This window comes from Stegostoma tigrinum, chromosome 19 (assembly GCF_030684315.1).
Source record: "Stegostoma tigrinum isolate sSteTig4 chromosome 19, sSteTig4.hap1, whole genome shotgun sequence".
Taxonomy (NCBI): Eukaryota; Metazoa; Chordata; class Chondrichthyes; order Orectolobiformes; family Stegostomatidae; genus Stegostoma; species Stegostoma tigrinum.
In genome coordinates, this window is record NC_081372.1 from 17,850,785 (window position 1) to 17,958,462 (window position 107,678).

Sequence of the window (107,678 nt, forward strand, 5' to 3'; positions counted from 1 at the left end):
TAAAATATGCTGATTCCCACTCCTTGTTTTAGGTAGGGATTCTATGCAATCTGTTAAAATAGTGCTAAACAGTTCTTCGAAAACTGGTAACAGAATTAAGCATACGCCATAATTGTGTGCTTCCCTGTAACCTTACATGCCAACGACCATATCTTTGTTTCCTGCCTAGTAAAAATGTTTTAGTATCCCAGCTTGCATTTTTTCTGATATCTAAAAGTGTCATTTTATTGGTTATTTGGGCAATAGTTCATCAATCCTCATTTGACTGGTATATGAAGTTGTCTTCATTTCGTGATTAACACTAAGTCTGGGCATTCTGTCCTTTAATAGTATCCTTGGTCTACCTACATCAATCAGATTGCAACAGTTCAAGAAGGCAGTTCATCCTCCTCTTCTCAAGCGTAGTTGGGGATTGACTTGGAATTTATTACTTATGATAACCATAATCCCACAAATGAATAAAGAAACTGACTTTCAAATAGTACCACTGCAATACTGATTCTGATTCAACTGTTTGATGTAGCTCTCAACTCGGGATCTGTTTCTTGCATTTCTATAAAAGATGATGGTATAAACATAACCTCATTGCCTTTACTTTGGTCTTTTTTGTACTCCAATTAATTTTAACATTATCTCCCTTTTGCGTGGAATCTTCCTTTTTTCTAATTCAATAGGCCTGAGACCTAGTCACAACACAGTTAAGAAAAAATAAAAATCTAGGATGTTCTCCCTGTGACATCTGAATTCAATCATTTGTTCTGATGCCAGGTCATTCCTCAAAACAAAATCAATTACTTCTGTAAAGGTTTGTTGCTGGGTGTCTCCTTACTTTTGACTCTATAAAATAGGATTGATTGGTAATCTCCATTTATACTTACAATTAATTATTTTTTTCTTTACCTCTTTGGAAGATGAATTACTATCTTTATTTAGCATCAACAACTCACTTCAGTGTTTCCCTATATCTATATCAGTTTGCCTACTTGATTAGAAAATAAGGAAATTTTTCTCTGTACCAAATTACTAAAAACTTTCTGTATTCAGATTCTCTTTAGGAATCGCTGGTGAAAAATTTGCTTGACTGTCTTTTCTACTAGATTCACAGTTACACACTCTGGCTGTACTACTACTACTATGGTCTTAGTCACCTTTCCTGATGCTCCCTTTTCTGAGGATTCCATTGTACTACTTTCTATTGTAAGAGATCACCTATTTTAATTTCCAGTATTAGCTCTGTCCACTTTTAACGCAATGGAAGCATACTATTTTCTTTACATCACCTTAAGGTTCTAATCTTTCTCCTATTATTTCAGTATCCTAATGTCTATTCCTTAAAACAAACATCTTTCCACCCCCTGATTTGTCCAGTTTCCTTGTGGGTTTGGGAAATTGCTATAGGGTATTGCATAAATGGTACACATTGATGCACAGTGGCACTAATGATGGAGAGAATGAATATTTAAGTTGATGGATTGGGTGCTAAGTATTTGGACTGCTTTGTTCAGGATGATGCAGTTTTTTTTGATTTATTTCTTGACTCTCTCTTCGATTCGTCTTGAATTCTTAATTTCCTGTATAGATACATCAAGGGAATATGCAAAGAGACTGGTAGCTAATAAAAAAGGAATCCCAAAGTTTTCCATAGGCATAGTAATAGTAACGGGCTATAAGAGCTCTGGGGCTGATTAGGGGTGAGAAGGGGGATTTTAACATTTGAGGCAGACAGCACAGCTCAAGTATCAGACAAGGACTGTGTGTGTCTGTCTTCGAGGAAGAAGGTGCCAGACCCTGGTTAAAGGAAGTTCAGTCATTAAGCAGGTTTAAAATTGGTAAGGATAACATGTCTGTATTAAAGTTGACAAAGCAACCAGATGAGATGCATCCAAGGATATGAAGGGGGGTGGTCTTGAAATCATGGAGGTACTCTCAACAATTTTTCAGTCGTCTTTAGCCTCAGCGGTGTTGCCTGGAGAACTGCAATATTCAAACCAGCTGTAAAGATAAGTAACTTCCACAGTTTAACTTTGATGGTTGGGAAGCTTCTAAAAACAAAAAGTCTTGTGGATAAATGAAGGTTAATAAATGAGACCCAATTCAAGTTTCCTAAATGAAAATCATTTTCCGCATCTCCCGTATTTCCCGCAACACATCCCTCACACCCCGCCCCCACCACAACCGCCCAAAGAGGATCCCCCTCGTTCTCACACACCACCCTACCAACCTCCGGATACAACGCATTATCCTCCGACACTTCCGCCATTTACTATCCGATTCCACCACCCAAGACATTTTTCCATCCCCTCCCCTGTCAGCTTTCCGGAGAGACCACTCTCTCCGTGACTCCCTTGTTCGCTCCACACTGCCCTCCAACCCCACCACACCCGGCACCTTCCCCTGCAACCGCAGGAAATGCTACACTTGTCCCCACACCTCCTCCCTCACCCCCATCCCAGGCCCCAAGATGACATTCCACATTAAGCAGAGGTTCATCTGCACATCTGCCAATGTGGTATACTGCATCCACTGTACCCGGTGTGGCTTCCTCTACATTGGGGAAACCAAGCGGAGGCTTGGGGACCGCTTTGCAGAACACCTCCGCTCAGTTCGCAACAAACAACTGCACCTCCCAGTCGCAAACCATTTCCACTCCCCCCTCCCATTCTCTAGATGACATGTCCATCATGGGCCTCCTGCAGTGCCACAATGATGCCACCCGAAGGTTGCAGGAACGGCAACTCATATTCCGCCTGGGAACCCTGCAGCCATATGGTATCAATGTGGACTTCACCAGTTTCAAAATCTCCCCTTCCCCTACTGCATCCCTAAACCAGCCCAGTTCGTCCCCTCCCCCCACTGCACCACACAACCAGCCCAGCTCTTCTTCCCCCCCCCCCCCCCCCAACCCACTGCATCCCAAAACCAGTCCAACCTGTCTCTGCCTCCCTAACCGGTTCTTCCTCTCACCCATCCCTTCCTCCCACCCCAAGCCGCACCCCCAGCTACCTACTAACCTCATCCCACCTCCTTGACCTGTCCATCTTCCCTGGACTGACCTGTCCCCTCCCTACCACCCCACCTACACTCTCTCCACCTATCTTTACTCTCCATCTTCGGTCCGCCTCCCCCTCTCTCCCTATTTATTCCAGTTCCCTCTCCCCATCCCCCTCTGATGAAGGGTCTAGGCCCAAAACGTCAGCTTTTGTGCTCCTGAGATGCTGCTTGGCCTGCTGTGTTCATCCAGCCTCACATTTTATTATCTGTGAACAAAGTTTCATAGCTCATGGAACTAAAGGGAAAATAGTAACATGGATACAAAAATTAGTGACAGGAAATGGAGTAATAGTTAATGGATACTTCAGGGGCTGGGATAAGATTAGTTGTGGAGCTCCCCAGGGTTCAAAGTTAGAACCTTCCAGGGCATAATTTCAAAAATTTGCAGATGACGTGAAACTTGGAAGCATTTATACAACGGAGGGTAGTGCAGAATACCAAAAAAAAGGTTCCGTGGGTGGATAGATAGCAGATGAAATTCAATTTTAAGTATGAGGTGGTACATTTCAGGTGGAGGAGTTGCAGGAGCATAGATACATAGAATCCTGTCAATGTGGAAGCAGGTCCCCTCCGGCTCCACACTGACTCTCCGAAGTGCATCCCAAACAGAACAATGCCCCTACTCTATCCTTGAAACCCTGCATTTCCTGCTGCTAATCCACCTATCCTGCACATTCCTGGACACTGGGGCAATTTAGCACAGCCAATCCACCTTGCTTGCACATCTCTAGATTGTAGGAGGAAACCAGAGCACCCAGCGGTCACCCACACAGACAGTCGCCCAAAGGTGGAACTGAACCTAGGTCCCTAGATCCACCTTGCCACGCCATCTGATATATATATATATACACATCATTTAAATGATGATATGACAGGTCAGGGGAGCAGTTAACAAATCATAGCATACCCTAGGCATCATTGATTGGGGCAGAGTATAAAGAGCAAAGGTTATATATAATGTTATAAAACATACTAGTTTTGGCTCAGCTGGAAAAGTTACGCTGCAGTGTAGCAGACTAGGAGGTGACCTTAGAGGTTTATAAAATCATTAGGGGCATGGATAGGATGACTAGCTAAGGTCTTTTTCCCCCAGAGTAAGGTGGTCCAAAATTCGAGAGCATAGGTTTAAGGTGAGAGGGGAGAGATTCAAAAAGGACTTTACGGGGCAACTTTTTCATGCAGCAGGTGGTGCATGTATGGAATATGCTACCAAAGGAAGTGATGGAAGCTGGTGTGATTACAACATTTAAAAGGCATCCATATGGGTGTATGAATAGGAACGATTTAAGAGGGATATGGACTAAATGCTGGCAAATGGAACTAGGTTAATGTAGGATGTCTGGTTGGCATGGGCAAGTTGGATTGAAAGGTCTGTGTCCATGCTGTACATCTCTAGGATTGAGGTCAAGAGGGTGCACACAAATTAATTAGTGAAAGAAGCAAAAGGGATATGGGCATATAGTTTTTTTTCATAAAATAAATTGTTAGGATATGTTTAAGTATGTGACTTTCAAAAGGAGAATTAGTTATTTAAGAAAGAACACGCTGGGTTAAGGATTGCTGACACGAGAATGGCACCAAGTGAAATGTTCATTTAGAGCTTGTTGAACGGGCTTAATGGCTTTCAATTGTAACAATTGAGATTCTGTTTATCCATTTGTGAAAGTTTGGCTGTGATTTTAGATTCTGTTTGCTTCTGCATGTGTACAGAAAGTGTATGCAGCTTAAACTGATCTTAAAAAGACTGATCATTAATTAGATACAATACTTAAAAATGAAAAGCACTGGAACTGCTGGGGCATTTAACAATGACAATCCCTCCGATCAAAATTGTTACGTAATTTGAGACATCCTAATAGGTTCAACTACGTATTTGCTTCCACACAGAATTTATCACAACAAGTGAACAAATTTCCTTAATTCCCTTTTCCAACTAGCACTGGGATACAATGAATAATATAGTTTGTTACTGCTAAGCTGCTGATTTGTCTTTTATGTTTTTCAAGCTTCACAATAAGAAACTGTTTCAATTTTACTATAATTGGTTATTTATCAACAGTACAGTAAATCACAAATTATCCTGAACATCATTGGATAGCCTAATGTTGTCAAGACACGGGCTTGCTAAAATCATTTATGTGCTGTGATTTTTTTTAAACGGAGGAATACGTACACTTTTCTTAGGTTCGCCAACTGCTTACAGGGGTTTGCTAGAAATACATAACCTAAACAAATAAGCTGCAACTTTAACAAGCACCAAAGACAGTAAGCAAAATACAGATAAATTCATTGTTTTAATAAAGGAGTTAATTCTCTTTCAATCCTATATAAAACAATAGTAATTAAAAACTTCCTTTTTTTGAAAGTAAAATATTTACATATTAACAAGTAACTGTGCAAAATTTACATGAAAAATGGAAAGACAGGATTTGTAAAAGACCAAGGGTGTAACAGTTTTCAGGCATTGGTAAAAATACTGATTAGTTTTCAGTTTACACACAGAACTCATCAGCTTAATAGCATCTTAAATGTTTCTTTTAACAACATAAAATTACACACAAAGAAAGCAAAAGTATTTACAATCATAATGTCCTATTGATAGACAATCATTTAATACAATAACCTCTGAAAATATAAAGAAAAATTTAGTATTTTTTTATAAAAAAATAGATACAAAGAAGGGACATTGCTCTGGTTACCATGAAGTAGGTCCATAGCTTGCATACAGTCTTTTTACCAAAATAATTACGGTTTACATTGCAATTTGTTATGTGCCAAAATTATGTACAAATTATTAGCTCACTGATAGACACCAGCAAATTTGTTTTCTACACGTGATTCATACCAAGTAACAATCCTTTCACAATTCACCATTTCTTAGATTTTTTTTTAAACTAAAGTTTTACATTAGCTAGGTAGCCAACACAGTGCAAGTAATGTATATTTATGCAGAAAAGTTATTTTTTAAATCCTTTACGGCATCATGTATTGTATCAAATAAAAAAAGCATCTTTTTCTTTTTACAAATGCCCTACAACATTCACAAAAGAAACCCTTCTTAAAGGCTTCCAGGGAAAGCCTCTGACATGCAAATCACATGGTGAGAACTGCAGTTACCACTGAACAAACTCTCCTAACTCTTCACAAACCATACATTTACAAAAGCTAATTGAGAAAAGTACAGCAAAAGAATGGAAACAATGAAAAGTGGATTAAAAAAATACAATAACGAAAATGGTTTTTTGCTCCATGTCCTTGAAGGTAAAATAATCCAAGGTTATTAGCTTCAGACCCAGACAATTCAAAGTCTTTTAAGCCAAATGATTCAAAAACAGAATACTTAAATGTTTCAAGTTGCTACTAATCTGCCAAAAAGTTGGCAAATTATACACTGGTGAAATCAGAATCAGTTTTTAAATATGGCTTGTTTGGCAAGAAGGCCACTCAGTCAGGAGACAAGAAGTGATCAGACTTTTTTATTTTATAAATAAAGTATCCACAGGTCTCGCTGTATTTATTTTTCTAACTAAAATTCAAAACTTTAAAAACAGAGTTAATGTAAGGTTGAACATTAAAACATTCTCCCACTTGTAGCGTTCCAGCTGTTCTCCATCTCTCTATCTTCCTTTCCTACCTCCGTCCCCCACAAAAACTGCAAAGAAAAAGACAGGGCAGAAGGTTGTCTCGGTCAAAAACAAAACAAATCAACCCAGGACATTTATTTAAGGAATGCACGGTACAGCATTAGTGAATGGCTTGTCTCACGCTCATTCTCCAAGCAGAAGATAAGGTCCCTGAGGTTGACTCTTGTTATTCGTTGCCGTGTGAACTGTCTAGGTGTTCCAACTCCAGAGGCTCCTGGTGTCCCACCTGTACTGGGTCCCTAGAACAGAGAGAAACAACGTGATATGTTATCCATTCTATTATAAATTCAAGGATTGAGAAAAGGTACTGAAACATACCAATTCAAATTCTAGCAACTTTATCTGTCTCTTATGCCTGAAAATGTGCTTTGTGAAATGCTTTACTTCATGTTGCCGATACATTATTGTACAGTCATACTGCGTTCAACAATCAAGCTTGCAGATCTCTTGTGTGAGATACGTAAAAGAATTAGTGGACTAACTGCATGATTTGTTTGGTGAAGAAGTCAGCAACATTTTTCCCATTAAGTTATTTATAAATATTATATTTACTTTTTTTAAAAACCAGCTAATTCTTTAGAACTGCTGCAGTTTAAGAACTAAATATATCTGTGATTTACTGTCTTTTAATTTTACAAATATTCCTCTGTCCACAAGTTGGTAGTTTGTGAGTGATACCTGGATCATCTTTCTCTGAATTGCATGAGGAGAGAGTACAGAAAATGGGATTTGAAACAGTTTTAAACTGTGAATTAGCAAAACGTGCATAGTATGTGATCAAATAGCTTTATTGTAACTGTACTCTAAATACAGGAATTCTAGTTATTGTTTCACCAAAGATGAATCAAGACTTTGGAAAAAGTTTGAGGAAGCTATTGTTGTATAAACACAGGGTAAGAAATAGGAATACAAATTTTGTCAGGTGTCTGGCCTTGTGACCAGTTTATAAACATACATTAGGAAGGTTTAATTAGGAACTGTTTTCTCCTGGTTTGAAAACGCAAATTTACATTTGAAGGGCTCAACATTATTAAAGAAATAAGCAATATTTCCCCAAATGCTGTCAGTTATAATTTCAGCATTTATAATCAAAGAAAAGCGCTTCTTAACTACCAATTCTTGGAATGGGCTTGAGGGGAAAAATCAAAGGGAGAACGGTTGAAGAAAACAAAGTGATTGGGGCAGCAAGAAATTTTGCTTCCATGTTTCAGCCAGTGCTGTTTTGTGTAGTGTAAGAGAGACATACCTTCATACTATTGATCCACTTACTATCATTGAGGGCTTATCAAGAGCCTATACCAGACATTTTTTTTAAATTTTCACATAGACAGCAGAACTTCAGCTTGGATTTTACTCCAAGTCCACAGAATTGTGAACAAGGCAGAGCCAAATTTCATCTCCAAGATGAAAATCCAGGCCCTTGTTTAGGACTCTAATTTCATAACAAAATTATACCTGCTTCTTCAAGTTTAATCTTGGAGTGGTATGCCCATTGAGCTCTGGGGAGTCAGGAGGTGAGATACTTGTCGCAATCATTGTGGCCTCTGACCTGCTCTTGGAGTCACAGTATTTAACTGGCTGGTTCAGCACAGCTTCTGGTCTGTAGTGGTCTCCAGGATGTTGATGGTGGGGATTCAGCAAAGGGAATACCATTGAACATGAAGGGAAGATGGCTATTGCATGATATTTGTGTGGGGTGAATGTTACTGAACCTGCTTTGGAATTTTGTATAGAATTAGTAATGTAATAATGTATAATGTTTTTATATAGTACCTCTGTCCCAGCTCCAATCCCAGGTCCTGGTGAATCAACCTTCCGCTTCTTTCTGGGGCCAATAGCTGCTAATGCAGTTAAATTGGCTTCCCTCTGCCTCATCTGAGCCAATTCCTGTTGTTGCATCTGGGAATCAAAGAGTGGATCATTTATTCACAAAAATATTGACTTCTGCATATATCAAAAGTTATGACTACATGATAAATGGCTCAACCTAAAATTATATTACAATAATAATCAATTTCGATCAATGCTGGATGAGAAAACACAAGCTTATCTAGTGTAAAATATTCACTTCTAGGATTCGTTATGTATGTTTTCAAAATGTGCAGGTGACACAAAACTTGGAAGTATTGTGATCTGTGGGAGGGTAGATTTTTTAAACTTCTTGTAGGGAAGTGAACACCATTGGCAAGGTGAGCGTTTGCTGTTCACCGTTAATATTCCAAGAACTGAGTGGCTCACCCATTTCAAAGTTGGTTAAAATTTAACCATTTTCCTCTGGATCTGGCCTCACATGTAGGTCAGAGCAGGTGAGAATGCTAAATTCTCTTCCTTAAACAGTCATGAGTTAAGAAAGGTTGTAAGGAAAAAAATCAGGGCACTACAGACCAGTGAGTCTGACTTTGGTTATGAGTAAATTGTTGGAGGTGATTATAAAAGAGGTTTTAGAGAGGCAAAAATTGATTAGGGATAGTCAGCACGGTTTTGTGTGAGGGAAAATCATGTCTCACAAACTTGACTGAGTTTTTTGAGGAAGTTACCAAGAACCTTGATGAGGGCAGCGAAGACAACATTGTTTAAGATAATGAAATGTGAGGCTGGATGAATGCAGCAGGCCCAGCAGCACAAAAGCTGACGTTTCGGGCCTAGACCCTTCTTCAGAGAGCTCTGATGAAGGGTCTAGGCCCGAAACGTCAGCTTTTGTGCTCCTGAGATGCTGCTGGGCCTGCTGTGTTCATCCAGCCTCACATTTCATTATCTTGGATTCTCCAGCATCTGCAGTTCCCATTATCACTGATACAACATTGTTTATTTGGATTTTAGTAAAGCCTTCAACAAGGTTCCACATGGTAGACTAACTGGTAAAGTTAGATCACATAGGGTTCAGGGTGAGCTTGCCAAATTGGATACATAATTGGCTTAACACAGGAGAACAGAGTAATGGTGGAGGATTGCCTTTTGGACTGGAGGCCTGTGACCAGTGGTGTTCCACAGGGATCGGTTCTGGGGCCTCTCTTGTTTGTCACTTATATAAGTGATTTGGATGAGAATATAAAAGTTTGCAAACCACACCAAAATTGGTTGCACAGTAAACAGTGAAGAAGGTTTTCTGAGATTACAAAGGGATCTTGTGTCGATGGGCTGAGAAACAGCAGATGGAGTTCAATATGGATAAATGTGAGGCATTGTATTTTGGTACAACAAACAAGAGAAGGGCTTATACAATTAACGGGAGGGCCCTGAGTAGCGCTGTGGAATAGAGGGACCTTGGGGTGAAAGTACATATATAATTCTTTGAAGTTTGCGTTGCATATAGACAAGGTGGTTAAAAAGGCATTTGGCACCTTTGAGTACAGGAGTTGGGACATTATTTTGAGGTTGTACAGGACATTGGACAGGCCTCTTCTGGAATACTGTGCACAGTTCTGGTCATCCAGTTACAGAAAGAATATTCATCAGGTATATGGGAATTATTAAACAAAATATGGTATCTATCAAATATTTGTCTGGTAAGAAAAAGCTTGGTTGAAGAAATAGTTTTCCAAGAGCGTGTTGAAGAAGGAAAGTAAGGCAGAGAGATCTGGGGAGGCTATTTCAGAGCCGACAGCCAAAGATCTCAAAGGGTGCTGCAAAACTAACATGGAGCAATTAATGTTTGGAATGCACACAAGGCCCAGAATTAAGACGACTGCAGATACTGCAGGGTTGTCAGGCTGAAGGAGATTACAGAGCTAAGAATGAGGCAAAGCTATGGAGGGATTTGAAAACAAGACTGAAAATTGTTAATAGATGAGTAGGAATTGATGACTCAAAACGCCAGCAACAAATTTGTTATCCTCAGGTTTATAAATGACAGTGTACGAATCTATTCACCATTCTGTTATCATACTGTACTATGGCCAGATTATTATGAAAAAGTTGCTACTTTTCTTATCCATGATACCATTGCCTTGCTAGAAATAGCAAGAACAAGGGCTTGGATGATAAAACTCTATCATCTTCCCTAGATGTCCCAAAGCGTGTCAGAACCCAAATAACAACTACTTAAAGTTATCACAATTGCTCACCCAAATGCAATAACCAAATTTCACAAAGGAAGATCCCGCAAACAAGTTAGACAAAGAATCAGTAACCTCTTCCGGTGCTGATGACTAAATGGGGAATGTTTGCCAAGACATCAGGAAAATTCCCACCTTTCAAATCTCACATTTCCTGAACAGAAACTCTAGCTAATATCCCACTCAAGAGATGCCACTTCTGACAATGTTGCATCCCTCATACTACACTGAAGTGCTGGTCTAGGTTATGAGCACGTACTTTGGCATGGACAACATTCTGACTGATGCAAAAGAACTTTCAGATTGGTCAAGATAACACCTAACATAGGTAATATTTTGCATTCCATGTCATTGCACTGTGAAAAGAATATACAACTATTCTGGAATCTGCTCACTGACGGTAGGGTTTTGCAAATAAAAAGTGGCAGTTTGTTAAAAAAAAAAATCAGGCTGAAAATTAAGGGTACCCATAGTGGCAAAATGTATTATTCCAACATTTATATACAAAAAGTAACCTTTTTCTTTTTCTTAGCACAAATAATCTGTTATGAAACTTTACATGTCAATTTTATTAACGAAGTCTATGTGGAATCTTCCAGCATATGCACGCCTCCGGACTGTGTATTTTGCTGAGTTATTTGATTCTACTATTAAGTTTGATCTCAGACCAATTAATTTATGTGGAGGTTTGACTTCCTTTCTATTAGGTACTGCTATCCAGTGCACCCTACAAGTATCTTCTACAGTGTACCAAAATTGTTGCAGAATTCTTTTGTAGAAAAGGGGGGGAAAATTATTCTTACCTCTTTGGCTTTTTGTTTTAGCCTAAGTTGCTCTGGGTCCTCTTGTCTGGAGCGAGACTGACAAAAAAAAGAATAAAATAGTAATTTGCAAAATAATGCAATAGAAATTGATTGAAATTGACTATTATAAAAAAAATTCCTGTAAAAGTTAGAGTTAGAAGTCACTACATCTTTTGAAGCAAACTTCAGATCCATGACTTTCTAATTTAGATTCTAAATTGCAACGGTTTATTGTTACAGTAGAAAACTATAGTGAATGCAGGATGTTAGAGATAAATAAAAAATGTTGGAAATACTTGGCTGTGGAGGGAATCACGGTTAACATTTCAGGCCAATGACCTTTCAACAGAACTGATGAAAGATATGAATGTTAAGAACTTTAAGCCAGTGCAAGGTGAGAGGGGCTGGAAGCACAAAAGCCATGATCACATTCAATGAAGCAATAAACATGATGCGTTGAATAGCCTACTGCTGTTTCTGTATCTTATGGGAAGTCCATGGCAAGGTGAAGGGCAGGAGAGATTAACTAAACAACTGACCATTTACACCTCACCAGGATACAACTTTTGTTTCTTTAGTACATCCAATATCCCTGATCCAAGATGGCGGCAAAGTAGGGCTCCTGAGCCTGAGCTCATCCACTCCAACCGCTTTTCTTCTTTTCTCACTTTAATTTTTTTTTCTCTACTTACCTTTTCCAGGGAGCTTGGTCATGGAGGCAGTGGTGGCGAAGGCAGTGGCTAGGGGCCCAGATTAGGGACTTTGGATGTCGACCGTGAGGCGGTTGGTGTAGCCAGACAGACATCTGATGGTCAGCAGTATTACTGAAATGGTTGGGGGGCCCAGAGTGGCACCAGACTGCAACTCCGGCAGCCTGTGGTGAGGCAGCTGGTGAGTCTGGATGGTGATTGGTGGTGAGATGGAGGTGCAGGGATCAAGAGATTGCACCCAGTATGGAGCAGCTGGAAGCCCATGGCTAAAAAAGGAGTGTAATTTGGAACTCTTAACTTTATTTCTTATTTACTGCTTTATTCTAAGAAGAACTATAATGTTGAACTTGTAATTTATTTCTTTATTTTTTAGTTTTTAGTTAAGATTTTGTATCCTAGATGGGGCCATGATTGGTAACACTAAGCTTTTCACTGTATTCCTGTATCGCTGTACTTAAGTACATCTGACAATAAATAGAATTCTAATTCTTTTCACTCTCAGGCTTTTGTTATAAGTGTGCTTTGTATCTAATAACCTGAAGATCTTAAGTTCTAGAAGATTGTCAAATATTGATTTATTTTAATTTTAATAGAAATATCTAGAGTGTTTAAGATCATTAAAAGTTCATTATGGACACTGGAGTTTTGTCTTCCCATAAGGCTTCCTGTAAGTCATCAAACTGGTGATAACTGCTTGCTTTGTTGTAGACTGATGCTTAGGATGGTTTGAACAACAGCTGACCTGAGGAGGTATTTGTTCTATTTGGGTAAGTTAGAGGGCATGTTATGAACAAGCCACGTTGGAGGAAAGGTTGCTAAGAGGTTGCAGAGCTAACCTCTCCTATTCTGAAAAGAAAACCGAGATGCTGAGTTTAGGTTGAAACTTGTTCTTTGAGTCATTGCAAAGGCATTTCAAGATTTGTATTTCTTGAGTAAATTGTATTCTACATGATTTCAGAGATGTGTGATTACTGACAACCACATGCACCTGAAGATCAGCGCAATACCTTCTTGGAATATTCTATGCTTTATCCCTTTTGTCTTCAAGAATAACTCAGTGGCCAAAAAAGTTTTCTTTTTCAGAAAGCCAACATTGTAGAGAAATCTGATCTTCTCCCCTCTTTTTATGGAGTGGGAACCAGAGAGAGCGCGAGACAGATGGAGAGAAAGCGTGTACACTTTGGGGATATTTAGCAGAATAAGATTTTAAACTTCGATATTAATGGTATTTATTTCATCTGTATGGAATAACTTTCGCTTTGATAAGAAATTCACAATTATGATTAAGCAACCTAATTGCCAGATCTTGTTCTTTGAAACCTAAAAATATCTTGTTGGCCATCTTGGTGACTAGAGAATGTATTTTTGTTTTATGTTGTGAACTGAGCAGAGAAATGAGAGTGATGGTACATGCCTCCAGCCTCTGTTATAACATTGACATCATGAATATTTTGTTCATTAACTTCACCACCTTATCACACCTGTCAATTCATTCCTCCTTCCCCTTCCCCTTACAATGACTTTAAACCTCTTGCATTTCTTTCTTTCAATTCTGATGAAAGGATTTCAAAATGAAATACAAACGGGGTTTCTTTCCACAGTTGTATCTTTTGAACTGTTACATTACTTACTGGTATCATCAATCATTTGAGTTTTGTGTTTATATATCACAGACAAGTGTGTTAAGTGCAAGCTAAAGCTTTGTTCCAATGTAAATTTTAAAAAAACACCAAAAGAACTGCAGATGCTATATACCACGAAACAAAACAAGTTCTGGGAAAAACTCTGGTCAGGCAGCATCTGTGAAGGAAAAAAACAGCTAACATTTCGGGTCTGGTTCTAAGGAAGGGTCACTGGACCTGAAACGTTAACTCTCTTTCTTCCTTCATAGATGCTGCCAGACCTGTTAAGCTTTTCCAACAACTTCTGTTTTGTTTCCTTTATTCCAATGTACTAATTATAACCCACAATAATCAACCTGGTGCAATGAAATACAGGTTTGTGCACTGAGTGAAGCTAAAAGAATTTTTCTTTTAAAGTACAATCTAAGATTAATTACAATGTGCTAAGTAATAGCAGTTAAAGAAATGCAGACTTTATCACTTAGAGTTGGCACATCAGAGGCGATGTAATTTGTAAGGCCAAAAATAAAACTAACTAGTACTACTTAAAAATTAAAAAACAAACTCCACTTAGCAGATGCCTTATTTAAATGTGAATAGTTCCAGCAGACGCCTTTCATAAATGTAAACAACTGTGGGGAATTTGAACACTTTGATAATCGAACTTTAAGGAAATGGGAACAGATAATTAAAACTGCTTGAAGACCCCATTTGTCTCAAAGTCAGCAGCCTTTTAAAACAAGGCCTGTATACTAGATACAATTAACAAGCTGATTAAAACTGAATATCTGATTTGCTGAACCTATTAAATTAGTAAGTACAGTGTAAATACATACTGAATATGGCCCCAAACAACTGATCTAAAACAATATAATGACTTTTAGAAGCTAAGGTAACTTTGTAATTAATTCTTATGTTTATAAAGAAAACAGTTAACTCTATTTTCTTGTTATAACCCACTGCTCATCATAATTGGACCATATGACTAATGGGAACAGCAGTTTTCTGTGCATTGTATTAGCATGATGAAAAGTCCTAAACTGTTACATATGATGGTTTTCGTTGGCATGCAGTCCCTGTAAACGAGCACGTTTCTTTTTAAACCTCATTCATTCACAATGCTGGCAAGACAAGGGTGCATTTATTGCCCATCCATAATTGCCTTCGATCTAAGTGCCATGTTAGGCTATTTCAGAGGGCATTAAGAATCCACTGCAGTGTGGATTGGGTGTCACAAATTGGTTACATTGAGGGGTTAGGTTTTCTCTCCTTAAGAGCAAGAATCTAGCCACTTTCTTTGGTCATCATAACTGTCACTTGTGATTCATCCATTTCATACTGAATTGCTCTGCCATGTGAGCCACCATTACTTTTGAAAGCTTGCTTGTGAAACTCAGAGGCCCAGTAGATGAAGTAATCACCCCAGATATTCACTTACTGTAATATGCATGGACACGATATCAGCACGGCTGCCTGTTCAGTCTCCTCTTGTATTACCCAACTTGTACTGGTCTTTGTTTAAACTTGATAAAGCAAGTGAATATATGTCTACAATAGGAGCTGTGATATTACACCAGAAAAGGTAAAACTGGTGACCAAAGGCCCTAAGATTTGTTTAGCATTTTTGGCTAGAAACAACTACGTAGAGGTTTTAGAAGTACTCAGTTGGATAGGTGCATTTGATATTTGCACCGATGTTGCCTTTGGCTCAGCACCCATCATATATGCTTGGTGTTAGATTAAACTTTTGCAAGGTATCCCTTCGATAAAACAGAGTTTACTTTATTACAACGTCCCCCTTCTGTTCGATTTAATTTAAAGTCCATTTAACACTGCTTACCTTTGCTGCTCGCATTAAAATTTCTCTTTCTTGTTCGTCTTTTCTCTGCTTTTCTATTTGATCTAGTTGTTCAAAGAACTTGAGCTGTGACTTTACATCATTTAATTGCTCATACCTGTCGTCCTCCTGAAATCAAAAGGAAATCTGAAATGATTTATTGTTTGAGAAAGTAGTGGAGTTTGCACACTTGCTGTATCTGCAGGTACTTACGTTTCCTCCCACAATCCGAAGATGTGCATGTTAAGGAGACTGGCCGTGCTAAATAGTCCCTAGTATCCAGGGATGTGCAGCCCAGATGAATTAGCCATAGTAAATGAATGGAGGGCTATGGGTTGGGTGGTATGCTCTTTGGAGAATTGGTGCAGACTCAACATACTATCAGTGATTTACCACTAAAGTTTGCATTAATCTCAGCTACATTACAAATCTGATGCAAAATTTGAACATTCCACTAATAAATCTTCTGAGATGTACTGTTTTGCAAAACAATCAATACAAACTTTTAGCTTTTGTTTATTCCAAGTTAGTTGAGATGGCTGCAAGGTACAAAGGCTAGTCAGTGTTCCACACTGGGGAAGGGATCCACTAGAATTTCTGCTTCTGATTGACAATTACAGTGATAACTAGCAAGTATTAGTTGAAAAGAACAATCAGTCAAGTTTGAGTTCCTTCACATTATCAGACTTTCCCCTGACGGTCTTGTTCTGTAACATGGAGAACATCTATTCTGCCACTTCCAGTGAGCTATGTTGCTGATGGCAATTGGAGTGGTGATGCCCTTGGAAATATGTCCCACTGAGAATCAATATTTTAAGGAAAGATGGAGCATTTTATAAAGGCTTTAGGCTCGCAGTAAATGCTTGTGGTCTAATTGGTCTATTTAACATCAAAGGGGTACAAATTCTGTTAGTTTATGAATCTTTTATTGATTAAACAACTCAGGTTATATTAAAACTTAACATGTGGTGTAAAAAAAATGATTCAACACTCACCTTGTACGAAATGTTTCTCTGTTGTGCAACTTCAGATATTTTTTCTACAAGTGTTTGTAATCGTTGTTGGGTTGCATGTGATACAAAATTTACTACATCAGGATGAACGTCAGTAATTCCATGTTTTTTACCTATTCCCAAAAATAGTTAAAATACCTTTAGATAGGTTAAATATTCTTAGCTGTATTAATATAGCTTTCCCCTTGTACTAATGCATATTGTCCTCTCAGCTCAATACAGTAACCGCAAGCTGCGCTTGGCTAATTGTGAGTAAAACTTAAGATGAAAACAGTGCACAAGTGTTTTGTAATCATTGGTTGCTTTATTTCATTGGTTATTCAATCTTGGTATATGTTTGTTAAAAAAAAATAGATATTTGAAGCATACTTAGCTGCGTCATGTACATAACCAATAAAATTACTGTACGTGGCTAAAACAGTCTTGACCTTAACTGTTGCTAGTTAGCTATTTTAAGTGGAGAGCACTTGGCAGATTAAGCTCTGAAACTTATTTTCCACTTACAGATTTTAGTATTTTTAAGTTTCTTTTACAAAAGGTTATGTCAGAAACCTTCCTTAAAAGGTACTTCCAAACATTTCTTCAATAGCACGTCCCAAATCTGTGACTTCTCCCATCTACATACAACAGCAGTAAGTACATGAGAACACCATCACTTCCCACTCCTTCATTTCACAGACATTGTAAATTGGAAATCTATCAGCATGGTTGGGTCGAAACCATGGAACTCACTACTTATTGGTACTCTACGCAGTACCTTCAATGCACATTGCATGGAACACCATCCTTAGTCGCACTGTAGTTGTACCTACAGCATTTGGACTGCAGTAGTTCAAGGTGACTCACCACCATTCCCTCAAGAGAAGTTATGGACGGGTAATAAATACTGGCCATGCCAGTAAGATGCACATTCCATGAATGGACTTTTAAAAATGTTTAGAAGAGGCCATGTTTTAAAACCAAGAATCCCTATTGTACTGGTTCTTTCACAAAGTGGCTACCTACTTACGCAAATAGTGTGAAAATCAATTAATATCTCTTTACCTATTTCTAACATTCTTCTGTGCAACGGTGCAGCAAACAGGAATGCCTCATCTTTACACGATCTTGTCAGAGTCCCCACCAGTTCTGAATTTGTTGCCAAAATGCGTGCACTTTCTTCTGAAAGGTTAACTCCGGCCATAGATGCCACATCATTAATATCATCATCATCCCTAGAAAATTTCACACCTACACATTAATGTCAGTACAAAAGCTAATCTACTGGTTAGCAATTTGTAAATTTCAATGAGACACAGATTTGATGAAATGCATTTATCTAGTTAACAAGGAAGGAAGAGGTTCCCGTTTAGATTGTTCCTGTTTAACAATCCAAGCAAGCTTCTGTATGGATCACCGCACCAGCATGCCAGGTAATTCCTTCTCTTAGAGTATTGCAGAGTACCACCATCATAAAGACACCAGTAATTGGCCAAACAGTAGGACCAACACAACTCTCACTGTAACCAGGATTAGGAAAGGAATATGGTCTTGCACTATTATTCACATTACAAAGATTAAAACAAAAGGCCAGTTCTTTCTCTACCTAACAGGAATTGGCTCACGTCTGCCACTTACTTGGCGTATGACACCAGCTATTGTTTCCTTGAGAGCTAATTCAAAATCATTAATTGATCATGTGCTAATCCACCAAAAAGCATTTATATATGTGTTGCGCATCCAGATTCAGAAAACAGTTCCAATTAATCCGACTTCTGAAAGGGCCAAGGATGCAAGTAGTGTTTTATTTTTAAAGAATGACAGTTGGAGATGGGATATTGTTATTAAAAGGAGTGTTGTGGTATAGGTTTTAAGGAGATGCAAATATTTACTACATAAAGTACTGTTTTCAACAGTAATCTTTTTCCATATTAAGTATCACTTATTTCTTCCAGAGGAATTGCTTAAATATCTCACCTGAAAGAGCCACTTGCTGCTGCTGCTTCTTTAAGTTTATTTTTTTGAACAACAGAAGTCTGGACAGAGTATGTCAAACCAGTTTTAGTTCCTGGCACCACTGTCTGTTTCATAACAGGAACTGTAAAATTATGGAGAAAGTTATGTTAAACACTGAGGCCAGTGAGTTTCTCCAGCTCCATTAATCACAGTATTTTACTTGTCACTGAAGTTTCTGAGCCTGGTTACCTAGGTTCAAACTTGCAGATACAAATGCCCTTTTGCATCACTTTACATAAACTACATGCAAATTCTGAAAATTTGAGGATAACAACAGCAAAACTGCACTTGTACCAAGTTTGCATTAGCAACCATCATGGTAGATCACCTTGTACAAGGTTGTCTGCACCAGTGCTCACCATGAGGTAGGTTTGTTAACATCATTCTTTTTTAGAATACTGCCCCCTTGATCTCTCACAGTAGAGGAAAATCCCCGGGTAGTGTCATGTGAAGATACCTGTCTCAAACAAAATACACTTATTCTGTGATAGTGAACAAGTTACATTAATGTTTTAGACATGATTACAGAAACTATGTGAAGCACCTAGATATTGGTCTTATTCATTTGGGATCCTACACTGTTCTCTCAGGAGTCTGTATGGCATTATAGCGGATAGTGCTTGTGGCACTTCTCAATATTAACCCTATCAAACTCTTACATCCTTATACAACAGCAACTTCAATGAAGTACTTCTCCTAAATGTTATCTTGTATTAATAACGGAAGTTCCTTCGTGTGTAAACACCTAATTTATTCTGGTTACAAAATAAGCTCCAAAAGCTTTTCAGAAAAATAAAACAACTTCAATGAAGTACTTCTCCTAAATGTTATCTTGTATTAATAACGGAAGTTCCTTCGTGTGTAAACACCTAATTTATTCTGGTTACAAAATAAGCTCCAAAAGCTTTTCAGAAAAATAAAACAATGTTAGTAAGATCTATACAAGTCTCTAAAAAATATTAATTTCATCAGTTTTACTGTTGTGCAGAGGGAATGCTTATGAATTTTCTGGGATGATGATGTTAGGATGCCTTTAACATACACGGCAGACTTTGGCACAAGACAGATGTGCGCAGAACTAGTTGGGATGAGGTGAAATTTACAGAAGGTGGAGTATAGAAGATAGTGTTATTAAAATAACTGGCTGTGAAAATAACAAAGATCAGGTTGCAGGCTTTTGCAACGGATGATATAAGAATGAGAGGGAGGCAATGTTACAAAGATGGAAGTAAGTATCGTTTATGATGAACAAGACATGGAGTCAAATAGATAGCTAAAAATCTGCTTTATCATGGTGGAGGTTTCTGTTTTCCCAATGTTTACATGGAGAGAAGCATGATCTACCCAAAACAAGACACAGTTTAATCGAATTGACACTGATACCCAGCTCTCAAGACCACATTTTTCTCAGCAAATAGAAACTGGTTTTTTTCTACAATGGTGTTACCAAGGGCAAAAATGCAAAAGGAAGAAATGAAGGACCAAGGTGGATACTTGTTTTTGGACCTCCATGAACAATAAGTGCAACAATAGGAAGGAACACCCTTCCTCTCACTACAATAAAGCTACAAAGAAAGAAGTCGATAAGGCACTTCTTTTTGTGGATTGTGGTTAGAATAAAATGATTGGTCACACTGAAAAAAATTCCTCATTACCAAAACTTTCTATAAACAGAAAAAGCAAAGATAGATGTCTACTTTGATAAGCCTCTGAAAAATATTTGTTATGATTTTGAAATTCAGTCATTTATGTATAATCTGTCTTTTAGCCTGTTGTTTTTAAATGTTGATGCTATGCAATAATTTGAGTAAATTACCACCTGGCATTGTTATTGTACAGAACATTTAACATTCAGGCTAAGTTTCACTCTATATGACTCCATGCGCAAACCAAAAATACTTTGCACTGTTAACTAAAAGTTGTAGTTTGAAGTTTCTACGACATTCTATATTTTAGTCTGAAAGTTCAGGGCCAGTGTTTTTGATGAAATAATACTTATTACCTATGGTGCTTAATTTAAAGTGAAATGTTTCATAACTTTAGATTTAATTCATTTGTTTGATAACTACAGCTGATTTGATTTCCTAAAGGTAAGCTTTTAAAAGCAGCATAAATTTGATATCAAAAATGTACTTTGGATAATTAAAATCAAGACTACTGAATATAAATATAACAGGAACCAAAATTCCATAAAAATTGGTAATGTTAGGGGAAGTAAAGGTGATGTATAAATTTGAGGTTGATGCCTGCTGGATTCATTGTTCTCGTTACTATGCTTAAAATATGCAAATAAGCCAGTCACTGCACTTAAAAGGCAATCATGCATTAAGTTAGGATTGTGAACCTTTGAAAGTTCCAACCCAGACAGCCCAAGGCACTTAGTAATTGAGGGCATTTAAGATGATTGATGTCAATAGGTTTTTGGACATGAAAAGAATCAAGGCTAGAGCTGGAAAGTTGGACTTGAGGTAGAAGAAATGACATGATTTTACTGAATGATGAAGCAGGCTCAAAGCAGCTGTAAGACCTCCACATTCTCCCAACTTCTTAAAGGTTTTGAAATGCTTCAATTCTGTCATATACGCTTAATAATTTCTTCATTTCCTAACAACAACTGAACTGCAACTTGCAATATGTGATTCACAAGTGCCGTAGTCACTATATTTGTTTTACTTGTAAAGCCGGTTAGAATTTGATGACCAATTCAAAAAATTAGTCTCTGCTCCACATATAATTTAAAAGGGCTTCTTTAAAAATAAATAAAAATACTTAATTATCAGTTCCAACTCTCTTTAAGTACCATAGTAATAGGAGCACAAGCAAGTCATTGAGCACCTCAAGTGTGTCTCACCATTCAATAAGATCATGCCTGAACTGCCCCAGGCCTCAACTCTTCTTTTGTGCTGGTTCTTCATAGCTTCAGCTTTCCGATATTTCAAAACAGTGTATTTACCTCTGTAAATACTTCCAATCATCCAGCCTCGGACAACTCCATAGAGTAGAGTATTCTAGAAATTCAAAATTCTTTGGGAGAAGAAATTTCTTTTGCATCTCAGTTTTAAGTAGGCACCCCCTTATTCTGCAATTCTATCTCCTGCTGATGGAAATATCTTCAACATCTAAAGCTCCCTCAGAATCTTGCATGTTTCAATAAGATCACCCATTATTCTTCTAAACTTGTACGATTAAAGGCCTAAACTGTTTAGCCTTCAAGCCAATTAATCTCTTTTGAATTGCTTCTAATGCCAGTTTATGTATTTTCAAATGATAGACCAAAACCATTAACAGCACTCCAAAAGTGGCTTCACCACCACTCTTTGTAGCTGCAACAGGCACGAGACAAAGAAATATACTGAACATTCACAGATTTATGCGAGGAGGTCTAAATTGATCTGCAGCCTTAATGTTTCCAGATTTTATTTTAAGGAAGGCTAAAAACATTCATATTTACCTGTCTGAAGTTGCTTCAATTGCACCTGTGAAGAGCCAGTCAGCATGATGCGGTTCTGAGGTTGTCGAAGTGTCACCATGGGCGTTTGAGTCAGTGTTACCTGCGGCCTGACAACTGTTCCTTGCTGCTGTTGAATAACCTTAAGGCAAACATGCACATCGATTGAAATGGAAATATAAATAATTATTTTTAAATCTCAGGTGATAATGATGATCAGTCTTCAGCAAGGACTGTAAATAACCACTCACTTAAGCAGATGCAATACCCAAAATCGAGAAAATTTGGTTTACAAAATGAGTGCAAAGCCAGCAATTATAAATGTAGCCTATGTAAAAGGAATACTTGAATAATGTTCAGAGTGTATTTAGCTTCGTCCTGAGTAAATCCTGTGTTTTACAACACCACACCACACCAACTGTGTTGTGCTCCCACAACAAGCAAGGAGATAATTTCAGTTTCAGATGTTATTTTTGAAAACATAGTTCAAAAGTGAAAAAACATTGATCCAAAAGACATATACCGTTGCCACTTAGACCAACTGAGACAACTCTTTCTGGATACTTCCTGGTTCCATTTTAAGTTTGCTCAGTAATGGCAGAAGCATGAAATGCAGTAGATTAACTTTTGGATAAATGTTCTATCTTAAGCAGCCATCTGGATGCTTTAGGGAAGGAAAGTTGATTCTGATCTGCACTTTGATATTATCAAACACCAATCAGTTGCATTCAAGAAGGCAGCTCACCGCCACTTTCTCAAAGGTGATAAAGTTTGGACAATTAATGTTGGCTTTCCCAGTGATGTTCACACCTTGAGAATGAATGAAAAGAATTCTAATATTCCGTAATGCAATGGTCACACAATGTTGTGAAATAATTAAAATTGTGACTGCCAATCATTTCCCCAGAGATCGGTAATGCTTTAGTTTGGAATGGGACACTGACTTTTTTTTCCCCCCTAAAAGTAGTCAGAATACTTATTATTAAAAGAATTTTAAAACTAGTAGTTGTAATTAAAGTAACTAAACACTTTCAACAAATATTTTAATCATTTTGTGTTTGGCAATTTAAAAAATATTTTTACAGACTTTTTAATATTGAAACAATATTTATTCAATTCCACAAATAATAGTCATTCAGCATGAAAACAGATTCTTCAGTCCACCTTGTCCATGCCGACAAGGTTTCCCAAACTAAATTAGTCGCATCTGCGTGCGTTTGGCCTGTATCCCTCCAAATGTCCTTTAAATGCAACTGTACCTGTATCTACCATTTCCTCTAGCCTAAACTGCATTTCGTCAGGCAAACTAAAAAGAATTGAAACAGTACCTAAAATTTTACATGTCTGGTGCTGCTCAATCATTTCATATTCCCATATTATAGTCTAACATAAAAGTTTCTCTCACCTAATGACAGCCAAAGTCAAGTGTTACTAACAGTTTTATGCATATTGACCAGAAATGTAACTGTACCAGTCATATACTTACTGAAATAACACAGCAAGCTAGAGTCTGAGAATTTCATGTTAAATAACTCAATTCCTGACTTCCTAAAACCTGTCCACTACCTACAAGGCACATGTCAGATGTGAGATTTAATACTTCCCACATGCCTGAATAATCACAGGAAAGCTCACAACAATCCAAGATAAGCCATCCCACTTAACGGCCATCCAATCCATCACTTTAAACATTCACTCCATCTACCAATTGCAAACAGTTGCAGCAATGTGTACCGTCTACAAGACACACTTCAGCAACTCAATAAGATCTGATAGACAACACCATACAAAACTATGACTGCCATCACCCTGAAGGACAAGGGCAGCCGGTGCATGAGAACACTACCCTGGCAAGTTATTCACCATACTGACTTAGAACTATATCACCGTTGCTGGGTAAAAAATCTTGAAGCTCCGTCCCTAGCTGTACTGTGGGTATACCTACAGATTGTGGCCTGCAGCAATTCAAGAGGCAGTTCATCACCACCTGCTAAAGGGCAGTCAGGGATGGTCAATAAATGCTGGTCTCATCAGTAACCCTCACTGCTTAAAAACAAATTACTAAATGAGTTGCTCAACAACTCTGCTTTCAAGCCGAAAGACTGTTTAATCCGTGTGAGGTTATCTCGAATGGACAGTTCTGAACAAAATATGGTAATAATACTTGAAATATGCTAAACGCATACATGTTACACTTGAACATTATGTAGCAGCTGTGTGGATTGGTCTTACCTTGCCAGTTTGCACCGATTGTCCAGGCTGTGTCAAACTTAGCACAGGATGCTGGAGGGTGCTAGTTACTGTAGCTGTAGCAGTTGTTGTCCGCACTACTGGTCGCTGTTGAACAGTATTTCCCAGTACCACTGCTGTCAACGCTGTTGTAGTCTGAGTTGAGGATTGCTGTTGACTTTGCTGAATAAAAGCTTGCGAGTCTTGGGTGAGTTGGCGCAAGGCCGGCAAACTCCGCTGGGAAAAACACAGAATGGTTAAACATTTGCGCTGATCCTATCTTGAGTTTACAAATTACTTCACCCTGTGTAATTGATTCGTCTGTTTTTAAAATGCTGCCAATTCTTGTACTTTTTTGTTGAAATCAACTAAACTAGTGATTACTTATATTCTAGCAGCAGGATTAGCCTCATTTATGAAGGATTAGTTTCATTATGCATCATTTGTTGAGGATGGAGGAATGAAAGAAACTTTGATAATAAATAATTTGCCACGAGTACAATATATTCAAGATGGCATTTTTTAACGATCAGTCTGATGGATTAAGTTACCCTTATGGACAAAATTTGACAATTGCTTCAATGGCGTTAGGAAAATTATTGTAACCAAATTTCTTGCAGAGTGTTTTAACCAAAATGTAAAAATACCAATACTTTCAATAAAATGCACATCCTTGTTGTCCAAATGTTTGAGCAGTGAAAGATTTGATTCTGAATATCATAACAGAGAGGGCCTAGTATGGAGAAATATTTTTGTAGAATATAAACTAAACTAAACTTGAGAATACTTACACAAAAATGAACATGTTTCCAGCATAATCCTTGCATTTCCAAACCAATTTAATTCCCACTGACCAGGACAGACAAATAGTCACAATTATTGCCACCAAATATGAAAAATTTAGTAAACCACACTATGAGAAACAATTAAGTACCTTCAGGAAAGGCACGAGATAAGGTTGAGGTGAGGAGTTGAGTTCCCTATATAACCGGCTCGTGAAGTCTTCTGCTTCAATTTTTCCATCCTGTGAGAAGAGGAGGAGAAAGTTAAGAGCTTCTGACTGAGATACGGGTGAGTATTGAGAAGGTCACAATGTAGAAATCCTGCCCGCAACTGACCAACAGATTGGAGCTGGTGTGGACCAACTCTCATACGTTGGGAAATTGGGTGAATCCGCCCTCAAGTCCCCAAATTGCTTGGGAAAATCCATTCACAGGGACAACCAGAGAAAAGTCACTGCTGTAGGTAGAATGGAAGAAAACGATGAGCAGCTACAGCTTCAATCACAAGCCATTCTCTCCCATACTTGCTGTTGATACTTAGTAGTGAAGTAAAATGAATGGAAGAGCAACAGGCTGTTATGAAAATTAAATGATGGGAGTGAGGGAATTGTTCAAGTCGCCTTTAACCAAGGGCAGGGTTAGGGGCTGCCTTGAACAAAGGCAGGGATCAGAGGCTGAATCATTCAAAGGTCAGGATTGAGAGAGATCTGGGTCTGAAGATGGGATCAGAGGTCACCTTGTGACCTTTTGCAGTGTCCAAGAATTCTGTGTGCCAGGATTGGGGTGACTTTTGGGAGTGAGCATGTGTGGGAGAAAAGGAGGAGACAACTGCAAGAAGGTTGTGGGGTTAAAAAAAAAGGAGTTTGCAAAATGAATATAGGGGGAGAAGGCAGCTGCAGTTAGGGGAGGTGCTAAGGAGAGGAAATGGTTTTAAAACTGTAAATAAATGAATACTCAGCTAGCTGGCATCCAAGAAAACTTTAAATCACCAAGATAATTAAGTCCTTACAAATGAAGGTGTAATCTCTAGGTTCAGGCAATGTAATGTCAAAAGATAACATACTTTGAGAAATGCAATGGATCTGACCGAAACACACTTAATTATTAAACTTAAAGCTCAGCAAAAATGGTTCTAACAGCCTGATTAAAATGTTCCAGCTTCATGCACGTTGTTTGGAAAAACAGATCGTAGTATTTCTTCAACATAAATGTTGATATCCGAAGGAATTTAGGTTTCCTTCTTTATAAATCAATGAAAGCTAATAGGTGCGTGCAGCAAATCATTTTGGAAAAAATGGCCTACTGTCCTTTACTACAATGAGGTTTAAATACAAGAGTAAAGGAACCTTTGTAAAATTATATAGAGCCTTTGTGAGCCCATATTCAAAATACTAAGTACAATTTAGGTTTCCTTACCCAATGGCAAACATATTGGCCATAGAGAAGAACTAGAGGTGGTCTTATTGAAGGTTATAAAATTCTTTATAGAACAGATCCAGGATAGAGTGCATACAGGAAAGATGTTTCCCTGGCTGGGTTCACTAGAAACAGGAATGCAAGAATTACCTAATAGAAGTTGGGACAAAGGCAGTACTTTCAGGATGACAATCTGTAACTAATGGAGTTCTACAAGAATCAGAGTTTGGGACAAAATTATTTGGAAAAATTTAAAGTTATGCACAATGGCAGGAAGACGAGAGGAGCTGAATATTATTTAAACAGAGAAAGACTGCATAAAGCTATTCTACAGAGGGATTTGGAAGTCTTTGTGCATAAATCTCAAAATGCTCACATCCACATTTAGCAGGTAATAGGGAAAGCAAATAGAATGTTGGCCTTTATTTCAAAGGGAATGGAGTAAAAAAGTAGGAAGGTTTTGCCAAAACTATGCAAGGCACGATTCAGACCACAGCTGGAATACTGTGAAGAGTTTCGGAGCCCTTATCTATGGAAGAATATTGGAGGTAGTCCAGAGAATATTCACTAGACTGATCCCAAGATGGAGGGTCTGTCTCATGAGGAGTGGTTGAATAGGTTCGACTTGTATTCATTGGAATTTGGAAAAATGAGAGACAACCTAATTAAAACATAAGATTTTTAGAGAACTTGATAGTTTAGATGTGGAAAGGCTGTTTCCCCTTACAGGAGAATCTAGGGCCAGACAGCATAATATCTGAATAAGTGGTTGCACATTTGTTGAGCTGTCAAGGGTGGGTCAAAGGAATCAAGCGTTACAGAGAAAAGGGAGGAAAGGGGAGTTGAGAATTATCAGAAATCATCTCGTTAAATGGTGGTGCAAGTCCAATGGGCTGAATCGTCTGCTCACGTTCCCAAATCTTATGGATACAGCCTGAGAATATGAGATAAGCCATTTAAGACTAAGAGGAGGAAGACTTTCAATGGCGCTGAATCTTTGGAAACTCAGTCATTGACTATTCAAAACACAGTTCAATAGATTTTTAGATCCTAAAGATGTCAAGGAATAAATGGATAATGTGGTAAAATGTCATTGAGTCAGAAGTTAAGCCATGATCTAGGTGAATGGCAGATTAAGCTCAGGTGGCTGAAAGGAACTAAGAACAGAAATAGGCCACTGTGTGCACTCTGAGGCTAACTTATATTCTGGAACAAGAACAGGAAACGCAATGACCAGCTCTAATTTAACATCAATTGGTAAAGAACTACTAATGACATGTTGAAAATGTAATGACTAGAAGATCCTTAAACTAATAATCACTATACATATGACTCCTCTCTTGCTGGTACAGATTGATAATGGAAGATGCAGCCTCTGAATTTGTATCAAAAATGGTAAAGTGCTGTTTCTGACATACAAGGAGTATGACATAATACAGTATAAAAACTGAATTAATTGAAACCATTTAAAAGGAATTTACTCAAAATCTTAAAACTTTTCTTGGAGTGGAGGGTGAACGTGTAGTTGAGTGAAATGTACCAATTGCAGGTATGAGTAATGAAACTTTTAAAAGCTGTTAGACATGTTCACTTGAACTGCATATCGTGGTCTCTGTAGAGACGCTGTCATATGAAATCTGTTTTGTGCGCAAAACAGATAACTTTCCTGTATAACGTTGAGAATTACAGCAGCAATATTTTGCTTTGAGGAAAATTCAGAAGATTCCAAATTTCACTTGACTATTTAATCAAGTATTTGGTACATCTGTGGCTTGTATGAAACATTGCTTCACTTAATGCGTTTCAAAACTTAAAACCGTATCCTCTATAATATTTAAACCATAAAGGTTTAAAGAACAAAAAGCCAATTAACCCAGTGCTGGTGTTGCTGGTACAATTCAAAATGAATTTCAAATTCGTGCTTTCCACTCCTATCTCAACTCCGCACCCCACCTCCCCCATATTCTGTATTGAATTCTATTTAAGATATGCTTATTTACTCTGTTCTGAAAAGATACTCCTGTATCTCAACTTCCCTGATGATAGATTATTCTATCCTCTCTAACAAGTCTACACATTCACCTTCAACTCAGAAGCAAGTTCATTTAGATGAGATAGTTTTCTACTTAAAGAAAATTAATGCAGCAAGGTTTATACTAAATTTCTCACCAATAAGTTTTGCACAAGTTCTTTAACATTGGCAGCTGTTTCTGTTGACTGTTTACCACTTGAAGCTAGTTTGATCAGCGTAGACAGAAAGTTCTTGCACTTCTTCACATTTTCCATGGTTTCCTGTGGAACATAATAAGGATTTAATGAAGGGAAAAGTACAGCACCATATAATTAAAAACATTTTGTATTCATAGTTTACTTTACATGTTGAAGAGTCATTTGTAGGATAGTAGGTAACTTCAGATCTAGTATAAAGTAATTTTCATACATTTTGCATTTTGCTTCAAAATCAGAAGTTTTCCAACTTGCTAACAGTTGAAAATAACAGTGCAAATTTTTTTTTGTAAAAGTTGGTATAGTTCCAGTTGTTGGCAGCCTTTTAGGCGTTGCGTTAATATCATGCTTTTAATTGTAGGAAAATATTCCAAAGCATGACACAAAGTTGTAATCAAACAAGAAGTCAGCAGCAAACCAACGAAGATTACATTAGTGATGACTAAAAGTTTACTGAAAGACAGGTTTTAAGAAGGGTCTTAAAAATGTGGAAAGGAAAAGAAATTTCAGCAGGAAAATTCAAAGTTTCGAGTCTAGACAACTGAAAGCTTGCATCTATGGTGGAGTGAAGGGCCTGATGGATTGGTAAGTTGAAGAGTTGTAGAAATAGGAAATCTATCGAGATAAAACAGATTTGAACCCAATGCAGATTTTACATTAAAGATGTTGGTGGACAAGTAGACTTTTATGTCATCACCATAAGGGTGATGGATGAATTGAACCTCCTGCAGGTTTGAATGGGAGTTTGGAGATCTGGATGAAATTCAATCTACGGAGGATGGAGATTGACAAACTAGGAAAATAATAAAACAGGAGATTCAACATTGACAAAAGCATTTAGAAGATGGGCTCAGATCTGTGTGAAGACAGGCAGAGTTGAGGAAAATGCTGAAAATCACCAAGTGGGATTATGGATGGTTTTTATATTCCAACGAACAATGATGAGACTAATACGTGCCCATTTCTTATCCGTCTGTTTACTTGAACAGCCCTGAAATTGTAAACAAAACTTCCACATGTTAACTGCATATTACAGTCTTCTTCCAAGTAACTCCATAGAATAGTGTCAGTGAAATGTTATTTTCTCTCCCCAAGGACACACCATTTTTATTATTTTTTAAAGTGGAAAATTAAAAAAAGGGGTGATGGGAAAGAAAATAAATCCCACATCTATTTGCTTGTTATGGAATTGCAATACTGAGATATTTACTGAGTTGGGATGTGTTTAACAGTACTGACCAATCTTTAGGTGCTGGACTGTGCTCGGTGTTTTTTAATAACAGCAAGCAAGTGTACACTACTAACAAAACAAATTAATTTCAAGAGCTGAAAGTTAAATTGTGATCCCAGGTTAACTTGTAATTCTCTTGTGAACTTAGAAGTAATTTGGGTCAACCAGTTCAACTGGCTGGATGCCCGATTTCCAATGTAGTATGATGCCAACAGTATAGGTTCAATTCCCACACCGGCTGGGGTCAGGATGAAGGATTCTCCTTCTCAGTGTCTGCACTGCCCAAGACATACTGACATACAGATTACACTACCACCAGTCATCTCTCCAATGAGCAAGCAATCCTACAGTCTGATGGGACTATGGTGACCTTTACCTTTCATTGGGGTGATTTGATCACTTGCATTTAATGACAATGTATCAATGACTAGTCACAACAAAGCCATATTCTTTCAGTAAATTAAGATAAAAACTTTTAAAATGATGTTTTTCAAACTAAAGATCAAAACCCCTGTCTTTTAAACTGTGAACATTTAGTGCTTTTGCTTTTATTCCCTAGCCCCTCTTGTTGGGTTATGGAGAAACAGATAAAGAGCCTAGTGATGAAATCCAGCTTACACGGAAGTACACTCTCAGAGCAACGTGGTCCACGCCCCACTCTGGACACGGAGTGTAAAAGAAATACTGGATTCTATCAAAAAAAATTGATTTTTGTAATGGAAATACAATGTAATGATGTGTTGTAAAAATGCTGCTTGATGCATCACAGCATGGTTTGGCAAGTGGTCTTCCCAAGAAGCAAAAAAACTACAGACAGTTGTGAACACAGCCCAGTTCATCACGCAAACCATACATGCGTCCATTGACTCCATCTATACTTCCCATTGCCTCGGTAAAGCAACCAACATAATCAAAGACCCCTCCCACCTAGTCATACTCTCCTCCATCCTCTTCAGTTGGACAGAAGTTTAAATGCATGTACAAAAAGACTCAAGAACACCTTCTTCCCTACTGTTATCAGACTTTTGAGTGGAAGTCTCAAATGTTAATAATGATCTGTCTCTCTCTGCGGCTGTAACACTGTATTCTACACTCTGTTCTGCTACCCTGATGCACTTTATATGGTACAATCTGCATGTATAGCATTCAAAACAACACTTTTCACTGTATTTCAGTACATGCAACAACAAAAAAAAAATTAACTTACGATTGTGATTGTAATTGTTCATCACCAAGTAAGACCTTTCTGAATCATAAGCATTTGGGTGGCTTAACAATATTATCTAAATAAAGACATTAGGCCAGGCCTACAAGTACTGATTGCAATAGAATTGTACATATTTGCACACAGTTATTCATTTTGGTATTAATGGAGGCCAATTTGTGCTCAGTAATTTTTGGCTTGCATATACACTCATGATGACATTACTCATTCAGTTACTAACCCTACAATTCACAACTACTTTTTTCAGATAGAATGTATTCCTACCCGTCCAGATTATATGTTGTTGCAGCTGACAGAAATTTGGATCTTTTTCTTTATATGCAGTGTGAGTGCCTGCCAGCAGATGGCTGTATATCTTTAACCCATCAACCATCAATCTGTTTTGGGTTTCTAGTATTGCATGGACTTGGCTGACATACTGACCTACATTAATAATGAAATGGTAGTCTTGAGCGTGTAACTCCAATACGGCAGCAATGGATCTTAGAAATACATAACTCCTTGTGTGAACATGTAAGTTACCATTCAATTTGTCCATTACTAACTACAGAAGTAAATGGTGGATCAGCTAATAAAGCAACAAATTATTTAAGCATATGCAATAAAAATACAAAGACCCAGAAATACTTAATTACAGACAGTCAGAAGCATCATTCCTTCCAAATCACAGTTACTCTGAAATTGTTAAACGGCATTCAAAAGACAAGAGGCTTTGAAAATTTTTGTTTTAACCAATGCAACATTAAAAAAAAAACTTAATAAGTCATCACTGATGAAATTTCAGAAACAAATATCAATATTTTATAGAGATAGTAGGAACTTCTAATGCTGGAGAATCTGAGATGACCCAAAATGTCAGCTTTCCTGCTCCTCTAATGCTGTTTGGCCTGCTGTGTTCATCCAGCTCTACACCAATATTTTACACACTGAATGAACATAATCAAAGTCAAGGGATCAAATAAACATTTCCTTTTTGCCAATATACCCTTCCATCCTGACTTTCAAAATACCATTGGGGTTCCGTGAAAGGAAAACAATGGGTTATTACAGAAAACATATTTCAGTTCATTTCAGAAAAAAAGCACGTGTACCTCAGAACCACTTGGAAACTCAGGAAACTGTTGGTGTTGTTTATAGCTTATTCATCATATATACACTCTGGAGTGAGCTGAATGTGCTCAAAATCTAGCTATTAGAATGTTCTCAACATATTGCACGAAAGTAAATCTAATGTCCTAAAGTGACATATCTGCCTCAGAGGTGAACACAGATAGAATGTCGACATTTAAAACATCTTAAAAACGTTTGCCCTTAAAATGTAAAAAAAATTCCAAGTGATTTTTGCTAAACATAATTGCGGACATTGTTGAAATAAATATAAATCTACTTTCTTTAATATGTTTGACCTTTTTTTGTTATGAAAGTGAAATTTGTTAGAGTTCCAGAGAGTCAGAGGCTGCTCTCTCATTAGAGTGAGGTGAGGTAAACCTCTGGGCCGGTGTACAGAGGACAGCTTGAACATCTGTACAGCCAGATTAAAAATATCAAGATGCTAAACCAGGAGGAGACATCGTGTGTGCAGTGATTGTGTCCCTACCTCCTGGCCAGAGGACCTGGGTTCAAGTCCCTTTTGCTGCTCAACATGTCTGTCATACATGATGACACAAGGTGAATAAAAATACATGAGTGTCCCCAACTCTGATTGAAATAACTATAGTTCAGTCAAACTCCAAGTGGAGGTTTTTAAAAAGTGAACAAAAAAAAAGTTAAGCTGCAAACTCTTCTGGTGCAGTAGTGTTGTCTTCACCTTCAAGCCAGGAAGCCCAGTTTCAAGTCCCAGTTGCTCCTTAAAATATGTAATAATACCTCAGAACAGGTTAATTAGAAAATATTTAAACGTTATCTCTGGGGCCAGAAGATCCAGGTTAAAGTCCCACCTGCGCTGGAGGTGCGTCATAACAAGTTCAAACAGGTCGATTTAAAAAGCAACTTAAAATTAAGCCAATGACAATCTATTGAGGGTTCTTGTGATGCAGTGGTAGTGTTCCTACCTTTGGGTCAGAAGGCCTGGGTTCAAGACACCCCTGCTCCAAGGCATGTAAAAATACGTCAGAACACGTTGGTTAGAAAATATCCAAAGTTAAGGGAATGACCATTTACTGACTGTTTTTGTGGTTGCATTGCTTATACATATTTTTAATCAATTTGTTCAGATGTATTAGGGCACACCTCTGGAGCCAATGGGACTTGACACCAGGCCATCTAGCTCAAAAGATGAAACACTACCACTGTCCTATAGAAGCCCTTAAATCAACCTATTTGAATATGTTCTGATACGTGTGGACATCGCATCCTGAGATGGGACACAAACCTTTTAATTCAGAGGCATACCACCACAAGGGGTCTGCCCCTGTCTCAATAGGTTGAATAAAACAACTATAACTAGAGCCAGTGGGCCTCTTGTAGTGCAGTGGTAATGTGAAATGTACAGACAGGTAATGGGCTCACTGAATAAAGTTCAAGGATCGTTGAGGCCCAGTATTTTGATACTGGCGCATTGCGAATGGACATACGAACATATGAATTAGGAGCAGAAAATACAGGTTTTGAGTTCAAAACACTCATACAGCACAAAACAAAACAGCTTCGAAAACACAACCAGCCAGAACAATTTACATAGATTTAATTAAAATTGTTTTGTATCTATTCAATTTTGGAAATGCAGTTTTGAAGAAGCTCCACTGTTTAAACTATTGTCTGCATTTAACATGTGAAACGCAATGGCCTATCGGTAGTTATCAAAGGACTATTAATCCAGAGACCCAAGTAATGTTCTGGGGACTGTGATGTGAATCTCTCAATGGCAGATGATTGAATTTGAGTTCAATAAAAATATGGAATTAAGAGTCTAATGATGACCTTGAAACCATCATTCATTGTCAGAAAAGCCCACCTGGTTCACAAATGTCTTTTAGGGAAGGAAACTGCCATCCTTACCTGGTCTAGCTTACACGTGACTCCAGACCCACAACAATGTGGCTGACTCTTAACTGCCCTCTGGCAAGTTAGAGACGGACAATAAATGCTAGCCTCGTCAGTAATGCCCTCATCCCACGGATGAATTCAAAAAAACTTTGTTAAATATATGGAAATATTACACTAACTCTAGTAATATGATACGTTTATGGTAAAAGTGCGAACAGCTGCGATGGATATTTTTGTTCCATTGCATTTCATTGCCAAGGAAGTTGATCTTAATCAGATATTTTTCACTTATGTCAATTTCATTTCTCACTGGTCTAGGTTGCAAATATTTCCGAACTCACGACTGCAGTTTTGTTACAATATCACATCTTGCAGGTTTCACACCATGCATCAACAAATGATTCTTACCGCTGAGGCAGTCGATTGCAGTATCTGTGACGAAGGACCCCCAGCAGCAGCTGCTAATGTTTGTGCAGATCTCTGGGGTGTTCCCGGTTGGACTGTTGTTGCTGTCCCTATCGAAGCCGCAGATGTTGCCCCACTTATTACAATCTGAGACTGAAAGATAAATAAATAATTTGCTTTTATCTAATTCCATTCATGGCCTTAGGATATTGCAAATAACTTCACAGCCAATGAAGCACTTCTGAAGAATATTCGCTTTGTAATGCAGAGATACGAGGTATTTGGTTTGCACACAGTAAGCACCCATAAAGTTTTGTGCTGTTCTCCAAATAGTACAGTTGATCCTTTACTCCAGAAAGGGCAGATAGAACCTTATCCACTTCTGGCAATAAAGTACTTCTTCAGTACTGCAGTGAAGTATCAATTTAGTTTACACGTGAAGTTAAAACCATGACCCTGGTACCATCGATGCAAATTGGAGATAGTGAAGTGCCAAAAGTTATTTTAACATATTTTTCATGTATTAAAATCTCAGTGACATATTGAGACTTAAATTTAAAAAAAAAAATCACCCTTGTCATTTATTAAAACACAAAACCTGTGAGGTAGGTACAAAAGATATTTTAGCTATTGTACCTTTCAACAAGATTGTGGCTTATCTGCTTTGTAATTCTGTCCATCTCCTTTGACACACTCTTCTATACACTTGCTGAGCAAAAAGTGATGTTCCAAATGACTTTTCTCTGTGCACTAGTTTAACATTTTCTTAAAAGTTTATTAATTATGTCAAACTTGTCCTTGCTCAGAAATAATTAAACTCTTGAACTGAGACCGAAATAATACATTGCACAATATATTTTTTTTTACATACACCCTTAAACTTTAACTCAGTCCTTACTTAGACATTTCTAGTCTGACTCTGAAAACTGCTACCTCATTGATTTCCAGTCAACGTGAACTCACTGCTCAACATTTTTAGGCATTGGTTCATAACAATACCTGTACAGTTGGAGGTCGCTGCAATGCAGTTGTTACTTGTACCGTTGTCTGTGGTTGAGAAACTGGTTTGATGATTGTAGGTGTCACTTGTCGTGCAATTATTTGCGTCCCAGGTGCCTAGAAATGATAGTGAAAATGCAGGAAAGCTGTGGCCAACCTTGTAGGATTACTGATGCAGAATGGTTTCTCTTGAGAAAATAATCCAAAACTACTTAAACACAACTAAATGTAAATCATTGTACATTTTGATAAAAGTCAATGCATAAATATAAAATTACGAAGTCATAACTTTCAGCACCTTGGAGAGTGGTAAAACACCCACACCAAATTATTAATTCTAATTTTGAACGCAGAAAATGAAGAAATGCAGAAAATGGTTCTATTTTCTACTTTTGTCATGTTTCTCCTTGTGGTGTTCTCCAAAGCACATTCAAGTAAATAAGATTTACAAATCAGTAAACTCTGTAGTGTATGGTGAACTTAATTCCATTGTTAGTTTTACTGTTCAAGGTTTACATAAGACTAGCTGAGAGCCACAAAGCATTAATCTACAGAATGGTATATTTATATTATGTATATTGCAACATGATTTCTTCAAATTCCCATTCCATGCAATCCTTCTCGTGCATACCTATCCTATTCCCTTCATCCCTCTCCCATTATTGCCATCTCATCCCTTGTATCTATGCTATCCCCGTCCCATCCTATCATCCATTTCATTCTTCTTATGCCATCCCATACCTCCCATTGTCCATTTTGAAAGCCCCATGTATTTCCGCTGCCCCACGCCAGTACAATCAAATGTGAAGAAACTATCAAACATCAAAGCAACAAACCAATTCCCTGGTGGTCAATTTTTATTATGGTCTTGATAAGCTTCACAAATTTTTAGCAATCAATTTCAGAGCACACAGTCATCAGATCTGAAACGTCGTGTGTACAGCAGCCACATTTTGAAGACTCTAGGAGATGACATCCATCAGGAGCTGGGATTTTGTTGGCTTTTAGTCTTTATTTTGTGTCTTAACAGTTTACCTCAGTACCGTTTTTTGTGGTGATTGTCATTGTTTTAGGTTCCTGCCTTCATTTCAATGCTTGATTGACCAATTATTTCTGGCATTTTTTTTGCATCCTCTACAATCAAGAAGGATACAAAACATCTTTTCAATTTCCACCATGATATTATTATGTTCCTTTGCTAATTCCCAGACTTACACCAGGAGAGCTATATTCACTTATATACTAGATGTTCTTATATTTATATAAGAATATTTAGTATACAAGTGAATATTGTCAAGCTAGATAATATATTCTAGTGAAGCTCAACACAAGCTGGAAGAACAACACCTCATTTCCCGCTTGGGGACCCTGCAGCCCTCTGGACTCAATATCGAGTTCAATAATTTTAAGGCCTAAACTCTCCCATGTCCCAGCCCCCTATCCCACACACCAGACCTTGTTACCACATAGCCTGCCCATTACATAATACCTGTTATTGGTCACTAATAGTCCCCATTAACTATTCACCCTCCCAGCCTCATCGTTATCAACTCTGTCTGTCTAACTGCTCTTTTCCCTCTCTTTAAGCTCTATCCTATCGTTTACTCCTTACCTGCTTCCCCTCTCCCTTTTTCTGCACATAAATTGACGTTTTCCCAGACATTATCAACTGAGGAAGGGTCATTGGACCTGAAACGTTAACTCTGTTTTTTTCTTCATAGTGCTGCCAGACCTGCTGAGTTTTTCCAGCAACTTCATTTTTGTTTCACTTATAAACTACTTAGTTTTTCAAATAGTTACAGAAATGCTACAATTTGATTGTGAGATTTTCAGCCAGCTTTCATTGAATAGTAAGGGAGGGAAAAAATAGTAATTCGTTGTTTTTTTACATTCTGTCCAGTCTTTTGGCCTGCCATTATTCTTCATGGAAATACACTTTTTCTCCCCTTTCAATTTCATACTATCTTCAACTCCCTTAGTTACCTACAGATGGTGCGTACTTCATCTAGACTCTGTCTTTCTTGCTGGCATGTATTTATGCTAAATGTTAGGAAATGTTTCCCTCAATGTCTGCCATCAACTGATCGATTCCTTAACTTAAAATTTTCCAGTTCTTTTTAAATCAATCCTGTCTTCATTCCCTCAAAATTGTCCTTGTTAAATTTAACTCTTGGTCTTGGACAAACTATTCTCTCCCTCAAAATAAATGGGAATCCAATTGTGTGACGATCACTGCTATTATGAGATCTAGAATTCACTGCTCTTTGTCACCAGAACATGCTGTACTAGAAGGCTGTCCTGAAAATACTCGATAAACTCATCATCAAGGCTACCTCTGCCAGTTTGGTTTCCAATCAACAAAGTCACACATGATTATCCCTCTACCTTTCTCATAGCCCCTATTATTTATTTTCATGTACCCCCTGCTACAAGGTAGTTTCAGATAGGGGGCCTGTAAACTATTCTCACAAATGACCTATCATTTCTTTACCAAAATAGATTCTACATCTTGATCTTTAGAGCAAAGGTTATCTCTGTCTACTGTAATAAAGCTATGCTTAATTAACAGAGCTCTTTTTCAACCTCTTTTCATCGTTTCTGAAATTTAGTCCTTCTGAAAGATCCTTTTCTCACCTTAGTCATTTCTCTACAATGGCTCACACCATTTATTTCTACTTGACCTGACAATTCATCCCTTTTGTTACGAATACTCACATTGAGATAAGTGCTTTTATACTTGTGCCTATTTACAATTCTTACAACCTCTAGCCTCACCTCCAGGTGCAGTCTGAATATTGTTCCTTCCTGCCACACTCTTACTGCTACCTTACTCTCTCTTCAATTTATCATAAAACCCTCTTCTGATATTGTCTTCCAAACCTGTGACATCTGCCACCTAGAAGGTCAAAGGCAACAGATACACAGGAACACCACCACCTACAAGTTCCCCTCAGAGCTACACATCATCCTGATGTGGAACTATGTCACTGCTTCTTCACTGTCACTGAGTCAAATTTCTGGAACTCTCTTCCTAACAGCATTTTGAACATACTTACACCCCAAGGACTACGGCAGTCCAAGAAGATTCTTATCACCAACATGTCCTGGGTGATTGAGTGAGCAATAAATGTTGGCATCTTGAGTGATGTGCACATCCCATGAATGAAGTCACTTAATCACTTTCCTCCATATTATTTGGTTTAAAGTTGTCCTCATTGGTCTAATTATACAAGCTGCCCAAAAACTAATTTAAGCACAATTCAGATGAAGACCTTTCCTCAGTCTGATGACTTAAAACCCATTTTTTCTACTTCACAAACTTCTCCTTGCAACATTTACTGGACCTAATTATTTGAGTTTTGCAACATGAATTGGAACAAATTAGGAAGTTCCATGGCTGAATAGATCTTTCTTTCCTAGAAGCTAATTGCCACGTTAAAATTAGTATTTGAACATATTTACACAAATAATTGCCACATATATTCCAACAGATGATGGGTATATCTAGAAGGCTTTTGTGCAGAAGTACCTGAGAATATTAAACCTAGTAAACATGATTTAATACGCACGAAAATTCTTTGAGAAAGTCATTAAAAACTAATGTTAACTTCTGAATGTTAAGCATAAGAAATTGAACTGGCCTACAAATTGGTAAAAATGATATTCAGAGATTACCTAGATAATTTAAACCCTAGTCATTACTGTTTTACAAGCAGACGTAGTCATTCAAGGAAACAGAAAGCTAGCATGCAGGTACACCATGCATTTGGGGACAAATTTCACATTGAGGATTCACAAGGATTCCTATACAAGACAAAGGAAGTCTCGCTCCAATTATGTAGGAATTTGATGATACCATATCTAGAGTGAAGTGCATGGTTTTCATTATCACATTTAATGAAGGATATATTTGCATTGGAGGCAGTGCAGCAAAGAGGCAGGAGAGTGGTTCATGATGTAACAGGGTTGCCTCATGATGCTGCTGAATAAATTGGGCCTATACTGTCAAGAGTTCAAAAGAATGAGGAATGATTGAAACACACACAATAATCTGAAGGCATTTAACAAGTTAGACACAAAGTGGTTGTATCCCAGGACTGGGGAATCCAGGACATGGGAACAGTAAGAAGCAATGTGTTCAAATCAAATGCTTGTAAAACTTTGGAATTGTCAACCTGAGAGATTTGTCGATTTTCCAATAATGATATTTACGGCTGATGGGGAAAGGTTTTGATCCAAATAATATGGAGAGCAGCTGGAATAGAGGAGTTGAGGAAAAGATTAGCCATGACAGTAATTAAAGGCAGAACAGGTTTAATGGTCAGATGGTCTACCACTGCTCCTACTTCGTTTACGTTCCTACAACTCCAGATTTAGGTTCAACTGTCTGACACCAGCATGGCTAGATGATGCCGATAAACTCAAGGAAAGATGGACATTTTAGTTTACATTTACATTATGAAAATTACTGCAAAAACAAAAATTCAGTTGCATGGCTAGAATGCTCCACTGTATTAACTTTGCCTCCTAAAGGAGGCATCACAGTTTCTTTTTAAAAAACACTGAGGTATATATTATTTTCATGTTTCCAATCTATTAAAAAGTGATGAAAATTAAAAGCAACTTTTCACATTTTGTTCTGAGTCTATCAACTGTGCGCATATGACAATCATCAACACAGCTATAAATGAAAATGTAACATCACTGGAAAATCTACTTCTTGGATTCAAAGGCATTTTTGGTGTAGTAATAAATCTGGAGTTCAGATTTACAGTATGTAACCATCTGACAAAAGAAATGACTTTCAAATCCAGACTGAAAGTTCTTTATCTGGATAAAGTTGCAGCAAAAACATTTAACCCACACTAAAGTGAGGTGGCAGACAACATGTTCCAGCCAAGTGCTATGCAGGCTCTGTTGTATTAGTTAAAATACTTAGCAAATCCAATTGCAGACTGCAAGTGAGGAGCTTTCCCTTACCTGCACAGTTGAGATCTGAACTGGAGGACCACTAGTAGGCGTGGCCGATCGTGAAGTGAGTGCCCCTTGAGACTGAGCTTGTGACTGCATCTGTTGTAGAGCTTGCTGAGGAATCAACATCAACTGTCCACTGTCACTTCGCACAAGAACCATCCCTAGATGTAGAAAATAATTTTAGGCAAAATTACCATTTATTTAGATCCTGGAAAACAATATTTTCCTGAATTTAATGTCCCAATCAAAACAAAAATGGATGTTTTAAATTTAATGATCTAAGCAGATTGATACAATTCAATAAAATGTTCTCCATCACAATCAAAAAGAGGCTCTCAAATTATCAGAACTATTATTGAGTTAATATTTATTCAATTCTGAGGAAAACTACAATGCTAGAATATTGCGCATTTTACACAAGTTTTTTCAAAATATTCTCAGGACAACCCAAAGCACTTCATGACCAGTTACTTACTTCTGTGGCATTGTTATTGACACCTTGTTGGCAAATAACAAGACAGCATTAGACAAAGTTTGGCATCAATGAGCCCTGGCAAAACTGAACTCAATGGGAACGTGGGGGATGCTTTCCACTGATTGGAGTCATATCTAACACAAAGGAAAATGATTGTTATTGCTGAAGGTCTATCATCTCAGTCTCAGGACTACAAGACTTCCTGAGGATACAATGCTAGATGCAACTATCTTCAGAGGTTTCAATAACCTTCCCTTCATTACTAGGTCAGAAGTGGAGATGTTGAATTGTCCACACAAGTAACACTTGAAGTAGACTTGTGCAGGTTGGAGTGAGTGAGTGCAGTTACTGGGTAAGAAAGTCTCTAAACCTTTAATTTGTGCAAACCTAATTTAATCTGATTTAAGACTAATTTGGAGCTGGCATTAAATATGTAGTTTAAAATTCTGTAGTTAGGGGCTTTGAGCAGGTTTTATTTTCAAGTGATGCATTGAAAGCACAGCCTAATTAAAGAACTGGTCAGAGGTTGGAGTGGGAAGGGAGAGAACCTGTTATCGTCCATATTAATATCAATTACGCTGCTAGGACTAGAAAGAAGGTTCTGCTTAAAGAATTTCGAACAGCTTGGAATAAAATTAAAAAGTAGAACATGAAACAATATTATTTTTAAAAATGTTTTTGCAACCAATTTGTGCATAGCATAGCCCCACAAATAACAAATTAGGTGAATGACCTGCTGCAGGAATGCTCATGAGTGTACCAGGCAAACTCATTGCTACTTGTCAAGAGATTCCATAATCTTATGTTTTATCTAAATGAGCACATTTCCAATAATACATTACTCTTTCTGTACTGCATTAAAGGGACAGTCTAGATTGTGTTCTAACTTTGCATGGGGCACATAACATACAAATATCTAATCCACCAGTGACAGTACGACCTTTGTAACAAGCTGATGTACATGCAATGACAATTACAACAGATGCCTGCCATACTTTCCAAATGTACCAATTTGAATCAACACCAATTTCACTAGAAGTTGTTATCCACCAATGTATGATTTTAATGAGACAAGAAAATAAAGCTCTTGTGTATACAGGAACACTGGAAATGAAGTTTGTTCATCTTTATTTATAGACAAGCAACTGTGTTCCAAAAGTAATTGCTTTGAATATCTTGAAAATCAGCCACACAATATAATGAAGCATTTTACAAACAAGTTATTACAAAAAAAAATTGTCTAATTTAGCTGAGATATACTCTACAGTTAAGTATGCATGGTCCAGCGTCATAAAATTGTCCAAGGCAATAAATCTTCCCCATTCAAATTTTGTACTTAGATCTTCTATTCAACAAAAAAAAACACAAAATTGTCCTCAATGCAATACTGATTGACCAACGGCACTTTATATTCTATCAATACATTAAATCAAACCATCACTTTCCTATAATAATGGGCATAAAAGACTGCACAGTGGTATTCAAACACATTTCACCACTATCTTGGTGATGTGTCTCAATGAACACCAGTAAAACAGACTGTCTGTTATTTATCTCATTGATGTTTATTGTATCCTATTGTGGGCCAATTGGTTACATTACATCTGTGATTATACTTCAGAAAGGTCAACTAAAAGAAAGGATTTTTCTGGTTTTAATTACAGTTTTTCTCAGCAGCGTATTGTTAAAATTCTATTGCACAAAAAAAACAAAAACAAAAACAAAAACAATCTAGCTGCTGAATTACAGCTATCCTTTTTAGTCCAACCTACTGCCCTGCTCTTGTAATTTTTCAAGTCATTTGAAACCTTTATCGGATTTTTTGTTAAATTAGCTCTGATAACAGCTTGATAATCATGTTCTAATAAACCTGTATGAAAAAGAATTTTCTAACTTTGACTTTCATTCTTTCTATTATAGTCCTTCACAAAAATGTATGAAGATCAAATACATTCTCATTGAGAAGTTTCTCATTCTGATCCTCCTCAACATTTTCCAATTTAGTTATCCAACATCAATTTCATTGCAATGTAGTACTGCAGAGATGCCAGTGCATGTGACTTAAAGTCTCTAAAGTCTAGCCTATTGCGATGTGCTTTCTATCAGATTCCCTACAAACTGAAGTGTGAATTCCAGAGTTCCAGTGAAGGATGCAATTTCAAATCATGTTCTCTGTTTGTGACGGTGCTCAACATTCACTTTGCCTATAAATTTTTCACAGGATTATCAGTAAAGATTCTGTAAAATCAGTGTTGCTTCCAGTGTGGTATCGTCTACAAACAGCAAAGCTCCTTGATCAATCAAACTGAGCCATCCAGAGGCGAGTGAGGAGTTCCATCCAAAGCAAGATACGCAAAGTAGAAACGAGACTGGGAAACACAACTGGATTAGTGTGAGAGATAAAGGACAGAAAAGAAAAAAAAAAATTCTCCAACCCCAATTTTCTTCTGAAGGAACAGAATTCTGCGTTGACAAAATTATTCTTTCAGGTACAGAGAACTTTTTTATAAATAATCATCACTATTGCACCACAATAAAAATCATTCATGAATGCACCAGCTTAACATTTTGCAGCTATTTTTAGATTAGTATTAGTGGGTAAGTATTGCATGTTCATATCACTATTTATTTCAACGCTGGCTTCATCTGTAAGGATTGCTCAGGATAGTTCTGGCAGCAATATCTGGATTAATTCATTTAGCTGCACATAAGCGAAACCCTTGTGTTGCTGTTAGATTTTCTCCATTATATTACTGTTCACAGACAGCCTCACTATTATTAGTTTTATAAATTCCAAACCATTATCTAGTAATAACTGCTTGTCAAGAGTTAGAGTCACACAGCACAGAAACAAACCTTTCAGTCCAACTAGTCCATGCTGACCATATACCCAAACCAATCTAGTCCCATTTTACGTGTCTTCAATGTTTTGACCTCAGCCATTTCCTGTGGCAGAAAATTGCCCTGGCTCACCACTCTCTGGGTGAAGAAATTCTTTGGCACCTTTGACCTAAAAGGCCTACCCCATATCCTTCAACTGTGAACCCTGGTTCTGAGTTCCCTAGTTACTGAGAACATCCTTCCTGTACCCTGTCTAATCCTGTTAGAATTGTCTAGGTTTCAATGAGATTCCACACCTCCCCACCTTTCTTCCAAAGTTCAGTGAATACAGTCATATTTGATCCAGTGTCTCCCTGTACATTTGACCTGTATAACTGCAGCAAGAGATCCCCACTCTCGAACTTGAAACCTATCACTCTGAAGGCCAAGCCATTACTTACCTCCTTCACTGCCTGCATGCTTACTTTCAGCAACTAGTAAATGAGGTCACACAGGTTTTGCTGACCTCCCCTATTCCCAATCTATCACCATTCAAATATTAATCTGACTGCCTATTTTTCCTACCAAAGTGGATAAGCTCTCATTTATCCACATCACCGTGAATCTGCCATGTATTTGCCCGCTTACTTAACTTGTCCCAACCACACTGGAATCAAAGTTTTGTTGAACAGGAGTAATAGTACAGGAGTAATATACAGAAAGACAAGCAGATGAACTAGATTATCCAATAGAACAAGGACTACAGAACAATCTAGGAACATTACTGGAAGTAGAAACAAAAATAGAAATTGCTGGAAAAGCTCAGAAGGTCTGGCAGCATCTGTGGAGAGAAATCAGAGTTAACGTTTCAGGTCTAAATGACCCTTCATCAAGAACCCCTTTCTAATGGAAGTTGAAGACATTTTTTAAGACGTACAAGTATATCGATGATTTTCAATGGGGAGGATGTGTGAAATTGTAGTAATGACTTAAAGGGAATTTAAGAGAGAAAATCAGGTTTCAGGGACCTTTAAACATAATAGCTTAGACATCAAGCCTTCATGTGTCAGGTGCAACTTGAAATTAGAAAGCTATTACTCATATTCTGATGAATTGTGCTAGGTTGTTATAGAAAGATTTATTTTATAGCAAAAGAAACAACAGAGCAATTAGGATGCTGGATTGGATAGCTGAATGGCTATACATCCAGATAAAACCAAATGTTAATTTTACTATATTGAAACTAAGTACTATGACAAAACATGACAAAACACAATTCAACTGTGAATGTTTTACGGGCAACTGAAACATTTAAAAAGTGAATTACAGAAAAATGCATGCTTATGTTTAAAACCTCAAGGAATCGGTGTGACATAAAATTAGTACTTTCTAGTCTCATGAAATCTTTCAGACGAGTGTTCAAGTACAGCTAGTCTTATCAAATTCTTGGTGTGTGAAAATGAAAACTACTGTTCCTAGGCCTTGGAATCTAAGAAACTAAGAAGGGTGGTTAACCATAACCATAACCATAACCATAACCAGAAACCATAACCACTTTCCCCTACATCAAAGACATTTCTGAAATGACTGCCAGACTACTCGGACCTCTTGGCATCAGGGTAGCCCACAAACCCACCGACACACTAAAACAGCAGCTAATGAACTTAAAAGACCCTATACAGACAACTAATAAAACGAACGTCATCTACAAAATACCTTGCAAGAACTGTGACAAACACTACATTGGACAAACTGGCAGAAAGCTAGCCACCAGGATACATGAACAGCAACTAGCCACAAAACGACATGACCCACTATCACTAGTATCCTTACATACAGATGAGGAAGGACACCACTTTGATTGGGACAACACATCCATCCTAGGACAAACCAAACAGAGACACGCACGAGAATTCCTAGAAGCATGGCATTCCAACCGGAACTCCATCAACAAACACATTGATTTGGAGCCAATCTACCATCCCCTGAGAAAAAGAACAGGAAATGACATCACCAACCCAAGGAAACCTAACCAGATAAATAGAAAGCGGGACATAACACAAGCGCTTCGTCAGAGGCTCACTGATGATGTTACCTAGTATGGTGACGAAACGTCTGAAAACGAACCTTCCAGCTCAGCGAGCAAACTCACATCCAGAGGGTGGTTAACAGTTCCTTAATTGTGGAAACATGGACTCTTGTAGAAGCAATTGCCTTGGGACTTTATTTATTAACTATTTTAGCAGAAATTCAAAGCAAAAGGTGTTCTGATAATAGTTCATCCATTGATCTCAAGGAACTTGCAAATAAAACACAAGGCTTATCAGTTGACTGGAAACATGAGGAAAGGGACATCTTTTGAAATGGTGCTCCACTTTAGCCAAGCCAAGAAAGCTACAGTATCAGCAATCAATAAAATGCAATTTTAAAGAAAACTAGGTTTGGAAAACAAACACATATATGAGAAATTACAACCGTTCACATTCAGGTTAGCCTCCATGTGTTGTGTATTAGGGTCACTTCATCTGGTTCAAAGTCAACATCTAAAAACATTCTAACGAAGATACTGTTACCTGCTTTGGTACTCTTACCTACCTCCCAATAACAGAAGAAAAGGGAAAGCTGGGCTAGCCACGGAGATTAAGCTTGGATTAGCTAAGAGCTAATTAGTAACTAACTTAAGTCTGATGGTAAATGTACATGCGTATGATACACTTGGTTAAAGTTACAGAAGATGGATAATAAAAATAAAGTGCCAAAAACATGTCAGTTATCAATCGTAAAACCAATGCCACAAAGAATCTGGTAAGAATGACAATTTCCTTTGAAGAAATTTATGGGGGATATTAATGCACTATAAACTACTGGTAAAACAAGGCAAAACAGATTACAGATCACTAATCATATTCAGACATGATAACAAGAGAAGCTGCCAATAATCATTTTGTTCCTGTTGAGCTGAATGGTAGCAAACATTTTTAAGAAGTTCCCTACTGGCCAAAATTACTGAAGATTAATCCTCTTTATCATTGCTGCAATTGCAAATTTTCTGTAAAACCAAAATTATCTGTGAGCACTTTCATTCTGCAATAATGAGTCTAATATGATTTTTTGAGCTGGTTGATTACACATATACCAAAAATGATTTTCTTTCAACAATTATATTGGAAGGTAGGCTCACTAGGTTTAAAGATTATCCAACAATTATTTAACTTCAAACTAAAATCAGAATTTTAACACCATTTACTACAGGAGAAAGAAGTGGCCTACCATCTTACAACCTAAATCTAAAGGTATTGGCAATCTACCTAAAAATTCTACCAATGAGTAGGACACCTTAACTGTAACTGCTACAGTATAAAATGCACTTTCTGGTCACTAGAAGTCTATTAAAATTAGAGTATATTTTGAAAAGAAAAATGGTATTATCTGAACGCTGAGGCCACAGAAATCCTGAGTTAAATCAAGACATTAGAGCTTAAGCACTTTAGAATATTGTCATCATAAAGAACATCTACCTTGCCACAATGTCAATAGAAGGTGAGAAGGATGTGATAAGTCGATACAGAAAGAAGATGAGAAACTCAGCAGGTCTGGCAGCATCTGTGAAAAGAGAAACAGAGTAAACATTTCAAGTCTAAAATGACACGAAATGTTAACACTGTTTCCCTAGCCACAGATGCTGCCAAACCCGCTGAGTTTTTTTCCAGTGTTTTTAAAATTTCAGTAATTTACTTTCACATGATAAACGTACACTTGGAAAATAAGGATCAGATTGGGCAAATAGTCAACATTAATACATGAATGCGAAGTCATGTTTGGTTAACTTGTGAGAGTCTCTTTTGAAGATGTTACTAACAAATTAATAAAGGGGAAGTTGATGTAGTTTTCAGAAGGCTTTTGATAAAGTCCACCACAAGAGGATGGTTAGCAAAATTAAAGCAAAATGGGACAGGAAGTAAATGTACTGGCATAGATTAAGAATTGGCTGATAGGCAGAAAACAAATAAATATTTCATTCTCACACTGCCAGACTGTGACTAGTAGTGTAGAATCAGTACTTTAACCCCAACTGTTTACAATATATATCAATGATTTGGATGTCGGGACCAAACAAAATATTTCCAAATTTGTGGAAGACACAAAGCTACATAGGAATGTGTGTTGGGAGGAGTCTGTAAAGCAACTTCACAGGATTTGGACAGACTTATTAAGTCCAGCAATACATGGCAGATAGAATACACTGTGAAAAATGGGAGGTCATCAATTTTGGCAGGAAAACGACATGGAGCCTATTTCTTAATTGCAAGCGATTAGAACAGTATGTACGTAAAGGGACCGAGGTATCTTTGTCAATAAGTTACTGAAAGCTAACATGCATATACAGCAAGCTATCACGAATGCTAATGGAATACTAGCCTTTGTCAGAAACAGATTTGAGTAAGAATAATGAAGTATTGCTTCAGTTGTGTAGAAGCTGTGGCAGACTGGATCTGGAGTAGTGTGTGCACCTTTGATCTTCCTTCCTCTCGAAAGGTATTATTGCCATAAAGGGAGTGCAATAAAAGTTCACCAGGCCTGTTCATGGAATGGTGGGACTATCCTCTGAAGAAAACCATGGTTGGCATGGAGTTTGATTTTAGAGAAGAGCTAGGAAAAAAGTTGGAGCGTCAGCATAACATAGTGTGGAGCTGGAGGAACACAGCAGGCCAAGCAACATCAGAGATACAGTAAAGTTGACGTTTTGGGTCGGGACCAGTATCAGCATGCTGGGAGTGTATTCTGCACATGGAAGTGTTGCACTTGACCCTAACAATCCAGTTCTGTCCCAATACTTGTTATTAAACTTAAATAGAAAATGCATTCATACGCCGATATATACTATGATCAATGTTGGATAAAATGAAAATGGTAGACTTGAAAAATAAATTAGAACATTCATTGCAATCTTACATTTAAAATATTCACAAGTTTTTTAAAAAACCAAATCCATAAATGTAGACAAAAATTAGGTACAAAGCTTATCTGCTGCTGGTTCATCTTCAAAGGCAGAAGTGTTGTGATTTGCTACACTAAATTTGAACTGTATATGTACTTGTATGTAAATCACTGGGAATTTTTTTCAAATTTCCGTATATGTATTTGAATATAAACAGATTAAGAGACATTTTTTAAGGAAACGTTGAATATTATATGCTCATCTGACTCATTAAAGTTTTAATAGGCATAGAAAATAAATTGCACCTGTATGACATTCACAGCAGGTAAATCTGTAAATTATACTAATCTGTAACAGTAGTAATTTAGGAATGTTTGTTGGGCCGCATGTATCACAGCACAATATTCCACTGTTGCTTCATAAAACTGAGCACATAATCTAACACGTAATTTGTTTTTGGAACAGGTCTGCTGCTCCCTATTCCATATTTACATCATTAAGTCTGCAGCATAGAGATAGACCATTTGGCCTCACTAATCTATACCAAAAATACAGTTTCCCATGAACCTTTTCCCAAATCTCTTCATCTAATCCTATCAACATACCCTTCAACCTTTTTTCAATCATGTTTACCTTACTCCACCTAGAATGGATATCATCTATTTGCATTAGCTACTCTTGCAGTCCACATTCTTAACACGCTTTGGATAAATAAGATTTTCCTGAATTTCTTTTAGATTTATTGACAACTATCTTCTGTTTATAGCCTCGAATTTTGGCCTTGCCCAAACATGGATCTCTGGACCTTTTCTCTTTTACCCATTTAGATTCTTAACATCCAAATAGTAGCTGGCCTCCTTAAAATCTTCAAACGTACATTCAGTTATAACAAGATTTATTTTCCAGGAATATCAGATTTTAAATGATTTGCCACTTATTCAATAATTCAATTTACTGTTTTATAACATATACATTCTTGTTGTTGTCTGTTTAGTATCATTCACCACAGACTGCAGAACTTGAAATTTCTTCATTTACCTAAGCATGATGCTTTTTTAATATCTTTTAAAACAGCATACAAATCAATTTTTGACTTTTACCACTTCAAGTTGGAATTGTTTTGTTCTTACAGTCATAAAGGCTTCACCTGATACTCACCTCACCATGGTAGCAATTACCATCAAAATTTAAGTCTGTATGAAGGCCTGTTGGCAAAGTATCAGAGGAGAAATGAAGACTTATTGTTAAAGCTTAGAGGTGATGTTGAGTGTATCAAGAATTGTCCAATCAGAATCATCGTTGATTATTCTTTTATTTTCCCCAGGTTATTTTCCAATTTATTTCAGTCTCCCTCCAAGAGTTTTCTATACACGTGGCAGAAAGTCATTTTGGATGATTGCAGATTGGTGCCACCCTCAATACAGGGTGCTTGATATTTGGTTCCATTGCTGTCAATTAATTGGTTGCTGATTAAATGTCAGCTGAGTTATATTAATGCTCAAGAAGAATTTCTACCTCTAAGTCTTTTCTGAAGTTCAACATCAACCGATCATTTTAGCCCTGTTAAACATTAAACTGCCCATTTTCTAAAACCAGCATCATCCTTACCAGCTGGGAAACTTAAGACAGGACTGACTGACATCTTCAAGATCTTGAAGGATTTTGTCACAGTAAATAGTGAGAAACCATTTTAGGGGCTTAAGTGACAGTAACCACTGAAGTAAATGGCAAAAGGTCCGGAGTTGATTCTATGATTGCACACGTATACCTAAAGAAATGAAAGCTAATACGTTATTGAATTTTTGGGGCACTGATTTTTTTGAACATATTCAAAAACAATCTAAATACAAATGCACAACGTAATAATGAAATTCATTATGTAATTTCTATGTAATGGAAAGATAACTTCTGGCTCAGTTTCAATGCTTTCCTTAATGAAGCTGATACCCCTTTGAAATTTGGATATTTGATATTCGGAAAGGCTTATTTCTAGCTTCTAACTTGTTGGCTGCAAAAATTATAATAGTAATATTAAAATTCAAAAGAATCAACTTAAGACTCGTTTAGAAACAAACTTGTAAATTAAAAGAAAATTTTAAAACTTCTTTTTGAATACCTTTAAAGAATTCCTTTCTTCTCTATGCTGCAGATAAATTATTTGGAAAACTACTTTAAAATAAATTGAAACAATGAACAAGGGGACATAATCAATTGTCTTTACGCCATTCATCAGGACTAGTGGGGGCGTAAACCTGAAACACTGACATTCCTGCTCCTCTGATGCTGTCTGACTTGCTGCATTCCTCCAGTTCCACAACGTATTGACTCTGACTCCAGGTCTGCAATTCTTGCTAACTCTGAGGAACAAGGGGACATAGCTTGGACTCAAAAGACAAATTTAGGACTAACTTCAAGAGTTTTCTTCCACAAAAATAGTAATCAACATGCACAGAAAACAGGATGAGAGTCAAATAAAGTTTGAAGCAGGTAAAAGATGAGAATTGTCTAGGAATTTTTGTAAATTCCTAAATTATGGCATGTTCAATGTGGTCACCTGTGTGGGAATAAGGTCTTCAAATTAAAAACTAAAAATTGCTGCAGTGACAGTGACAAATTCTAATTAAATGCATTGATAACCAAATTATTGAAATTTAAATTTGATGAAAATGACCAAAATAAACTGCCCAATAAAGTCCAAGAGTATACTTGCAATATTAGATGGCTAGAAATCTTTCAGATTTCATTCATCCTTTCAACATTGATTTATATGCTTTGATGATAATTTTACCTTATCACAGCAATTCCTTTCTCCAAGAAATAAATGAAAGCTATTTGACCATCTAGTAATCTTTGGCGCTTATTCAAAACCTTCGTGTACCTTCTTGAAGTCTTGAAAGTTCAGGAGCAACTTGATGTTATGACTGAATCAAACATAATTTTCAAAGGCATGGTCTCAGTAAGTTGGCATTGGGATGTATGGCATATGGATACTGACCGTGCAAATTTATCTATTTAAATCATACCATCACATTTTTAAAACTGCATTTAGTTTTAACGTGCTGATAAAACAAAGCAGAAACTATATTTAACTGCAGAACATACAAACTGATGTAAGACAGCTTTAATTTTCTCTTTGTAAAGGTAAGTGAGTACATATGTTGGACACATCAAACTATTATTCAAATCTTGTGCACAAACTGCTGAGGGAACAGTTATGAGTGAACTAGAGTTACTACTGCCACATTACCAATTTTACCATTTATCAGGGGAACATAAGTTTACAACTTTTATGCAAGCTCAGCAAATTGCATAACATTAAAATTGCCCGTAACTAGTACACTGCCCTCGTCATGGTTCACTGTTTAATTAATTCACTTTCAGCCTATATATAACACAATTAGCATAATCATTTGCTGTCCAAATGGTAGTTAGCAGTTGAACACATATTTCCCAATCCTGACCACCACTGGTTCTTCCTCCTTCCCAGTGATGCTTTTCCCGAACTCGATTCCAATCTTTCTTTTCCCATAACAAAATGCGTAGTGAGTACCAATCCAATATTTGAAAAACATGTCAACCTCATCCATTAAAACATTTCCAATCACCCACCTCCTTAGTTCACACATCATCTCCAGGCACTTCCATACACGAATTCAGTTGTAGCATTCTTAAGTCTGAAACAGGCTGTGGCTTCAAGACTCCCTTTACAATTTCATCAAGTATTGTAGGTTATTGGTTATAAATAATGCTTTGAGATATCCCAAAGAAGTGAAAAGCCTTATAAAAATGCAAGTTACAGCTTAACTTCTGCTTGTCTAAAATCAATTGAGTTTCAATACAGTACTTACAATGATCCAAAAATATGATACCATGCACTTTCAGTACCATTTTTGTTATGACAAACACTTTATGTCGCTCCAAAGCTTTTATCTCTGTTTCTAATTTAAATTCTGAACAACCACCGAGTCTATGTGCCACCTTTCTTAGCTTGGGCATAATTAATACCTTCTTCAAAAATTTGTTCAATCATACCAATATTATTTTTTCAATCATTTTCCTTGGATGTAACTATTGGTGACAGCTATTTTCATTTCCACTTTACAGATATTATACCAGCACAGCTACCTTAGCACTTTCGTCATCAAATTATACAGATAACAACTAGATGATCCAACATAAAGTCAACCACTTCAGAAATGCTGTTTACGGTATTGTTCAACAAATGCAGGCATAAACGACTACTTCATACCAGAAGATAAAAAGGGAAAACTGAAAAGCCTTGGTATCTAGAATTATAAAACAAAATAAACTGCAAATATGACAGCATCTAAAGAGAAAATAAAGTTCAGTGCAGTCTTTCATCAAAATTAGCAAAAATTGGTTAACCTATCATTCAAATTCTGATAAAATATCTATACTTAAAATAACATCCTGTTGCTTTGTATTCTCAGATGCTGACAGACCTGTGTATTTCTAATATTTTGCATTTAAACCCTTTATATTTGACTGCGGTGTGTTCAATAGAATTTAGCACACGGCATGCTGGACTCTGACTTCCATTATTGTAATTATACATTTCAAATGGTGTCTTCAACTAAAATTTAAAAACAAGCCGACAGAATTAGCATCTTCTATTTATGTCTAACTCCAAAACTGTCACTGTAATGCAAAATCTTCTATAATGTGTTCAGATGAAGTATCTATGTTACTCTAGCAAGATTTTCATTCTCCTTATTACACAGTTTGCCCAGTATAATAGACTATTATCTCATTCTTAAAGTTTCGCCATCTGATGCATTTCTCCGATCTTACCTGTTAACACAATGCAGTTAACATCTGACGAATGTAAAGTGGTCAAATTTTATACTTAACATACAGAAGAGTGGTGTCAAAGAACACAATGTTTAATTTTCTGTTTCCATTCGGTTATCGTTACCTTCCCTACAGGCATTGTGGGTCTACCAACAGCACAGGGTCAAGATGCAGCTCACCGCCATCTTCACAGTGGCAAACAGAAATGGGCAGTCATCGCTGGCCAGTCAGCGATGACCATATCTCATTAGTGAATTTTTTTTTTTTAAAAATCACTCACAATCAGATGAAAACTGAAGTTTCTTGCAATCTGCCCCCCAAAATAGGCAATAATTCTAATAATAGAATTCTACCTTATTACCATAGTGAATATTTCTGTTGTCCTTACCAGCTTATCCTTTTAGCCATTCTGAGAAGAGTGTCAACTGTGTGAAAAATTATTGACAGGTTTGTAGAGGGTAATAAACAGTAGTGAGACAAACCAAACTAATTCACATTTAACTTTTAAATTGGTGGAGACAAGACATTTATTCACTCAATATGGACTAGATACAAACTGAGACCCCAAATATATGTGTAATAATTATTAGTAGAGAAAATTTTTTAAAAAAACAGCCTGGTTTTACCAAAAATGGAGAGATTGGGTTTGAAGGTTGTGCAGCTCATTGGTTTATTGGCCATATTTTTTCCTTTCAATTCATTGCATATTTTAAGAATTTCTCTTTGTATCTTTTAATGTCTTATGCTCAACTGCTGCTTTAGCAATATTGCAGAAAATAATTATTTTTAATGAGGGTAAAATTGTAACCTTTGAAGGTATTAGCACTTGTAGTTTTCGATGTTCATTATCACAGCATTTTGAAATCATCAATTGTTAAGAAATTCAGAATCAACAGTGAGTGAAAATATATTAGTTTGCTGTTTGATTTGATCCACGTTGCATCTAGGATGTATCACACACTCTGAACGATCAACTTACCAAAAATTGGGTTTGCCAAATTCACAAATTCAATTCAGGTTTCCGAGCAACTGTGAACAGAGGCCATATTGTATGGCCCCTGTGAATACAAGAGCAAGCAAATTCTCTCAATTTCATGTTGAGAGAAGAGACACAAACTTCTACTGAATGAAGTCTAGATTAATTTAGGATATCTGGTTGGCATGGACAAGTTGGACCGAAGGGTCTGTTTCTGTGCTGTATATCTCTATGACTTCTAAGTCAGATAACTACTCACCCACAGATCTTTACATTTCTTTTATAATGCTCTGAATAAAAATTAAGCCATGACGTAAAGGCACTGATGTTGGACTGGGTTGAACAAGGTCAGAAGTCACACAACACCAAATTATAGTCCAACTGGTGTATTTGAAATCACAAGCTTTTTGTACATTGCGCCTTCATCAGGTGAATAAAAATTAAAAGCAGGTAATTTCAATGAATGGAAGAGCAACGAAGGTGGCAGTAGTGGACAGAGTTAAGCGGACCAGGTCTCGAGCAAAAGACTGTACAGGTAATAAAGGACCAAAATGTACTCTCTTGTAAAGACTGACAAATCAGTTAAGATTTTAACAATATGTTTGTTCTGAGTGGGACCATGGATAAGAAGTTGGCTGAGTGTTTAGAATGGGTCCATCAGAGAAGAATATTTACATCCCAATACATCCAATATTAAAACGGCATGACTATTTATCACAATTTAGTTATGATCCCAGGTGTAGCTAAAATTTCAACAGTTGCAATCTTAAACTTAGTGCAAATAGTCAAAACACTTTCCTACTGAGTGAACTAAATGCACAGAGATTCCATGTTAAAATCCATAACAAGGTCTGTAATGTACAGATCTAACTGAAACTAAGGATTAATGTGCACTCTTTGGAATTTTGCAAAGCTAATTACTGACCAATTCAAAATCAGCAAAATTGTAACGGGCAATGTAAATAAAGAGTCCAGTCTATTTGAGGAGCTAATACATGTAAATATATTTTGAATTTCATGCAACTTTTGTTATAGCGTGAGAAGTTTAAATTACCCAAGAATTAATTTTCTTTCAGGAACAAAGGCAAAGTTGCTGGAAAAGCACAGCAGATCTGGCAGCATCTGGCAGCAAGGAAAAAACGGAGTTAACATTTCAAGTCCAGTAATCTTTCCTCAGAACTTCTTCATTTCTGAGAAAGGGTCACCGGACCCAAAATGTTAAATCCGAGTATTTCATTCACAGATGCTGCCACACCTGCTGAGCTTTTCCAGCAACTTTATTTTTGTTTGTTTTTTTTGTTCCCTTCCAGAGCAGCCTCTCACTGGTTAACCCCTGCCCTGCTCCCACATCCACTCCCGTAAGAAAGATCATTCTGCCACTGTCAGCTACTAGGCATGGACCTTTGCAATTAGCAACAGCAAGGGAGGATACCAATAATTTCTCCATTCAACCTATTAAAATTAACCCCAGCATACACTTGGTAGCAAATTTATGCCATATCTGAAGTTATGAACTGCCGGACTTCCTTGGCGTAATTCCAGGCTCAGCCAATTTAAGATCAGAAGTAGAATTCTTTGTTGATGATTTTATAGTGTTTGGCTCCTTTACGACTCCTCGGATAATGAAGCTGTCCATGCTTTAATGCAGCAAGACCTGGTCAACATTCAGGCATGGCTTGCTAAATGTCAAGCAACATCGATGTCACACTAGTGCTGGTCACTGACCACCTCCAGCATAAGAAATTTGACTTAACTGCCCTTGACATTCGAATGAATTATAGTTGAACTATCTACAGTAACATCCTGGGAATCACAATCAACTAGAAACTTAGCTGGAGAATCTTCCTAAATATTTTGATTACTTTAACAGATCAGAAGCTAGTTATTCTATACCGCAGAAATGACAAAGTGTGGAGCTGGATGAACGCAGCAGGCCAAGCAATCGGTTCTCAATAAACAACTGCTCCTCCCAATCGCGAACCATTTCAACTTGCCCTCCCATTCCTTAGATGACATGTCCATCCTGGGCCTCCTGCAGTGCCACAATGATGCCACCTGTAGGGTGCAGGAACAGCAACTCCTATTCCGCTTAGGAACCCTGCAGCCCAATGGTATCAATGTGGATTGCACAAGCTTCAAAATCTCCCCTCCCCCCACTGCAACCCAAAACCAGCCCAGCTCGTCCCCGCCTCCCTAACCTGTTCTTCCTCTCACCTACCCCGCTCCTCCCACCTCAAGCCACACCTCCATTTCCTACCTACTAACCTCATCCCGTCCCCTTGACCTGTCTGTCCTCCCCGGACTGACCTATCCCGTCCCCACCTATACTCTCCTCTATCCATCTTCAGTCCGCCTCCCCCTCTCTCCCTATTATTTCAGAATCCTCTCCCCATCCCCCTTTTCTGATGAAGGGTCTCGGCCTGAAACGTCAGCTTTTGTGCTCCCGAGATGCTGCTTGGCTTGCTGTGTTCATCCAGCTCCACACTTTGTGACCTCGGATTCTCCAGCATCTGCAGTTCCCATTATCTCTATTCTACGTAGCAAGGGATTCACCTTCTGACTCCCAAAGGCTTTCCGTTAGCCATAAGGCACAAGTCAAGAGTAGAACTTTCTACTTGCTTACATGAGGACGGCACCAAAAAAACCTAAGATGTTTAACATCACCGAAGACATAGCAGTGTGTTTGATTGACAACCTATCCATCCACCTAAAATGGTCATCTCCTCTATGCAGGGTACACCATGTTTTCAGGGTACACCATGTACAAGATGCGCTGCAGCAACTCAACAAATGTTTCCAATAGCATTTCCCAAACACCTGACTTCTACCATCTAAAACAGAAAGGAATACCATTACTTCCGATCTTCCCTTCAAGTTACATATCAGCTTGGTGTGGAAATCTCTATTTCACTGCTCCTGGGCTAAAATCTTGGAATTCTCTATCTGAGAACACAGAGTATTTTCACCAGAACGTCTGTAGTATATTTGGAAGACCCTTGCCATAACCTCCTGCAGGGCAAACAGGACCAACAATAAATGTTAGCCTTTTCAGAGGCAATCAAATTCTGTGAATAAATTAAAAGAACCATACTATGCCACATGAAAGGATGCTTCCAGGAAAACAATGTTATTCTTTAGTGACAATGGGAACTGCAGATGCTGGAGAATCCAAGATAACAAAGTGTGGAGCTGGATAAACACAGCAGGCCAAGCAGCATCTCAGGAGCACAAAAGCTGATGTTTTGGGCCTAGACCCTTCATCAGAGAGGGGGATGGGGAGAGGGAACTGGAATAAATAGGGAGAGAGGGGGAGGCGGACCGAAGATGGAGAGAAAAGAAGATAGGTAGAGAGGAGTGTATAGGTGAGGAGGTAGGGAGGGGGTAGGTCAGTCCAGGGAAGATGGACAGGTCAAGGAGGCGGGATGAGGTGGTAGGTAGGAAATGGAGGTGTGGCTTGAGGTGGGAGGAAGGGATGGGTGAGAGGAAGAACAGGTGGGGGAAGCAGAGACAGGCTGGGCTGGTTGTGTGATGCAGTGGGAGGAGAGGAAGAACTGGGCTGGTGTTGGGATGCAGTGGGGGAAGGGGAGATTTTGAAGCTTGTGAAGTCCACATTGATACCATTGGGCTGCAGGGTTCCCAAGCGGAACATGAGTTGCTGTTCTTGCAACCTTGGGGTGGCATCATTCTGGCACTGCAGGAGGCCCATGATGGACATGTCATCTAAAGAATGGGAGGGGGAGTGGAAATGGTTCGCGACTGGGAGGTGCAGTTGTTTGTTGCGAACCAAGCGGAGGTGTTCTGCAAAGCGGTCCCCAAGCCTCCGCTTGGTTTCCCCAATGTAGAGGAAGCCACACCGGGTGCAATGGATACAATATACCACATTGGCAGATGTGCAGGTGAACATCTGCTTGATATGGAAGGTCATCTTGGGGCCTGGGATAGGGGTGAGGGAGGAGTGTGGGGGCAAGTGTAGCACTTCCTGCGGGAGTCAGTGGGCTTGAAATGGACATCAGTTTCTAGCTGGCTACCTGAGATGGAGACTGAGAGGTCCAGGAAGGTGAGGGATGTCTTGGAGATGGCCCAGGTGAACTTGAGGTTGGGGTGGAAGGTGTTGGTGAAGTGAATCCCACAGCTACCTAGAATACACCACTTCCCACCCACCCTACTGCAAAAATTCCATCCCCTATTCCCAATTCCTCTGCCTCCGCCGCATCTGCTCCCAGGATGAGGCATTCCACTCCCACACATCCCAGATGTCCACATTCTTCAAGGACTGCACCTTTTCCCCCGCAGTGGTCGGGAACGCACTTGACCGCATCTCCTGCATTCCCGCAACACATCCCTCACACCCCGTCCCCGCCACAACCGCCCCCAGAGGATTCCTGTCGTTCTCACATACCGCCCCACCAACCTCCGGGTACAATGTATCATCCTCCGACACTTCTGTCATCTACAATTCGACCCCACCACCCAAGCTATTTCTCCATCCCCACCCTTGTCTGCCTTCTGGAGAGAGCACTCTCTCCGCGTCTCCCTTGTCCACTCCACACTGCCCTCCAACCCCACCACACCTGGCACCTTCCCCTGCAACCACAGGAATTGCTACACTTGCCCCCACACTCCTCCCTCACCCCTATCCCAGGCTCCAAGATGATCTTCCATATCAAGCAGATGTTCACCTGCACATCTGCCAATGTGGTATATTGTATCCACTGCACCCGGTGTGGCTTCCTCTACATTGGGGAAACCAAGCGGAGGCTTGGGGACCGCTTTGCAGAACACCTCCGCTTGGTTCGCAACAAACAACTGCACCTCCCAGTCGCGAACCATTTCAACTCCCCCTCCCATTCCTCAGACGACATGTCCATCATGGGCCTCCTGCAGTGCCAGAATGATGCCACCCCAAGGTTGCAAGAACAGCAACTCATATTCCGCTTGGGAACCCTGCAGCCCAATGGTATCAATGTGGACTTCACAAGCTTCAAAATCTCCCCTTCCCCCACTGCATCCCAAAACCAGCCCAGCTCTTCCCCTCCCCCACTGCATCCCAAAACCAGCCCAGCCTGTCTCTGCTTCCCTAACCTGTTCTTCCCCTTCTACCTATCTTCTTTTCTCTCCATCTTCGGTCCGCCTCCCCCCTCTCACTATTTATTCCAGTTCCCTCTCCCCATCCCCCTTCTCTGATGAAGGGTCCAGGCCCGAAACGTCAGCTTTTGTGCTCCTGAGATGCTGCTTGGCCTGCTGTATTCATCCAGCTCCACACTCTGTTAATGTTATTCTTTAGTGTTCTTTTCCTCCTCAGAGGGAAATATCTGGCCTGCATTTGCATCTCCTGAATAAGCCACTACAATTAGAAGCCGATCATATAGGAAACTGTGCCTGCCATTTCATGGGCAAATTACATGATGCTGCACACTTTCCCCACTTACAAACAACTTCCATGAAACAATGAACACTGGCTTTTGAATATCAATACAATGATGCTGCTCATTTATTAAACATTCAGCAAGACATTGCGAATTCACTGGTAATTTCAGAGATGATTTGTAGAAACTACCATAAGAAGATAACTTTAAAAGATTTTCATAGCAAAGATTTGTTTAAGCAGTAACACATTAATTGAGAATGGAACACTTTCACATTCGCTCCTTCTGTCATCTGCCACACCATCTTAAGTTCACCATTGCATTTTCTCCAATCGAAGCTCATTGCTTTAATTGTTTCCAGCTTGTTTAAACTTAGTGCAACTACTGAAAACCTATATGTTACTCTCAATTAGTGATAACATGTACATAGATAGCATTCTTACAGCAATACAACATCTCAACGTGCTTCACAAGAATGTGATAAAACAAAATATGACTTGGAGGCATTCAAGGAGGTATTAGGTCAGATGACAAAAGGTTTTAGCTAATAGATTATAAGGAGTGCCTTAAAGAAGGAAAGCAAGATAGAGAGGAAGAGCAAGGGTATTCTCAGGCTTTACTAAGTGAGAAATGTAGCTGTGGCCATCAATGGTCAATAGAAACGGAGAAGGTTCAAGAGGCTAGTATTAGAGCAGCCCAGACATCTGGGATAGAGGAAGGCTGGAGGGAGATTATAGAAATAGGGAGCAGTGAGGTCACACAGGAATGTGAAAATATGAATAAGAATAGCGAGTTGTGAGAAGATTTGTAGCTCAGGTTGAGGTTTTGGATGTGAGTTTGCTCGCTGAGCTGGAAGGTTAGTTTTCAGACGTTTCGTCACCATTCTAGGTAACATCATCAGTGCGCCTCCGACGAAGCGCTGGTGTTACGTCCCGCTTTCTATTTATCTGGTTACGTTTCCTTGGGTTGGTGATGTCATTTCCTGTTCTTTTTCTCAGGGGATGGTAGATTGGCTCCAAATTAATGTGTTTGTTGATGGAGTTCTGGTTGGAATGCCATGCTTCTAGGAATTCTCGTGCGTGTCTCTGTTTGGCTTGTCCTAGGATGGATGTGTTGTCCCAATCAAAGTGGTGTCCTTCCTCATCTGTATGTAAGGATACGAGTGATAGTGGGTCATGTCGTTTTGTGGCTAGTTGATGTTCATGTATTCTGGTGGCTAGCTTTTATACCAGAATACATGAACATCAACTAGCCACAAAACGACATGACCTACTATCACTCGTACCCTGACATACAGATAAGGAAGGACACCACTTTGATTGGGACAACACATCCATCCTAGGACAAGCCAAACAGAGACACGCACGAGAATTCCTAGAAGCATGGCATTCCAACCAGAACTCCATCAACAAACACGTTGATTTGGAGCCAATCGACCATCCCCTGAGAAAAAGAACAGGAAATGACATCACCAACCCAAGGAAACGTAACCAGATAAATAGAAAGCGGGACATAACACCAGCGCTTCGTCGGAGGCTCACTGATGATGTTACCTAGAATGGTGACAAAACGTCTGAAAACTAACCTTCCAGCTCAGCGAGCAAACTCACATGAATAAGAATATTAAAATCAAGAAGTAGCTTGACCAGCATCAAATGTAAGTAAGCAAACACAGCAGCAATAGGCGAATGGACCTTGGTGCCAATTAAGACAAGGGCAGAATGGTTTTGAATGACCTCTGGTTTACAATGGCTTGAGCGCAGAATATGGGAGATAAGCCACAGTACAATGGAATAGTCAAGTCAAGAGGTAATGAAGACATGCATAAGATTTCAGAAGTGGGTAAGCTGAGAGGAAGGCAAAGGTGTGTAGAGGGTGTCCTAGTGATGACATGAACACGAAAATTATTAGTCTGTTTGTATTTTCGCAATATTTAGAGTGTGAACAGGGGCTTGTTGCAAATGCCAGTTCGTGGATATATACCACTCCAACACTTACATGCCACGTACCCAATTTTTCTGTTTCACACAGGGGAATATTCTGGAGAGCATTTTAGAGGAATTCAGGGAAGTTTCCAAGACAATAGAAATAGTGGTATTAACAATGGCTTAAAGAGAGACTCGGAGCGAATGTGTAATGCCAATTATTTTCAAATGTGTTTGAGGAAAGAAAACGATGAAGTGGCGATTGTTCTGAGATTTAAATTATAGCTGTTGATCTTAGGCTCCTGTGGGAACTAAATTCATGAGAAATGCTCAATGAATAAAACACCATTGTTTATTTTTAATATCGTTTTAAAAAAGTTTCAGAAGATGGTTAATCTCATCAGGTCTAAACAAATGGACACAACTTTTAATGTACTATTAAAATTTAACTCAAATTATTCATTTTAAAGCATTCACATTCAAATTACTTTATTTGAATTGACAAGATTGATTCAAAGTGTCATGTCTAACAGCGCAAGACAGCTTGATCTATAGTAATTCATAAAGATTTGATAGAAACTAGCCCACAATAAAAAAAAGCTTACATATGTGCTCATTCAGTAATCTATTCAAGTGTAGCACTATCCTGTTCTTTTCTTTGCTCCATCGCCTCCAGTAATCAATTATCAAAGTTATCCTAGAATACTCACCTTTGATTTACAAGTTATAACTGTTACAACTTCTGTTTTGTCAGTTATTGGTGTAACAATTGGCAAGATCATGTTTACTGTATAGAAACTGAGGTTCCACAGGATTTTGTGGATACAAAATATTAACATTTTACAAATTTCACAGGACCATGACAACTTTAAACATTTCAAAATAAAAAGCTGCTTAAGTAATTAGTAATTTTATATTGAATGAACATTTTCTTAACATACCAGGGACAAATATTAAGATCCAAAGGCTGCACACTCAGGTTAGGCATCTAAACGTTTTAAACTTTTGGGTGGGCGGGAAAGTGGGTTTACTTTATATGCCATTAGAACTTTTCAAAGATAAAAGAAAGTTAGTTAACTGGTTACAATAATTTAATAGCATACATTGGAGCAAATATTTCTCCTAAAATCAAACATACACAAATTGGAAATACACCGGAAATGTCAAGTGTTTTCCCTATTGATTGGAGAGTTTTTACTGCCTTATCTCATCTGTGCATCAACTTGTGGCCAGGTTCAAATAAATATTACTAAAACTCCAATGGCAAGTTACTCCACTGCACAATGTATTCGGAGACTCAAGAGGAAGAGGAAAAAAAGTCTCTCCTTGCACCAATTCAAAATACTAAACGGGGAATAGAATTACAACAGTTTTAGTGTACTTACAAATACACAAATTAGGTGGAGGAGGTCATTCAGCTCAAGCCTGCTATGTCAATAAGTAAGATCACTGTAGACCTGACTGTAGCCTCAACACCATTTTCCTGTCTAACTCCTCATAGCGCTTTAACCTTGTCAATCAAAAATCTAACTCACCTCCCACTGCCCCAACTAAGTAAGCTGCACAAACTAACTATCTTCAAGAGAAGGAAATTTCTCATCTCAGCCATAGCGATAGACCTCTCATTTTCAAATTGCATTTCATAGCTCAAGTCTCTCCCACAGGCATCCACTGTCAAGAGCCTCATGATCTTAAATGGTTCAATAAGATTGCCTCTCATTCTTTTAGACTACTATACATAAGAGCAGAACGAAGCCATTCAGCTCAAGAAGTGTTATCTTCCATTCGAGAGATTACGGCCAATCTGATAATCCTTGACTCCACTTTCCTGGCTCCTCCACACAATAACCCTTGATTCAATTACTGATTAAAATTCTGTTTACCTCTGCCTTGAATATACTTTGAGACACAGCCGCTACAGCCCCTTGTAACAAAGTATTCCACAGATTTACTACCCTCAAAGATGAAATTCCTCATCTATTTTACCTGAGTAACCTCTTGTATTGAGATTATGCTGTATAACCATAAGGCAGACCATCAGATATAGGAGCAGAATTAGGCCATTCTGTCATGGTTGATCTATTTCCCAAACCCCATTTCCCCATTTTCCTGTATCATCCCCAGAATCGGTGATCCTCTCATTAATCAAGAACTTATCTAGGTTTTAAAAACAGACAATGACTTAGCCTCAACAACCTTCAATAACAATGAGTTCTAAACAGCCATCCCTTTACTCAGAGGGTATGCCTTAGGTCCTAGTCTCTCCTTTTAGAGAAACACCTTTTCCACATCCACTTTATCCAGGCCTCTCTAAGTTTTAATAACATGCCCCCCATCCCCCTCCAATCCTTCTACTTCACTGAGTAAAGACCCAGAATCCTCAACCACTCCTCATATGACAAGTCCTTCATCCGCAGGTTCATTCTTGTAAACTTCCTCTGCCACCCGCACCCACGCCCCCATCCGCACCAAGGCCAGCGTATCCCTCCTTAAAAGTGGGGCCCAACACTGCTCATAATATTCTAAATGCATCCTGAGCAGGGTCTTATACAGCCTCAGCATTACACCTCTGTCATACAGCCATACAGCACAGAAACGCACCTTTTGGTCCAACCCGTCTGCATCAGTCATGCCAATGTGAAAAAGGCACCAGCCTATCCAACCTCTCCTTATAACTCAATCCCCCCATTCCCAGCAATGTCCCAGTAAATCTCTTCCGAACCTTCTCCAGCTTAATAATTTCCTTCCAATAATAGAGAGCAGAACTGGACACAGTATTCCAGAAGAGGCCTTCATTATGTGGCAGTTAGATTGAAAGAATAAATCAAATTCTCAAGACTAGTATTCAGAATCTGACATTAAATTCAAATTATCAAAATTGAAAGCAAGATCATACTATTAAATGCTACTCCATAAATAATGACTAAGATGGGTGCCTTAAAAGGGCTAATTGAAGACATTTACATTTGTTATTTTAATAGTGTGGATTTTTTTTCTGTACACTTAACCCTCAGGGATTACCAGCACACATCCGCCAGTTAGATCGTTTGTTATCTGTGAGGCAGACTTTTTAATTTAATCATCACACGTATCAAGAATCAGCTCTCTGTATTCTTCCTCAAGGTGCGTGGCCACTCCCTAACAAAAAAACTCTGAACTACTAACTGTTGAGTTAATTCCCACTATGTGGAAATTAGCCCTCTCAAAACAAGAACATAAGTACTAGGTGCAGGAGTAGGCCATCTGGCCCCTCGAGCGTGCTCCATCATTTAATAAGATCATGGCTGATCTTTTTGAGATCAAGATCCTGCTGCAATTTCTGACAGTCTGCCTCACTGTCCTGACACTGCCTATTTTAATGTCACCCGCAAACTTACTAATCACATACAACATCAACATAACATTCCAACTCCTATATTCAATGGTCAGAGCAATGAAGGCAAATGTGCTTTTTAACCACTCCACGTGTGGTGCAAAAATTCAAAGAATTATGTATCTGAGCCCCTAGGTCTCCCTGTTCTACACCACCACCATTAGCTGTATAAGTCCTGCCCTTGTTTGTAATACCAAAATACAATACCTCACATTTTCCAAATTAAACTCCATCTACCACTCTTCAGCCCATTGACCCAATTGATCAAGATCTTTTTGTAATCTTTGATAACCTTCTTCATTGTTCAATAATAATCTCCGATTTTGGTGTCATCTGCAAACTTACTAACCATGCATCCTATTCTCTCATCCAAATCATTTATATAAACAACAAACAAAAGTCAACCCAGTACCAATTGTTGTGAAATACTACTGGTCACAGGCCTCCAGTCCATAAAACAACCTTCCACCACCAACTCTGTTACCTACCATAAAGCCAATTTTGTATCCAATTGGCAAGCTCACCCTGGATCCCATGTGATCTAACTTTACTAAGTCCTGATTCAGATGATTTCTCCAGTCTCATTCTTCAGCAGCCTACGTTCACTTTGGTATCCTTCCTTTTTATACATCTAAAGGAACTATTGCTGTCTGTCCTAATATTATTTGCAAAATTACCCTCAAAGTTTACTTTCTCCCTCTACATTTTTCCAGTCATCTTTTGTGTTTTTAGACCTTTCCGAATCCCCTAGTTTACCAAAATCTTTGCTACATTGTTTGTTTTTTTTTTCCAATGTAATGCTAACCTTATCTTCACCGGTTAACAACGGCTGGCTTAACCCCATCCTAGAATCCTTCTTTCTCACTGGCATAGATCTTTGCTGTGAACCATTTTGTGACACGTTTCCTATTTTTCCTCAACCATCTTCACTCATATAATCCTTTCCTAGTCCACTAGATCTGCCCCCATTCTTTCGTAATTACCCTTATTTAAGGGCAGGTCCAATAGGTATATGCCCCAACTTTTTAACCTTTCCTAAGACAATCCCAGTATCCCAGGAATCAGTCAAGCAAACTTTATATGAACTGCTTTGTAATGCAGTTCTATCCTTTCTTAAATAAGAAGTCCAGAAGTGTAAAAAGTATTCCAGATGTGGTCTCACAAAGGCCCTCTACAGGTGTAGCAAAATTTCTCTATTTTAGATTCCATTCCCCTTGCAAAATGTGACAACATTCCATTTGCGTTCCTTATCACTTGTTGCAGGTGCATGCTAACTTTTGTAATTCACATACCAGGAGACCTGGATCCCTCCATGACATGGTGTTCTACATTCGCTTTCCATTTAAATAATATTCTGTTTTTCCTATTCTTAGTAGGATGGAGCATTTAAAAATATACAGTAGCAATTTCTAAACCTTCCTGGTTCTTAAAGATATGATAATCAGGTCGCAATAACCAGATAAGTAAAATCTGCTTTAAGTTTTAAAGCAACATAAAAACTGTCAAAGTGCCTGTGTAGGCACTCTGAACAAACAATGCACTGTTTAAACCAAAATGTCAATATTTTATGTACTTGTATGTTTAACTAAATTATTTCTGCTACAATATAAACATTGAAGCAATGCATCATTCAGAAACAGAATCTAGCACTCGGTAAAACGTAGTCTCCACTGTCTCCTACCAAAGTTCTAATAATTGAGAGGATATCAGACCTCTTACTAAGCTTCTGGATAACTACCATGTTAGAAACTTCTAGCTTTAGTTTTTTTAGGTTGTTTCTTGGCAAAAATAAATTTCACACAGAAGGGGGAACACTATCGAATTTTACTTCCATTTCATTACTTCGGAACTGTCACAATTGCATTTACTTGACATGGTTCATTCATCCCGTTTTGTAAATTTTTCTTACTCTAATTGTACTTCCTGTAAATTTTTAGGGCTCCCTTCACAATTTCTCCCTCTACTATTTATTTAGGTTACAACAAAAATACTTGCATATAAACACAAATCGTTTTTTTCAACAACTGTTCATAATACTACAATGCATATTCCTTAACATGGCTTATGTTACTTCTTTTTAAAACCTTTGATGAAGTGATTTTTTTAAAAAAAATCATTCACAGGACATGGATGGCACTGGTTAGGCTAGCACTTATTGCTTATTCCAAATTTCCCAGAGGGCAGTTAAGAGTCAACCACATTGCAGTGGGTCTGGAGTCACATGTAGGCCAGACCAAGTAAAGATGGCAGTTTCCTTCCTGAAAGGATATTAGTGAACCAGATGAGTTTTTCCAACAATCAACAGGAGACTCATTGTCATCATTAGATGAATGATCATGCCAGCTGCCATGGCAAGGTTCGAACCCAGGTCCCGAGAACATTACCTGGGTCTCTGAATTAACAGTCCAGCAATAATACCGTTAGGCCTTTGCCTCCCTTTTTGAGCTAGCAACAGGTATTGACACACTGGCAAATCAGTTTTAGTTGCAATATGATAATTTTCACCAAGGAGTCTGGAGACAAATTATAAAGGACATAGCCTACAGTTTAAGATCAGGACTGCTTGCTTTCACTGCTGTAGTTTCCACAGTGTATTAAAAATTAGATTAATGGTGTTCTGCAATTCAGTAATGAGGTCTATGCTTCAGAAGAATTGTCCATGGCTTCCAAGCAATTTGATTTGCTTGGCACACAAGTAACCTCTGCTGGTGGAAGTGTTACATTTCTTAATGTAACTTCAGTATTGCTGTTCACCTTTAAATTGCTTTTTTTAAAAAATGTTTTTGTTGCAAAATAGTATTTACAGATAAGTGGTGTAAAAGCTGCATATTTTATTATATAACCAAGTATAGGTCAAGCTAATCAACAAAGTTGTTATGGCAATTGAACTGTGGAAGCTACTTATCCTATTTGGAAAGTTAATGTTGAATCCTAGTCATAAAAAATTAGCGTTGGTGACTTTTGGAGAAGTCAAAAAAAGTTCCAAAGTCAGGAATTTTTAAGGTAAGGCATGACGAATTGACAACTTAATGTGATACTGTTATTTTTTAAAAATTTGTACGTTTTATTTCACACAAATTCTGGATTCTATTTAATTCCTCTAAAATTACGTACTCCAATGTAATACTGATGTGTTGTTTTTCAAGGAGACATTAAGACGAAACCCTGCGTAATAAAATTCCATGGCACTACGTCAAAGAACAGAAGAGTTGTCCTCAATATCTTGGCTAATATATTACAGGAAAGATGTGGAACATTAGTAAAGATGCAGAGGAGATTTACCAGAATGTTGCCTGGAATAGAGGGAAGGTCTTATGAGGAAAGGTTGACAGAGCTAGGGCTTTTCTCTTTAGATCGACGAAGGATGACAGGTGGCTTCATTGAGGTGTACAAAATGATCAGAGGTATAGATAGAGTGGACAGCCAGAGGCTTTTTCCTAGGGTGGAGGTAGCTATTATGAAGGGGCATTGTTTTAAAGTGAGTGGAGGTAGATTTAAGGGAGATGTCAGAGGAAGGTTCTTTACTCAGAGAGTGGTAGAGGCTTGGAATGCATTGCTGGAGAAGGTAGTGGAGTTGGCCTCATTAGGGGCATCTAAGCGGCTATTAGCTAGGTGTATGGATGATAGTATAAGGTAGGGGTGGAGGTTAGAGAGACCTTAGGTTAGGGTAAAAGTTCAGCACAATATCATGGGTCGAAGATCCTTTACTGTTCTGTACTATTCTACGTACTATCTATCCTTCAAGCAACATCACAAAAACAAATTATCTGGTCATTGTAACAGTGCTGCTTTGTGCCATATGCAAATTGTCTTTGGTGTTTCTTGTAGTAAAATATTGGTTTTGCTTCCTTCGAATAAAGCACTTCGAGATGTTGGTGGTCATGAAATGTACGATCCAAGTGTGAGTTTTTTCCAATACTTTTAACTTTTATTCTATTACAATTACTACTTTGATTTCCATTAATGTGACAGTTAAACAGGAAATTTTTCTGTTCATGTTATTTCACAAGTTATACAAGTATATATCTTATCCATGGAAAGCCCCAAAACAGGTATTTACTTTTTTGATAGATCAATGGGAAATGCTAACCTAGCTTCTCCATTCATAGATGCTATATGGTCTGCATAATTTTTATTGCATTCACTACTGCCAATTTAGTCTTGTGCCATTTCATGGGTAAATGCAGAAAGCAATTTGCACGGGAATTAACATGACTTCTACAGTGCAAAGCAAAATGAAAAAAAAATCCAAACACAAAGATCTTAGAGATTCTAACAAAAAATGTTGTATGTAACTTATTCCCAAGTGGCCAAAGCAACAAGCATGAATACTGAAATGTACAGAGTGGCTGTCAACTGTTTCAATGAGAAGATGAATAGTCTCCTGTACATTAGATCTTCATGAGGAGCAGAAGCTGAAAAGCAAAGACAACCTTGCTTGGTTCAAGTTGGTTCTCACTTCAAATGGGACAATAAGAGAACAGGAAATTTAACAGGCTTTACCCTATAAATGACCTATTTCTAACAAAAGCAAAATGTATTAAACTTTCACACATCAATTTTCTGCATTCTCCGGGTATTGAATCCTTACATGGTCAGCTCCAATATTGCTGGTCATAGTCCAATATCCTGCACAAGTAGAATTCTTCATGTGAGAGTTCAAATGCCAACACTTGATTCACACAGAAGTGTCACAGCACTTTGATCTTGCCAACTGAGCACATGTACAAATAAGCCCTTGAACCAGCAGTCACTTGAAAGTGATGAGGACCAGCAACCAGATTCAGGACCAGGTTCCCTCTCATTTCCCCTCCAATATATTCAGAGGTGCTGAGGATATCACTCCAGAAAATAAACTAATTCAGTTATTCAGAAGCGTACACTCGTTATTCAGTTAGAGTCCACTTAACTTAAGCCAGCCACAAGTTTTTGACACGTACTATTGTTCTATTTCTCAGTCCTGAAATCAACTGCAATATTTCAGTGTAGGCTCAAGTTCTTCATTTTAAAATTTCCATTACAACCTCTGCAAATTCGTTAACTTTTCAATTCATATATTTCACATTAGACTGTGGAGGAACGTGTAACGGTATTCAAAGCAACATAAAACTAGCAATCATGCAACTATACTGAAGAGAACTGTTTATATGTTAACAGCACTCTTGCACAGATCATTCTCAAGTATCTGTCATTTTCATAACTTCATCCACTTCCCAAACAAAAATGCTTCCAAGATGGAGTGATTAAGAAACCTTTTCTTATTAACTAATTTATTACCACATAAAGGATACAGTTGTGAATCTAACTACCGTGTGTTACGTGTTTATTTTAGAACATGCTTACTAACACAATGTGCTTTCTTTTTAGGATAGTCAGAACTGCAGATGCTGGAGTCAGAGATAACACAGTGCAGAGCTGGAGGAACACAGCAGGCCAGGCAGCATCAGGGGAGCAGGAAAGGGGATGGTTTCTGAGATTTTGAAAGCAGCGTCCTTACTGAAAACATCAACTTTACTGCTCATCTGATCCTGCCTAGCCTACTGTATTCCTCCATGCTTTCTATTTACTTTTATAAAAAATAACATTCATTTTTAATTTCAACATTATATATTTAAATTTATGAAACCATAATAATTTTATAGTGACAGCAGATTGTTAGCTTTTACTCAAAATAAATGTATGTATTCCCACAGGTTCAAAAAACTCAGTTTACGTGTTGTGAAATATTGTCCAAATGTACCCTTGTAGAATGTAATCTAAAAAAAACTCTCTAAAATATGACAAAATCAAGAAGTAATAAAAGTGCTGAATTTAATGTATTCTAGATTAATATTCTGCAGTCAAATGTCAGCCTACCATTTATTCTACAGAAAAAAAAACTATCACTACTTTGATCAGACCAAAATTCCCACAATGTCTTCACTCTAAGAGTATGCCGTCTCTCAAATACACAATATGAGGGACAAATTGGATTGTTTACTATTTCTTCATGTCTCTCATTATTTAGGTTGACTTTCAATCCTGCATACAATTTTGGTCCCCTTGTTTTGGAGGCAGTTCAGAGAAGGTGCATTAGATTAATTCCAGAGATGAAAGGCTTGTCATATGAGGGCTGATTGGACAGTTTAGGTCTATACACACTGGAGTTTAGAAGAACAGAGATCTATTTGAGGTATACAGGTGCTAAAGAGGATTAACACAACAGATGTAGAATGGATGTTTACCCTTTGTGGGCAATTTAGAATGAGAGGTCTTAGCTTTAGGCTAAGGGGCAGATTTGAAATGGAGATGAGGAGGAATTACTCCTCTCAAAGGGTTGTGAATTTGTGGAATTCACTACCCAACAAATTCACAAGTCAAGAGAGTGATGGACACCATACGTTAAATAAATTTAGGGAGACAGATTTTAAATTTGTAACAGCTTAAAGATTTATTGGGAGCAGGCAGGAAAGTGGAGATGAGGCCAAGATGCGATCAGTTAGGATTGTGTTAAACAGCGGAACACGCATGAAGACCTGAATGAACTATCCCTGGTCCTAGTTCTTATGTTCTTACTTACTTCATTTATGCAAAGGCAGTCTTGGCAGTGACTCTAGGTGAAGTATCTATTCAGTGACCTCACTGAGCTTCTAGGCAAAGGTAAAGTCACCACAGTTCCAGAGGACCATACAGCTGCTCTCTCATTAGAGAGACAACTGATGGTGAGTTTAACCTGAGAGTAACCATAACTCAGGCAAGGGGCAAGACCGAGAAGCTGGGGCCTTCATGCTGACTTCAGCTGATATGGGAACTGAACTCACACTGTTTGCTTAACTCTACCATTGCAAACCAGCCATTCAGCCAGCCACTGTGCTAACCAATCCTCAACTGAGCTTCTACTGTATGCTTCTCTGCACTTAAAAAAGGAAGAAAATTTCAGTAATACTTTTAGATTAAATGAGTACCACCATTTTACAGAGGTGTTTGAAGTTCTGGACTCCATCTTCCTGAGCCACATAGGTGGTTTGTTGTTGGTGATGGCTCCCGAGCCTTTTAACAAAGAGGAAAGTTTGACCAAAGCATTTCCACTTCAGAACAAAATTTCACATTTAATAAAAGGCACCCAAACTCACACCAAGTCCCATTCACCCACTGTACCTGTGCTTCGTCAGGTTCCTGGTTAAGTAGCACTACAATTCCAAAATTCACAGCCTTGCTTTTAAATCCTTCCATGATTTCACTCCTTCCGATAACTGTGATTTCTAGGTCCAAATCCCTCTGAGATATCAACTAATCCCAGTTTCATGTGCTTACTCAGTTTTGGTTGCTTCAATCATGGTGACAGTGCTTTCATTTGCTAAGACTCGTTCTACAATTCCTGCCTCAAAAGTCCTGCCGTCCTACCCTCTAAGATATTCCTTACCAAGTAGCTCTTTGAGAAAACGTCTAATCAGCTGTCTCACTATCCTTTTAAAGCAGTTTGGTGCCAATTTATCTAAATAATGCTCTTGTGAGACATCTTGGAGGGGGGGCCAGTTAGCTCAGTCGAGTGGATGGCTGGTTTGCAACACGGAGTGATGCCAACAGTACGGCCACTTCCTACACCAGCTGAGGGGACCATGACAGACTCATCTTCTCAACCTCTCTGCTCGCGTAAGACACAGAGATCTTTGGGTTAAATCACCAACATCATCTCTCTGGTGAAAGAGTAGCACTGTTGTTCTCTGGAACTATGACTTTACCTAAATATCTTCGGTTTTTTTATGTTAAAAGACGCTTATATTAATGTAATCTGTGTTGAAGAAAAATCAAAGCAAACTTCTGTTTAGTTACTTTTTGGTAGGAGTAACCGGAAGGCAAAGTACTGGGCTAATGGTAAGATTCTTAGTAGTGTAGATGAGCAGAGAGATCTCGGTGTCCATGTACACAGATCCTTGAAAGTTGCCACCCAGGTTGACAAGGCTGTTAAGAAGGCATACAGTGTTTTAGCTTTTATTAATAGAGGGTTCGAGTTCCGGAACCAAGAGGTTATGATGCAGTTGTACAAAACTCTGGTGCGGCCGCACTTGGAGTATTGTGTGCAGTTCTGGTCACCGCATTATAAGAAGGATGTGGAAGCTTTGGGAAGAGTGCAGAGGAGATTTACTAGGATATTGCCTGGTATGGAGGGAAGGTCTTACGAGGAAAGGCTGAGGGACTTGAGACTGTTTTCATTACAGAGAAAACAGTTGAGAGGTGACTTGACTGAAACATATAAAATAATCAGAGGGTTAGATAGGGTGGATAGGGAGAGCCTTTTTCCTAGGATGGTGGCGGCGAGCACAAGGGGGCATAGCTTTAAATTGAGGGGTGAAAGAAATAGGACAGATGTCAGAGGTAGTTTCTTTACTCAGAGTAGTAAGGGAATGGAACGCTTTGCCTGCAACGGTAGTAGATTCGCCAACTTTAGGTACATTTAAGTGTCATTGGATAAGCATATGGACGTAGATGGAATAGTGTAGGTTAGATGGGCTTGAGATCGGTATGACAGGTCGGCAGAACATCAAGGGCCGAAGGGCCTGTACTGTGCTGTAATGTTCTATGTTCTATTTTAACAGCAGCTTAATGCTCTGAGGTATAGATGCTATAGGAAGCATAGAAAGCAGGGGCAGGAGAGGAGGGGGGAGTGGTGTTTTTGGCTTAGGAGAACATAACGGCTATACTTAGGGAGGACATTCCTCAGAGAACATCCAATGAAGTTATTTGATGGGTAGAACTTAAAAATAAAGAAAGGGATGATCACCTTGTTGGGATTAGATCATTGGCACCCCCAATAGTCAGCAGGAAATTGAGAAGCAAATATATAAGGAGATCACAGATATCTGCAAGAACAATAGGATTGTATTGGGCAGGAAGTAAGGCAGGGCAGGTGTCTGAGGTGTCAGTGGCAGCAGCACTTTGGGACAAGTGGTCATAATTCTACTAGTTGTAAAATAGTTACGGGAAAGGAAAGAACTGATCAAAAAGTTAAAGTTCTAAATAGGAATAAGGCCAATTTTGACAGTATCAAACAGGAACTTCCACAAGTAGTTTGGAGAAGGCTATTCACAGGTAAAGGGATTGTTGGGAAATGAGATACCTTGAAGAATGAGATAACGAGAATTCAGAGACAGTATATTCATGCTAGTGTGAAGCACAAGGCTGGAATGTATAGGGAATACTGGATGACAAGAGAAGTCGAGGTTCTCGTCAAGAAAATGGAGGCATTTATCAGATATAGCAGCTGGGATCAAGTGAATCCCTGTAAGAGTGTAAGGGCAGCAGGGGCATACTTAACGGGAAAATCAGGAGGGCAAAAAGAGAACAAGATAGCTTTGGTACATGGAGTTAAGGAGAATCCAAAGAGATTCTATAAATACATCAAGGGCAAAAAAATAACCAGGGAGAGAACAGCACCCTTTAAAGATCAATGTGGACATCTACACATGGAAGGACATTGGTAAGATACCAAACAAATATTTTCCGTCAGTATTTACTGTGGAGAAGGGCATGGAAGCTTGAGAACTTGAGGAAATAAATAGTGATGTCTTGAAACAGTTCATATTACAGAAGAGGAGGTGCTGGAGGAGATCTTAAAACACAAAGGTAGATAAATCTCATGGGCATAATCAGGTGTTTCCCAGACTTTTGGGGGAAGCTAGGAAAGAGATTGCTGGGTTTCTTGCTGAGATATTCAGGTGCAGTGCCAGATGACTGGGCTAATGTGGTGCTATTATTTTTGGAAGGCTGCGGTGGGTATGTTGTTGGAGGCGATTCTGAGGGACAGGATTTACATGCATTTGGAAAGGAAAGGACTGATTAGGGATATCAGCATCGCATTGTGTGTGGGAAATCATGTTTCACTAACTTGATTGAGTTTTTTTGACAAGGTGACCAAGAAGATTGATGACGGCAGAGCGGTGGATGTTGTCTATATGGACTTCAGCAAAGTGCTCCACAAGGTTTCAGGTTGTAGATTGGTCAGTAAGGTTCAATCACATGGGATCCAGGTGGAGCTACCCAACCTGTTACAGAATTGGCTTGAAGGTAGGAGCCAAAGGGTGGTGGTAGAGGGTTGTTTCTCGGTTTGGAGGCCTGTGACAAGTGGGGGTGCCATGAGGATCTGTGCTGGATCCACTACTTTTCATAGAATCATACAAGCCCTTCAGTGTGGAAACAGGCCCTTTGGCCCAACAAGTCCACAATGACCCTCAGAGCATCCCACCCAGGCCCATTCTCCTATAACACCCCCAATCTACACATTGAAATATTTTGTATTCACATCCAAATCATTTTTATAAGAGGCACGGTTAGTGAGTTTGCAGATGACATCAAAAATTCATGGCGTAGCAATCTGTGAAGAAGTTTATCTCAATGTACAATGGGACCTTGATCAGATCTGCCAATGGGCCGAAAAGTGGCAGATCGAGTTTAATTCAGATAAATGTGCAGTGTTGCATTTTGGTAAAGCAAACCAGAGCAGGACATATACAGTTAATGGCAGGGCCCTGGGGAGTGCTGCCAAACAAAGAAGCTACAGGTGCATAGCTCCTTGAAAGTGGAATCACAGTTAGACAGGGTGGTGAAAAAGGCGTTTGGCATGCTTGCCTTCATTGGTCAGAACAGTGAACATAGAAGTTGTGTTGTCATGTCACGGCTGTACAGGACATTGGTGAAGTCACTTTAGGAGTATTATGTAGAATTCTAATCGCCCTTCTATAGGAAGAAAGTTATTAAACTTGAGAGGGTACAAAAAAGATTTACAAGGATGTTGCTGGGTCTAGATGGTTTTAACTATAGGGACCGGCTGAATAAGCTGGGTCTTTTTTCCCCCTTAAGTGATACAGGCCAAGGGGTGACCTTATAGAGGTTTATAAAATCATGCGGGTCACGGATAGGGTGAATAGCCAAGGTCTTTTTCCTAGGGTGGGGGGAGTCCAAAACTAGAGGACATTGGTTTAAAGTTAGAGATTTAAAAAGGACCTGAGGGATAACTTTTTCATGCAGAGGGTGGGATGTGCATGGAACAAGCTGCCAAAGGAAGTGGAGGAGATGAGTACAATTACATTTAAAAAGGCATCTGAAAGTGTATATGAATAGGAAGTGTTTAGAGGGATATGGGCCAAATGCTGCAAATGGACAACGTCAGATTGGGATGTTTGACTGGCGTGGATGAGTTGGACCGAAGGGTCTGTTTTGCGCTATACGACACTGACTCTATAAGCGCAAGATGTACGGTGAAAGCAGTACTCACCTAAAGTTTTCTTTCCTTTTAAAGGTTATGTTCAGATGATACTTGTTCAACATAATTCATAATTTTAAACAAATTTCCCATGGGAATCTAAGCTTTACTACTGTAGCTGAAAATACTCCAGATGCAAGTCAAACTTTACAACTGCAAAATTTAAGCGATCAATCTAGCTCTTCTATTTGTTTAAACAATTATAGCAAAAAAGCTTCATCTGCTGCTCAGTGCACTTTTTTGAAGTCAGCGTGATGATAACCACGTCTGATTAACTTGGTATTGATTCCAGTTTGACAATGCAGTAGCAAATGCAGGAACTACAAGTGATAATTTTGTAGACATTAGTCATAATTCCACAATATTAGATCTTAAATCACCAATTAGTACCTCTTGGTCACAGGTGACAAAAGGGAAATTGTAATACCACATAAGCAAAAATAATTTAAATAATTATTTTAATAATCCTTATCAGCTCTATTCGGTGTTATAGTCCACTCATTTCAGAGCAAAACTTCAATATTAACATGCAATTCATCAGCTGAATCAGTTATCTGTCAGTAAGCACAGCAAGTATTTGTTACTTTTAATTGATTCTTAAAAAAGTCTTTGCAGTTTTGTTCAACTTCTGAAGGCTACGGAAAGTGCTGGTGAATATTTATATACTGGATTTAAAGTTTAATAGTTGTACATTGGCAGCAGTGTTTTGCACACCGAAAAATAAAACTAACTTTACCAACTGCTAAGATTACTTACTCACATAACAGAAATTCATCAACACAGCCACGATACTGCAGGAGGTAAATGCAAGTTTCCACTACATACAAGCTATACAAGCCCTATAATGATCAATGCTTTAACGTGAACAAAGAGCTGGATCTGCAAGTGATTTCACTCTGATCACCTGGAAATGAGTAGAATTACAACTGTAGACTGTAATGCCATTAACATTATATACACAAGGTTAATTGTTCAGTATGTTAAAATTAAATTAACTTCCACTGTGACACTATCCTTTTATATTCTGCTAGTCAGAAATGCTAATTTATGAAATTGTTAGGCTGTATTATAAATCATTTGGAAAATACAAACATTTTTTAAACTGCCTATAATTTTGCGTCACTGTAGTCTATGGAGACAGTTGACAGCCCATTGCACATTACGTTTTCCCACTTTGATTTAATTGCCTCTGACAAAACTATAAGTAAATATTCTAAAGACTAGCATTAAGCTGGAACAGAAAATAAGTAATTTTTCAAATTTCTTAATAGTACAAGAAAGCACAAGCCACTGACCAATATGATCTTATTCTCACCTGGGGGAATTTGAATATTTTGAATGTTTGGTTGATGCTGTTGGGGTTGAGGGAGACGGGGAGCTATAACTTGCGGTGTTATTGTTGTCCTTGGGCCAGTGTTCACTGCTGCTGTCCTTGCCATAGTTTGGGCAATTGTGTTAATGGTTCCTTTGCCCATTCCAACTGGCGTACCAACTGATTGAGTGGAAATTCCTCCAGGATTGGATGCCACATTCTGAAGTCCACTTTGTATCGTCTGACCTATTACCATAGTACTTGTGTTTGACTGATTGTTTAAAGTGGTCACCGCACTACCAGTTGTTGATGTCAATATTCCTGCACTGAGAGTCTGCTGTGGTGTCTGTATAATTGTTTTGGGCTGTAACTCAGATTTGATAACCTGTCCACCAGTGGACAAAGAAGCGTTGCTTGACAAACTAGAAGACTGACTGTTTAAAGTCAGAAGTGAAGTCTGATGTGGAGCTCCAGTGCCACTAGGTGCTGACAAGTTAGTTACACTAACTGTTGAGTTCAATATAGTACTACTACCATTTGGTGCTGATGCAACTGGCAGAACTGGGCCACTGTGCGCTGGTGGTCTCACCAATGTCACTGTGGGTCCTGCTGCCTGTGATGAAACAACAGTTGAAGGAACATTCTGTGTGCTGACAAAAGACGTCTGAATAACAGTGTAGACAGAACTAGAGACTGGCAAAGACACTGCTGGCAACCCTGTATTAACTGTGTTTTTTACAACAGATCCAGGTCCATTATTGACCACCGTAACAGCTGGCAAGGTAGTTGCAGCTGCTGAACAAGTAAAAGTGGTGGCATTTCCTGCATTGTGAGAGTTTATCGCCATTCCATTATTCCCATTAAGAGTTTGTACGTTGGAGGTGACAGTTTTCACATGGTTGGACACTGGGGTTGCCATTGCACTTATCACCACCGATTTTCCTTGACCGATGCTGCCTGAAGCTGATGTTTCCGACGATCCTGTCACTGCCGCTACTGCCGCTGTACTCTGCTCCTGTTCTACTCCTGGAGCCTGGGACCTTGCATTATTGATAACAACACTTTGCTGTGCCCCACTCCCCGCCGTCGTACAGGGCAAAACCCCACTGCCAAATGTGTTCTGCGAATTAATCTGTGCGTTTTTACCCTCAGAGCTCTCGTCCACTTTGATTTTGGCTGCGGTGGAAACCTCAGCTCCTGCCAGTCCCATTTTGTTCTCTGCTGTTTGCAGCTCAACATTATTGCTCACCATCCCGGGTGTGTTTTCCACGTGATTATTCACCACCTGCGCCCTTATTCCGGCCTGTTCCGCCGCGTTATGGCCCGTAGCCGCCAACTGGGACTCCAGGGAGCCGACTAAGTCGCTCACCACTTTCTCATCCACGTCTGAGAAGAACACATCGTCCAACAGATCTGAAGCCCCCGCCGCCATCTTAAGGCAGAACTCTTGTTTGACTCGGACCGCGCATGCGCACCGGGCCGTGTTGTTGGGGGTGACGTCAGAAGTGGGTCGGCAGCCGCCCTCCGTCATTGGTCAGCTCCCGGTTTAAAGCGCCGGCGAATGAAGGAACGCGTTATTGGGCTGTAGAATGACTGTGCCGAGCGGGCTGGAGAGGCGCCGCCGAGCAACCACACGAAGGCAAACGCTTTAATCCCGCTTGGTCCTGCCCGGGAGCCTGACATCTCTGACCGCCTTGATGGTTTCGGCGAGATTCGCGTCAAAAGCGACCGTTTTCCGCGACTTTTCTGATTTTATCTTTGTACATTATTGTGTGCAAGATGGCTCCCTGGCTTCAGATGCTAAAGGGCGCCACACCTGGTGGTGTGTGTGGAAACAGCAACTTGTCTCATCCTCTTTTTCAGAGGACATGTTAAACCTGCTTTAATTTTAATTCTACAGGGATCTGTCAGCGCACAACTGGACTAGGCGCTAGTTTGTTCTCCAATCGAATAACTTTTATTCGAAAGAATAAACGGATGGAGCTTTCGGTTGACTTTATCTCTCCTGTGATTAAAAAAGTTAACGTTTCGAGTTACGTGGCTAGCTTAGTTCTGAAGAGTCACTGGACTCGAACCATTAACTTTTCTCTTCACAGGTGCTGGCAGTCCTGAAGCTTTTTCCAGTAACCTCTTTCTTTGCTTCTTACGTAGTAAGAACTGCATATGCTGGAGTCAGGTAGCTGTGCAGCTGGAAGAACACAGAAGGCCAAGCATCATCAGAGTAGGAAAGCTGACGTTTCGGTTCGGGACCTTCCTTCAGAAAATCGGATCTTCGATATCCGTAGTTCTCTATTTCAGTTTTTTTTTGCTGCTTGGATGTTGTATAACTTGCTTTATCAGGATGTGGTCTCAGATTGGGTTATTGTTTTTGCTTTAAGTCTTTTCTGGCACATAATGTTCAAAACCACTTAGGAAAAAAGCTGTTTGAGCATTAGTTTGTTCTGTGTTCTGTACAACAAGCTTCAGTTTAAAATTATGCTACTTATTTTCAGTCTAAGATTAGAGCTCTCCCATATCTTTGGGAAGAAGTCTGCCGTTGGCTTGAAAGGTAAGCAGTCTTTATTTCTTTGGTGCTTGCTAGTATTTAGACTAAATATTGAATGTCTGAAGTCTAAAGGCAGTGTTCTGATTTAGAATGCTGTAGTATTGTTCAAAACTACACTAATGTAAAACTAGTTACTCTAAACATCTTTCAGCTGTCAAGTGAAAGCTGTCCTTGAATGGTTTTGTGATTATGCATAAAGCAATGGACTGTTCACATTTATGGGAAACTTAACTGTGGCATCTTAAAAGGAAAATGTTTCTGATAATATCACCTTGATTTTAGTAAATAAGGGAGACCAATTGATGAAGTAGACAGAAAAGCAAAACTTTTCTGACACCCCAGCTTATAGAACACTGGACTTTAAATAGAGTCACTTTAAAAAGGATATTGTAAATCAGTGAGAAGCTCATCAAGTCTCCATGAGCATGGGTCAGAACAGAACCTGGTCATTTGGCCCACGTTGTCTATGCTGACTAGTTCTCTAAACTAGTCCCTCATGCCTCAACATTTCCCATCAATGGACCTGTCCAAATGTCTCCAATTGTAACTGTACCTGCCTCTACAGCTCCTGACTACTCATTCATGTTGTGCCACTCTGGGGGGGAAAGTCACCACTCACCTTAAAGCTGTGCCCCCTCTAATATCTGACTACCCTGTCTGCAGGGGTGGGAAAGACTGCAACTATTCCTATCCATACCTGGCATGATTTTTAGCCCTGTAAGGTCTCACCGTAGTGTCTGACACTCCAGTGGGGGAAAGGGGAAACCAGCTCTTCTCTCTTCTTCCCCCCCCCCCCCCACCCTTACTCAAACCTCTGTTTTACTAGCATACTTCAAGTATGCAAAAAATCAGCTTCCTGGCATGCTTCCCATAGCAGGACAACCAGAATTGGGTGCAATGCTGCAGATGTAATGTGTTGTACAGATGCAACATGACATCCCCCCCCCAAACTCTTGTACTGTATGCTGTGACTGAGGGTGAGCATGCCAGACTGTCTTCAGGACTTTGTGCTGCCACTTTGAAAGAACTGTACTCCTGTACCTGCAGGTCTCCTTTGTCAGATCTCCCCAGGATACTACCATTAAGTCTCTGTGGCTTAGCTTGCCAAAATGCAACACCTGTTTGTCTGAATTAAACTATCTGCTATTCCTTGGCCAACTAGTTTGTTGATCAAGGTCCTGTTGTACTGAGGTAACCACCTTCATTGCATGATCACAGAAATCTGTGATCTGCAAACTTGATCATGCCTCCTGTTCACTTCAATCATTCCTATAAATCAGAACCAGTAGACCCAGCAGTAATCCTTCCAGAACACCAGTAGTCACAGGCCTCTAAACAACCCTGTACCACCACCGTCTCCCATCAAATGACTTTGTATCCAATTGGCTCTTTCCCTGGGTCCTATGTGATCAAATGTTACTAACCAATCTACCAGGCAGAATCTTGCCAATGTAGACAGCAAAAAACTTGCTGCATTTGCCTATCTTGGTCATGTCTTCACTACAAGCTCAAGCAAATTTGAATGCTCCCAGCACAGCCATGCTGTTTATCTTCCTCTAATCAGTCATTTCCTTTCCAAATGCATAGATCCTGTCCCTCAATCCCCTTCAGCTCACCTGTCTAGTTCCCTGGCTTTTGCAGCCTTTGCTAAAAAAGCACAACACTAGCCACCTTCTGTCTTCCAGGACCTTGCCCATATTTGTCAATGATACAAAGCTCTCTGCTCTGCAATGCCCTTGGGTCCATTTGATCTGGTCCTGGGGCTTAACCACCTTGATGCACTATACCTTTACCTCGTGTGAGCTAAACTTTAAAGACACCATGAATTTGTGTACCCTAGCTTCCATGTTCTCCAGTGTAAACAAAAAACTGACTAAATCAGTTTAGGATCACATCCAGCTTTTGCAAATCCATGCTGAATGGTTTCCTTATCTTCAAGGGGCCCTAGTATCTTCCTACATACAAATTTTGTAGAATTTCTCTTGAATCCAAAGAACCTCATCAATGATCACCCATTTCTGCCTATATAGCATCACTGGACAATAATTAAGAGTGCCCCAATTTAAACCCCCCCTTCTATCCTCCCTACAGCATCTACACCCAAAATTGAGCTGCTAGCTTTCTCCCTCAGGCTGTTGTCCCAAACTAAGTTTCTAATGAAAGAATAGGTTACTTGTCTTGGTCTCTTTCTAACCCTGTGTAGAAACTGAAGATGTTGGTATGGTTTTAAATGGGTGTCTTCTCGAGGGACTATGCTGATAAGTGAGTGATTAATACTCACTAAATGTGAGGATCAGCACCACTGTTTACAGCCTGTCTGTAGTTTAGAGCCTGATGAAATTTTACCCTAGGCTGTTAAAGTTTCAAAGTTGAGCACTGACTGCATGAGTCCACTAAGTGATCCAGCAGATTGGAGCTCTGCCTCTCTTGGAAAAGCAGAGGGCTGACTGCTGACCAGTCAGCAGCACATTGGTGGAAATAAACTTTTATTGGTGTTGAGATTGCAAACTGACAGTTCAAAGGTGTGGATTAATAGCGATCAAGGAAAGACAGCACTGAGGGTGTTGTAGTTTGTGCTTGTCTGCATGCTTTTTAGCAAAGCTTTAACTTGATGTAACCTAACTCCAAGGGGATGTAGTTAACTTAGTATCTAACTTGCTGAGGAACAGGAACCAAAGCTTGAGTTTTTAATATGGAAGGCTGTTTCCAGTGCAGTTGCAGGATTCAGTACCTCTAACAATTTGGCTGCTATGAGGATAGCTATAAACTGCATGGAGACATAAATGACTGGGTGGATAGAAGTAACAAATGGAATTTGACCCTGGTGATGCATTTGAGGTTAAGTACAGTAAAGCAATCTTTGTAGAGCAAGTGAAATAGGTAAATTTTCTCTAAAATCAACATTGTCAGTATATGTTGAAGCATGACATTGGCTAGGTTCCATGCTTGTGCATTTCTAATCTAAGTTCCAGCTCTGAAAAGCATGGAGACTGGAAGGTCTTGCCAGAACTAGAAGAAATAAGTTTCCAGTCTAGGATTGAGCCTCTTTTCAAGAGGAAAAGTAGAGATTTGCTTAGCCCCTGGCTAGTGCATTGAATGGTTCTAATGACTTCTAAAGTCAGTGACTAGGAGGGTGTAGATGAAGTAACTAAACTTCTGAGTTGTAGGGGTGTGACTCTTCCTCTAAGATTAGTAGAGGCCAAGCTTTTCATCCAGCTGGTGTGGTGTTAGGAAACAAATGACAATTGGATTAATCAATTGACTTGGTTCAGCTGTTGCAGACAAGCAAGGTCTTTGCCAGTTTCTGGTTTGGCTTTTCTGAAAGCATTTGTCTAGTGTCTCTCTTCAAAGATGTGAATGAGGTCAATTTTATCCCTTTCAGATGCTGCTACATCTAATGATTAATGACCATCTGTTTAGCTCAGGTTGCAGTTGGAGTTGTTTGCTGACCTGACTAGCTTTCATGCAAATATCATCTCCCTTTTAAGGAAGATTCAGTGCTGTGTAGGCTACGTTGAAGCTACACTTGTGTGAAAGTCAGCTTGCAAACCAACCAACAGCTGCACTTTTGGACTTCTAATCTCTGCAGCACTGATTTAAGTGAATCCTACAAAATTAGGATTATTTAGCTTTTCTAGAAGCACTAACAAGTTAAGTGTCAGTTCTTGGGCTTCAGTAGAATTTCTGAAGAAGGGCCCTGGCCTGAAAAGTCAGCTTTCCCACTTCTCTGCTACTTGGTCTGTGTCCATCCACCTCTACCCATCTTGTTGTCTGTTCTTGGGCCTCATCTACTTAGTTTCCAAGTGTCCATGATTTGTCTTGTCTACTGCAGTTTCTCAAATTTAGTGGGAAAGTGGAGGATGGAATTAAATGAGAACCAAGAATAGCATAGCATGCAATTTTAAACTTTCTAAATGGTGAAAAATTTAATTTTGGTCATCAGAGGCACCTATGTTGTGCTTCAGCCTGTTTTTTGCATGAGGTACAGCAAACTTTTAAAGTAAAAGTATGTTGGTATTAGAGTCATAGCGCAAACAGACCCTTCAGTCCATGGGACCAAATCTGTGCAACTTCATCAATCAAGTGATGCCATTGTAGATTACAATAAATTTGCTCAACAGATTCCTTAGTTGAGTCTACTGGAATCAGGTTACAGTTCTGCTTAGTGATCTCATTTGAACATCACCTTAACCTTGATAGGGGTGGCTGCTAGTTGGAGTCTAGGAGTTGTGGCCTTGGAGTAAGCATGACTTGTTGCACTGAACTGCATTAATTTGCAAGTGTAGATTAAGATTTAGACACTTTCCTAGAAAGTATTTTCAGTTTTGATGTCCACATGATCTTTATTTTGCTTGTACTATTCTGGCCCACTTTGTATTGCTGCTTGTTTCAGTAGCAGTCACTGGATCACTGCAAAAGGCTTTTCAGGAAATGTTGCTAATAGGTATCAGTGTCCTGGCCTATTTAGAATGCCATCAGTCCTGAGAGTTCTGATATTACTTTGGTTTTTACCTTCTGATCCAATACAGTAGTGTAACTTGTATCTGGCCAATGCTGTCAGTGTTCCAACTGCTATGTTTAATTACTGCAGCACTCAGACCCAGCAACTTTTCTAGCAATTGCCAGTGCTAAGTTTGACTCAAGATGTTCTTGTTCTCATCTAGGCCATGACACTTCAAATGACTAAATGAACATTAATGACTCTTGCAATTCATAGGATAACCTGGGTTGGTATCTCTTGGCATCACATTCAACTGATGGCAATTTAAGTTGACAAGCTGCATTTTTATATAAACAAATGTACCTTCCACAAAGGAAGTAATTGCCAGGAAATAGGTATGTCATGACTTGGCAGCATTGCTAGAGAAACATTTTCAGTGATTGTGCTGTGCACACAGGCACAAGTCTTGATCTCAAATGCCCCTCAAATTGAGTTTGAAACACATTTGTCTTAAAATTGTCCTTTTCATTTTGGCACTAGTTTGACTTGTTTGGTTAATCATTGTTAAATACAATGCTAGTTACATGACAGAATTTGAATATAAACTTCCACACTACCCAAACCATTAACTCTGCTTTCTCTCTGCAGATGCTGCTAGACCTGTTGTGCTTTCCAGCAGTCTGGATACAAACCTGTTTTAAGTTGAATGCTGGTTATCATTGTTGAAGTGCTAAACAGCCACAAATGGCTAGCATGCTCTTAAGTTAGAATTTTTAATGACAAACTGTATAACTTTAGACATATTTCTAGAATTCCCATGTGGTCTTTTCACATGTTTGCATCTTTTGCCTCAAGTGAACTGCATGAAAAATACTTTTAAAAAAAGTGGGTTCCACAACTTAAATTTGAGTTGTGTTCAATGTTAAAACTTATTTAGTATTTGAAATTGTCTATTGATCAGTTGCTATAACCAGCAAGTTGACCATATATAAATTAACTTCTAAAGTTGTTACACTGAGATTTAAACACTTTTTATAAACTTGATTGTTAAATCTAACATTGCAATCCTCATCTTATGGCCAGTAATAAAATTATTTCTCAAATGACTTTGTACCTGGCTGATTCATCTGCTTGAACTCCACTGCTTTCTCTAGAGTCTCTTTTTCCAGAACAACTACTTTAATTTAGCAAAGGATAGGATGTTCACTTCCATAATGAACTCTCTATAGAATTTGTGCAGAACAAACCTTTGAACAGACAAATTTTAACACTTAAGACTATCCATGATCCAAATGTCTTGGTAAAGACCTGAATTTTGCACTTGGCAGAGATAACTCATTAATCCAGTGATGCATTTAGAACAAATATACAAGTGTTTGCAGCAGAAGCACTCTGGGAATACTTTTTACCTGATTAAGTTGAGGGCTTAATCACTTACCTGCTGCCAAGTGAGTTCTGCTAACTCATCTGATTTTCATACTAATATGCTGCTTATAAACTGGGGATGCTTAAGTGTCCCTCCCTTTATGGGAGGGTTGAAGTCCTCCAATTTAGATGTGGCTTAATCTTGTGACATAATTCCAAGATGAGCACACTTCCAAGATCATAGACCCACAGAATTCCTCTAGTGCAGATAGAGGCTAGTTGGCCTGAGTCCACACTGACCTTCCAAGGAGCATTTCTCCAGACCCAGTTTCCCCATTCCATTTCCATAACCCTGGACATTAGACAACTTAGCACAGCCCATCCACTCAATTTGCACATGGACAAACGGAAGAAACCACAGGAAACCTTGCCAGCCCCCCTGCCCACACAGTTGTGATTCAATTTTAACCTACTGCTGAGGTAGAAGTGCTAATGGCTGTGTCACCTCACCACTGTTCTTGAAGTCAGTGATTTTGCACTTTCAAAAAAAAATCAACCTTCAATAGTTCAAGACTTGATTGAACTAATGTTTTGGCTTAATGCTGATGGTCAGTAGGAGGAAACAGGTTTCACAGGTCACTAAATCTAGCTGGAAGAACTTGGACAATATTAACAAAGTTTGAGCAGACTTTACATAAACAAGATTTAGCAAAGCATGGTTTAATCATTATGCTAAAAACCTCCATCTTAGGAGTAAATGTACTAATTTTCACTGTGCTGATGATCTAAACAGCAAAATGCACAGAACTGAATGCTGGTGATAACATTACCAATTTACCATCAACCTATACCTCAATGGTTCTCAGATATAATGGCTGAACACTAGCTCTCAAGCACATGTGAAATGTAAGCATACCCCCAAAGATCACTCACCATAGTAATTGTCAATGCTTCCATCCATGACCACAGGCTGTTTGAGTTTCCTCTTCCTTTAAAAGGGAGATAAGGGGGCAAGTTTAAAAGTTTAATCTTCCATGATTTGAAAGTTTAAGCTCAAATGTTTTTAAATAAAACTTCAAACACTTGTCTTCATTTCAAGAGCACTTTGAACACAGTTAGGAAATTGTAATTCTATACTTGATCCCAGCTCATTTCAAAGTGTATCATACAACACTCTTTTTCTTTCAATTTTCACTTGAATTTCTTGCTATCAAACTTGGATATTTAGTGCTCATTAAATCATTTCAGACAAAGACAAGGCTGGGGACCCAGTACAGAGATCAAAGGAGGCACACCAATCACAACTGCCATTGCAGATGCTGGAAATTAAAAACTTAACAAGCCTAGCAGCATCTGTGGAGAGAAAGCAGAGTTAACTTTTCAGGTTGTCTGAAGCTTCTTTGACAGCCATTTTTTATTTGGTATTCACCCAGTTGTATTCTGCCAGGTGAGGTACTTTCATGTCACACCACCTGGACACTCAAACTGACCTCTTCGCAGCTCCAAGACTTCCCATAGCAAACTACAGGTGTTTTTTTTTCAGGTTCCTTATTTCAAATTGCTTCCCCCTGATTTGTTGCAGTGCTTCTGCATGTGACCTTAGTGCCTGAGGGACAGTTGTCTTGAATACTCAGATTCTGTTCCTGTTTACAGCCCCTGTAGGCCACAATTTTCATTTGTTCTTTAAATTCAAATTTTTGCAATAGCCTGGAATTTTAAACTATCATTAAAACTTCTGAACAACTTGGTTCTTGCTAAATGTGCAAGTTCAAAACAAGCTAGTTTAGCAAGGATAAATAACTTAATTTGTTTGCTCCTTTTATACTATTCCAATGAGAATAGCCTTTTTACAAGCACCGATTTGAGGCAAAAACTTTCACTGGAGAAAGTTTAAAAATAAATTGACTTTGCAAATTTTTATTTTTCTCCTCTAATTGCAAGAGAAAGGGCTGAGGCTTACCAGATTGCTATCTAGAATGACTAGTGTCTGATAAGTTGGGCAAGCTGAGTTGACATACACTAAATTGTCAGCTTCCATTAAACAAGTGTAAGAATCTAGTCTAGTCTTGACTGTGAACCTGGAAAGGTGGTTTCCTCATGGTGAATCCAGAACTGGGGGCATACCTTAAGGTTGGAGTTGCCCTTTTAGGGTACATGAGAAACATTTTGACTTACGTTTGGCACTTGCTCAAGTAGTGGAACTGGGCTGTTTAAATACTGAGGAAAGTAACCTCTGTTAACTAATCAAAGGCATCAAGATAGATGGGAATATGGAAGTAGTGAGATGGTGGTTCCTCTGTGTAAAAGGCAAAGCATGCTTGAAAAGCTCAGTGATCTACATCTCCCATTTCCTGTCATTTTTGGACCCAAAATCTCAATTTAACTTTTTCAGCTTAGTTTACAGATGTAGCACATTGCACCATCTTTTTGGATCTTTGCTGCTTTGTCAGACGAGGTAAAATCAAATGTTGTATCTCGGCTTCCTTGAAGATGGCTGCATGAATGAGTAGCATAGGAACATTTGGGGAAAAAGCCAAGTTGAGAAAGGAATTTGGATGAAGGTTGTTGTACACTTCTGGACTGCTGATGTCTAGTATAATTTGGGCAGTCAACATATGTAAAATGTGGCAAGAGGCCTATCATTAAAATAGTGAAAGAAATGTGTGAATAAGGTACCCAAAAGCTGAATATAAAATTGAATAGTGGTTTTCAGTGGTCACTTCTTTTTAACGTAAATATGATTTGTATAGCAGCCAGAAACTGCAGTTAAGTTGCAATCTAAGTAGCAGGCACTAGCTAAGCAGTCCCATTGCTAATGCAATATATCAAATCTCTTCAGTTAGTTGGGCAAATAAACAAAACAGGAGGTAGTCCTACAAAAGTTTCCATGCCTTTCAAAAGAAATGAAGTATCAAAGTAGGGAGGCCTTAACTAAAACTACATGCAAGTTACTAATCAGACTACAGCTGGAATACGGTGAATGGTTTAGGGCCCCATATCTACAGAAAAGGTCTGTTCATTTAGCACTTCTCCAATTTCCACAGGGTCCACACACAACTTCCCACTTCTGTCTTTGACTGGCCCTATTCCTACCCTAGTCATCCTCTTATTCCTCACACACCTAACCTATGGTTAGTAAGTTTGCAGACAATACCAAAATTGGTGGTGTAGTAGACAATGAAGAAATATGACTCTATGGCTATGACTATGACTATAACTTTCCACTATGGAGCTTAGGTTGAGAGGCCTCTCTCTCTCTCTCTCTCTCTCTCTCTGTCTCTGTTTACTGTTGCAATGAAATAATTGATCAGTTTATCAATATGGAAAGAAACTCTAGGTTGAAGGCCAAAGAAATACTTGAGCTTAAGTTTTGCTTCTCGTGCTCTTATTCCTGCTTTCATTCTCTCAGTCTTTGGTTATACTGTACTACTTCTGCAGTAACTATATGGTTTGTAAAAGCTCAGCCGGTCTGGCAGCATCTGTGAAGGAAAAACAGTCATCGGACCCAAAACGTTAACTCTGTTTTTTTAACTCTGTTGAGCTTTTCCAGCAACTTTGTTTTTGTTCCTGATTTACAACATCTGCAGTTCTTTCCGTTTTTATATTGTTTGTAAATAATGTCTCAAGTCTTCGAACTGTGCATGTTAAGGAGGTTGTGACCTTATTAGTAGTTTTGTCATGCTTTACAGCAGCAAGGAATTGAGCATGAAATGCCCCAACTAATTCCGTTTCAGACCATAACAGCTATGAATATGCCTTCCTTCTGAAATTTCAAATATCCTGTTGTATTTAATAGTTCCTGATTTTAGATTTCAACTTATTTATGAGTGAACATTGGCTCTAATTTGTAATGACTGAAAATAATCAGAGGCATCCTTTTCATCCATTTGTATATCCAATTGCTAATGTATTACTACTGTTGAGAAAACGTTAAGGTATGATACCTGGGTAATTGATTTGAAACTTTTGCCAAACAGAGTCAGTGGTGGAGGGAGTGGATGCTTGAGGATGTGGTATCAATCAAATAGGCATTTTTGCCTTCAATGCTGTCAAGTTTCGTGATGGTTGTTGGAGCTGAACTCATCCAGGCAATTTAGGAGTACACCGTCATGCTCTTGACTTGTGTCTTATAGATGATGAACAAGCTTTTGGGAATGATAAGGTGAGTTACTCACTGCATGATGCTAGGCTGTGATTTGCTTTTGTAGCAATCATCTGGTGAGTCCAGTTCAGTTTCTGATCAATAGTGACATAACAGGCTGTTGATAGTGTGGGCTTTAATGTTGATAATGCCATTGAATGTCAGAGAACGATGGCTAGATTCTCGTTTGTTAGACAAGTTCATTGCCTGACACTTGCGTAGTGCAAATGTTACTTCCCAGTTGTCATCTCAAACCTGTATATCATCCAGGTCTTGCTATATATGGACATGGACAGCTTCAGTATCTGAGGAGTCATGATTTGTGCTGAATGTCGTGCTATCATCAGCAAACATTTCTACTTCTGACCTTATGTTGAAGGTGGTTGGGGCACTACGCCGATGAACCCCTGCAGAAATGTTCCGGAACTGATATGACTGACCTGCAACAAGCACAACCATTTTCATTTGTGCCAGAAATGACTCCAACCAGTAAAGACTTCACTTCCTGATTCCTATTGACTCTAGCTTGGACTCCTTGATGACACACTGTCCATTATGGCTTTCAATTCGAGCATGATCACTCCTCACCTTGGAAATTCAGCTGTTTTGTCCACATTTGAACCGAGGCTGTTTTGAGATTACGAGCTGAGTGGGCCTGGCGAACCTAAACTGGGTGTCAGTGGCCGTACTGTTGTTGAGCAAGTGTTGCTTGATAACACTGTTGATGACACCTTCCAAATACAAGCAAAAATTAACGTAACTGCTGTTCTTCTGCTATCACAGAGTCATAGAGACCTATAGCACAGAAAAAGCCTCTTTGGCCCATTGTGTCCATGTGATCGAAAACAACCAGTTGACTATCCTGATCGCATTTTCCAGCTCTACTTCCATTGTCTTGCATGCCTTGGCGTCACAAGTGCGCATCCAAATACTTATTAAATGTTATGACGGTTTCTGGCTCTACGATACTTGTCGACCATGAGTTCCCAATTCCCACAACCTTCTGGATCTTTTTTTTGCCTCGCGCTTTCTCTAACCCTTCTGCCTCTTACCTTAAGTTGACCCCTGGTCATTGATCCCTCCACCAAGGGGAAAGTTTCTTCCTGTCTGCCCTATCTATGCCTCTCATGACATTTTGCATCTCAATCATGTCCCCGCTCAATCCCCTCTGCTGAAAGGAAAGCAACACTGGTTTGTCCAATCTGTCTTCCTAACTGAAACTCTTCAGCCACGGCATCATCCTGGTAAATCTCCTCTGCACTTTCTCCAACGCTAACATATCCCATCCATGATGTGAATTCCAGAACTGCCACAGTACCCCAGCTGTGGCCCAACCAACGTTTATACAGCTCCAGCATAACCTCCCTACTCTTAAACTTTATGCCTCGACTAAGAAAGGCAAGTATACCAAGTATAAATGTCTTAATCATTTTATTCATCTGCTGTGATACCTTAAGGGACCAGTGTACATGCATACCAAGGTCCTCTGATCACCAGTGCCTCGCAGGGACTTACATTATATATTCCGTTGCCTTGTTTGTCCTGCCATAGGGCAACACCTCACTTTTATCCAGATTGAATTCCATTTGACCCTTAGCAGGCCATCTGACCAGACTATCCACATCCTCTTGTAGTCTAAGGCTATCCTCCTTATTATTTACCATCACACCAATCTTTGTATCATCTGCAAACATACTGACCATCCCTCCTACATTCAAGTCTAAATGATTTACACAAATCGCGTGAAAAGGCCCCAACATTGACCCATGTGCTATGTACGACTTCACTTCATAATACACCTGCTTTTTCAGAGGATCTATTAACTACATAGGGTGAACCAGCTGTAAGCGTGACACTGCAAATTCAAGAAATGAGCTGTACAGTTTTGTAAACCATTTTCCAACTCATCCTCGTTTCAAACTGCAAGAATAGGAGCAGTAAGTGTATCTTTTTCTATTACCAAATATGTCTAGTGCCAGTGAAAGGATTTGAATTTTAGAAATATATCCAGAGAAGCTAGCAGAAATGTTTAAAGATGGGTCTTGCTTTCTGTGGAAGAAACAAAACCTAAATGTCACAATGAAAGTATTTGGCAGATCTGAGTAAAGACTATCAGAGTAACGGAATAAATGTACTAACTGGTTAATGAAGCAGTATAAATGGTTTAGGAAGTGATATGTTTCTGGAGTAGGATTGAAAGTTATAGTTGGAAGAGAGTTTGAAGCTGATTTCTGAATAAGAGGCTGGACCTGATGGACATGCCTTTTCTGCTAAGTCTAGTGCGTGTACATAAATTATTGAAGAAAAAACAGCAAATTCTGAAACTTCCGAGATTTTAAATTGAGAAAAGAGGGGACTGATGTAAGTCTTTTTTCACCCAATATGAATAATATAGATGTTACTCAATATGAAATGTAAGAATTGAATGACACAAAATTGCTATACTGACTTTTAAGTCAATTAGTTTTTTCACCACTGTAATTAATTTACCTAGATTTTTAAAATAATCTAGTCAGCATTTAAGACAAAAAGGTGTATATGGACTGAAACAGCTGTCACTTCTCTGTTTCTGAGCTGCTGACTAGTGAACGATGTAATTGTAAAGTTAAATAAGAAGTTTGAAACTCCCTTGATCAACTAATGGGAACGAAACATTTGTAAAATCTCCATTAAGAGATTGAGTTGAGTTCATGATCTACCAAATAATACAAGATCTGTGAAGTAACACATTTACAGCAGAATTTTTCATTTTCTTTTCTATTCTTTGAGACCAGTTTTGAGTTATGTGATGACATGCTCTTTGTTATTAATGTAAAATGACTCAGTGAGCACATGCATTTGTTGGATAAGAAGTCTTTAATTTGTAGAAGCCTAATTTAATCCTAGGTTGAAAGTATTAAATTGGGGGAAGGCTTACTGTCACAATATTGGGCAGGAACTGGGGACCGTAGTTGAGCTGTTTGAGAGTAAATCCACATCTGGCATGTAGAAATCTTTTAAACATCAGTTTATTAGAGTTCAGGATCAGCATGTTCCTGTGAAAATAAAGGATAAGGATCGCAGGATTCGGGAGCATTGGATGACAAGAAAAATTTGAGTTTAGTCAAAAAGAAAAAGGAGGCATATGTAAGGTTTAGGAAACTGAAGACAGACAGAGCCCTCGAAAAATACAGAGATGGAAGGAAAGAATTCAAACAAGGCATTAGGAACAAACAGGATGAAGTAAAATCCCAAGGCATTTTATACATAAGTACCAAGAGGGTAGCGAGGGAAAGTGTAGGTTGACTTAATGACAAAGGAGGGGATTTGTGCATGGAGTCGGTGGAAGTGGGTGAGGTCCTTGTGAATAGTTTGCATCAGTATTCACAAAGTAGAAGGATGTGGTGGATGGTGAGTCTCAGGAGGGGTATGTTAATATTCAAGGTCGCGTCAATATAAAAAAAGGAGGGATTGAATGTTTTGAAAAGCATTAGGGTAGACAAGTTCCCAGGACTTGCCTCTTTGTAGGTTACGTGGAACAGTCCCTCTTCCGCACCTACATAGGCCCCAAACCCCACCTCTTCCTCCGTTACATTGATGACTGTATCGGCGCCGCCTTTTGCTCCCCAGAGGAGCTCGAACAGTTCATCCACTTCACCAACACCTTTCACCCCAACCTCAAGTTCACCTGGGCCATCTCCAACACATCCCTCACCTTCCTGGACCTCTCAGTCTCCATCTCAGGTAACCAGCTAGAAACTGATGTCCATTTCAAGCCCACTGACTCCCACAGCTACCTAGAATACAACCCCTCCCACCCACCCTCCTGCAAAAATTCCATCCCCCTATTCCCAATTCCTCCGCCTCCGCCGCATCTGCTCCCAGGATGAGGCATTCCACTCCCGCACATCCCAGATGTCCATGTTCTTCCAGGACCGGAACTTTCCCCCCACAGTGGTCAAGAATGCCCTTGACCGCGTCTCCTGCATTTCCCGCAACACATCCGTCACACCCCACCCCCGCCACAACCTCCCCCAGAGGATCCCCCTCATTGTCACATACCACCCCACCAACCTCCAGATACAACGTATCATCCTCCGACACTTCCGCCATCAAAAACAGTTCCCTCTCCCCATCCCCCTCTCTGAAGAAGGGTCTAGGCGCGAAACGTCAGCTTTTGTGCTCCTGAGATGCTGCTTGGCCTGCTGTGTTCATCCAGCTCCACACTTTGTTATCTTGGATTCTCCAGCATCTGCAGTTCCCATTATCACTGATACAGTTTCCCAGGACTTGATGGGTTCTATCCCTGACTACTGAGGGAGGCAGGTGATTAAATTTCTGGGGCCTTGTACGAAATTAGTCTCTTTAGTCACAGGAGAAATCCCAGAAGACTGGAGAGTAGTTAATGTTGTTCCTTTGTTTCAGAAGAGCAACAGGGATAATTTGGGAAATTACAGGCTGGTCAGCCTTGCATCAGTGTTAGAGAAAATATTGGAGAAGATTTGTAGGGTTAGGATTTCCTCACCCTTGGAAAAATAAGTACTTATTAACAGTAGGCAGTGAAATAACTGCACAAAGGCTGGTACCCCACTACCCTGTCACCTTTTATTTACTTGGGCTCTGACCAGCCAGTTCAAAGCCAGTCCTCGGTCTGAAGCGATCTTCTGAATCTTGTGCTTATAATCTGTCAGCCACCGCTCCCTGATTGGCCTAGGTTAACAATAAAAATTAAGGATATCGCAGTCAATGAAATCCATCTGGCCCTGCTTCCAATCACGATATCCGCCTGCTGCTAAGTCCAGGGATGTGGACCTGTTCTTTCTCTTGTAGCTTCTCCAGGGACATTTTTTCCCCATGTCCAGTTCCTCTGATACATACATAGGTGGTGTGTACCAGACTGTAGTCCATCCCTTGCATCTGGAACATCTCAGAAGAGTTCGTCCTCTTCTTCTGGCAGTAATGGTATCAAGACTGCATCCATCTCAGAATCTGAGGTTTCTTTGATGGACAGAGGGGGAGAATCCATGGTTTCGGATAGAAATTCTGGCTGTCTGAGGGGCCAGGTATGCTTTGCTCCTGCCCCATTTGCACTTTAGCAGCTTTTGAGTGATCCATACGTTTGTTCAGGACTGCCTCACCTAACTGAACTTTGTATGTCATGGGACTGGACCTCACATTGACTTTGCCTCATACCCATTGCCAGGTCATTTCCATAGTTCTTGAACAGCTGAATAAAACTGATAGTGTCTCAGAATTACAGAAGATTTGGGGTGATAATATTCCTTAACTAAATCCATCAACTCTTTAAAGACTTTAGCATCGGGTGTCTCAGGGAAAGTTACGTTGCTGATTAGTAAAAATGCAATAGGTCCACAAACAGTCAGGAGTACTTAAGAAAATTTCTTATCATTTGCCTGGAAAAAACGTTGCATTCTTTCCGTGTACTGGGACGAATCTTCAATGGTAGGATTGAATGAGTCAAGCTTCCCAAATAAAGGCATGATGCCAGAAATGCTCATCCCAAATCAAAGATGATTGTTGCTAACAAAACTTTCTTCAGGCACATAGTATTTTCTCTAGTCACCACTGTAATAAGTGTACAGAGGCTACTATCCCATCACCAAGTCATCCTTTTGTTTAAATGCGCACAGTACTTGGCTCTGACCAGCCAGCTCAAATCCACCCCCTTGACTGAGGCAATCATTTGAATTTCCTGTTTATAGCTGTCAGTCAGGGCTCCCTGATTGGTGTTGTTTACCTGGGCCAATCAAGGATCTCATAGTCAATGGGGTCCACCTGTTCCCTGGTTCCAATCAATATAGGCAGCGTGGTTTTGAGTGGGGAAGGTCATGTCTCTCAAATGTGATTGAGTTTTTTGAGGAAATGACCAAGATGATTGATATGGGCAGGGTTGTTGTTGTCGGTATTGACCTTAGCAAGGCCTTTAACAAGGTCCCTCATTGTACACTGGTACAAAACGTGAAGTCACAAATAGTTTGGGGTGGGGTAGTGGTTTGAGGGTAAATCCACATCTGGCATGTTGGAATCTTTTATAAGCCAGTTGATTGGAGTCCAGAGTCAGCATGTTCCTGTGACAGTTGAGCTGGTAAGCTGGATACAGATCTGGCCTGGTCATAGAATACAGAGAGGAGCACTGGAGAGGTGTTTTTCTGACTGGGTAGATGTAGGTTTAATGGTCCACAGTTCCCTGAAAGTGGCAACACAAGTGGTTAAGGCAGCATGGAGGCATATGGCATGCTTCCCTTCATTGGTCAGGGAATAGAGTATAAAATTTGGCAATTTGCTGCAGCTGTATAGAACTTTAGTGAGGCTACATTTGGGATATTGTGTACATGACTGTTCACCACACTACCAGTAGGATATGGAGGCTTTGGAGAGTGTTCAAAAACGGTTTACCAGGATGTTGCCTGGTTTGGATGGTATTAGCAATGGGGAGAGATTGGATCAACTTGGTTTGTTTTTATCTTGAATGTTGCAGCATAAGAGGCATCCTGATAGAAGTTTACAAAATTATCAAAGGCATGTATAGAATGGATAGTCGGAGTACTTTTCCCAGGACAATGTTAATTATTTGGGGTGTAGGTTTAAGGTAAAATTGAGTAAGTTTAATGGAGACATGAGAGACAAGTGTTTTACACAGAGGGTAGTAAGTGTCTGGAATGTGCAGTCCAGAGAAGATGGTGGAGGCAGATAAAATAGCAACGTTTAAGTGCTATCTTGACAGATATATGAATAGGCAGGGAATAGAAGGAAACGGACCATGTAGAGGCTAAAAGGTTTTGGTCTGCCAAGACATCATGTGTTGGTGCAGTCTTGGTGGACCAAAGTATCTGTTTATATGGTGTTGCTGTTCTTTGTTCTCTAATTTATAGTTGGCATTAAAATGAAGTTTATAGTTTTAATGCTGAAATTGCTAGCTTTAAGCAGGGTTTTTTTTCAAAGATTACAGGGAAAGAACTGTTTAATAAGAACCAGCTGAAACTGGATACTTAGAAAGTGACTCAGATAGACACTTTGTCTTAAACATATATATGTAGCCAACATAGTGCAACTTAGCACTTAAGAATGACTTTCAATAGAATGCTGGAGTTGAGTGTCTTGCAGAGTTAACCAGAGGAGAGGAATAGATGTTGGTTGCCGAAACAAAGCAGCTGACTTGTGAGTGTTTCCAGTCTTTCAACCAAAAGTAACATTTTTAGTTTGTATTTAGGTCTCCAGTCTTTTGTTTTCTTTCCTGAAAATAGCTTCTCAAGCACAAGACTGATATTGCTATTAAGAAATATGACTTGCAATTGTTATGGACCAGACTCTCAAAATATATTAAGATAGCCCAGATGCTAACCTGTTCTTGATTTGAAGGTAAGTGTAAGGTGTTATGTTTCAGATGCAATTTGATTGGTCAAACTAATTGACTTTAAGCAAAACACTTTATTTTTACACTATAGTTACAATACAGACAGAAAAATAATGAATTAGCTTAACTATAACTATTGAGATTTTAACAACTAATATATAAACTTCTATTAATTGAATGTTCCAATGTAGTGACCTCCCACAAATATACCTTTGGCAAAGGCAAATTTGGTAAAATAGATTGTCACATGCAGTTCTAGCTGTAGGAAGAGAACCCCAGCTTTTAGCTGTACAGAGAGAGGAATAAGAGATACCACATCTAGCTTCAAGACCCTAGCATCTGCTGAAAGCCAAAACTAAAAATCTTAATGCTGTGTGAGCTTGATCCCACCTGTGCGGGCTGCTTCTATTGTTCCAACTTAAAAAAAAAACCAAGGCCTCACAGGCTGTTTACTTTATTGGTTTTGAGCTGGCTGGTCTTTACCTCTTTTTCAACCTTCCTTTATTAAAAAACCAGGACAAAATAAACCTCTTAAAGCCATAGTATCGTCACACAATAAAATGTGAAGAGCGAGGTTGCTAAAATCATTTTGTCTGATTCCACAACTCTCACTAACATCTGAAGAAGGAGCAAGGCTATGAAAGCTTGTGTTTTCAAAAGACCTATTGGACTATAACCTGGTGTTGTGATTTCTGACAAAAAGCATAAGGAACAGGAAACTTAGTGATTTATTAAGAAATTAAATAAAAAAATGACATGGCAAATCAGGTGATATGTTACTGCAATAGCATGTGAGAGCTGCTGTACACCAAAGTGTGCCAGAGTAAGCATTAGGAACACAGTATGGAACTGGAGAAGCACAGCAGGCCAGGCAGCATCAAAAGAGCAGGAAAGTTGATGTTTCAGGTCGGGACCCTTTTTCAGAGATCTGATTTCTGCACGTTTTGAGGACAACAGCAGGGACTGAGGGAGGGTTAGTGAACTCACCATAGCGCTGTGATACAGAGAGCTATTCAACTGTGGCAGGCGATAGGAATGTAGTATGGTAGAATGGTATAATTAGAGGAATAGATACTGTCCTCTGCAGTAGTGGTCATTTGTACTGAAGATGCATTTGCCTGCCTAGTGCCAGGGTTAGGGACCTCTTGGGCCCAAAGAGGAAGTTGAAGTGGGATGGGAGGGATCCAGTTTTCATCCTCATCGACATCAATATCAATGAAATTAATAGGTCTAGAAAGAAGGTTCTGCTGAAACAATCCGAATAATTAAGAGCTAAATTAAGTAGCAGAACCTTCAAGTTAATAAGCTTGGGATTGCTACCTGAGCCACAGAACACCAGCAGAGTGTAAATAGTCAAGGAGTTAAATGTGTGGCTCAAAGATTGGTGTGGGATAGAATGGATTTTGGTCCATGATGCTCTGGAATTTTACTGGGTTAGAGAACTGTTTTGGTGGTATAAACTTCATTTGAACTGTGATGGGAGCAGTCCTGGCAAACTGAATACCTAGGGTTGTTGAGGGGATTTTAAACTAATGAGAGGGGGAGAGTGTTCTGGAGAAGGGATATGTTAGTTTACAAAAGGATATGGCAGTAACACAGGGCAACTATTTTGATAAAGATGCCTCGAATGGGATAGGAAGGGACAGCATGTACAGAGGGGGAGAAATTATTAAAAGTACTTACATGTGCTTAATATTCAGGACAATGTAAACGAATTAGCAGCACAAATAGAAATTAATTGGTATGATCTTGTAACCATTATGGAGACCTGGTAACAAGGAGATCAAAGTTGGGAACTAAATTGAATTCAGGAGTATACAAAATTTTGAAAGGACAGGCCAGAAAGAAAGGTTGGTGATGTAGCTTTGTCGGAGTGAAATAGAATAAATATGATTCAAGGAAGTAATCTTGGATTGGAAGATGCAGAATCCATATGGAGTAGAGGTAAGAAATAACAAGAGGAAGGAGACATTAACATTTCACAAGGCTTTCATTAACAGGGGGATCATGTTTAAGAGCCGCGAGGTTATGCTGCAGCTCTACAAAACCCTGGTAAGACCACACTTGGAATATTGTGTCCAGTTCTGGTCACCCTATTGTAGGAAAGATGTGGAGGCTTTGGAGAGGGTGCAAAAGAGGTTTACCAGGATGCTGCCTGGACTGGAGGGCTTGTCTTACGAGGAGAGGTTGACTGAGCTCAGACTTTCCTCTCTGGAGAGAAGGAGGAAGAGAGGTGACCTGATCGAGGTGTACAAGGTAATGAGAGGCATGGATAGAGTCGATAGCCAGAGACCTTTCCCCAGGGCAGGATTGACTGCCACGAGGGGTCATAGGAGGAAGGTATAGCAGAGACGTCAGAGGGAGGTTCTTCACCCAGAGAGTTGTGAGCGCATGGAATACTTTGCCAGTGGTAGTCGTGGAAGCAGAGTCATTAGTGACATTTAAGCGACTGCACATGGACAGCAGTGAATTGAGGGGAATGTAGGTTAGGTTATTTTATTTTTGGATTAGGATTATTCCACGGCACAACATCGTGGGCCGAAGGGCCTGTCCTGTGCTGTACTTTTCTATGTTCTATGAGACATTAATGGAAGTAGGCAATAGACTCTCTATTCTATATGGGTAAATCAAGAGATAGAGGGCATGTTACAAAGGCAGAACATTAATCATTGCTGTCTATAATCTTCATGTAGACTAGGATAGTTTGATTGCCCAGAGAAAACCATGAGAATGAATTCATAGAGTGTATTTGGAATAATTTTCTGGAACAATGTGTTGTAGATCTAACCAGGGCTCTGGCTATTTTGGATCGGGTAATGACGCAGGTTTAATAAGTGATGTCAGAGTAAAAGATCCCCTCAAACAGTAACCATAACGTGGTAAAATTTAGCAGTCAATTTGAAATTGAGAAACTCTGATTAGAAACAACTGCAATAAATTTAAATCAGAGTAATTACAAAGGATTGATGGGACAGTAGGCTAGAGTAGACTGGGAAAGTGTTTAGTAGAAAAAAAATGACTGAACAATTGCTGACACTTAAGTAGTTCACAGCAAAGACATATTCGACTGAGGAAGAAGGATTCTAGGAGGATAATCTAACCATGGATCATATCAAATTGAAAGATAAAATATACAATCTGGTGAAGATTAGTGGTAAACCAGAGGATGGGAAAATTATAAATGCCAGCAAAAAATTACCAGAACAAGAAAAGAAGGTCAACTGGCAAGTAGTACAAAAATGGACAGAAACAGCTTATTTAAAAATATAAAAAAAGGAGAGGGCAATGCCATCAATGTAAGCACCCCTTACAGAATGATGCAGTGAAAATAATAATGGGGAATCAGGAAATGGTAAAGGAGTTGAGTAAATACTTTCCAACAGTCTTCATGGTAGTAACACTAATAACAATCCAAAAATATTAAATAATCCAGACAAAGGTGGGGGGGAAATTAATACAATAACTTGCACTAGAGAAAATGTATCTGGGAAACAAATTAAAAGCTGATGAGTCTCATCTTAGGATATTAAGGAAGTAGCTACAAAGATAGTGGATGCACTGGTTGTAATTTCCAAGAATTGTTAGATTTGGAAAAAAGCCCCAGAGAATTTCAAAACTACCAAGTCACGCCATCTTCAAAAAGAGGGAAGCAAAAGAACAGTTAACCATTGATCAGTTAGCTTATCATCTGCCATTGGGAAGATGTTTGAGTATTGTAAACCACGTAACAACAGAATCACCATAATCTCAGGAGTGGGAACTCAAACCTGGCAAATTTATTAGAGTTCTTTGAGGAGGTAGCAAGCAGACCTCAAAAAGGGACCTGATACAACTAGTTCCCCTATAACATGATAGTTGCGTTCTTGTGTGATCTCATGCTATAGAACATTGCATTATAGGGAAGTCACTATAGAAAATCACTATACCTGTACAGCAAAAAGTTTGCATTATCTAAACAGTGGCCTGTATTAACCAATCGCCTTACGGCCAATTCATGTTAACAAAGCAGATATTTTAGCAGAACTACCGGTAGATGCAATAAATTTGGATTTCCAACAGGTGGTTTATAAGGTACTGCACCTAGGGATACTTAAAAAGGAAAGAACTCTTGTTGTTGGGGGTAGTATATTAGCATACCTACAGGCTTGGATAACTAATGGAAAACAGAGTTGGGGTAAGATCAGCTGTTTCAGGATGGCAAACTGTAACTAGTGGAGAGCCATTGAGATCAGTGCTGGGGCCACAATTAGTTACAATATAAATTAATTATTTGGATGATGGAAAGGAATGTATTCTTACCAAGTTTGCAGATGAGACAAATAGCTGGGAAAACAAGTGGAAGGATAACACTAAAGGTTATGTGAATGGGAAGAATTTTAGCAGATGGAATATGAATGTGGGAAAATCTGTATTTTTTTTCACCTTATCAGGAAAAATAGAGAAGCTAAATATTTAAATGCAGAATGAGGAAAGTTTCAGCACAGAGATTTTGGCGGCACGGTGGCTCACTGGTTAGCACTGCAGCCTCACAGCACCAGGGACCCGGGTTCAATTCCCGCCTCTGGCGACTATCTGTGTGGAGTTTGCATATTCTCCCCGTGTCTGTGTGGGTTTCCTCTGGCTGCTCCGGTTTCCTCCCACAGTCCAAAGATGTGCAGGCTAGGTGGATTGGCCATGCTAAATTGCCCATAGTGTTCAGGGGTATGTGGGTTATAGAGGGATGGGTCTGGGTGGGATGCTTCAAGGGGCGGTGTGGACTTTTTGGGCTGAAGGGCCTGTTTCCACACTGTAGGGAATCTAATCTAATCTATTTGAGAGTTTTCATGCATGAATCTCAAAAACAAACACCACTTAGGTTTAGGACTCACTAGGAAAGCCAAATGGACTGAATTTTTTTTTCAACGGCAAGTATAGATTAGATTAGATTCCTTTACAGTGTGGAAACAGGCCCTTTGGCCCAACACGTCCACACCGCCCCTTGAAGCATCCCACCCAGACCCATTCCCCTATAACCCACACACCCCTGAACACTATGGGCAATTTAGCATGGCTGATCCACCTAGCCTGCACATCTTTGGACTGTGGAGGAAACCCACACAGACACGGGGAGAATGTGCAAACTCCACACAGACAGTCGCCCGAGGCAGGAATTGAACCCGGGTCCCTGGTGCTGTGAGGCTGCAGTGCTAACCACTGAGCCACCGTGCCATCCCGAAATGTAGTATTAAAATATGGAAGTCTTGCTAAAGCTATATAAGACACTAGTGAGACCACATCTAGAATACTGTGAACAGTTTTTGTCACCACGCCCCCCTCCCCATCTACTGGCATTGGAGAAAGTACAGAGAAAATTTGGTTAGGTGATGTTTGATATGAAGGAATTTTCTTGTGAAGAGTAGTTTAGCAGGTTGAACCCAACACCGCTGGAGTTTTAGAAGAATGAGAGATGGCCTTATTAGATTCTTCAGAGGTCTGATAGGATGGATGCTGAGAGGTTATTTCCTCTTGTGCAAGAGAGTAGGACTTGAGGGTTTAATCTCAAAGTGAGGGGTCACCCATTTAAATCAGAGATAGGGAGGAATTTCTTCTCTGGGAGTATAATAAATCTATGGTTTTTTTTAATTGAGAGCTGTCGAAGCTGAGTTGTTAAAATATTCAAGACTGAGATACACAGTTTTAATAGATGAGAGAATCAAGGGTTATAAGGAAAAGGCAAGAAAGAGTTGAGGATGATCAGTTCAGCCATGATCTCAATGAATGGTGTTACAAACTCAATGGGACAAACAGCCTTTCTCTGCCCCTACATCTTATTTAAGGCTCTCAAGTAGTATTAATATTCTTACACCCTAGTGAAAATGAACTTCAAAATAAATCGATCAATTTATAACCATTATTACATTGCAAAGATTTGAGGTGTTAGGTTATTGATGTTTTTATCATCTAATAAGCCCATATTCAGTACATGTTGCATTTAGTTATCCTTTATAAAAGACAACTTGTTGTGAATTTTTAATTTAGTGCATGTTATTTTGTAGGCCTAAAATCATTCATTGCAGAGTTCTGCAACCTTTCTTTTACTGCATAGGTTTTGACTCTAGACATGGAGCACTCCAAGTGGTTTTGATCTTGAATACTGGCTCCATGTATATTTGACAAATGGTCCCCTTCTACTTATGTGATTTGTACATTTCCAGTACATTAACATCTAGGTTTTAGGCCAGTAAGTGTTGAAAATTCTATCGTGGAATATCCAACATGTGTGACAAATGTGTACAAACTTTTTGACTATCACAAAACATTACACGTAGTGGATCCAATTTCAGACTCATCCAGATTTATACTTCGCATCAACAAACCCAACAAGGCTCCAGTGAGTACACATACGTATCAATTAATTTCCATCCAAAAGACCATTCAAAGAGATTTCAAATATAGACTCAAGATTGCTGAGTGAACAGTCTTTCGGAACATTGTCAGTCTGGCATCCTATTTACAAATCAGCAATGTGGAGCTCTCACTTTCGCTGGTAATGCAGAGCATATCCCATCCAAATTACTATAGATTAAAAATGACTTAGAGAATTTAATAAAAGACATGCAAATTGATGAAAATCAAGAAAATCAGGCAATGCAAATGATGAGATTTCCAGAATCAGGAATGTTGAAAAGAAATCCAGCATCTAAAGAAACACTAATTAAGGCTAACAAAGACTGGCTAAAATAATCAATGTACTATTAATAAGTACAAAAGATTATGTAGTCTGTTCTTTGCCTTATGTCCCAGTGTTTATGCATATAGGTAAACAATTTTAAACAAAAGTAAGGGAACTTATGACAAACTATTCAACTTAATAACTATACAACAGTTAAACCGTAAAAGTTATTGTGTTGAGGGGAGCCTCAGTACAAATTTAAGCAGTCCAAAATTTCAAAGTCCTCAACGGGATATCATCAAAGGCCTGTTATCTTCAGGAACAGAATGTGACGTCTTTTTTAAAAGAGACAAAAAAAACTGAAGTGTCACAGAGGTGGCAGTATCTGCTACATTGTTCAGAACACATTTCCTTTCTTAGTTAAAAAACATAAAAGCTTACTGGATACATTTTCACGAATATGGTATCACTTCATAAAGTATTGTTTCCACGTGGTTCAATTGGTAAGATTTCCATCTCTTGGGTTAGAAGGTTTTGGGTTTAAATCCATAATAGGTTGAAAGCGTACAATTTAGATAGATGACTGAAAATGATGCTAATTGGCGTCATGCATTGACAGAGTGCTGATGACACACTAAATTGAGATCAGGTATTCCAGTGGCTCAGGCGCAGACTGAAATGTCCATGAGACCATAGTAAATGAACGAGGATTTCTCCCAGTGTTCTGGCAATCTTCCAACTTTAGCTATGACTATACAAAAATAAAACAGATTAACTAACTGATAATGGATCTAATCTGTTATTCATGGAATCTTGAGGTACATAAAAATGCTGATCTTTGACCTCAGAATAAATTCCTTTTGAAACAAGTATTATATGAAATCTTTTGATATGTTCCTTATGCTATAGTTAAGAAAAAAATGAATGTTGCTGACTTTTATGAACCAATAAATGGCTGTAACAACTGATTAATTGTAAACATCACTCATAACTGATGAATATCAGGTTGATACCTCTTGATATCAGCATTTATAGCAACACATCTGTCTTGCATTATGCAATTACTGTAATAGATGAATGAAGCATGAACTGAAACATATCCATAACTAAAGTGAAATGTAATAACTGAGACTTCATTCATGAAGACAATTTTCCCACTCTTTTTCCTCACACTGACTGGTACTGCTCAATATTACCCATTACCCAATCCACAGAAATCTTTCATAAATACTGAATAACATATGAGTACAGAACAATGTGTAGGAGTAAAAACATGCAAGTACAACGCTGGTTCCTGAAGTGTCCCATTTTCCCTCAATGTTCAAAACAAATTTATTAATAGCTGCTTTGGCCTCTGTTGTATCTTGACTATGTATTTTCCTTAATGTAGTTGGCAGCAATATTTCATGGATCATGTAATCAAATATTTTCTCCAAACCTGTATGGTACATACAGGTAGCCAGAATATAATTGTAACTATACACTGATGTCCTCTTTAAAAACCTTGTTAAAAATGCGTATTAATGAGCATCTTCTGATCTGCTTGAATGTCCGTAATGACTTAATTACTTCTAGATCAGGTGGGACTTAAACTTCGGCCTGCAGGCCCAGGAACATTGCCATTGGGCCATAAAAACCCAATTTAATTACTTCTACAGTATATGCAATTGGGTTACTTTGTTTATCTATGAGACAACATGCACATCACAAGATTGAAAAAACATAAACTACAATAAGGAACCATTTTGTGCTTTAGTGGTGATAGTTGAAGGGCTAATGGTGCCAGGATACTAGAAGATGAAAACTGCTCTTCTTCAAACTAAGGCACAAGAACCTCTATAACCACCTGATTGTGAAAAGACAGCCTTAGTTTAATTTAACTATCACTTCATTTAGAAGCCTACACCTCCAATATTTCAGTGGTTTATCAGTGCTATATATTCAGAAATGTAATCCTAAATTATGCATTGGAAGTCAGGAAATGAATCTCCAACCTACAACCTTCAGTTTCAAAGATGTGTGCACTACAAACTGAATAAAGATCTCAATAGTCAGACATAACCTACTAAAAATCTATTTTATGGCTTAAAAATCCAGTATGCATAAACATCACCCATGACTTTAACTCTAAATCACACTATTTCAAAACATTTCTGTCTGGCCTCCCATCTCCCTTATTCCACTATATTCCACTTTTCCCAAACTCTCCAATTCCATTCTAACCCACACAAACTCTGCTCACCTGAACCCTGTGTTCTGAACCAGTTGTTCAAATTCCATCATGGACTCATCCATCAGCATGTCTAACTTTCTCTGGCCTTAAAACTAGCTCAGTACCTCTATGCTTATACAATTCTTGCCTCTTATGCCTTTACAGCCTTTGCCACACACCGAGATGCATATTTGACCACTATTGGCAGTTGTGTCTTTAGCCATTAGGGCCTATATTTGCTCAACTCCTCCTTCTGCTTTAGACACACGTTTAAATTTCACTTCTTTGACCAAGCTGTTAATCATTCAGTTTATTTTCTCTTTTGGCTATCAGACCTCTGTACATGAATGCAGAAAGTGTTTCCAACTGTTGGAATTCATTTGTAAGAAATAACAGTTGGAAGGAAGCAGCTACAAGTTTAGATATGTTCAGATCAAACCATAAGCCAAGGGATCAAGGAATAAGTTCTTTACAATTGAGCCTCAAAAGTTGATTTATCTTCTTTACAATTATTTAGCATCCTCATTTTTTAACAGTACTTCATAGTACTTTGAGAACAATATAATTTTATTACCCATGTGTTCTTTCAAGTTCTCTTTTAATCAAGGATGACAGTGCAAAAATTCATGTCATGATTCTCTAATCAATTGAATTATTATATTCTCAATAAAATATTCAATTTGATATATCTAGGAATTTGCTTTGAAATTGTTTACTGGACACTATCATTACATACACATTCTTCTTTAACTACAAGCTATGATTTGGTATTATGAACATCACAATACAAGACAATAAACAACTAAACATAAAGCAAAATAGTTCAACAGAATTTCATTTTAAAGAAGAACATGCACAAATATTTGATAGCGAAAATCTGCACTAAAATAGCCACAGGGATACTAATATTAATTGGGAAAAGGATAACCCAGATTCTGATGTATCGGTTAACCTATTATCAGTTGTGTGCACACTTTTAGAATCAATAATTCAACCTAAAATGAGTGAGCATTTGAAAATTCATGCATTAGTGAAGGACTGTCAGAATAGATTTGTTAAAGGTAAATTTAGTTTAGCACAT

The 107,678-nt window shown here is 38.8% G+C and overlaps 1 protein-coding gene and 1 long non-coding RNA gene across 2 annotated transcripts; one reads left to right on the plus strand and one right to left on the minus strand.

The window, feature by feature from the left end:
* Positions 1-5,451: 5,451 nt before the first annotated feature.
* On the minus strand, positions 5,452-79,326 carry taf4a (TAF4A RNA polymerase II, TATA box binding protein (TBP)-associated factor). The gene is made up of 15 exons (XM_048550550.2): positions 77,891-79,326; positions 40,657-40,811; positions 35,677-35,793; positions 34,681-34,830; positions 28,775-28,897; positions 25,342-25,431; positions 24,411-24,644; positions 22,182-22,320; positions 18,692-18,812; positions 17,780-17,949; positions 16,718-16,848; positions 15,726-15,851; positions 11,554-11,610; positions 8,469-8,594; positions 5,452-6,934 (listed from the first exon to the last, which is right to left on the minus strand). The coding sequence occupies exons 1-15, from the start codon at positions 79,317-79,319 to the stop codon at positions 6,770-6,772; spliced, it is 3,333 nt and encodes a 1,110-aa protein (XP_048406507.1). The 5' UTR covers positions 79,320-79,326; the 3' UTR covers positions 5,452-6,769.
* Positions 79,327-79,424: 98 nt separating this feature from the next.
* LOC125461573 (uncharacterized) lies at positions 79,425-85,979 on the plus strand. The gene is made up of 2 exons (XR_007249509.2): positions 79,425-80,435; positions 85,522-85,979. It is a non-coding gene; the product is annotated as an uncharacterized LOC125461573 (long non-coding RNA).
* The last annotated feature ends 21,699 nt before the right edge of the window (positions 85,980-107,678 follow it).

What these genes read in the sequence shown, in the direction of transcription:
- taf4a (XM_048550550.2), bottom strand. Translation starts at nt 79,319, where the DNA reads ATGGCGGCGGGGGCTTCAGATCTGTTGGACGATGTGTTCTTCTCAGAC. An exon ending in AGCGACCTCCAACTGTACAG is followed by an intron (nt 34,831 to 35,676) that starts GTATTGTTATGA and finishes TTTATCTTTCAG; the next exon opens with TCTCAGATTGTAATAAGTGG. An exon ending in GCAGCAAGTGGCTCTTTCAG is followed by an intron (nt 17,950 to 18,691) that starts GTGAGATATTTA and finishes GAAATTTTCTAG; the next exon opens with GGATGATGATGATATTAATG.